This window comes from Melitaea cinxia, chromosome 25 (assembly GCF_905220565.1).
Source record: "Melitaea cinxia chromosome 25, ilMelCinx1.1, whole genome shotgun sequence".
NCBI classification, from domain to species: domain Eukaryota; kingdom Metazoa; phylum Arthropoda; class Insecta; order Lepidoptera; family Nymphalidae; genus Melitaea; species Melitaea cinxia.
Genome location: NC_059418.1, coordinates 7134696 through 7236030, shown reverse-complemented (window position 1 = coordinate 7236030; position 101335 = coordinate 7134696). Strand labels below are relative to the sequence as shown.

Sequence of the window (101335 nt, the reverse complement as noted above, 5' to 3'; positions counted from 1 at the left end):
GAAACGGGCCTTAAATATATGAAAAATACCAAAATACCTTCAAGAAATAATTTTCAAAACTTGTCATTTCAAAATTTCAACTTTATTTTTGTACTTTTCAAAAGCTTCTACTAAAGATTGGATTTGTTCAAATGTAAATTACTTAAGCATAATTTCAAGTTTGTTCCTAATTTAATGAACAGTTCATTACAAATGAGTTTATTTTCAAATGTTGCCGTAGGAATTAAGAAAAAGTCGACTTGATTAGCTTTGAAAAATATCTAACGATTTTTTGTTTAATTCTGATTATATTATTATTATTTTTGATTTTAGAAATATTGTTTATAAAAATGAAAATTATTGCTAATAACATGATGTAGACATGTTTCAAATCTAATAAATTCTTTATTGCAAATTTTTTGACTGAATATATATTTTTTTTAATTTTCAACAAATCTCGTCAATAATGAACGCAACTAAACAAAACAAAATTTCACATTATACCTGTGAAACAGTTCTAATCATTGATTTACGAAAGATTACGATTCTTAGCTTTTAATAGTTTGACGGTGAGATGATATCGGGGAGCTTGATGTAGAGTCAAGACATAGCTCTGAGGCCTGCTCGGCTATGTCCGTGGTTATCTGTTAGAATATCATAAATGAGAAATAAGAAATATCTTATACTATATACTTAATATGACTGGGAAAGTACCTCGACATTACAGAAGACCACAGCAAAATACTGTTTTCAAGCAGTGTCGTGTTCCTGTGGTGAGTAAGGTGGCAAGAGCTCCTGGGGGAGAGGTAGGGGGGGGGTAGGGTCGGCAACGCGCTTGCGATGCTTCTGGTGTTGCAGATGTCTATAGGCTACGGTAATCGCTTACCATCAAACACACCGTACACTTGTTTACCGACCTAGTCTTATATAGAAACATAAGATATAAATACATACATATAAATATGCATATAGTATTATACCTTTGCCGCTGCTCTAGCCGCACAATCTGGAGGTAGTCTCAGCTGCGCCAGCAGCGCTGCTAGATGAGGAGGGGGCTCGCCCCCGGCCAGGGCGAGCTGTACTAGCCTAGCGCCCATCTCCGCTCTAGCCGCACACTGACGGGGGGACCTGAAATTGAGAGGGGAAGTTAGTGCTGAAAGAAAGTAAAATTAAAAATTTTAAAAACCTCCCGACACAAGAAGTAAAGTCTAAAAACTAACAAATAATATTCTAAACCAATTATAATTATTATCGTCACATATATTATTAATTTCAAATATTTTTATTTTCCAAGCATCGTCACGTCAGGGGACCGCTAAAGATTATAAAGTTAATTCCAACAAACAGCTAATTAATTATTACGAATTACATGAAGGTACGAGCGATCTTAAGTTTCATAAATAGTCTACGCTCTACGTAATGACAACACTTGTTTTTCTCACTTAGCGGTCCCTTGAACCCTTTGAACCGATTTGGTTAAAATTTTGTACGTATATTTCTATGGGTTCATGGATGGTTTGAATAAACGATTGGACCCGGTAGGTGGCTCTGCTATGGGTATATCAGCAATCAAATTTGATAGCTGTATTCCAGGCAGGACAATGTCTGCCGGGTCACCTAGTAGTAGTATAGATCGACACCAGCAATTTATACTAAGCTAACTCTTAAAAGTGAACTTTACAATAGAGGCTTATAAAAGGGAAAAACGTGATATAACTTTAATATTAATTAAGAAACTTATTTGAAATTTGGTATCTTTAATAGTTAATTTATTCATTGCAATTTCACAATTTTTTTTTATTACATATAAAAACACATTTTATCAAGTTCGCATTAAAAAACAAACTTATCGAAAAATCGAATTGGCGTAGTATAAATTGTTGGTGTCGAGATGTAATAAGGAAATGACTAAATACTGAGACATGTGTACACTGACCCGGCGGAGAGACCTCGTAGCGCTCTCGCGGCGGCCGCTAGGGCAGGCCGGAGCGCCTCCAGGCGCGCCGATAGGGCTCCGCCCGGGGACCCCGTCGCAGACCGGACCAGGCCGCGGATCTGGAACGAGTCATTTCATATGACACTTTGAAATGAGTTATAAGATGATCTACATGTTTTACCCAATTTTTGATTACGACTGATCTCTATCTATGTCTAGTAAAACATAGTATACACAACTAGCTCGTTGGCGTAATTTGCAATGACACTGCTTTTTGTTCCAGAGTTAAAAGTTTAATTATCGCTCGTGTCAGGGTAGAGTACGTGTATATACGATTCGATATGACTCAGCCAGTAAAATTTCACTGCTAGGCATAGAATTCTCCATGTAGAAGACGGATCGAAGCTTAATCCACCACGCTGCTCCACTGTGGGATGGCGGGTATATTACTATGAGTAACAATCACTTTCAGGTTTAAATGCTAACAACCGAGACTAACAGCTTAACGTTTCCTACGAGGCACGGTGGAAAGGCCCACAAGGGCAGACGACCAAACAGGAACCAATTCTTACAATTTTACTTACACCTACAGTATAATATTTAACTTATTTGTGCTAATTGCACAACCAGTTACAGGTATACTCCACATGCTTTTTATATTATGTATACATAAGAAAATTTCTTACAAACTAAAGTATGTGCTAAACACCAAGACTAAAAATCAAAAAAAAAAAAATATAATAATAATAATAACAATAACCAATTCCCAAATAAAAAGTTTTCTTTTTGTACAACTAGGTCGGCAGACAAGCGTACAGCTCACCTGATGGTAAGAGATTACCGTAGCTTATAGACGCCTGTACAACAGAAGCATCGCAAGCGCGTTGCCGACCCAATCCCCAATCCCCCAGGAGCTCTGGTCACCTTACTCACACAGGAACACAACACTGCTTGAAAGCTGTATTATTTAGCTGTGATCTTCTGTAAGGTCGAGGTACAACCCCAGTAAGGTTTGCTGTCAAGTGTGTCAGGTGTTGTGGTCAGCCGTAAGAAGTGCAGTACGTACCTCGTCACAAACCCTCAAATAGTGGTAGAGAGCTTGCCCACCATTCTCCCAGCCGCTGACCTCGTGTCTATCGGCCGCTGCACTCATTTTCTCCAATATGCCCTTTATGCTTTGGAGATTGTCTAGAAAAGAACGGAAATTTAATTTATTAGGAAATATGGTGACAGTCAATTTTAGACTCCCTTTTTATATCGCTCCTCTCTATAAATGTTAAGTAGCACGGAAGTGGACGTCCAATAATCACTGCCAGACTGAAGTCTGTAATATCCCACAGCTGGGCCTATAGGCCTCTTTCTCACACTCAGTGAAAAGTTTTACAGTATAATACAGCGTGAGTCGAAGGAAAGATAGTTTAAGTAAAAACACATTGTTAGATATTACTCGAAAAGTGCTTGTAACATCTTAATTACATTTAAATGGGACCACATGACACGCAACACTTTTTGATTAAAAAGAATCATCAAAATCATAAATAACAAACATAAACAACATACATAAATAATTGTGTTTGCTCGCAAAGAAAAAAAAAAACGACTTCAATTACATCGACGAGTAATACAACGTAGATCGACGAAAAAATAGTCAAGTAACTACGCGTTATCAACAATTACTCAAAAAGTAGTTATCAGATCTCAATAAAATTTATATGTGACCACATGACAAACATCAGCTTTCGATTAAATTAAAAATTATTAAAATCGGTACACCCAGTAAAAAGTTATTGCGGATTTTCAAGAGTTTCCCTCGATTTCTCTAGGATCCCATCATCAGATCCTGGTTTCCTTATCATGGTACTAAACTAGGGTTATCTTCTTTCCAACAAAAAAAGAATAATCAAAATCAGTACATCCAGTAGAAAGTTATGCGGTATAATACAACGTAGGTCGACGAAAAAAGCGTCAAGTAAAAATGCATTATTAGATGTAACTCGAAAAGTAGTTGTTAGATCTCAAATAAATTTAAATGGGACCAATTGACACACACCACCTTTCGATTAAAAAAAAAATTGTCGAAATTGGTCCACACGGTCAAAAGTTCTGAGGTAACATACATAAAAAAAAAATACAGTCGAATCGAGAACGTCCTCCTTTTTTGGAAGTCGGTTAAAAAATACAGTCGAATTGAGAATCTCCTCTTTGTTTGAAAATCGGTTAACAAAGTACTCACCAGCCAATACAGCATCAGGTAACAGTTCGTCTATAAGAACCCTGTGCGCAGCGTTCCACTGCTCCGCTCCCACCAGGTACTCCACTTCTAGGGACGGCTTGTGCTGTAACAAATATAAGTAAATCTTTATATATATATATATACGAGGGCGGGGTGAAAAGTTTCCGGCCTGATAAATAAAAACAACTTTTTTCGGTTTTTTTTTCGCTTTATATTTTAAAATAATCTCTATCAAGATTAATAAATTTTTCATAACAGTGCTCTAATGCAGTGATACCACTTTTATAGTCTGATTTATCAAGTCCCTCAAAATACTCATATGCAGCACCGATGACTTCCTCGTTGCTCTCAAATTTTTTATCTCCAAGCCACTTTATAAGGTTAGGAAACAGATACTAGTCGCTGGGGGCTAAATCTGGCGAATATGGTGGTTGGGAGAACAATGCGAACTTCAATTCGTTGATTTTAGCCATCGCAAAGACTGACGAATGGGCAGGTGCGTTGTCATGGTGAAACAAGATTTTTTTTCGCCAAGTTTGGTCGTTTATTTTTCACTGCGTCCTTTAAACGTTGCAATAAATGTGCGTAGTATTGACCATTGATAGTTTTTCCCTCCTCTAGATAATCAATGAAGGAAATTCCTTTTGTATCCCAAAAAATAGTTGCCATAACCTTATTCGCTGATGAAACTGTCTTTGCCTTCTTTCAGGTTGGTTCACCTGGTCCAATCCATCGTTTTGACTGTTGTTTATTTTCAGGAGTGTAGTGGTGAATCCAAGTTATAAATTGACATAAAAATTTGCTGGGGTTGCGCTTGTACAGCGCCAAATTTTTGATTGAAACAGTTTTTCGGGTCAACTTTTGATCGACCGCTAGCCAACGCGGCAGCCACCTAAAACAGAGCTTCCCCATGCTCAAATGTTCATGTAAAATATTGCATACACGTTCAATTGATATCCTAGTATCATCGGCTATCTCACTTACTTTAATATGCGGTTCTCCATTACCATTTTATGAATTTTTTCAATCATTTCGAGAATCGTGACCTCAAAGGGGCGTCTTGAATGTGGTTCGTCAGAAGTACTCGTTTGACCTTTCTTAAATTCAGAAACCTACTGTTTCACTATTGAATATGACGGTGAAGAGCCTTTCAGTGTGGAATCCAGCGATTCTTTAATTTGAAATGGTGTTAGGCCTTTTAAATAGAAGTATTTGATGACCTTCCGCTTCTCTGATTTTACCATTTTCACGTAAGCAATCGAGGTGTCTTGTTCAAGCGCCTCTCAAATGTATACTATCAGAGCCATCGACCCGAAAATTTATATAAATGCTAGTGAGATATAGTACTATAGAATACAAACCAAAAATTAGACCTGCTAGCGCGATCTCTAGGTCAGGCCGGAAACTTTTCACCCCGCCCTGGTATAGATTTCTTCTGCGCGTGTGTTTGTCACTGAACTCCTCCTAAACGGCTAAAATTTTGTACGTATTTTCTATGGATTCATGGATGGCACAATCGGACTCGGTAGGTGGCGTTGCTCTGAGTATGTTAGTCACCAAATTTTGTAGCTGCTATTTCGGGCAGGACGACGTCTGCCGGGACCGCTAGTAATTTTGAGATGTGCGGGGGTCGGAAAATCATATATTCAAAAGGCAAGGATTTTTTAAGTAAAACTTTCATTCCATCGCCCCAAAGCTTTTCCTTGGTCTAAAGCACACTCGTTTTTTTATATTGATTATATTTAGTATTTATTTAATACAATAGAAATGTATCAAATTACAAACACTCTGTTATCCGATACACTCATAATTTTGACATTAAAACACAATGGACAAGACCGGAAACCACAATCCCTGAATAAAACCAGATTGACTGCAAACCAAACCTGAGATAATTATCCTACACTTACCTCATACTTAGCCCGATGCGCCTGGGCAACCAGCAACCATTTCTCCGGGATCCGCAGCCTCCTCACCAGCTGCAACCGTTCCTTCATCTCCGGGGTGTCGACTTGAGCTGGTGCATGCCGAGATAGTAGCTCACGGATGAGGTGCCCTCGACTGGAAAGTAAATTATTTCTTTATAAAGAGTAACTGCAGAGTCTTGCTGATTTTTCTCTGCAGAATCTACATTCCGAATAGTTGGTAGTTCATTTATTTAAACAAAAATAATTTTACACTTGTACAATATCCAACTTACGAGTGCTTTTAAAGAGCGTTTGAACAAAGTAATTTTCGATATTAATTTTAATATATTAATCTAACTAGTCCATCGACCAGCAAATATTCCTGGAAATCATTTCATTATATTTGATTTAGCAATCATATACTTCAAAATAATAACAAAAAAAAGTGTGCGTATCAGCTCCGACGCACGATTGGAGTGTACTCCTTCAGATCGACTACTATTCTAAAAAAAAGATTAATACCATATCAAATGGTAAATAAACAAATCAAATAACGCCGTCTACTGAATGTCGTTATTTAGAATACGTCGTCGTCTATCTGCGCTAGATGGCGTTACTAAAAACGTAACGAGGTCATTCATTCGGTACATTTTACTCCTCAAATTTTATTCATACCGGGGTCCTTATATGAAAATCCCAGCAGAATTTACTCCTGTATCGGGAGTCCGGAAACACACACAATACACAAGCAGAAACTTCCATAAAATGTGCACACCAGTGTGCGGTGATCGAACCAGCGACAGCTAGCGTAACAGTCTTAAACCAGTGCCGTGACCGCTGTGCTAAAGCGTCGTCAATCAAAAAAAATGTTCATTACAAACTTCGTTAATTATAATTGATGGCTCCTAAGTATACTGAGTCAACTGACAACTTTCGACTATTTCATTTTTTTAAGATATTAATAACATTTACTTCATTTCCTATCTACCTATGTAACAAAAAAATAAAGTTATTAGAAGTAGAGTTGACTCAGTATACTTAGGAGCCATCGATATGGTAATTTGGTTTTGGCAGTAATTCAGAGCAAGGCAAGCAATGTAGTGTTCCTGTGGCAAGGTGACCAGGCTCCCGGTTCACCCCGCCGCCTTCAGCTGCTCAGTACGGGGGGGGGGGTACTCACGCCTGCCTGTGGTGAGTAAGGTGACCAAGGGGCGTCCAGCGCCTCCAGCTGCTTAGTACAGGGGGGGGGGTACTCACGCCTGGGGCTTCGGCAGGTAGGTGAGCGCCTGAAGCGCCAGCGGCCAGCGCCCCGCCGCCTCCAGCTGTTCCGCGGCGCCCCGCAGAGCGCCCTCTGCTGGCGCCCCCAGCCACAGCGACAGCGGGAAGCTGGAGGAGGACGATTGATTCATTTCCAATTCTATTATACAATATATATTCTTTACTAGCTGACCCGGCGAACTTCGTATCGCCTAACACAAACTTTATCGTATGGTATTAAAGTTCAAATTGACTTTTAAGTATTATCACAAATCTTTTGTATGGGAGTATAAAAAAGTGTTGTTTTTAGACTTTTTCAGGAAATTTAAATTTTTTTTTTTTTAGAATTTTTCTCTCCGTAAGAACCATCCTCGTACTTCAAGGAATATTTTAAAAAAAGAATTAGCGAAACCGGTTTAACCGTTCTCGAGGTTTGCGCTTAGCAACACATTCAGCGACTCATTTTTATATTATAGATTGCACTTTAAAAAAAAATTACAGTTATTTGTATACAAATTTAGTTAGCAACGGTGGACTTATCTCTAGGAGAGATCTCTTCCAGCCGACCTGCGGTAGTGGAACTAATGTTACATAGCAGGCTAAGAAAGTGCAGTACTGTAGACATCATACAGATTCTTGAAAATAAAAACCTAATTAAATAATATTCATAACATCATGCAATATACATATACATACTATATATAATATACTATCATACACACCACTACTTATAATATACAATAAGCCTTATTTACTTCAACAAACATTTTTAACAAGTGGTATCAATTAAATTATTACTCTATAGGTAAGTAAGTGCTCTTCTTCACAAATTCTAATAATTATAAATCATTACATAGTATAAAATAAAGTCGCTTCCCTCTGTCTGCATGCTTAGGTCTTTAAAACTACGCAACTGATTTTGATGCGGTTTTCTTTAGTAAATAGAGTGAATTCAGATGTAGGTTTGATACATGCTTATGTATGATACATGCTTAATGTGTACAGTAAAGGAACACTGAGAGTTTCAGAGGTTTTTAATATGATGTCATAAATAAACATATTTTTTTACGCTTACATATACAGGGTGACTGGTGAATTACTATCAATATTTACAGAGGATACTCGGTACATGATTCTCATTCGAATTATGTAAAAAAAATAGGTACTTAATTTTTGACAAAATTCCCACACATTTCAATTTAAATAAATGAAATGTAGACACATTAATTTTCAGCCATAATGGCGGCGCGTGCGGCCTTGGCCTTGTACTGTGCCGCTTGCCGCCGCCCGCCGCAACCCCCGCCAATTCTAATTCCCCCCTAAATTCGATTAGTAGGTCACTAATATGTACGATTTTTATTTTTGTGTTACCCACAATTAGGAATTATGTGAATTCAATATTCAAAAATGTTTAGTAGGTCACTAGGTCAGTTGGGCGAGCGCCGCCATAAGGTTTGTACGCCGAAGTATGTCCATCTTCCCGCGCGCGCGCCTAGTGATCGATCTTACGCGTATACCTAATAATATGTCTCGTGTGAATGTGACCTGTCATAAGTAATTAGGTATGGCTTATCAATACACAAATGGGGGAGTCCCCAAGTGTTTGTAGCTACGTCCTCGTCGTCTCCCCTGGACCCTGTCCTGACCCCGGTAACGCAGGTGGCAGGCAGGTGACTGAATGCTATAGGCTATACTTGGTTGTGGATTATTTTGTCTCTGTGACTGCGATTGTTAAACGATGCTTCCTCTACGCGAGAGCAGAGGTGGAGTTGCCAAGGGCTCTTCTCAGGGCCAACCAAACGGCCCTTCTCAGGGCCAATCCAACGGCCCTTCTCAGGGCCAATCCAACGGCCCTTTTCAGGGCCAACCCAAAGGCCCTTCTCAGGGCCAACCCAAAGGCCCTTCTCAGGGCCAAGCAGAAGGCGGTATCGAAGTTCTGGAAGATATTTCCATCACCTCGTTGTCTGAGTCGGAGCTGGGGCGAAAGCGCCTTTACTCAGGGGGTTCTGAAAACTCTGGCACGGAGACAGGGACGGGAGCGACCGCGGGGAGTAGAACCCGTCCAGTGGCCAAAAGGGGCAAGGCACCCACACTCAGGGGCGCCAGAGCAGCTCTGAGAGAGCGCGTGGAGAGAGACCGGGAGGAAGAGTTTGAGGCGGCACTCGATAAGAGAGTATTTAGGAAGGAGCAGGGTGTGGGGGGTCATATGGAGGAGACCCCCATCGAGATAGACAATATCGAGGAACGGGGGGCCGAGGAGCTCAGGGTGGCCTCTGAGGCCAACCTTAACTTAATCCTCGGCTTGACTGGGAAGTCAGTCAACCTCAAGGGTGGTTACGCTGCCAAAATCAGAAGGGCCGCCGGTTCCATTAGGGAGGTGCTGGAATCCCTAGTGGTCCGCACCGAGACGGACGAAGTGCGAAGGCTGAGGGCGGACAATTGTCGACTCGCGCGGGAGCTGGAGTTGTGCCGTGAGGAGATACGCGCTTACAAACGGGAGTTCGAGGATAGCCGCAAAAAGGTGGCTGAATCCATGAGCAGAAAGGAGTCTGCCGACCTAATGCAGGATATAGCGATTATGGTCGGCAACATTGTGGATGACCGCATGGCGGCTCTTCAGCTCCCTGCTGGCCCTCCTTGCGGCACCCCAATGGCTAGGGACAGCAGACCACTGGCACGAGCCACAAGGGCCACCAGTGCGAACAAAAACCGAATGACGGCGGCCTCTAGCGCTAGCGTGGGTGCCCAATTAGACTCGGAGGAGCCCCCCACCCTTCCCCTAGCATCGAGCAAGGGAAAGGGGAAGGGAAAAGGCAAAGGAAAGGGAAAGGGAAAGGTTAAGGAGGTGGAGTGGACTGCGTTCGGTCCCTCCACCTCAAAGCAAGCGGCCACTCAACGGAAGGAGGGAGAGGTGGCCATACCCCGTGAGGAGTCGAGGACAAGCTGGACGGAAGTCGTCCGCCGAAAATCGGCGGCGAACAAACGGACAGCTTCAGCGCCGCCGGCGAAAAATCCGGCGACAAAAAAAACGGCGGCCTCAACGCCGCCGGCCAAGAAGGAGACCCCGAAGCCTAGGCTGGCGCTCCCTCGCTCTGCGGCCGTAATTATTAAGTTACGGCCGGAGGCAGTAGCCAGGGGGGCCACGTACGGGTCGACATTGCTCAAGGCCGAGAGCAATATCGACATCAACGAGCTGGGAATAGGCCCGCTTCGAATTCGCCAGTCGGCGACCGGGGCACGACTCATCGAGGTGACCGGCTCCACGTGTGGGGAGAAGGCCGATGCCCTCGCCGCTCGTCTAAAGGAGGCCTTGGCTGAGGAGGTGGAGGTGCTCCGGCCTGAGAAGCGGGCAGAGATGCGAATCTCAGGCCTGAGCGACGCGGTCACGGCGGAGCGCTTGGCTACTGCGGTGGCGAAGGAGGGGGGCTGTTCTCCGGGACAAGTCCACGTGAGAAACATCCGCGTAGGGCAAATGGGCTCGGGGACAGCCCACATTGAAGTTCCGGCAGCAGTAGGGAAAAAACTGCTGCAAGCCGGGAAAATAGCGGTAGGTTGGAGCAGGGGGGTCGTCCACCTCCTGCAGGCGCGTCCCAGGCACTGCTTCCGTTGTTTGGGACTAGGGCACGTCGGTGCCACGTGCCCAGCAGGCACTGACCGCAGCACACTGTGCTATCGCTGCGGTCAGGCTGGTCACAAAGCCGCCGGGTGCTCGGCCGCCGCTCGTTGCGCGGTGTGCGCGGATGCTGGCAGGCCGGCGGGCCACGTGATGGGGGGCATGGCGTGCAAGCCCCCATTAACTCGCGGGAAGTTCCCCTCGCAGACATCCCAAGGGGGGAACCAAGTGGTGACAGCAGACGCTGAGATGGCCGAATAATGTCCGGGCATCTCAACGTCCTCCAGGCGAACGTCAACCACTGCGCTGGGGCCCAGGACCTTTTCTTGCAGTCCATGGCGGAGTGGTGTGTTGACGTCGCAATCGTCGCCGAACCATATGCCGTGCCTTCTTACCCACACTGGGCGGGAGACACCGAGGGCTTGGTGGCGATCGTGGTGAAGCCTGGAGCTGGACCCCCCCTTGTCATCAAGGCGAGAGAACATGGGTATGTGGCTGCGGTTCGGGGGGAGGTGACTTTCGTCGGAGTCTACTTCTCCCCGAATCGTGACCTGGCGGCCCTGGAACGGTTTCTCGACGTTCTGGGGCCGCTGGTGGGGCAGCTAGCTCCCCTTCAGGTTTTCGTAGCCGGCGACCTCAATGCCAAGTCCACGGCTTGGGGAAATCCGGTCACGAACTCAAAAGGGAGGGAGGTGGAGGAGTGGGCGCTTGCTGCCGGACTATCCCTGCTTAATGTGGGGGCAGTCCAGACGTGCGTGCGTTGGTCGGGAGGTTCCGTGGTAGACGTCACGTTTGCCACGCCAGCCATCGCACGCAGAGTGGAGGGGTGGAGGGTGGAAACGGAGGTGGAGACTCTCTCGGACCATCGATACATAAGGTTCGAGGTGTCTCCAGCTCCCGTCCGTCCGGCGTCATCGTCGTCGTCAACGTTGTCCAGGGGGTGTAGCCAGTTTCCACGTTGGGCACTCTCCAAGCTCAACCGGGAACTGGCAGAGGAGGCCGCAATCGTTGGCCGCTGGAGTCTCCCGCCATTGCTGGAGTTTGGGGTGGATGAGGCGGCTAACCGGCTCTGCGACACATTTACCGCTGTCTGCAGAGCGGCCATGCCGCTCGCGAAGCGTCTACCCCACGCGTAACGGCTGCCTTGCGCCCGGTCCTTGAGCGGTGGATGCGCCGTAAGCGCAAACCCCTCACCTTCCGTCTGACGCAGGTTCTCACCGGGCACGGCTGCTTTGGTGAATACTTGTGTCGGACGGCCCAAAGGGAGCCGACGACTGAATGTCACGATTGTGGCGCGGCGGTGGACTCTGCCCAGCACACCCTCGAGGTGTGCCCGAGATGGGCGGCGCTACGTCGCGATCTGACGACAGTCCTCGGAGGGGACTTGTCACTGCCGAGCGTTATCACCGCGATGCTCGGTGACGACGAGTCCTGGAAGGCGATGGTCTCCTTCTGCGAGACAGTAATGTCCCAGAAGGAGAACGACGAGCGGATGAGAGAGGGGGCCGCCGACGAGGCCTCCGTCCGCAGGCGACGAACGGGGGTGCGTAGGAGGCGCTACTTAATGCGTTTCCAGTAACGCCCCTGTGCCCATGTCGGGCCGGGATGGGAACCCGGTCCTGCTAGACATGGCGTCGTCGGGATTGTTCAAAGGTGAGCCGGACAGTCCCATGGAGGAGAAGTCTGGTCTTTTCGCCAAGGCCAGCCTGTCGCTGGAGGGATCCTGTTGCCTGCAGATCCGGGACTCTCCAATTAAAGCGGCTGAAGGCTCCCGCAGGGGTTTTGGTCGGTAGTGCACCCCCAAGTGCTAAGCCGACATACGGTCTAGGAATGCCTACCCGGGCATCCTGGATATCACCCGTAAATGGGTTACCCTGCGATATCAAAAAAAAAAAAAAAAAAAAAAAAAAAAAAAAAAAAAAAAAAAAAAAAAAAAAAAAAAAAAAAAAAAAAAAAAAAAAACAATACACAAATGCAGAGTACTTAAAAGTGACCCGTTCGTGTTATATCGTGTAAAAGACAATAAGTATGGTTCATTTATTACGTAAGAAGATTTAGGGGGAGAGGGGGTCGATCAAGTCTTTAGTCTCGATAGTTCTTAGGTAAAATTACAAAAATGCGCCAAGTGAAAATACCTTGAAAAATCGCGGGCAACCGCGCGAGTGCTGAGCTTAAGCGTAAGCGATATCCATTTCCATGGCAACGAACCCGCACCGCGGCTAGTGATCACTTGCTTTCGTAAACAACATTCGTTATTTCGTTGATAAATTTTAATATTGTAGTTGAATAATAATTGGATTATTGAAGTGTGTGAATAGTTTCTTTTATTTGTTATTTTTTTTTTTTTTTGTTAAGCCTCTGGACTGAAAATCTTATGTCAGTAAAGATCATAATTAAAAGCAAAGTTTATTACCACCAAAAAATAAAAATTATTAGTACCTACCTAAAGTACAAATAAAAATAAACATTGAAACAAACCAAACGTGTATTCATTTTTTCGTTTAGATTCTTACGTAATAAATTAATATTTATCAAATTATCAGGGGGAATATTTATCAAGGGGAAGGGGTCGGCCTAATCTTATTTTGGTATTTTTGCCTGTCCTAAGCTAAAATTAAAGTATGAAGGGGGACTGGATTATACTGGTTTATCAAAAGTAGCCTGCTACCCTGTTAACACTTGGCGGTGTTTGGACGTAGGTAAACGACCGCGCGATAACTAAATGTATCTCTATACCTACACACCTGCTTTGTGACGACTGCACAGCTAGGGCGTCCAGACGACGCGTAATTAGCGAGATAACTGTTGGTTAACTTTACTTAGAAGTTTATGAATATTTATTTTATATGTAATTTTTTTTTCGTCATATATGATCCTCAAATAACACGTCCTCAAATATTGATAGTAATTCACCAGTCATCCTGTATATCAGCATTGCACCTGTGTGAAAATGAAATATCACAACATTCCTTCTGAAATCGTTTTATCTCTTTTAATTTAAACTCTAATGACAGCCAGCCAGGCGTGGCATAATTTAACTAATGAGATTCTATAGGAATTTCTTTATATAGGTATATGTTTCTTCTGTGCGTGTGTTTGTCACTGAACTCTTGTAGCTGAACCGATTTGATTCGAATTTTATACATATATTTATATGGGTTGATGGATGGTTAGGAGAATTCGCCCCGGTAGGTGGCACTGCAAACGCTATTCTGCCATAATAAGAAAAGTGTATTTCATCCAGGTGTATAAAAAATAGCCCATGAACTCAGGCCTACCAAATTAATATACGCAAAAAATTGAATAAAAATCGGCTAAGTCTTTTTGAAAGAGTTTATGCATTACTTATAATAAATACTCGATCTTACCTCAGGCTACAGTCGAAGGGATCTGACGAATAGGTCGCAGGGCTGATCTTAGGGGGAGTGTTGAAGGCCCTCGCCCGGATCAACTCGTAGCGGAGATCCAGCACACGTCGAGTCTTACCGTTCTGTGCCAACAATCAAATTCAAAAATCAAAAATTACTTCATTAAAATGGACCTCGAGCACCCTTTAATCATCACTACTTAAAAAATAAAAATTAAGTTTATCTCAAATTACATCTCAAGCAGCAGTGTAGCACCCCAGCCCCGCCACAGCTGGCGTCTTTCTCCGTGTAGTAGGAGAAGGATTAGAGCTTAATCAACCACAGTGCTCCACTGTGGGTTAGCGGAAATTCATACTGTGAGTAGCGATCGCAATCGGGTATTTATGAAAAACGGGACCGACGACTTAACATGCTCTCCGAGGCACGGTGTGGAGACCTACAAGGCAAACATCCAATTCGAACTCGCTATTAGAGCATACTTTTATTAATACTAATACTAGCAGCGTCACTCTGTTTCACCCGCATAATTACGATCCCGTGGGAATCTCGAGATAAAAGGTGTTATTCTAGATCTCTAGCTATCTACATACCGAGTCTCATTAAAATCGGTCCAGTAGTTTTAGCGTGAAAGAGTAAGAATTATACTAATATAGTAGGATCTCATTTGTTGTATGTTTTTTATTGTGAAAACTTCAAAGCGACTGATACTCATGATAGGGAAAGCTATCCATCCACAAACCGAAAAAGAATTAACCAATTTAGTGCCAGTGACGTAGCGAGCTAACTCGCGCCCGGGCCACATTTTAGCGCCCCCCCCCCTCGCGAATAAAATATATGTCAGTCGGAGACGCAGGTTCGATCCCCGCTGGAACAGTCAATTTTTGATATCATATTCAAAAATGTTTAGATTTCCTAATGTGGGTAACACAAAAATAAAATCGTACATATTAAAATAGAATGGTGTCGTCTCCTGTCAAAAATTTTCATTATAATACGAAACTATGAATAGTTACGGATTTCTGTAAAGAACTCACTGTAGACGGCGTCACGGTTTGCTTTTTTTTTTTTTTTTTTTTTTTTTTGTCTTTAGGTGGGCAAACAAGCGTACGGCTCACCTGATGGTAAGCGATTACCGTAGCTTATAGACACCTGCAACACCAGAAGCATCGCAAGCGCGTTGCCGACCCAATCCCCAATCCCCCCAGGAGCTCTGCTTAAACCGAATATAAAAATCATCATATCAAAAATTTCGATCTAGCGGGTGTACCCGCTCGTTCAGAAGTTTATAAACAGGGACACATTGGGTCGTTTCATTTTCATTTCTATATATAACAAACAACACATACTAACCGTGCTAGTGACATATTGATCGACGTAAGGCGGAGTAGGAAACTGCATTCCCATCTCATCGTCCGGGATGCTGTAGAGATCACCCTCTCCGTCCGGGGTGAAGTAACCCTCGTAGGTGCGGACTATCTGCTCCAGCGTAGGTATTTGTGGGCAGAGGTAGCTGAAAATTTAAATTTTTATATGATTAACTTGAACCGATGGTGCAATATCTATATTAACACTAGCTGACCCCGCAAACGTTTCTTTGCCATATATGTTATTAACCCGCTTAATCCCCCCCTCCCCTTATAACTTAGGGATATGAAAAATAAATGTCGGCCGATACTCAGACCTACCCGATATGCCCACAAAATTTTATTAAAATCGGTCAAGCCGTTTCGGAGTAGTTCAATGTTTAACACCATGACACGAGAATTTTATATATTAGAAGATTATAAACTTAAAGACTACTTGTTTTAACACGCTAATCTGGAGGATTACTGGCTTGAACTGAAAAACTGTTTTATACGTGATAGTAGGCAAACAAGCGTACGGCTCCCTGATGGTAAGTGGTCACTGTAGCTTATCCCTAATCCTCCAAGCAGCTCTCTTACTCACCATCGGAATACAACACTGCTTGAAAGCAATATTATTTAGCTGTGATCTTCTAATACTTCTTGCACTGTTTGCCTCACTATATGAAACACTTACTCATGACCACGGGTTGACTGGAAGAAATCTCTTTCAGAGATAAGTCCACCTTTGCCATAAACCTTACTATTATTTTATGTTTTATATGTATTTTTGAGTGCAATAAAGTATTTATATAAGGTCAAGGTAATTCCCCAGATTGGCTGCTCCAGATTCTGAGCAGAACGTTCCCTGCTGTGCCCTACCTCAGTTGAAGTTGTTAAAATACTCACCGAGCCGTAACATTGAACGCTCGTAACCAGTCGAGTTGCTGCAAGTGATCCGGAGGGCGAAGACCTGCCAACGCGTGTAGGGCTGCGAGGCGGCTGCTGGAGATCAGGTTCAGGGCTCCGCACTGCTGCCAGACGCGGAGCTGACGAGCTATCAGGGACTTGAAGGCGAGGTCATCTGTGAATTTAGTTAATGTTTTAATCGGCTATGATAGAAAACAGTAATTATAATTGTGTTCATCAGATCTCGATCAAATTTTAAATAAGAGCAAAAGTATCAGCTTTGATTAAAACAAAAATCGTCAAAATCGGTACACCAATTGAAAAAATATGCGATATTATACAATGTAGGTACAAAAAAAATTGTCAAGAAAATACGTGTTAGTCAGATTAGTCATTTAGTATTTGTCAGACCTCAATTAAATTTAAATGGGACCACATGACACGCACCACCTTTAGATAAAAAAAAAAACTACAATCGAATTGGACCCCCCTATTTTTTTGAAGTCAGTTAAAATCATAACACAGACTCTCATAACCAATAAATAGACAATCATAAAGCACTCTTTTTTTTTTTGGGCCAAGTAAAATGACATTTTTAGAATATTATATTGAAATACAAGTATAAAACTTATTTAAACTTGATAAAATTAAACACCGCGATAAAAATGTGCACACATTAATTAAGATTGCAAAGTTTTTGTTATAATACTTTTTTGTGCAGTTAAAATAAATACACGTGATGAGATAATTAGATTATTAACCCCCCCCCCCACTCTTGGTGATATTTCGTGATGATATTCCGAAACCCGCAAGCACTCTCGACCCTCACCCCTTAATTAAGAGTAAGTTCCATAAACTGTCAACAGCAAGCAAGCCTCACCGTTCTGAGCCAGCAGCGTTGCCATGTAAAGGTCCCCATTCTCCTTGGCCAGGGTACACGCCTGGAGAATACGGCCACCAGCTATTAGAGACCACACCCTGCTGCTGTGACCGTCGGTTTCTGGAAAAATACATGTATATAAATACAATACGATATAAGTAGTATTTATGGCACACCAAAGTACAGAGTGACAACATTTACAAGAGAACTTTTTTTATACAGCTATGTTGGCAAACATGCGTACGGCTCACCTGATAAAGCGATTACCGTAACTTATAGACGTCTGCAAAACCAAAAGCATCGCAAGGGAAATATGATCACTGAATTATTTCGAACTGCTAGCTCTGACGTCACGCGAAAAGAGATCAATGTGTCACAAGCCAACGCTTGGGCCGATCGTGCCTCTCTATCGCTTGTCCCGCGCTCTCGCTTGCACGATCAGGCTCAGGCGGAACGTGACACTTTTTCGTGCGTGCAGCCGGTGTTCATCGATTTATAAAACGTTATCACGTCATAATTACAGAAATTATTCTAATGAACCTCCGTACACAAACAGCTGAAGATTTAGAATAACCCCATGGGATATTAACTATCCCGACACTCCTACGGAATCGGGAGCGACACGAGTGAAACCACTTGCCAGCGCTACTATTTCTTTTATTTCCTTTCAAACATACCGTCTTCAGGCTCCCCTGTTCTGGTCTCAGCTAAGTCTTTGTCAGTAATACTCGAAACTGACTCCTTCAACCATTCCAGCAGGCGCTTGTGTCTGTACACTATTGACTTCTCATCTGTGCCCGGTAGACCTGAAAATAATACACACAGAGACATGTAATAAATAAATATAGTATAAAACAAAGTCGCTTTCTCTGTCCCTATGTTCGTTTGTATGCTTAAATCTTTAAAACTACGCAACGGATTTTGATGCGGTTTTTTTTTAATAGATAGAGTGATTGAAGAGGAAGGTTTATATGTATAATAACATCCATTAAATATTGGAGAAATACTGTTATTTTTGAGGTTTCTCATGTGATGTCGTAAATCTATAATATATATAAAAGCGAAAGGTCACTCACTCATCACGAAATCTCCGAAATTATAACACCTACAAACTTGAAATTTGGCAGGTAGGCTCCTTATAGGACGTAGACATCCGCTAAGAACGGATTTTACGAAACTCGACCCCTAAGGGGGTAAAACGGGGGTTGCAAGTTTGTATGAAAGTCCTATGTTTTTGAAGTAAGAGACTTGAAATTTAAAATGTATGCTCTATAGATGATAAGAAGGCGTCCAAATAATGTATCTTTAGAAATCAACCCCCTTTTGGGGTTAAAACGGGGGATAGTAGGTTGACTCACTGATCACGAAATCTCCGAAACTATAACACCTACAAACTTGAAATTTGGCAGGAAGGCTCTTTATAGGGCGTAAACATCCGCTAAGAACGGATTTTACGAAACTCGACCCCTAAGAGGGTAAAACGGTGGTTGCAAGTTTGTATGAAAGTCCTATATTTTTGAAGTAAGAGACTTGAAATTTAAAATGTATGCTTTATAGATGATAAGAAGGCGTCCAAATAATGTATCTTTAGAAATCAACCCCCTTTTGGGGTTAAAACGGGGGATAGTAGGTTGACTCACTGATCACGAAATCTCCGAAACTATAACACCTACAAACTTGAAATTTGGCAGGAAGGCTCTTTATAGGGCGTAGACATCCGCTAAGAACGGATTTTACGAAACTCGACCCCTAAGAGGGTAAAACGGTGGTTGCAAGTTTGTATGAAAGTCCTATATTTTTGAAGTAAGAGACTTGAAACTTAAAATGTATGCTCTATAGATGATAAGAAAGTGTCCAAATAATGTATATTTAGAAATAAACTCCTTTTTGGGGTTAAAACGGGGGATGGTAGGTTGACTTCCTCATCACGAAATCTCCGAAACTATAACAGCTACAAACTTGAAATTTGGCAGGTAGGTTTTTTATAGGGCGTAAACATCCACTAAGAGATGATTTTACGAAACTCGACCCCTAAGGGGATAAAACGGGGTTTGGAAGTTTGTATGAAAGTCCTATGTTTTTGAAGTAAGAGACTTGAAATTTAAAATATATGCTCTTTAGATGGTGAGAAGGTGTCCAAATAATGTATCTTTAGAAATCAACTCCTTTTTGGGGTTAAAACGGGGGATGGTAGGTTGACTCCCTCATCACGAAATCTCCGAAACTATAACAGCTACAAACTTGAAATTTGGCAGGTAGGTTCCTTATAGGGCCTAAACATCCGCTAAGAGATGATTTCACGAAACTCGACCCCTAAAGGGATAAAACGGGGGTTGGAAGTTTGTATGAAAGTCCTATGTTTTTGAAGTAAGAGACTTGAAATATAAAATGTACGCTCTTTAGATGGTGAGAAGGTGTCTAAATAATGCATCGTTATCTATATATATAAAAGAGAAAGGTAAATAGCTCACGCATCACGAGAACTCAAAAACCGCTGGATGGTCTATCCATCCAGGTTGGACAAAGATAAAATTTGGCAGGGAGGTAGATTATAGTTAGCAGACGTCCGCTAAGAACGGATTTTACAATATTCCACCGCTAAGGGGGTTTAATTAGGGTTGATAGTTTGTATGAAAGATATACAGCCTGAAAACAAAACTAAAAATGTGGTGTATAGAGAGGTTTTATAAAAATAACTATTAAATTATACTAAATTGTGCCTTTTAAAAAGTTACTCAGTTTGATAAGCATTTCAAGTGACTGAAATAAAAAAAATAATTTGCGTTCACCATCTTAATAGTAATGCATATCTTCATAACCACGCGGACGTAGTCGCGGACAACAGTTAGTGTACTATAAAACAAAGTCCCCAAAAGTGTATGTGATCAATTCGCTCAAAATCTACAGAACGGATTTTCATGCGGTTTCACCATTGGAGAGAGAGCTTCAAGAGGAAGGTTTACGGAACGGCTAAGCCGATTTTGATGAGAGTTTCACTGGAAATTTACCGGGAAAACTTTGTGACACACTAATTTCAACGCGGGCGAAGCCGCGGGCACAGCTAGTAATTACATATTTTCCGCTTACATTGCAAACGCAGCCTGAACCCAACGAGATTTCAAAATACTGTACTAAGTATTGTACACATTGAAAAGGTCTACAGAAAACTCCGCTATGGTATTTGTCTATCTCTTATGAATATCCCACAATAACATATTTTTGTCATTTACTTTTTACGACAAATAATGGCTAATTTTCGAAGCGATTTTAACCAATAGAGCATTAACCCCTATCTAATTAACGCCGAGTTGCACGAAACAAAATTAAAATTTAAGTGGAGATTAAACTAATTTAATCACAAGAATTTCATACAAGTCTTGCGATTAAATTAGTTTAATCACTACTTAAATTTTAATTTATTTTCGTGCAACTCGGCGTTTATACCCTAAATACAATGTTGATTTAATATAGATCTATATGGCTCTTTGCAGCATATGATTTAAATGAATATTTTCGAAGATATTACAGATTTAAAAATTGCGGGACGTAGCGTTTGCGGCGGGTCCGTCCGGCCGGGCCGGCGGGAGCGTGCCTACAAATAGCGCGTCGGGGGGACGTTCAAGGACTGTAGCACTTTGAATTTAGCAGCGATCGGACGCGTTTTTTTTATGCATTCAGTAATGAATAAATCAAAACTACTGGATTGATTTTAATCATTTTTTCAGTGAATGACATAGGCTATATATTTTATACCCGTGCGAAGCCGGAGCGAGCCGCTAGTAAATAAATAATAATTGTGTTTGCTCACAAACGAAAAAAACCGACTTCAATTTCATCGACGAGTAATACAACGTAGATCGACGAAAAAATAGTCAAAATCGGTACACCCAGTATAAATTTATTGCGGATTTTCGAGAGTTTCCCTCGATTTCTTTGGAATCCCATCATCAGATCCTGGTTTCCTTATCATGGTACCAAACTAAGGATATCTCCTTTCCGACAAAAAAAGAATTGTGAAAATCGGTACATCCAGTAGAAAGTTATGCGGCATAATACAACGTAGGTCGACGAAAAAAGCGTCAAGTAAAAACGCATTATTAGATATAACTCGAAAATTGTTTGTTAGATCTCAAATAAATTTAAATGGGACCAATTGACACACACCACCTTTCGATTAAAAAAAAAATTGTCGAAATCGGTCCACCCGGTCAAAAGTTCTGAGGTAACAAACATAAAAAAAAATACAGTCGAATTGAGAACCTCCTCCTTTTTTGGAAGTCGGTTAAAAAACAGACTTCAATTACACTCATTAGCAATACAACGGGAAGATGACCCTACTCCCAATACTCCAGGTTTTTTTTTATATAACAAGGTCGGCAAACAAGCGTACGGCTCACCTGATGGTAAGCGATTACCGTAGCTTATAGACGCCTGCAACAGCAGAAGCATCGCAAACACTAACCGTACACCAATAGCTCTGATCGCCTTACACAGGAACACAACACTACTTAAAAGCAGTAATATTTAGCTGTGATCTTCTGTAAGGTCGAGGTACTAGCCTAGTCGGATTGCTCCAGATTTTAAGCAGGAAATTTCCTGCTGCAACCTACCTTAGTTAGTTGACAGTTTGTAGGAGCTAATCTCTGAAGCCACCAAGCCAAGTTTGAAAATTCTTTTACCAACAGAACGTGCCCTAATTTGCTAACGTAATTGAATAAACAAAATAAAATCTGTAAGAGTCTGAGATAAGGACACCTTGTCATGTGATTCAATAAGTTATTACAGTTCTGTGTAGCTCCAAATGTTAATCATACATTTTTTAGCATTACTAACTTTTTATATTACGAAATATTAATGAAAAGATATATAACAGATTCTTACCGTCATTTTCCAAATCGGCTCCCCAGAGGGCTTCGCAGAGCTTCCAAACTTGCAAATAGTATTCACTGGACACACCGTACTGCGAGAAAACGATAAAACATCTTCAAAATCATTGATACCATAAAAAACACACAGTAAAATAATAATATCACATGAACGGGTTACCGCACATACAACAATGAGATTGCCTTTGTAATCTAATAACCTCCTCTAATGTAGGTTATTTTATTTTTTTCTAGTTCGACAAACAAGCGTACGGCTCACCTGATGGTAAGCGATTACCGTAGCTTATAGACGCCTGCAACACCAGAAGCATCGCAAGCGCGTTGCCGACCCCATCCCCAATCCCCCCAGGAGCTCTGGTCACCTTACTCACCAACAGGAACACAATACTGCTTGAAAGAGTATTATTTAGCTGTGGTCTTCTGTAAGGTCGAGGTACTACCCCAGTCGGGCTGCTCCATATTTTGAGCAGGAAATTCCTGCTGTGCCCTACCTCAGTTTAATTCTTACGAAAGTTCTATTTGACCATACTTTAGACGTCCATACGGCACATATGACGTCTGTACGTCTGCCTATATTATACTCCGAATAATATTAATAAACAGTAGATCGAATTTCGGTAGCTTTACGGTGTAACCAAAACGATCGACGATCGGTTTGGTTTACCTCATGACCTCGCCTCATATGTCGTCTCTCACTCACATATAAGCCGTACACTATACATCACAAACAAGTGGACAAATAAGAATCAGAAAGGGCACCCAAATGAATTTATTATTGAGAGTACAGCACTGTACCATAAATCCCTAAGTACCTCGACCTTACAGAAGATCACAGACGATACTAGTAGCCTACAGACGCCTGCAACAAAAGCACCCTACCCCCGACCAAGTCTAGGAGCTCTGGTCACCTAACTCACACAGGAACACAACCGTAATCGAGAGCAGTGTTATTTGTATTTGTCTGCGATCTCCTTGTAAGGTCGAGTTACTTCCCCAGTCGGGCTGCTCCAGATTTTGAAAAGAATATTTCCTGCTCTTCTTTACTTTAGTTAAACATATTTATTTGCAAACAATAAACCAGTTTTTTTTTTGTATTGGTAGTGTTAAAAATATTGTTTTGAATATTTATTAAATTTATACTATTGCAACACTTTTTAAAATATATGAGTATTGTTTTGTGGGTAGAAATGAAAAAAAATATATGGACTCGGGAGGATAATATGTGATTAGGAGGCAAGACGAATGTGGAATGAGTAGTGAGAAAGATTATTTCTGTTAAAAGAAAAAAAAAATATATTGTATTGGATTTAAGCATATGAAAATATTTAGAGAATAAATACAAAAGTGATGATTGATACGTGAGTATTATTTGGAAAGCCCTCAGTCGATAACAGTAGTTACATAATACCTCCCGGCTACATACCACCACCATCTGTTTTCCGCCGGCATCTTAGTGGGGACCTATCGGCCCCGTCGGAAGGCACGCACAATGAGACCAAGTCAAATCTCAACGACGTCTGCAGGAAGGAGACGAAGTCGAGGAGCATCCCACTGTCTAAGGTCAAGCGACCGAGCTCCCATCTAAATACCGCATACAAAACAGCTCAACTCACACTATTAACTTGATCCTTGCAATCGATCGCGTCTTTCAGCAACCTCTGTAGCAACTGTAGCCTTTCAGTCGGCGACCCCTTCACTATAAGTCGAGGACAGTCGTCGGGTCCCGTCGTGTCCGTTTCGTCGAATGTCGAGAACTCGAAGAGACTGGTTAATTGACGAGAGAGGATGTCCTGAAATAAATTATTAATGATGTCATTTCTGAGTGAAGGAGATCAAAAATTTATCTATCCTCACATATTTCCGCATTTCATTTCAATTGAAAGTTGTATGCTTTCATCTGTATCCATTACTTTCGCATTTATTCTATTATTTTTTTTTGAAGTGAAACTTCTTTAGAATCGTTGTGATTTGAAGCTTGATGCTTCACGACAAAGAAAAACACATAAATGTATAGGAGGGAATGAGGTAGAACACATTATCTGCGCTTACGACCTTAATCACGAAACCGTGAGCATTGTCGATAGAACAAATCGCAACAGACTACCTTCCTACGACTTATCAGAAGGAACACATGCACACACGCACAAACGCACGCACACGCACACACGCACGCACGCACACTGACACGTACACGCGCGCACGCAAACGCACACGAACACGCTCGCAAGCACACACACGTGCGCTCGCACAAACATACGCACGCGCGCACAAACATACGCGCACGCTTACAAAAATACGCGCACGCGTACAAACAAGCACTCACACAAGCGCACAGGAAGTCACGCACGTACGCACGCATAGACCAGCTTACTCCCCAAGTCAAGCAGAGAACAGTAACGTGTAGTAACAGTGGTACGAACCTGTGTGCCGTTACAGTTCGCCCGGCCGACCGCCAGGCGCGCCACGGCGGGCTCGCTCCAGTCGTCTTCGCCTCGACCGCGTACGTACGTGCCTAGCTGGCTTAGGTTGGCAGCTGCAACAAATTACATACCATTAGTACATATGTGTATAATAATAATATAAAAGATTACAAAAACATAATTGTATTTGTCGCTAACGAAGAAAAAAACCGACTTCAATTGTTCGGTCAATTACCGAGCATTTAGGTGTTGGCGCATGGCGCCACACTAATTAAATTAGGCCAACGCCGTGCATGTTACTTCAGTACATATTTCACCGTGTCTTTAATCGGATGCGCTCATTAACATTATTAACATTTAAATTTAATAAACATCTTGAACCTTTAGTTCTTTCTAATTTTAACATTTAAACATAAAACATTTCGCTAAGGCTCAGGCACCCTACGTAATTACAAAGACAAGTAATACAACATAAGTAGACAAAAAAATTATCAAGTAAATACGCGTTATCGAAGATTACTCAAAAAGTAGTAATTAGTAAGTAAATGCGCACTATTGGATAGATATAACTCGAAAAGCACTAGTTACGCTTACGCTTCTTTAAATACAATTGAATTGAGAACCTTCCTTTTTTGGAAGTCCGTATAAAAAAGTACAAAAGGTGGCCTTATCGCAAAAAATAATTTCTTCCATCAATCACGACGGTACAGCGTCCCTCCCTTAGTAATATTTCGTGATACCTCACATGACATTACGAAAAAGCAACTTATTTCAATATTATAACTATATTAGTACTTACTTTTAGGCAAATCGTTGATAGCGTCATATGTAGTGACGTAGGCGAGGGCCCCGGCTGGACCGAAACCGATGCGACTATGGCGAGCGCGGCTCACAGATAGGTCGGCGATACAGGCGGCGTCTAGACGACCTAGGATGATATAATAATAATAAACATTAACAACATAAACATACGGTCTGTCTGTTCCCACGGTAAGCAACTTGTTTGTGTTATTAGGTATTCGGCAGTTGCCAACAGATATGGCAACATTTTTTCAGAACCGATCCGCATAATACTTATACCATAAGATGCAGCGTGTTTCGGAGAAGGTTTTAGTATATGATAATGATAATAATAAATTAACACCACCATGACTAAATCCCACAAACACCACCCCAGATCATGCTTACAAAGACTAACACTACCCAGAAAAGAAGGAGGTAGAGGCCTCGTAGATATTTTAAATTTACACAATAAACAGATTTCTACTCTCAGAAAATACTTTTTTGCAAAAATAGAATATTCCAGACTTCATAAAATAATAACAGAAATGGATCAAGCATTTACGCCTCTTAACCTTAAAATTAGAAGTGCTCAGAAAAATGAAACACTAATTGACAACAGAACTAAAATCACAGAATGGGCCCAGAAATCTCTACACGGAAGACACCGCCAGGATCTATGCCTTTCAAACGTCGACAAAGAAGCGTCGAACGAGTGGCTTCATCGAGGTGCACTCTTCCCAGAGACTGAAGGATTCATGATAGCTATACAGGATCAGGTCATTGAAACAAAAAACTATAGAAAATATATAATTAAAAATTTAACCACCACTGATTCTTGTAGAAAATGTAACAGTAATCCAGAAACTATCCAACATATAACCGGCGCGTGCAAATCAATAGCCCAAACAGACTATAAACACAGACACGATCAAATAGCCAGTATCATACACCAAAAACTTGCTTATGAATGTAAATTAACAGACACATTATTACCATATTACAAATACACCCCAGAACCCGCGTTAGAAAACTCCACTACACGACTGTACTTTGACCGAGGCATCCTTACAGACCGCACAATCCATTTTAATAGACCCGATATAACACTAATTGACAAAATAAGCAAGACTGGTTTTCTTATTGACATAGCAGTACCTAACACACATAATTTACAATCAACAATAGCTGAAAAACTATCTAAATATACCGAATTAAAAAATGAAATAACCCGAATTTGGCATTTACAAAAAGTTACAATAGTCCCAATAGTACTTTCCACAACAGGAGTTATACCTACTCAACTACATACGTCTCTACAAACACTAAAATTACCAGCGAGCACTTACCAATTATTACAAAAAGCAGCAATTCTAAACACATGCAGATTGGTAAGAAAATTTCTCCAAAGTGAGCCCAACCCATCCGACTAAAGACTAACACTTATATAAACTGTCACACTAACGGTTATGAAATATAATGTATATAAATTTAATAACCCTTTATTTGCTAACCCGTTGATGTACATTTGGCCTAGGCCCGTGTCATCGACTACCCGGCTTAATGGTTACTAGCCGAGATTATACAACGTCATAATAATAATAATAATAATAATATCTTTATTCATGAAATCTGTTTACAATATAAGTTACACTGAGTCTTCCCAATAAGTTATCGTAGATACTTGTTGTGGGAATGACTCGCGTCTTCCCAAGTCTTTAACTAAGATTTCATACAAACGGCAACAATATGACACGATTTTATAAAAAACAGAATTTTGTTAGTAATTAAACTGCGCTTTATAAGAGAGTGAATGTGATCAAGAATGTTTTTGTGAATGCGTGCGTGCTTGTGTGATATGATATGTTGGTAATTATCGTATAAAAAAATTTGGACGGACAGAGGTCGCTAGTAGTACAATAAATTTAATAATGTACCTAGTGTAGGCCGGGAGACAAAAAAGCCAGATAAAAAAAAAACGATTATGCTTTAGACCACACGACTGAAGTAAAACTTCTTTAGCTGTACCTAACTTAAATTTTCCTCTCAACTTCCGTTCGCCTAGCCCGATTATACTTTCCGTAACGCCTTCGTCGTGCATTCACCAGCTTCCTTCCCACACTACTCATTAAAACCCAGCGGCGCCCTCATCGCCATAGCGGGGCGACGGTTGGCCCGCCATGTGCGGCCCGCCTTCGTCTATAGAGCGCCCACGGACACTGTGAGCGCTTACTACCCAAGTCAAGCGTAAGCAAAGAAGTCTTACTTCAAAAAAACTCTCTGAAACGTATATCTATAACCTCCTCTTACATATCTCTATAATGTAAGCATTTCTCTTATTTTATTTTTTTTAAATTTTATACAACCAGGTCGTCAAACAAGCGTACGGCTCACCTGATGGTAAGCGATTACCGTAACCTATAGACGTCTGCAACACCAGAATCCCCCCAGGAGCTCTGGACACCTTGCTCACCAACAGAAACACAACACTGGTTCCTAGCTAAGATAGCCATGTTCTGTGTCAATCTCAGTGTTGTCATGTACCGACATCTGTCAGATTTTTTTTTTATATTATCAAACAGTTAAATACCCACCGGCTATCGTGTGCTTGAAGGGCGGAACTTTTCTGTGATAGTTCAAAACGATCGTGTGAGGGCGGATGATGAGGGGCCGCATTACGATTTCTGAAAATTGAAGCATTTTTATATGAATTTTATTGTATTTTACTATAAAAACAGTTATTTTGATTAATAAAGACAAAAAATAAATAATTATATAATAAATATTTACAACACTTATTGCTTGTTACAGGTAACAGCCGACTGGTATAGCTACATATATATTTTTTTCGATAAACATACATATAAATAATACATATATAAATGTATATAACATCCAGGCTAGAGGTGGGAATCGGACCCCCGGAGCAGAAAGCAAGGTCACTACAAACTACGCCAACGAGCTAGTCGAAAGTAGCCTGTCTGAGTACTCAGTTCCAAATGTAAGCGACTTAATTCTTGTGTTATAGGTAACAGCTGTCTGATGTAATATAGATAATATGTAGGAATGAGCTATGATTGTAACCCCCTCTCTTCCCGTGGGTGTCGTAAGAGGCGACTAAGGGATAACACAGTTCCGCTACCACCTTGGAACTTTAAAGCCGATTGATGGCGGAATAACCATCCAACTGCTGGCTTTAAAATGCACAGGCCGAAGACGGGCAGCAGCGTCTTCGGTGCGACAAAGCCAGCCCTGCGGTCACCAACCCGCCTGCCCAGCGTGGTGACTATGAGCAAAACACATGAATTCAAACCATTATTGGCGTGAACTTGTGGAGGTCCATGTCCAGTAGTGGACTGCGAAAGGCTCCTGTGATGATGTAGACGAATGAGGTAAGGTCGAGGTACCACCCCAGTCGGGCTGCTCCATATTTGAGCAGGTAATTTCCTATGTGTGTAGTGTGCAGTAGGTGGGCGTTACCCGCAGTGGTGGGCGGCGCGGGCGAGGCGGGCCGCAGCAGGGTGGGCGGGGCGGGCGCGGCGGCGGGGGCGGGCGAGGGCGGGGCGGCGAGCGGCACCAGCTGGTCGCCCGTGGACTGGGACGCGTCGTCGGCCTCCATCTCTGTACGGCGGTACAAACTGATTAATGGATGAAAGAAAACAACGAGTGTGTTTTAGGCCACTCTTACGCCGAGTTGCACGAAACAAAATTAAAATTTAAGTAGAGATTAAACTAATTTAATCACAAGAATTTCATACAATTCTCGCGATTAAATTAGTTTAATCACTACTTAATTTTTTTTTTTTTCGTGCAACTCGGCGATAATGACTTGTGTTTAGACCACACATGACTCAATGGTGTATATTGTACTACGATGTTAATTAAACTCAGTTTTGGTTCTTAATAGAAACATAATTATAAAAAAAAAAAAATCGAGTGTACTTTAGATCACACTATTGAAGTAAAACTTCTGCACAGTAGCCCTGCACTGTGTCTTAGATATACGAAACTTAACTGGATATAATAGAAAGAAAGAAAATGTGTGCTCGCAACTCTCTCTTACTCCGTTCGCCTCGTCCGATCACACTTTTCGTAACGCTCTCGTCCCGCATTCACCAGCTCACTCCTCAGGTCAAGCGTGCATAAAAGAAGTATTACTTCAAAAATCATAAGAGCATGTAAAGCCTGCAGCCCCAGTGTTATCATGTACACTTGATAGCGATCGTTACTCCATAGTAGGGACCATATCCACCAACCCGCATTGGAGCAACGTGGTGGATTAACCTCCGACCCTTCTCCTACACAGAAATATATACCTATGCCCAGCAGTGGGATGCTCCACACGTGCAGAAAATAAATAAATACTGAGACCTACCAACATCCGCGTACAACGACGCCTTCATCAGCTGGACGTGGTGACTCCGTCTGTTCTCCAGACGAGCCAGTTCACTCGTGGGACTTTTCACACCGTAAGCTGAAATATACATAGACATTATAATTATTTAGGTCTTTGATAGCAACCGGTCTAGTGTACTTCTACGCGTAGGGGGCCTATACCCAGCAATAGAACGTTATAGGCCTAATTAATCAATCTATAGATCGGTACACTAAATACGTACACGTACCTCTGTTATCTTGATACAGGCTTGGTGCTTCGGAATTGTCATCGTTGGCGTCCATTTCGAATACTGAAACGAGATTTTTTTTTTAAAGAATATTATTCCTAGTGAGAGACAACCAATCAAAATAAAAGTGTGCGTGTTTGCACACAGATACACTTTTTTATTTATTTAATTTGATTTAATATTAGTACGACAAAAACACATACCTCTAGAGCTACCATTCAACAAGTTAAGAGAGCTCTGTTGCATGGCGAACATGTCGTCAGAGAGCCCGGCGTTGTTTCCCAGGCCCCCTAGTCCCATACCTCCCAGGCCACCTAGGCCTCCTAGACCACCTAGACCTCCTAGGCCTACAGTGGGTGCGGCCGTTGTGACTGGGACCGGAGGTTTTTGTGCTGTAAATTATAATATATAAATCTACCATTCAACAAGTTAAGAGAGCTCTGTTGCATGGCGAACATGTCGTCAGAGAGCCCGGCGTTGTTTCCCAGGCCCCCTAGTCCCATACCTCCCAGGCCACCTAGGCCTCCTAGACCACCTAGACCTCCTAGGCCTACAGTGGGTGCGGCCGTTGTGACTGGGACCGGAGGTTTTTGTGCTGTAAATTATAATATATAAATATAAATATTTACACAATACACACACGGTCGTCTGTTCCTGAAGTAAGCAACTTAATGCTTGTGTTATAGGTAACAGCCGACTGGTATAGCTACATATTTTTTTTTTTTTCGATAAACATACTTATTAATATATGAATAAATATTTATATTACACCCAGACTCGAGGTGGGAATCGAACCCACAACCCTCGGAGCAGAAAGCAGGGTCACTACAAACTGCACCAACGGGCTAGTCATTATGTTGTTAACAATTGTTGTTACATTTCAATCAATTTACACGTTTACTTTTCAGAGGTTTCACTTTTGCCATTTGTGTGTTTTAAAAACCGCTCTGGTGTAGTGATGTAGTCGTTTAAGGCATCAACGGTTTGCGGGTTCGACTGCTGCTCGGGGTAGATATTTGTATATGTACAAATATTTCTTTCCGGTTGGGAAGTATGTCCTTGTGGATCTACCCACCGTGTCTCAGAAAGCACGGAAATCAGTCTGTCTCGGTTATTATCATATACATTTTTTTTTTAAACTCATTTTACATTAAAGAAAATTACAGTAATACAGTCCAAAAATCGCAGAGATTTGTCCGGAGTGTTAAGTTTGAATACAGTTCATTTAGGCAATTAAATTGATAGAATTGATAGATATTAGGCAAATAAAATGAATTGATATCGATCGTTATTAATAGTAGGGAATATATCCGCCGACCCGCAGTGGAGCAGTGTTGTGGTTTAAGCTCCAATCCCTCTTAATAGACTAGAATAGAATAGGCTGAATCGTGTGTGAATTGCACACACACACTTTTCTTGTTTGTATTTTTCCTCTCTAAAATATGAACATAGATTTGATTTAGACACATACGCGGTGCCGCCGACTTTTGGAGACTTTGGTCGACCAATTGCCTCTTCAACACGTCGGGTGTGATGTCGTCCTCTTCATCGGAGTCGGTTAGGCCGTATTTGCTGAAGTGTTCCACCTGCAACATGTTACATATTAGCTTATGACACATAAATATTAATTACAAAATATAGAAGATACATAATACATTTAAAAAAATAGAGTTAGTCCTTAAGACATCACGGCAGAAGTGAAGATCATTGGCAATCACAATCACTTTATAATAAAATAATAACTATTAAATTAATAATGACAATTATTACGTATAAATTGAATGTACTAAACACAGCGACACAACAACGAAGAGCAGCTGTATCTTTCTCGCTCGGGTACACTCGGCGGTCGCGAGTTCACCCGATCGAGCCTTTCACGTCAGAGCGTGACGGATCAGCCTAACTTACTACCTACGATATATATATATGTGTGCGGTACGCCAAAAAAAGTTTTCACTTAAATAAATAAATATCTTTAACATACAGTCTGTTCCAAAGGTAGAGGACTCATGCTTGTTTAATAATTACAGCTAAGGGATCTTACATAAATCAAGTGGTGTTTTATTAACTTCTCAACACCTTCGGTGATATTCGATGAGTTTTCAGACTACCAATAATAATCACCAGCATATTATATACCAAAACCTTCTCCGAAACACGCTGCATCTTATGTTATAAGTATTATTCCGATCGGTTCAGTAGTTTTCGCAGTGTAACCGAACAAAAATACCGGCTTAAAAATTGGAAAATCAAGCATCGTAATACAAATTTCCAGACAGGCATCGAGGTTGCAGGGTGTTTGCAACTTACTTGCCCCACCCCCTTATTATGGTATTTCGTAATTTTTTTAAACCCCTTTCGAGTCTCAAGTAATTATGAACATACATATTTTATTATTATTATATAACTTATGACCAATGGTATAAATACTAAATAGTTAGACATCACTATTCAGTACGAATACTAAATAGTTAGACATCACTATTCAGTACGACTTTCCGAACGCGTGGAAACAGATATCGCCTTACTTCCTTGCTAACGTCACTTATATAAATAATCAAGCGATGATTGCACCACTTGTACAGTCAGTGTTGTTTCTTTTATTATGGAGGGTAGAGGGGAGAAGGATAATCTTTATATATCAGAAAGTGTGATCGAAATGCATTAAATTAGGGTGACGCTACATTTCTCTGTAATTGCTCACTTCATATCATACTTCCGTGATATTTGCGCCATTGAGGTCGAACTTTGAACTATAATTGCTACATTCATACCATACGCTTTACCAGCGCGATTGTGGAAGGTTTTTGATGAGCTGTATAGCTGGACACTTTCTACTCTTTGTATACAAAACTTAAGTATACTATAATTGTGTTTGCAGGCAAACGAAGAAAAACCGACTTCAATTATATCGACAAGTAATACAACGTAGGTAGACGAAAAAATAGTCAAGTAAATACGCATTATCAAAGATTACTCAAAAAGTTGTAATCAGATCTCGATGAAATTTAAATGTGACCACGTGATAAACATCGGCTTTCGATTAAATTAAAAATCATCAAAATCGGTACACTCATTAAAAAGTTTTGCGGATTTTCGAGAGTTTCCCTCGATTTCTCAGGGATCCTATCATCAGATCCTGGTTTCCTTATCATGGTACCAAACTAGGGATATCTCCTTTCCAATAAAAAAAGAATTATCAAAATTGGTTCATAAACGGCGGAGTTATCCCCGAACATACATTAAAATATATATATATATATATATATATATATATATATATATATATATATATATATATATATATATATATTTATATTTATATATATGGTCGAATTGAGTAACCTCCTCCCTTTTTTAAAGTCGGTTAAAAATATAAATTATTTCACAGGTATACTTAGAGACAACAGATAGTGAATAATCATTCATACCCTGAACACCCAGCTGCCGGTCTGCGGACGATACTCGATGAATTTGGTGTCGTGTTTGTCACAGACGCGCCGAAGTTTACCTTCGTAGTCCATTTTCAATAACCTACACACACACACACACACAAACAAATATGTCATTTTATTTTTATCTTATTAACAAGTTTTTTATCACATTATAAAATTTATAAAGTCAGTATAGATATAAGAACGTCTCTATAACCATTCATTGGTTCACTCACCACTCCAGCTCAGTAACCGGTCGTTTGTCAGTCTTATCAAACACGTTATAAGAAACTAACCATTCGTGATTGAAACGAATCGTTTATGAATATAGAAACTAGTCTATCTTATAGTTCATAGGTAGTTTATCGTAGATAGCATATTAAAAACCTACTTTCCCAAAACAAAACAAAAAAAAATTTTTTGATAAAATATATTACGTTTAAATTACATTCTTAATTACATTTCACCGATTTTCAAACAAAAACAATGTTTCCTTCAGTCTATAATTATTCTTTTGTTCATTTACCTCTCAGTAACTGGTCGTTTCTCGGTCTTATCAAATGCGGCATATTGAAAAACTAGCCTTTCCCGATTAAAACAAATCGTTTTTAATATAGGAATCGGTGTATAACCATAAATTTGTCACTCACCTATCCGGCTCGGTCACCGGCCGCTTCTCGGTCTTATCCCTGGGCCAGACCCGCTCCAGGGTGATCACAGCTCTGCGGTTGAGACCCTCGCCCACGGGCGGCTTGTGGTTGTCATCGGGGTAGATGATCACCTCCTTGTTCAGGAAGTGGACTGGAAACCATGGTACTGATTAATGTACGGCTATTATGTGGTAGGGTAAAGTAAGGGGTTGGGGTGAGTGTATATGAAGGTACATAGTAATGACAGTTTATAGAATTACTAGCTGTCTCGGCAAACGTTGTCTTGCCGCTAAACGCTATTTAAAAATAGGGGTTGATGGTAGAGGGTTGAAAATTTAGGGTTGTATGTATTTTTTTAATGTTGTATCATAAAAAAATTAAAAATAAATAACTTATCTAAAAATTATAAAAAAAAATTAAGAGTGGACTACCTTTAATATTTAGGGGGATGAAAAATAGATGTTCGATTCTCAGACCTACTCGATATGCACACAAAATTTCATGAGAATCGGTCAAGCCGTTTCGGAGGAGTTTAACTACAAACACCGCGACACACGAGAATTTTATATATTAGATTGGTATAGAAGTGGGGGAGTGAAAGTTACGTTTTCTGGTATACAACCCTCCGAAGTATGCAAGTTATTATGTGATTATAAATGTTATAAAAAATAGCTAGTTGTTTTTATACGACTAGGACGGCAAACAAGCGTACAGTACGTCAACTGGTAAGCAGTTATCTTAGCTCATAGACGCCTGCAACACCAGAAAAGGGGAACTGTTATCACGTCACCGACCTTACCCCCAACCCCCCCCCCCCCCCAGAATCTCTCGTCACCTAACTCACAGAAACACAACAATACTTGAGAGGAGTGTTAACATAACGGACCCAGCAATGGTTCTATCATGTAATTTATACGCTACGGTATCCGCTAACAATCAACCAGACCGTGCTCAGCGCAAAAGAAAGAAAATTTATTCATTGCCCATTCACATAAACAGTTTAAAAATGTTAAAACCTTTTGTAACGCTGTTGTCGCGCATTCGCCAGCTTACTCTCCAAGTCAAGCGTGAATAAAAAGGTTTTTATTTTAAAAACTTCTGCGCTTTAGACCACACGACTGAAGTAAAACTTACAAAACGTAACTCTCTCTCAACTACCATTCGCGTCACACCATCACACTTTTCGTAACGCTCCCGTCACGCATTAACCAGCTTACGCCCCAAGTCAGGCGTGCGTAGAGAAGTCTAACTTCAAAAAGCTAGTTATACATTTGAAACTCACCTAAAGCGTCGAGATCCATCCCGGCCACGTCAATCTCGCAGTCGAAGTACACATTGCCGTAGTTCTTGCGGCCTATCGTCAAGTGGGGCACGACACACGAACCGTCCGGCCGCATGTACTCTGCGAAAAATACATTCGCTTTAGCCTGTAATATCCCACTGCTGGGCAAGTAAATTTTATTTTTTCAAAAGAGTAACTTCGGAGTTTCTTGCCGATTCTTCTCAGCCGAATCTACACTCAAAATTGGCGGTAGTTTCACTTTTAACGATAATTAATGAATTAAAACAAATACAATTTTTGTAAAATTGTGATTCCAAAGGTGCTTTTAAAGCCTATTTCAATAAAGTAACTATTAATTTTCATACTTGCTATTTCTTCCAAAGACGGTATGGTGTAGTAGCCCGGTCTGGTCAGCTTTACACCGGCGGGGTGCGGTGGCATCTCCCGGGTTGGGACATTCTCTTCTTCCGACACTGGAAACAAATAAAAAAATTATAAAATACTTACAAAAAAAAAACTCTGAAGGCTGTAGTGATCATATTATATTTAAATTCCTAATTTCAATTTTCGCAAAATATGGTGTTTTCCCTTACCGTATTTTGGCCTGTGAACAGCGCCCTCTATGTTTGGCGAACTCAAGACAACACGTCGTTTTAGCTCAAAATGAATAAATTCGAAATAAACGGTAGCGCATTCGACTTTTATGTTATCAACAGATTAAAAAAGGTTCGCCAATGAATCACGATATTTTTTAGCAACTTTTTAACTGCCTTACCCTCGCCCCTAACTATTATTTCATCATTACAGCCTATACAATCCACTGCTGGACATAGGCCTCCATAAGTTTACGCCAAGAATAACGTGAACTCATGCGTTTTGCCCATAGTCACCACGCTGGGCAGGCGGGTTGGTGACCGCAGGGCTGGCTTTGTCGCACCGAAGACGCTGCTGCCCGTCTTCGGCCTGTGTATTTCAAAGCCAGCAGTTGGATGGTTATCCCGCCATCGGTCGGCTTTTTAAGTTCGAAGGTGGTAGTGGAACTGTGTTATCCCTTAGTCGCCTCTTACGACACCCACGGGAAGAGAGGGGGTGGCTATATTCTTTAGTACCGTAGTCACACAGTACAACTATTATTTATTAAATTATAATTCTTGCAAAATAGACCACACATCAGTCAATGTCGTAAAATAGGTTCTCTAGACGTCACTAATTCCGGGGCTCTGTCCATTTGCACAATTGACATATGGAAGGGGAATTTAGGGGTACAAATCCCATACATCCGGTTGTAATCTTCATCAACACTTATTTTAGTATACAAACTGTGGCGACACCTATCGCGCGAAATACGAACGACTACAAACTACGTAATTAGAGAAAACTGACGTATGCTACATCGCGCTATCAGAGTTTTCAAAGTGATTAAGTATATATACAAGATCCCGACAACAACCGTTGGGCGTTAGCCCGCCAGACACAACATCCGTCTGGTCGGAGGATCCTCCCTTTTCATTGGTTGATGAGGAATTCAATCACCATGTTTCTCATACTCCCAAAAACTAAAATAAGTGTTGATGGAGATTCCCATCCGAACCGATTCTACATCTGGAACTACATAATATGTTTTCAAGGTAACTCGTTCTATCTTCCTACTATATTTAAATGCTAAATTTTCTGAGTGGTTGGTCCGTCAATGTTTGTTACTCTTTCACATACTACTTACAGAACCAATTCAGAAGATTTTCTGTAAAAGCGTAACAGAGAGTAATACATAATTTCGCATTTACAATATCTTTAAGATATCTATCGGGTATACACTGTCTATACTAATATAATCTAAAGACGACTTACTGTATCTAACACGTACAAATTAACTACAGGTCGGTTCCTATATTTAAGTAACGATCCGTTGTGTTAACGAAACATTCAAGTTCGACTATGTATATTTATTTGTATACTTTTTACTGTACATTAAAATTTATATCAGAGAAAGAATTTTTTTATATATAATACATATGTATGTATTATATTCTTATGTAAGTGGTGTCTCTATATACTTGTATGTATTGTATGATGTTATAAATTATATCTAGGTAACGAGCGGACCCGGCACACGTTGTCCTGCCCGGAATACAGCTACCAAATTTGACTGCTGACATACCGACAGCAGCGCCACCTATCGGGTCCAATTATGCTTTCAATCCAACCATGAACCCATAGAAATGTACGTACAAAATTTAAACCAAATCGGTCCAGTCGTTTAGAAGGAGATCAGTGACAAATACAAAAGAAATATAAATATATATAAAGATATACATATCACACACAGAATCGAAGCGGGAATTGAACTTTCTACCCTCAGAACAAGAAGCGGGGTCACTACAAAGCGATCACATTAATAACGACAGCTGCAAGAAAATACATTATTCTTCAAAATATTCTCGAGAGCCAAAACGAATCGGTAACTCGTAAATATAGGAACCAGCCATCGATCTACACCTAGATATTCAATACAATATAATAATCATATGGTAACCGTAAACGCCTCGTATCTGATGGGCTATTTTCTCACACTTGCAACACCCGGGCAACTTGCCCCATCGGTGACAGCAGAAATGAAGATCACTTGACGTACCTTAGACATTATAACTATTAAACTTAAAAATGTGCGCCGTCATTATTTTGTACAATCATATTTCGTACAAGTAATAGGCATATAAGTACAGATTATGACAGGAACTAAATATGGCATGATGATAAAATACAATATTACGAATTCTCTCCAGAAAATTATGGCAGTTTATTTAGTAAACATTTTTTTTATATGCAACAATTTTTAATTCAAAAATTTCTTCAAAATCTACAACTCAATTATTATATAACTCCATCATATAGGAGGCCTGTGTCCAGCAGTGGACTGCGATAGGATTTTTTTTAATTCAAATATAATCTTTTATAGTTAAGCATAGTAATAAAATTCCCAAACGGACATTTAGTATCACAGACGTGGAGCCAATTGGGACCACGCGTCAAGCGCAAGCTTTAAATTAAATAAGAATCATGTGGTCCAATTTGTATTTGGGCGACATGAATAATCCTTGATGTAAAATGCAGAAATCGCTTTTTTTTTTGTTTGAGAACAAGGCAATTATTTTGTTTTTTTTTTTTTTTTTTTCGAGGTTACTCCTTAAGAATTGATTTTAATATAAAAGGCAATGATATGAGGAGTAAAATCTAGTGAACTAATGACCTCGTTACGTTTCTCATAACGCCATAAATCGGAAAGATAAACTACTAAGAAAAACTCAATAGGGTCCCGATAGACGAGGACGTATTCTAATAACGCCATCGATCGATCGATAGATGGCGTTATTTGATTCGTTTATGGTTTAATTTTTTTCTTAGACTAGTAAGCTTTTTTGTTCATATTAAGACAGTCAATCTGAAGGAGTAAACTACAGTCGCGTGTCGGAGCTGACACACACACACACACACACATACACTTTTTCTATTCAAACTTTTGTCAAACAAGACAAAAGTCTGTCTGGTCTGGTAAATTTAAACGACTTACCCGAGAGGGTATCAATATTTTCCTTATCATCAGACGTCCTGTCCGAACGCACTCCCAACTCCCTCACTGAATTCTCAACCGAATCCGGGTGAGAAACCAGTGGTTTTCTTAACTGTTTTGTTGTCAGCCTGTAAAAAAATAGAATACTTAGAACATCCGCTCTGGTGTGATGGTGCGAGTAGTCACCTAAAACACTCGACGGTGTGCGGGTTCGATTCCCGCTCGGGATAGATATTTGTATTTATACAAATATTTCTTTCCGGTTTGGATGTCTGTCCTTGTGCACCCCCCCCCCCCCGTGCCTTGGAGAGCACGTTAAACCGTCGGTCCCGGTTGTTATTATGTACACCTGATAGCGATCGTCACTCATAGTAGAAAACATATCCACCAACCCGTATTGGAGCAGCGTGATGGATTAATCTCGAGGCCTATGCCTAGCAGTGAGATGTTACAGGCTGAATGCAAAAAATAGAATAAAACTATTGACTATTATAGACTAGCTGTGTCCCGCGGTTCCACTCGCGTTAAATTGAAAAAAAAAATCTTACTGAAATATTTATTTATTCTTAATGTATATATTTCTTGTTTATTTATTTAACAATTTATGTACACTAGGATAGCAAAAGGAAATAGCTCTTATAAGCAATGCTGGTACAAAGGCACTACTTATCCCATGGTGGAATCTCTTCCAGTAGTCCTGCCACAGGAAACTTAAAAATTAGCGTGTACAATCTAAACATATAGATAATAAAAATATAATATATAATAAATACATAATTATACAATATATAAATGCACGCATACATAATAATGTATACACACTTAATTATTTTTGAAGTGAAAACTTCTTTTGGCACATCATCGCACACATATTTCGTAGGATATATATATCGTAGGTAGTGAGTTAGGCTGATCCGTCACGCTCTGAGGTGAAAGGCTCGATCGGGTGAACTCGCGACCGCCGAGTGCACCCGAGCGACAAGATACAGTCAGCTGCTCTCCGCTGTTATGTCGCTGTGCTTATTATATTCAAAATGAACTTTTCACTTCTGCCGTGCGGTCTTAAGCACGCACTAATTTTTTTTTCTCTTATAACATTTAAATTATTTAACTCACCAACTCGAACGCCTCTCTGCTATCTGCCCGGGTAGTTCTTTATCTGTGAAATTATAATCATACATTAGTTATAGATAGATAGATAGATACTCTTTATTGTACACAACAACAATCAACACAATAACATATTACAAACAAAAAAAAATAAAACAGTGTACAAAGGCGGTCTTATCGCTAGAGTAGCGATCTCTTCCAGACAACCTTTGGGCATATAGGACACAGCGTAGTGAAAAAGCGGTAGGGAAGTGTATACAGAGAAGTGACAATTAGTGTCACCTAGAACAATATCAACTATCGAGTATAAATACACATACATATACAGCACAATACATATATACATACATACAAACATATATATATATATATATATATATATATATATATATATATATATATATATATATACATATATATATATATACACAGACATACATACATTAGTTATTATACAAAAAAAACTATTAATATTTATATTTACATTAAAAACGAGTGTGCATTTGACCACACGACTGAAGTAAATTTCTTTAGCTCCTACAGTGATATACGAAACGTAACTCTCTCTCTTTCTATCTTCACTAACTTATATCTCCCACTCAACTTCCGTTCGCCAAGCCCGATCCAACAGGGTATTCCACTATGTTTGAAAAAGTACTTTAAAGTGTTGATTTTCAATAAAAAGCCACAAAAAAAATATATATATTTCGGCAAAATAAACACACTTTCATGCCATAAAAGTAAATTACATTTGAAACATTTTTTATTTCCACGAAAACGCTATCAGCCATTTTGGTGACGTAATATGGTTAATAATAAAAGTCGTGTATGACGTATGTAAGACCGAACTCGTTCAATACGTCAAAAGTTCAATACCTTATACGTACACTCTTTGTCGTTCAACGTTAACGGCCACAAATATTTGGTGTTTTTGTGTAAAATAATAAATTACAATAGCTATTGTTGGTGTGTAGTGTCTAGCTGTACAAATACTAGCATTGAAAAAACTATTAAGTCTTAATTGAGCAATAAGGAATAAAACATAACCTAACACTTTCTAATATTTTTTTCAAATTCGGTATACCAGGTTTGCACTTACATTAAAAAAAAAAAACAGTATAATATACTAAGTAATACTTACAAAGATGTTTTAACATTCCCAAATTCGACAGAATAGAAATCTGGGTTACATGCAAAAAACTGTGCAACCATCAATGAATCAATTTTTGGCAGATTCGTACTATCTGCTCTTATAAAACCTTTTTGCGTTTTAATAAATAAATAGCTACAAATTAAATGCACAAACGAAAGAGCACAACTATTTACTCTTGAAGTTAAAGTTGATAGATAATTATGTACCTAGCTGTTTACAGCACTGACAGAACTTTGTTTTTGTTCGTATGACGTCATACCATGGCGGGTCATGTACATACATTTTAATTTTTACCGAAATTTATAATTTACTCGTGACCCGCCCCGGCTTCGCACGGGTGCAATGCTGATACTAAATATACTACAGAATGTCTTTATTTATAGTGTGAAGCTAGCTTATGACATGGTTATTATTAACATAATAACAACAACATTCAAATATGCGTCGTTAGATTACGCGTAGATACAGAATGCGTTGAGGAAATAAAAGGTTCACTGCAGGTAGGTAGGTGATAGCGTGATAATATGTAGCCTATATGTCGACCCGACTTCTTAATAATATTCGTGCCAAATTTGAAGTAAATCCATGCGGTACTTTTTGAGTTTATCCCGGACATACATACAGACAAACAGACAAAAATTCTAAAAACTATATTTTTGGCTTCGGTATCGATTGTAGATCACACCCCAAGTATTCTTTTAAAAAAATATTCAATGTACAGTTTTGACTTTCCTACCATTTTATTATATGTAAAAAGATTTTTCATTACCGAAAGTACCCTAGTGTATCAAATGCTATTTTTATTTGTATGTGTATGTCATAAGTACACTGTACACCAACGGAACCAACTTTAATTACTAATTTAAAAACAAATATATTAATTTACACTTGAACAATTATTTTGCAGAAGTTTTACTTCAGTCGTGTGGTCTAAGGCACACTCGGTGTTGAAGCGTCAGGCCTAGCTTCGCTTCAAGACGCGGTTGCTTTTATATTTGGTAAGGCGTCAACAGATCGATAGTGACGGTGAACAAAAATTAATTGATTAATATATCGCTAGCTCTGCTCAAAGTAAGATCTCTCAGTCTTTTATTTCAATTTGAATAATTTAATTACTGTAGATAACACTTTTACAATCTTATATATACAGAAAAGCTTACCCAAATTCGGATACAGTCTCGGCGAGGACTCTCCTTCGCTACCCTTATCTTTTTCCGTCCAAGATTGTTTTGATGATTCCATCCTGAGAGAAAAACAATTATTTAAGACATTTATTTATTTAGTAATAAGTAAATCTGACTGCAATCATTTTTTAGTTTGAAATTTAGTTTAAACGGACTAGAACTATGTATTTTCATCTACATATTTTTTTTTCATACAATGGAAAACATACATTTTATTTATATTATTACTAGCAGATCCGGCAGACGACTGACATACCGATAGCAGCGCCACTTATCCAAATCGGTTCCAATCGTGTTTTTAAACCATCCATGAATTTATAGAAATATACGTACATTTTAACCGAACCGGTCTAGCCGTTTAGGAGTTCAGTGACAAACACACGCACAGAAGAAGAAATATATATATATATATATATATATATATAAAGATAATTATCTTCTAAAGAACAAATATTGATATAAACTCACCAACTGCCATTTCTGTCCGTATTCGAATCGACATCTGAAACAATAGTGATTTGAAAATATAATTTAAGTAGCAATTTTTTTTTTGGTGGCAACGCTTCAGACTGCAATACCCCACTGCTGAGGATAGGCCTCTTTCTCCACATAGGAGAAGGATTGGTGCTTAATCCGTCACGCTACTCTAATACGGGTTGGTGGATATATTCCCCACTATGAGTAACAATCGCTGCTCTCCGAGGTACGGTGGGGAGACCCACAAGAGCAGACATCCAAGCCGGAAAGAAATATTTGTACAAATACAATCTATCCCGAACGGGAATCGATCCCCGAACCGTCGGTGTTTTAGGCGACGATTTGCACCACTACGCCAGAGCGGTCGTTATAAGGAAATGTACTTACTGTTATTTTCCATGTTTCTCTGCTTCATTTCTCTTATTGATATGAAGTCGTCCTTAGGGCTCTGCATCTCTCTGATCTCCTGTGCGTTTTGTTCCTGTCTCGATGTTTCTTCCATCGATCTGTTTATAACAAAGAGTGAGATAAACTCACTTATATATTAAATAAATAATACCTTGCAGATATAACATCACAAAGTTATCTGACAATTCTGACATTAAACGGTATCATCATTACAGCCTATACAGTCCACTGCTGGACATAGGCCTCCACAATTTCGCGCCAAAAATGCGTGAACTCATGTGTGTTGCCCATAGTCACCACGCTGGCAGGCGGGTTGGTGACCGCAGGGCTGGCTTTGTCGCACCGAAGACGCTGCTGCCCGTCTTTGGCCTGTGTATTTCAAAGCCAGCGGTTAGATGGTTATCCCGCCATCGGTCGGCTTCTTAAGTTCCAAGGTGGTAGCGGAACCTTGTTATCCCTTAGTCGCCTCTTACGACACCCACGGGAAGAGAGGGGGTGGCTATATTCTTTGGTGCCGTAGCCACACAGCACACGGTAAACGGTAGTCATCGGATAAAAAGTTTGTAATTATACACCATTTCTATTATTATATAACATTTCTTTTTGCAAGCTGTTAATTCGCTGGTTTTTTCTTATCTTGCTCATTAGTAAATAGCCCGTTGGCGCAATTTGTAGTTGCCTTGCTTTCTACTCCGCGGGTCGTGGGTTTGATTACCGTCTGAGTCTGGTTGTTTGTCTGCGGTGGACTCCCTAAACTTCTTAAGCGATTTTAATCAAATTTGCAGACCGTGTGCAGTTTGATCCAACTTGAAGTTGAACATTAAGTTATTTATCGTAAGAATAGACAACCTCCTGTTAATATTAAAGATATTTATCTATATTTATTACCAGCTGCCCGGACAAACTTCGTTCTGTCAAAACCTTCCGTGGGCCTAGTAAAGTAAGGTAAATTAGCCGAATTCGTCGAGCCATTCTTAAGTTACGTGGTTAGCAACATTCATTTTTATTTATATAGATTCCCCCCTCCCGGCCTCGATATCCCCAAAAAATAAGCAAAATAAAGACCCCCACTAAGTGTTAACTATTGTAAAAAAAAACAGTACATACCTGTTCCTCTCCTGTCTTTCTGAGTCACCTTCTTCAGTACGGTGGTTAGGTCTTAAAACTAGGCGTTTCCGACTTGGTTTCAAACTCAACTTATCTTCTAGACTTGCGTCCGATTCTTCTAAGCCATCGAAGAGTGATTTCTAGAATAATACAAATAATATAAATAAACCAACTGCTGGCTTTGAAATACACAGGCACACGCTGGGCAGGCGGGTTGGTGACCGCAGGGCTGGCTTTGTCGCACCGAAGACGCTGCTGCCCGTCTTCGGCCTGTGTATTTCAAAGCCAGCAGTTGGATGGCTATTCAGCCATCGGTCGGCTTTATAACTTCCAAGGTGGCAGTGAAACTGTGTTATCCCTCAGTCGCCTCTTACGCCACCCACGGGAAGAGACGGGGTGGCTATATTCTTTGGTGCCGTAGCCACACAGCTTAACTTTTTTTATAGTTTATAACAAAATACGATACATTGAAAATACATGTCATTTATTAACCAGCATTCAGGTACCCAGTTTTCCCTAACCACCGCGGCACAGGGCACTGGCCTTAACAGTTCCTGTGTTCCTGGACAGGGTCGAGGGTAGAGTCGGGCGCATATTTACAATGCTCCTGGAGTTGTAGATGTCTATGCTCTATTTTTATACAATTAAGTGGGCAAACAAGCATACGGCTCACCAGATGGTAAGCGATTACCGTAGCTTATAGACGTCTGCAACACCAGAAGCATCGCAAGCGCGTTGCCGACCCAATCCCCAATCCCCCAGGAGCTCTGGTCACCTTACAACAGGAACACAACACTGCTTGAAAGATTATTTAGCTGTGATCTTCTGTAAGGTCGAGGTACTTTCCCAGTTGGGCTGCTTCAGATACCTCAGGTAAAGCTATGCTTGTTTGTTAGTGTATTACAGGCTAAATTGAGTAAAATGTTTCACTGACCCGATCATGAGCAACTGGTCTGGGGGCCAGGGTAAGGCGAGAAGGTGGCGATGAGACGCGATAAGACGCCCCCTGGAGGACCGCCTTCACTGCTGCAGGGTTTGTCGCCTTTAAAGCGTCCTCGGACTTGGCTGAGGGCAAAAGATACATCAAATCATATTTTAAACTAACATAACATTATTTTTATTAAACATTTTGTAATATCATATCAAAAATTGACCGCTCCAGCGGGGATCGAACCCGCGTCTCCGACTGACCGTGTCGGCGCTCTAGCCTATTAAGCTATGGAACGATGTACCCGCTAGAGCGAAATTTTTGATATGATGATTTTATATTCAGTCTAAGCGACTATTTTTATGACTAAAATTATTTAAAAAGTCTCGTTAACAAGATATTCGTATATGATGTCGAAATATCGAGCTCCGCAAAATGAAAATAAAAAAACATAGTAAATGTCCCATCTATAAAAATGAGTCGCTGAATGTGTTGCTAAGCGCAAAACTCGAGAACGGTTGGACCGATTTCGCTAATTCTTTTTTTAAAATATTCCTTGAAGTACGAGGATGGTTCTTACGGAGAGAAAAATTCAAAAAAAAAAAAAAATTTAAATTTCCTGAAAAAGTCTAAAAACAACACTTTTCTATACTCCCATACAAAAGATTTGTGATAATACTTAAAAGTCAATTTGAACTTTAATACCATACGATAAAGTTTGTGTTAGGCGATACGAAGTTCGCCGGGTCAGCTAGTTTTTAAATACTTTTAGTGTATCATCATCGTTGACAAATTCGAATTGAAATTGATCAAAATAGTATATTCTAATATAATATTATAAAGCTGAGGAGTTTGTTTGTTCCGAGCGCGCTAAACTCAGGTACTGGTTGGAATTGAAATTTTTTTATTTGCATTGGATAGTCCATTTCCAGAGGAAGGCTGTAGGCTATATTATATTTTAGGGTCGTTCCTTTCTCAAAATAACGTGGTTATAGCCGCGGGGCACAGTTAGTAATTAATATTTGCACATCGAAAAAACCGGTAGAATCTCTTTTTTTTTACTTTTCATTTTTTAAATTAATTATTTAAATTTTTACTTTTTTTATTTTTTATTGTATTTGTGCTCTCATTGTGTTAGTTGTTTGTCTGTAAGCAGTGTATGTGTCTCAAATAAATGTCTTTCTTACTTCTTTTTTCTTCTTTGTTGAATTGTAAATTTGACATTTTGTATAACATATACTGGCAAATAGAAATTAATTATATATGGTGATGTTATGAATATTATTTAATAAGCTTTTTATTTTCAAGAATCTGTATATATCTACATTACTGCACTTTCTTAGCCTGCTATGTAACATTATTTCCACTACCACAGGTTGGTTGGAAGAGATCTCTTCTAGAGATAAGTCCACCGTTGCTAACTAAATTTATATATAAATAACTGTACAAAAAATTTAAGTTCAATAAAGAATAATAATAATAATATATTAATGTAGGCCATGTAATGATTAACATTTAAATGGCATTGTGAAAAAAACACGACGACACGACTAAAGTAAAACTTCATTAGCTCCATCTAACTTATTTCTCCCTCTCAACTTCCGTTCGCCTCGCCCGATAGCAATTTTCGTAACGCTCTCGTCACGCATCCACCAGCTTACTCCCCAAGTCAAGCGTACGTAGTTTTATTTTAATAAAATCGCGCCCAGACAGCGTTAATTAATGACTAAAGTGAATAAATCAAGGCGATCGAAGGCGATATTGGCGATCCTTTAAATCAATACTCACATGTCTCCGGTAGCAAGTCCTTGAAGAGTGGCTGGTCTCCGTAAGGTCTTGCCGCTAGAGACAGTATCTGTTCATGGACATTGCCAGCCGCTGAGGCACCGGATAAATTACCACTGCAAATTAAAACAATACATTTGAATTAGTATACTGAACACATGTTTTTTTTTTATACCAAAAGAGTGGTACATAAACATACGGCCAACCTGATGGTAAGCGGTTACCGTAGCCTATGTTGAAATAATATCTACAATTTTAGGAGAATTGTAAGAACGTAGATGATCCTACCCAAAATCCCACCCAGGAGCTCTGGTCACCTTACTCACACAGGACCACAACACTGCTTGAAAGCAGTATAATTTAGCTGTCTTCTGTAAGGTCGAGGTACTTTCAAAATCGGACTTCTCAGGATTTGGGCATATTGAGGATTTCTGCTGTGCCTTATTTCAAAAATTATTTTAGGATCAAGCTCTGATCCTTCTCCTACATTGCGAAAGAGGTCTGTTTCCATATGTGGTATGTTACAGACTGAATACACGCATGCATGCATGATATATGTATAAGCAATTTTGTTTGAACCGTTGACGAAAAGACCTCTTATGACAGTCTTCGCGCCGATAGCCTAGTAAAACTAGAACTTGACCACGCCTTAAAGTGCATTCTAGTGCACACAATATAACTGAGGTAGGGCACAGCAGGAATTTCCTGCTCGAAATATGGAGCAGCCCGACTGGGGTAGTACCTCGACCTTACAGAAGATCACAGCTCAATAATACTGTTTTCAAGCAGTATTGTGTTCCTGTTGGTGAGTAAGGTGACCAGAGCTCCTGGGGGATTGGGGATTGGGTCGGCAACGCGCTTGCGATGCTTCTGGTGTTGCAGACGTCTATAAGCTACGGTAATCTCTTAGCATCAGGTGAGCCGTAACCTTGTTTGCCGACCTAAGGACATAAAAAAAAAAACATTCAAGCCTAATAAATAAGTAATAAGCCAACTTACCCGGTCAAGCCAGTATTAGCGTTCAGCTGCCCGAGACCAAGTGTATTGCTACCGAGTGTTGATGTATTGCCGAACAGACCTCCTCCCCCCAGACCTGAGTCTAGACCTGGGAACAAAATCAAAATCAAAAACAGCTTTATTCAAAAATATGAGCACTTTCGAATAGTCATTTTACAAATTAAAATTTTAAATTGATTATTATTTTTGTAAAAGTAAAGTTACCACCAATTGGGAATATCTATACATATAATAAAATGGTAGGAAAGTCAAACCTGTACATTGAATATTTTTTTAAAAGAATACTTGGGGTGTGATCTACAATTGATACCGAAGCCAAAAGTATAGTTTTTGGAATTTTTGTCTGTTTGTCTGTATGTATGTCCGGGATAAACTCGAAAAGTACCGCATGGATTTACTTCAAATTTGGCACGAATATTATTAAGAAGTCGGGTCAACATATAGGCTACATATCACGCTATCACCTACGGGGAACGAGCAGTGAACCTTTATTTCTTCAACGCATTCTGTAACAACATGTAAACTAACGACGCATATTTGAATGTTGTTGTTATTATGTTAATAACCATGCTATAAGCTAGCTTCACACTATAAATAAAGACATTCTGTACTATATTTAGTATCAGCATTGCACCAGTGCGAAGCCGGGGCGGGTCGCTAGTAATATATATGTCTAAGATATACACACTCTGTCTGTTCATAAAGTAGGCGATTAAATGCCTGTGTAGGTAACGACCGGATCATATCCTACTTAAATAATTGTGTTTGCTCGCAAACGAAAAAAAAAAAACCGACTTCAATTACATCGACAAGTAATACAACGTAGATCGACGAAAAAATATTCAAGCAACTACGCGTTATCAAAGATTAATCAAAAAGTAGTTATCAGATCTCGAAAAAATTTAAATGTGACCACATGATAAACATCAGCTTTCGATTAAATTAAAAATTATCAAAATCGGTACACCCAGTAGAAAGTTATTGGAAATTTTCGAGAGTTTCCCTCGATTTCTCTGAGATCCCATCATCAGATCCTGGTTTCCTTATCACGGTACCAAACTAGGGATATCCCCTGTCCAACAAAAAAATAATTATCAAAATCGGTACATCCAGTAGAAAGTTATGCGGTATAATACAACGTAGGTCGACGAAAAAAGCGTCAAGTAAAAACGCTTTATTAGATATAGCTCGAAAAGTAGTTGTTAGATCTCAAATAAATTTAAATGGGACCAATTGGCTCACACCACCTTTCGATTAAAACAAAATTTGTCGAAATCGGTCTACCCGGTCAAAAGTTCTGATGTAACATACATAAAATAAAAAAGAAAAAATACAGTCGAATTGAGAACCTCCTCCTTTTTTGGAAGTCGGTTAAAAATACATACATAGCGATGGATTAATATAAGGGGACCATCAATAAATTACGTCACACGTTAAGGGGGGTCGACGAAGTGTGACAAGGGGTGGGGAGATTCAAGATTTATTTAATAACGCTTCAGACGCTAACGACTGCTCTGGTGTAATGGTGTGTGAGCCGTGTCGACGGCGCCTAAACACTCGGAACTAACGGTCGTGGATTCGATTCCCGCTCGGAGTGGATATTTGTGTTTATACAAATATTTATTTCCGGCCTGGTTGTTAGCCCTTATAACTTCTATGGAAATAATAACTGATTTTCTAATTTAATCTAATTTTTCGGGGTGTAAAAATATACAATACATAATGTCACACTAGGGGTCCCATAAATATATCATCATCATCATCATGACAAGATCGAGATCATCTATGACAAGGACGGGGCAGGGACTACGAAAGTGTAAAATTCGTGTGACGTAATTTATGGATGGTCTCATCAGTATTATTTAGCTGTGATCTTCTGTAAGGTCGACGTACTTCCCCAGTCGGGCTGCTCCAGATTTTGAGCAGGAAATTTCCTGCTGTGGCCTACCTCAGTTGACAGAGTTAACTTTAGTTAATATATAAATGAATCGCATCATACCCGTTCTGAAGGTGTTCTGAGCCGGTGGTTGGAACAGAGACGATGTTCCAGTTGTGCCTAGTGTACCAAAGGCCGGGGCTCCGGTCTTAGCCGGAAACGTGCCTAGACCACCGCCTAGGCCTGTGCCTGAAAACATTAAATTCCAAATTTACTCTATACTAATATAATTTCTATAATAAAAAAGTGGTTACGACATTAAAGAATATAGCCTCCCACACTGTTCTCGCGGGTGTCGTAAGCGGCGAGTAAGTGATAAGTTCCACTACCACCTTGGAACTTAAAAAGCCGACCGATGGCGGGATAACCATTTAACTGCTGGCTTTGAAATACACAGGCCGAAAAAGGCAGCAACGCCATGCGTGGAATTTAACACAAAAAGTTATTGTTCAGTTCGCAGAGTTATAAGGTAAATAAATTTCTATAATAAAAGTAGCCTAAGTTACTCCCAGTCCCATCCCCCCAGTATTACAGTATTACATTAGCTATCTGCTAGTGAAATTCCCGTCGATATCAGTTTAGCCGTTTCAGAGATTAGCCGGAGCAAACAGACAGACAGGCAGACAGACAAAAATTGTAAAAAAATGCTATTTTGGTATATATACCGTGTATACTTCCATATTGCATTTTGTAAAAAGCGGTTATTTTAATATTAAAAACAGACACTCCAATTTTATTTATTTGTACATTTGTATAGATATATATATGTTGAAGAGGTTTTTATTTTATTTTTTATATTTTTAATAACGGCAACATTATTATGTTCGTCTACTTATCTATATTTTTTTTTTTCTTACTTCCGACCTACAAATTGTTCTTACCACACAATAAATCAATAAATCTATGTTCTCAAGCCAAAATATTTAATTTATACAAGTTCAACATCAAACAATATATATAAATTGTAATATACATTATACATATTAAAAAACATTATTGCCTTTGTGCAAGAAAAAAAGTGTGCTTTAGACCACACGCCTGAAGTAAAACTTCCTTAGTAATAAGCCTGCACTGTATCTTACATATACGAAACGTGACTATGAGAGAAAGAGAGAAAAAAAATTCGTGCTCGCACCTCTCTTTCTGCTCCGTTCAACTCGCCCGATCACACTTTTCTAACGCTCTCGTCACACATTCACCAGCTTACTCCCCAAGACAAGATCGCGTAAAGAAGTTTTAATTGTTTTTTTTTTTAAACATTTTTGAATATCATATCAAAAATTGATCGCTCCAGCGGGGTTCGAACCCGCGTCTCCGACCGACCGTGTCGGCGCTCTAGCCGATTAAGCTGTGGAACGATGTACCCGCTGGATCGAAATTTTTGATATGATGATTTTTATATTCGGTTTAAGCGAACCGTGGCGCCGTCTATAGTGAGCTCTTTACAGAAACCCGTGACTATTCAAAGTTTCATATTACAATGAAAATCTTTGACAGGAGACGACACCATGCTATTTTTAATATGTACGATTTTATTTTTTGTGTTACCCACACATTAGGAATTCTAAACATTTTTTAATATCATATCAAAAATTGACCACTCCATTCTTTTTTTTTTTATTCTTTCTATCTACAATCAGCCCTTGAGCTGTGATCAGATTGGTCGTTTCTTTAGGTAGCAGTTCGAGATTCTTCACATCCAGCAATGCGTCATCTATATATAAAATTCTCGTGTCATGGTGTTAAACATTGAACTCCTCCGAAACGGCTCGACCGATTTTAATAAAATTTTGTGGGCATATCGGGTAGGTCTGAGAATCGGCCAACATCTATTTTTCATACCCCTAAGTTACAGGGGGGGGGGATTAAGCGGGTTAATAACATATATGGCAAAGAAACGTTTGCGGGGTCAGCTAGTCTCATTATAATATCCATTAGACTGATGCTATTCCCTTCCTCTTGAGCCTGTAGATAGTCTGAGAACTCCAGAAGTATCACAGCGAGCGCATTTTTATGATATGTCTTTGTTTATATCTAATGTAGGACATTTCTATGATTTCCTCGACAATTGGGGTTTGGAGGTACTAGTGTACTTCAATATTCTTCGTGAACCAAAGAAGTCAAGGTTTTAAGTGCTTTATTTTGAAAGCGTTCAAGAAGTTTTAATTTAAAAAAGTAATTCTTACCTAAAGTTGGTTGTGTATTAAAGGAGAAGGACGCTTGAGTGGTTTGAGGTTTGCCAAATATTGACGAGGTCCCGAAGAGACCGGACCCCGATGTATTGGCGCCGAACGCTGGTGTCCCACCGAATGCTGTTCAAAATAAATTTTATATAAAAAAAAATAATCACAAAGATTGGGGTGTGTTAACAGCAAAATCATCATCATCATCATTTCAGCCTATCACAGTCCACTGTTGGACATAGGCCTCCAAAAGTTCGCGCCAAAAATGGCGTGAACTCATGTGTGTTGCCCATAGTCACCACGCTGGGCAGGCGGGTTGGTGACCGCAGGGCTGGCTTTGTCGCACCGAAGACGCTGCTGCCCGTCTTCGGCCTGTGTGTTTCAAAGCCAGCAGTTGGATGGTTATCCCGCCATCGGTCGGTATTTTTAGTCCCAAGGTGGTAATGGAACTGTGTTATCCCTTAGTTGCCTCTTACGACACCCACAAAACAAAAAAAAAACAAAAACAGTAAAATTTAACCAAGAAAAACACAAGGCAGAAGTGAAACTTCTGCAAAGTAGCCTACGAGATATTTTTTTACTGTTAATATAAAATGATGTTATGTATTCTATCTCATTCTCTCCTATACATTTATGTTTGTTTCTGTATCGTGACGCGTCTTCGTTTCATCGAGTTTCAAATAATAACGATTTTAAAGAAGTTTTATTTTCCAAAAGTTTGTTAAAATATTGTACTGTGTCTAAACAACTTGATATTCATACATATAATCCCTTCTTAGTATTAAATAACCAATTATTAGTATTTAATAGTGTTCTTTTAATTTACTGACATCATCATCATCATCACTTCAGCCTATCGCAGTCCACTGCTGGACATAGGCCTCCCCAAGTTCACGCCAGACATCCCCATCTTCCATGAGTTTGAACTTAAAAATTTACTAACAACCATCTTTTAATTACTCTGGCGCAGCGGTGTGTAAAGACCGACAGTCGCGGGATCGATTTATGTTTGGGGTGGGTATTTATAGTAGCCGGTGTGTGCTTGTGGGTGACCACCGAGCCTCGGACAGCACGTCAACGTATCGATCTGTTATATACAGGTTATGTATGTCTAACCCAGTGCCTCGTAAGCACTTTGATTTAGAAGCTTATTAATCTCGAGTCTGAAGACTCAGTCTCCAGTCAACTTCGGGTCAGACCACTTGCCTTTTCCATTTCCACTGTTTCAAATTAATAAAGTGACCTTTTATTATAAATCAAGTTCAGATTTCCTTTTTATCCTTTTTTAAAAAAGACTCAAATAGAAAGCCGTATAACGGATCGTCGGGCTGGACCTGGCGCGCCGGAGCCGAAGGTGGGCGCCGTGGTCTGCTGGGGCTTGGCCCCGAACAGGCCTCCGGTCGCGGCGCCGAAGCCCCCGAAGGCCGAGCTGGCGGGCGCGCCGAAGCCCGACGTGGCCGGCTTCGCGCCGAACAGCCCCGTGGACGGCTGCGGACACGAGCACATTACGACTCTTTTTAGCCGACTACCAAGGAAGGGTTATGTTTTTCGCGCGTATCTTATATGTATGTATGTATGTTTGTATGTAATATTCTTTACTACCTCATATTTCCAGAACCACTGAACGGATTTACATAATTGAGGTATCGTTAGGTTCGTCTTAGCTGCCCAAGTGTTCTTAGATAGGTGACATTAAAAAAAATCAAACATGGCGGCTGCGCGAAGCCATTGTAGTTAATGAAAAAAAATTTTTTACAATTACTTCACATCTTACGAACAGACAGTTTTATAATGTGCTACAATACAACATATTCACTTCAGCCTATGTCAGTCCACTGCTGGACATAGGCCTCCCCAAGTTCGCGCCACACATCCCGGTCTTCCGCAATCCTCATCCAGCCTACACCGGCAATCTTACGTAGATCGTCGGTCCAACGGGCCGGAGGACGTCCCACACTGCGTTTGCCAAGACGCGGTCTCCACTCTAGGACCCGTCTACTCCAACGGCCATCGGTCCTGCGACACAGATGACCAGCCCACTGCCACTTCAACTTGCTAACTCTGTGGGCTATGTCGGTTACTTTCGTTCTCTCGCGGATAGTCTCATTTCTAATCCTATCTTTGAGAGAAACCCCAAGCATAGCCCGTTCCATTGCACGTTGAGCGACTTTAAACTTGTGGACCAGTCCCTTCGTCAGACACTGACGTCTGACGTCTCGGCTCCGTATGTTAACACAGGCAGGACGCATTGCTCGAAAACTTTTGTCTTCAAGCATTACGGAATCTTCGAAGTGAAGACTCGACGGAGTCTGCCAAACGCCGCAACAACAACATATTATGCGGTCGAAAATAAAAGCAAATGTGCTTTAGACCAAACGACTGAAGTAAAACTTCTTTACGCCCGCTTGACTTGGAGTGTAGGTTGGTGAATGCGTGACGAGAGCGTTACGAAAAGTGCGATAATTCGAGGCGAACGGAAGTTGAGACGGCGATATAAGTTAGTGAAGATAGAAAGAGAGAGAGTTACGTTTCGTAAGTTTAACTTCAGTCGTGTGGTCTAAAGCACACTCGTTTCAAACTAAAAAGTTTGATAACATTCAGATTTATGTGATATAATTAATCTTGTATTGTACCAACGAATGAGTTAGAGACGTCTTAACAAATAATCTTATATCTTATATATAAAATTCTCTTGTCACAGTGTTAATTAAAATACTCCTCCAAAACGGGTGGACAGATTATTATGAAAATTTGTGTGTATTTAGAATCTGAGAATCGGCCAACATCCATTTTCATATCTCGTTATAAAGTGGGGGGGGGTGATTAAGGGGGGGTTAATAACATATATGGCAAATCAACTTTTGGCGGGGTTAACTAATTTTTATATAAAACTAAAACAAGTTAATTTACCTGATTCTGCGTGTTCGTACCAAAGCCGAATGTCGACGTGTTCGTACCGAAAGCGGGAGCCTGTGTTGTTGTCGCCCCAAACAATCCCGTACCTACAAATAATCGAAAGTAATAACTTATTAAATATGTTTAACATACGTACACGGTCATCGGTGTCAGTTTCACACGAAATATGATAAAATTTATTATAAAACTCTGTTTTCTTGAAACATTAATTGCGGAATTTCTTGCCGATTCTTCTTTGCAGAATCTACATTCCGAATCGGCGATAGCTTTACTTTTAACAAAATTAATTAGATACAATAAATGTTATTATGTATATTTATTGCACCGTGCCTCGTAGAGCACGTTAAGCCGTCGGTCCCAGTTGTTATCATGTACACCTGATAGCGATCGTTACTCGTAGTAGGGAATATACCTGACAGCCCGCATTGGATCGTGTGGTGGATTAAGCTCTGATCCTTGTCCTACATGGGGAAAGAGGCCTATGCCCAGTACTGGGATATTACAGGCTGAAGCGATATTTATTGCAACATGTTATTTCAAGTGTTTTTGAAGACTATTTGAATGAAGTAATTTTTAATTTCAATATTAACACAGCCCGAACAAAAACAGGGTCAAGCCTAGAACTAACAGGGTTTAACTGAGGTAGGGCAAAATCTGGAGCAGCCCGACTGGGATAGTACCTCGACCTTACAGAAGATCACAGCTAAATAATACTGTTCTCAAGCAGTATTGTGTTCCTGTTGGTGAGTAAGGTGGCCAGAGCTCCTGGGGGGGAATATTGCTAACGTCTATAAGCTACGGTAATCGCTTACCATCAGGTGAGCCATACACTTGTTTGCCGATCTAGTTGTATATAAAAAATAAAATAAAAACGACAATAATGTAGAAATATTTACCAGTAGATGGCGCTCCGAAAGCGGGCTTGTTGGCTCCGAACAGACCCGTTGTATTTGTGTTCGCCTGCGTCGCGTTACCGAACGAAAATGTATCTGGATAATAATAGTAAATATATTCATCTATACATATAAATAAAACATTATTATACACACATGTAATAGTAGTTTATGCAACTGTCATATAATGAAGGGTATTAAAACACGAGTGTGAGTTTCATAATAGTAACGAGTGTTTTAATACCCGTGTTATATGCAGTTGCATACACTACTTTATCTTCACTAATGCAATTAATCAAACAACAAGAGTAAAAGCTGACAATAGTTTATTTATAATAATTGTTCAAATTTTGGATGGTACAATTCTGAAAGTTAATGTTAATTTTCATATAATTTTCTAGATTTTTCTGGCAAAAGATTGTGAATTAATTTTGTTGCCAATTCTAGAATATCCGGAGGCGTACAAATATCATCGTCGCTATCCATTTTTAACTTTTAATTTATTAAATAACAATTCACGCGTACGTGTATTGTTACAGTGATTTTGCCGCCATTAAAATCTAACCAATGAGAGCGCAGCTGCGCGCATGCGCGCGATGTTATAATGAGATTTTACGATATCGATGTGGATATTATACCATCATGTGAAATTGCTTAAATTGAGTGTTTTGTTGTCTGCGCTATAACAGTAGTAATTATAAGTCAAGTATTGGAAACATAAGTAGAATGTTACAACATTAGTGTAGATAAACTATTTTTTTATACCGGAATTCTCACGCAATCGGAATTACCGCACCCGTGCATCTACCGCCCAGATAGGTATGAAATAACCAAACTTTTTCGAATTGAAAAATTCTTTTTGTATTAGCCCATGCGTGTGTGCGTACGTATGTATGTATGTATATGGACGTGTTTATTCTGTTTAGATAGGTAGAAGCGAGAATAAATAACGATATTATAATACTTACTGGTTTGTCCGAAGGCGGGAGTCGAACCTATGCCCGTACCGAATAAGCTCGGAGCGCTTGTCGTTGCCGGTTGGCCGAAAGCTATTAACAAATAAAACAAACATTTCTTATGTATAACAAAAAAAAACTAATCAAGTATTCAGAAATAAAACAAATTGTAATCATCGCGCGGCGAACAATATGCAAAAAAAGTGTTTAAGCTGGTATAGCATCGTTTCAGAATTCTAATTATATAGCCATAATTGCACCATTAATTCTACTTCTCTTTTATAGCAAGACGAAACTTGTTAGATAAATAAATTACATATCTGTGTATGGGCGTATTTACATGGGCCAAAAAGGTTTTGTATAAATACAAATATACATCCCGAACGGGAATCAAACCTGAAATCATTCGGTGTCTTTTTTTTATGTCACTAGGTCGGCAAACAAGCGTACGGCTCAACTGATGGTAAGCGATTACCGTAGCTTATAGACGCCTGCAACACCAGAAGCATCGCAAGCGCGTTGCCGACCCAATCCCCAATCCCCCCAGGAGCTCTGGTCACCTTACTCACCAACAGGAACACAATACTGCTTGAAAACAGTATTATTTAGCTGTGGTCTTCTGTCAGGTAGAGGTACTACCCCAGTCGGGCTGCTCCATATTTTGAGCAGGAAATTCCTGCTGTGCCCTAACCTCAGTTAAAAAGTTGTTTTAGGCGCCTACTCGCACGTCTACACCAGAGCAGTTGTCAATTTACTAGTAATCAGTATATATACCGTATTTAGATTATTATTTATTAAATGACAGCAAACAAAAGAGTAATCGTGTTTAACATACTTGAAGCTCCGAACAGAGGTTTGTTCTCGGTCTGCTGAAAGCCTCCAAACACTCCCCCTCCTTGGGCCCCCTTCCTACCGGCCGTGTAGTCTTCCAAGCGTAACTCTTCCAACGACTTGCTATCGTATTCCTGGAAATAATAATAATACTTGTTGAAGCAAAACTACGGACACTTCAATTTTATTGATATGAATGTATAGATCACGAGATGCCATCTATACTTTCACATTTTTACTAATTGACTTCAAAAAAGGTGGGGGGGGCTACTCAATTCGACATATATATATATATTTTTATTTTTTTTTATGTATGTTCGGGGATAACTTCGTCCTTTATGAACCAATTTTCAAAATTCTTTTTTTGTTGGAAAGGAGATATCCCAAATGTGGTACCATGATAAGGAAACCGGGATCCGATGATGGAATCTCAGAGAAATCTAGGGAAACCCTCGAAAATCGTAGTGACGACTAGTGCGTTTATTAATTTTTTTTTTCACAATAATAACAGTTATATTGGACAAACATGTTTGGCGTGATCTGGACGTTTGTATATTGTTTCCAGACACAGGAATTAATTCTACTGGTAGCCGTTTTATGGACGTAGAAGATTTTTTTTTTACTAACATTCAATTTATTTTTGGACCTCCTATCAAAATATATAAGCTATATTTATCTAGTCAAAGAATAAAAAAACCACAAACCTTCATACAAGTAATGCAATGGTGTTTTATATTGACATTCTGCGACGAACCACTTTTGACCACCACATCGGTGCCCACAACTGGATTATACTTGACGTGGCCCGTACCAGTCGCTTGTTGTGTTACAAAACCACCTGAAATTAATTATATTATTATTAATTTAGTCTGTGACATCCCACTGCTGGCCTCTTTCTCCGTGTAGGAGATGGGTCGGAGCTTAATCCACCATATTGCTTCACTGGATATTACGAAGATATATTCCCTGATAAGAGTAGCAATTACTATCGAGTGTATATGATAGCAACTGGTTCTTCGAGGCGCAATGGGGAGACCCATAACAACAAAACACCAGACACGCAAACCGGAAAAAAAAATTAATTTACCATTCAATAATAATCATTATAATATCTAGTCTGACATAGATTTTTCATCTTACTGGGAGACTTTGAGTCCAAACTATTATTATTAATAGTTTTACGTTTTAATAGTAATACGGTCGCTTAGACCGAATATAAAATCATCATATCAACAATTTCGATCTAGCGGGTACATCGTTCCATAGCTTAATTGGCTAAAGCCGACACGGTCAGTCAGAGATGCAGGTTCGATCCCCGCTGGAGCGTTCGATTTTTTATATATTAAAAAAAATGCTTATTATTATTAATGTTTATAATAAATAAGACACTCCTGACAGTTTCACTCGAGTATATACGTCATTACGAAAGAACGTCTGGATAAATTAATAATAACTTGTGTCATTTGCTTCACTGACTGAAGTCTGTAATATCCCACAGGGCCTCTTTCTCCATGTAGAATGATCAGAGCTTAATTCACCACACTGCTCCAATGCGGGTTGGCGGATATTTTCCCTACTAAGTACTATGAGTAACGATCGCTATCAGGTGTACATGATAACAACCGGGACCGACGGCTTAACGTGCTCTCCGAAGCACGGTGGGGAGACCCACTAGGACTGCACAAACACCCAGACCACGGCAAACACCTGTATGGCCAATACAAATGTTTGTCGTGTGCGGGGATCGAACCCGCAACCGCCAGCGCAACAGCCACAAACCAGTACTGTGGCCTCCCTTTCTTACAAGCATGCTTTATCTAGACAGGTTAATCACTGTATGAAAAATAAATATAATCAGTAACAATAACAGTAACTCACCGCCAGTATTGCCAAACAAGCCACCACCTCCGAGAGTGGTGTTCTGCTGACCGAATAGACCAGTAGATGTGGACGGAGCCGAACCGAACAACCCGGTTGTATTTGTGCTGGCCGTGCTACCGAAACCGAAACCTGAGGACAAAATATATATGAACTGAATATTCTCTTTTGGATTTTATCGCGGTTTATTAAGTTTTTTAAATGCCCGACGTTTCGGATATCGGATGCTGTGTTCTGTTCTGCTCTTATCCGTTCTGTTCTGTTCTGTTCTTTTCTGTTTCATCCTATTCTATTTAATGTAAATTAAAAAAGAGGAGATTGTCAATTGGACTGTAACGTATTAGCTCAAATGTTTTTAGCTAGTCAACGAAGAAGACTGAGGAGACAGCACGATATTTCCTGCTCAAAATATGGAGCAGCCCGACTGGGGTGGTACCTCGACCTTACAGCAGATCACAGCTAAATAATACTGCTTGCGTTCCTGTTGGTGAATAAGGTGACCAGAGCTCCTGGGAGATTGGGGGTAGGGTCGGCAACGCGCTTGCGATGCTTCTGGTGTTGCAGGCATCTATAGGCTGCGGTAATCTCTTACCATCAGGTGAGCCATACGCTTGTTTGCCAACCTAGTTGTATAAAAAAAAGCAGTTAGCAGCGTAAAGTTAGCTAGCCAATGAATGCGCTCGCACACCGTCACAAAAAACCGACGAACCATGATTTCTGTGGCCATGGTTTCTGTAAAGTATCCGAACGGTCGGGCAATTAAAAAACCTTAATAAACCGCGATAAAATCCGAACAAGTTGTTTCATTATAATCAGTGAAATCCGCGTAAACATTAGAAAACAAATATTCTCATTTATATAATTTTTTTTAACCGAATCATATAAAAGAAGGATGTACTGAATACGATTTTTTTTTATGTGTGAACTGTATTAAATTAGATGATTTGATTCATCATCATATACATATATTAATACGCTAAGGTTAAGATGTTTGCCTCCCTTTTAGAGAAAACCTCACAATTAGTCCACATCGCGGCATCAACAATTTAAAAAAATTATTGCTTTTGTTTTTATAAATTAATTATTAAAATTATTTATATATGACTTAGGCCTAAATTTTGAAACAACGTCAACATGATTGACAATTATTATGTATTTAGTGCGAATTATTCGCACGGGTATTGCTAGTGTTCATTATAGACAGAACAAGGTTTCTATAAAATATTATGATGATTGCTCGCAAACGAAAAAAAAATAATAATCAATGAAATAAACGCGAATAATTAAGATAATACTTAAAATTACTGGTCGGATCACAATGAAATTTTAACGGGACCACACGACAAGCACCATCTTTCATAATAATAAAAAAAGGATCATCCAAATCGGTACACCGAGAAAAAGCTATAATGTAACACACGTCAAATTGAAAATCTCCTCTTTACTTTAAGGTCGGTTATAATCTAATCAAAAAAAAAAAAAAAGTAACAGTACAAAGTCAGCTAGAAAAGTATCAGATAAATAAAAAAAAAAAACCAAGTATCATACCAGTAGGTTTAGCTCCAAAACTAGTATTATTCTGATTATTTCCAAACAGTCCACTCGTTGTCGGCTTATTGAACAGTCCACCGGAGGTCGTGCCGGCACCGAAACCGAACCCACTGCTCGTTCCGAAGCTTGACGTTGTGGCGTTACCACCGAACAGGCTGTTTGAAGTATTGGTTGCCCCGAATAGACCTGGGAACACAAATTATTGTTATACTATGACTGGTCTCGACCGAGTAGAATAGCACCACCCTCTTTCTTCCCGTGGGGGTCGTAAAAGACGACCAAAGGATAAACCTGGCTCAAAATCATCAGGGTCCTAGAGAAGGAAAACTTCATTTGAAACCCCGGAATGGGGTCTCCGTCAAGCATTTGTGGCATAGCTCTAAAATGCGAAAGACTCCTGCAGCCGAACTGGCTCCACACGTATCGACTCGTCGTTACTGTGGGCCTATAGCCAGAGAGGTCGAGAGGGTGGCGCAGAGCTTAGGCAACTCTACGTTGTCCTGAAGAGTGTCTTAGGCGACACAGTGTCTGTCTGACACTGTCTAAATCGTCTGCAATAGACAGACTAAGGCCAATGATGCCTATTGCCTACAGTGGTAAGTCCCACGGTTCCACAAAATTCCACATTTCTGTTTGAAAATAAACGTCAATACAGTAATTGGTTACTTCATCTCTTCTGACAAGCGTTCATATTTATAATATTAGTATGAGAATTAATAGGACTTTTAATAGATTAAGTTATTAGCAACTGTATAAGTTGGCCTTAAGAGTCTGTTTTACTGCCTAGTGATAAAACCTCTAGCTTTACTGTTATACCTCAGCTATGATTTTATATAGCGTCTTCGGTGCGACAAAGCCAGCCCTGCGGTCACCAACCCGCCTGCCCAGCGTGGTGAGTATGGGCAACACAAAGAGTTCGTGCCATTTTTGGGGCGAACTTTTGGTAAGACTATGTTCAGCAGTGGACTGCGATAGGCTAAAGTGATGATGATTTTGCTTCATAGCTTGTGAGAAAGCTTCATCATTACAGCCTATACAGTCCACTGCTGGACATAGGCCTCCACAAGTTTACGCCAAAAATAACGTGAACTCATGTGTTTTGCCCATAGTCACCACGCTGGGCAGGCGGGTTGGTGACCGCAGTACTGGCTTTGTCGCACCGAAGACGCTGCTGCCCGTCTTCGGCCTGCGTATTTCAAAGCCAGCAGTTGGATGGTTATCCCGCCACCGGTCGGCTTTTTAAGTTTTGAGAAAGCTTGGGGAGGCCTATGTCCAGCAGTGGACTAAATGGGCTGAAGTAATTGAAGTATAAATAAATAAACAATAGTTCACAAATATGATCGAATTTAAAGGTATTATAAAATATATATGTATATGAAATTTCATTAAAATCGATAGCATTCACATAAAAGAATTATAGACATGTGCATAATATTTTAGCATTTATACTATAAGTAGACGACCCAGTGAACTTCGTATCATTAGACGTATAATTGAGAAAAATATGGGCAAAATACTTTCTGAACGCACTTATAAATTATTTATCGTTGTGTCCATTTGTTATAAATATTCTTTGACGATTAGCAGGAAAGTGGACATAGGGTGCCAATCAAACCACCAATTGCAAATTCATGCGACGTTTCGATCCTTTATTGGACCATCATCGATCGAAAGAGCACCTATAAATATTTGACAATTTGTCGTTTTTTAGTACAGTCCGTTACTTCTTACTTATGATTCTCACCGTTTAAACCTTCCCTGAACTTCCACAAATATTTAAAGATTAGATTTGGCGAAATCGGTCCAGCCATTCTTAAATTTTAGCGCAAGAAAAGTACAGCAACTGATTTATAATTATAGGTAATTCTAACCTCCTCCAGTTGTAGGTTGGGGGGTGGCATTTGCCCCAAAGGCGGGAGGCGCTCCGAAAGCACTCGTACCGGTTGTGGGTTTGAAACCACTAAATGGGGATGACGTACTGGCACCAGCGTTGAACGATCCTGTTAAAAAGAAAAGAAACTTTCTTAGTCAAAAATAATTAAAATTGATTAAATTAACAATGATGTGAGAGCCACTGCAGGACAGAAACTACATACGTTAGTTGATAAACAAAGTCTGGAGGTAAAAATTATTGAATTTTTTTTCTATACTTTTTTTTTAGTGTCATATGAAAACTAGCTTCTGCCAGGGACTTCGTCCACATGGAAGTTTCTTTAGGCTAACTCGGGAAGCTCTCAAAAGGAAAAAACCCGGTTTTAAAACATTCTTCATTGGTGCTCCGCTCCATTGGTCTTAACGTGATGATATATAGCCTTCTTCGATAAATGGGCTATCTAACACTGAAAGAATTTTTCAAATCGGACCAGTAGTTTCTGAGATTAGCGCGTTCAAACAAACAAACTCTTCAGCTTTTTAATATTAGTATAGATGTTGTCTGCCAATGTCTGCTGTATGTAATGCTGGAAATTAATCTTTTTTTTCTTTCTTAACCGACTTTGGTTCTCAAATCATTTGTATTTTTTATGTGTGTTTTATTACATGTACCAATTTTTATATCTTTTATTTATTTATTCAAGTTGTTGTCTTTGGACCTATTTAAATTTGAGTTATCTGACTAGTATCAATGATGTATATTGTACTATGATGTAAATTAGTCAGTTTTGGTTTTTAATACCAAACATAATTATTGAAAGAAAAAAAAAAGTGTTTTAGACCACACGACTTAATATCTTCAATAACTTATATCTCCCTCTCAGCTTCCGTTCGCCTCGCCCGATCACACTTTTCATAACGCTCTCGTCACACATTCACCAGCTTACTCCCCAAGTCAGGCGTAAAGAAATTTAATAAGTAGCGAAGTGGATATGAGTCGGCTAGCAATATTTAAACATATAAAAAACTTTAACTTACCGAACCCAGTGTTGGTCGTACCAAAGGTTTGTTTCTGGAACATTTCGATGGAGTTTAAACCTCACAGCCAATTCCAATAAACTCCTCAATTCAACTTAGATCACCATGGTGCTCCTGTAAGAAATATACAATTGCATTTACTGCGATAGAGATGATAATATCCTACGTGTAATCATGAGTTGCACAACAGGAGGAGGGCAACCTTACAGACGATCAACTGAGGTAGGGCACAGCAGGGAATATCCTGCTCAAAATCTGGAGCAGACCCACTGGAGAAGTACCTCGACCTTTCAGAAGATCACAGCTAAATAATACTGCTCTCAAATCTTATATAAAAAAGCTAAAATGTTACTTCATAATAATTAGTAACAGTATCAGTTCAGCCTATTGCAGTCCACTGCTGAACAGAATATGTTTGTAATATCAAATCATTTATTTTATTTTGATAATACTATTTTTTTATATTGTAATTAAGCTATGGCCTATGTTGAGCAGTGGCTTGTTACATGTTGAATCAATCCAAAAAGTTTTACTGTTATTTTAACCTTTAACCTGTCCTTAGATGTATAATACAAACAATTTTTACTATTTTGGTATATAAATTGAATTTGTCATGTACAATAGGTTATAATACAATGGTTTTGATATGCCAATGGTGACCAAAAAGAAAACTATTTATAATACTGTTATTTTTTTTTTAAACTAATACATATTAATAAAAACTAATACATATACAATATATAGGTGCGTGTGTGTGCCTAAAACAACCACGGTTCAGCGGTTCGATTCCCGCTTGGGATGGATATTTGTGTCTTTCTGAGCCTCTCAACCGTGCCTCAGAGAGCATGTTAAGCCGTCTGTCTCTGCTGTTATCATAATTACCTGATAGCGATCATTACTCATAATAGGGAACATAACTGCCAACCCAACAACCTGTATAGTTTAGGTTTTATTATTTTATTGAATATGCTCCGAAACAAACACCTAGGAATTGATTAAATTGATCAGTAGCTAATCTATAAGTAACAAAACTTTTATGACCATAATAAAAAAGGTTTCAGTGGAAAAGGTCAATGTTTTTAAAATCTTATATTATTACTGACGACTGTCTGATATTACAGATGCGATCACGTTTTATTGCACCATGTGACGTCATTATTAGCGATTTGGGTATTTCACATTGTTTAGTAAACATTACATTTAGGTTATTTAATAATAAACCCCAAAAGTCAATGTTTATTTAATATTACAAGTAATGTATTTTAAATTGAAGATCATTATGTGTGACCATTTTTTTTAATTATCTTGCACCGAAATTAAAATTTCGTAATAATTTAACACAAACAACTACTTACGGGGGTATTTTGAAAGGAAAATGTATTGAGAGCAAAATAATACTATTAAGCACGCTGTCCAACAATGAATTTTTATTTTTTGATAATTATTGTTTTAATGAATAATTTTGAGGAAAACAAAAAATTATTTTGACATTATTCCCAAAAAGAAGTTTGATATCAAACTGCGTTTTTAGAAAAATGAATATCGATATGTTGCTTGCTAATAATACGCCTTGAATATTAAAATATAATTTAAATATTTTATTTTTACGAAAAACTGTCGGTTAAATTTAATATTCTAGGTTACAAAAGAGTAAGGTAGCTTGTTATTGGTAAAATACTATAAATTTTATTTAAATAACACTCACGGGTAGATAATTGATGTTTAATGAATGGTTTGATGAATTTTATCTCATACACTTTATAATTATTAGAATTTGAACACTTCACAAAATACGAATAGTAACGAACCACTGCGAATAGTAACAATATGAGAACTTGAGAAGCACAACCAAAATGCAGATTATATTTACGATACAGATTCAAAATATTAACATATGAAATGTGTCTAATAAGAGCCGCAAAAAAATAAATAAATATACTACTAAGAGTAGTAACTACTTAGAACTAGTTGGATACTGTCCCAAAGTCATACTTTTTAAATTTAAACTACAATTAATTAATCATTTGTGCTGTGTGGCTACGGCACTAAAGAATTTAGCCACCCCCTCTCTTCCCGTGGGTGTCGTAAGAAGCAACTAAGGCATAACAAGGTTCCACAACCATCTTGAAACTTAAGAAGCCGACCGATGGCGGGATAACCATCCAACTGCTGGCTTTGAAATACACAGGTCGAAGACGGGCAGCAGCGTCTTTGGTGCGACAAAACCAGTACTGCGGTCACCAACCCGCCTGCCCAGCGTGGTGACTATGGGCAAAACACATGAGTTCACGTTATTTTTGGCGTAAACTTGTGGAGGCCTATGTCCAGCAGTGGACTGTATAGGCTGTAATGATGAATTAATCATTTAATGAGAATTGGAAATTATTTAAATCCTTCCAAGTAAATTCTTAATTCTTTTTTTAATTCTCTATTTTAAGAAAAATAACTTATCATAAACGAATTTACTTGTGATTGTCGTAATAATTGTGTTTGCTAGCAAAAGAAAAAAACCGACTTCAATTACATAAACAAGTAGCAGGTTTTAGTTGCACCGCGTTCCGACGACGTTGAGAAAATCTCAGACCTCTGAAGGCCTACTGGTTTATTTCTTGTCGCCTCGTATGACATCCTCTGTAGCTCATATGTTCCTCTAATTTTAATTTTTTACAGGTCCATCGCGACCGACACAGGATTTAAGGTTTTTTTTTCTTCTTCATAATTGAATGTTTTATAATTTTGGTGCGTCTATTTTGAATTAAATACGCGCAGCCATGTAGGCGCGGCTGGCAGGGTCACCACGTAGGGATGTGAGTATTAAAACAACCCAGCGATGATATAATACTAATCCTTTATTAACAATCATCAAATATATATATATAGAATGGTATACACAAACAAAATACATATGCTTATTATACACTACAACACAAAGTAAGTAGACGAAAAAAATTAAAAAACGCTCTAGTCGTCACTACGATTTTTGAGGGTTCCCCTCGACTTCTCTGCGATTTCATCATCAGATCCTGGTTTCCTTATCATGGTACTATCCTTGGGATATCTCCTTTCCAACAAAAAAAGAATTATCAAAATCAGTTCGTAAACGACGAAGTTATCACCAAACATACATAAAAAATATATATATATATACGGTCGAATTGAGTAACGTCCACCTTTTTTAAAGTCAGTTAAAAAATCATATTGCAGAAAAGCTTACTTGACTTGAATTTACGGTTGCAAAAATATGTCTTTATTATGTCAAAAATAAAATTTATACGTAGACTCCTAAGAGTTGTGTAAAGGGCCCTGTAAACGATCAAATTATCTATCCAATTTTTGTTTGACAAACGTGTTTGTCAAATTTTTTGATAGTGACATGGAGTATTTTCTCTATGCTCCATGTGTGCGACTATGTTTGTTCATCCCATATCCTTTTCAACTGTCCCAAACTCCTTTACCCTATTTATGATGTCCTTCCCCCTGAAATCCCCCGTCCTGTAAATATTGTTTGCTTATTGATGCTTGTATTTAGTCCTCATTGTACATTCTTGTGTAGATATATCAAACGTAATAGAATTAAATTGTAAATAAATTAGGTATTGTTCTATTATTTAATTGTTTATAGTGTAGATGTAAATAAATTATTAATAATATTCTTGTTTATGTATATAGTATATTTAGTGCTTGTGTTGTTTTAGGTTCATAGTTTGATATATAATACCTACTATTTTGGCAGTCTTCAAAATTCTACTGAGGTTGCTACCTCTAATTCACCGACCAATCTCCGTCGTGTCTTCTCCATCTTACGTGACATTGGCGAAATCATCTGTGCTATTCGGCACTAGTGAAAGCCATTAATTCTAAATTCATTCATTCATTCAACTATGTTTGTCAAATAAAATCTCCTTTATCGCCATCCAATCGCCATCGCCTTGCAACCATGAAGAACAGCACTTACTGCAGCCACTTATGGGATGGCTCTGCCAAGTACCAGCTCGCTGCTTTGGATTCTGTGGATCGACGCGCCAGAAGACTCATCGGTGACAAATCGCTGGTTCGCTCTAGACTTCAAAGTCTCGAACATCGGCGCAAGGTTGCTTGTTTGTCGGTATTTTATAAATTATATTTCGGAGAGTGTGCTCTAGAACTATACAATTTGGTTCCACCATCACCTTTCTACCACCGAACCGCAAGGCATCGCATGAATCTGCACCGCTATGTGGTTGAAATCCCACGATCTCGCACTAAACGATTTGCTTCCTCGTTCCTAATACGCACCGCAAAAATTTGGAATGCCCTTCCGGCTTCCGTTTTCCCAACGAACTATAAGTTGGGTATCTTTAAATCAAGAGTGAATAGGCATCTTCTAGGCAAGCGCGCACCACCTTAGGCTGCATCTTCACTTGCCTTCAGGTGAGATCGCAGTCAAGCGCTAGTCTATATATTAAAAAAAAAAAAAAAAAAAACGATACGAACTGACGTTTAACGACTAACAAATAGACACTTTTGACCAAAATAACGCGTCACTTAGCATTTCCTTTAAAACACAAAGCTTTAGATTAGGAAAAACCGAATTTCGGGACCGTGGGGGGAAGGGGGGGGGGACGCTACCCCTGGTACCACTGTCACACCTCAGAACCCCATGGTTATGGAAATATCCATGGATAATAGTTATATATATATACGGTCGAATTGAGTAACCTCCTCCTTTTTTTGAAGTCGGTTAAAAATGGTAATACTTCAAGCTATTTCACATTGAAAATTCCCGTTTTTAAACTATCGACTCCAAATTTGATACGAATCTCCTATGTGTGATGTAGAAATGATCGATGAGCGGATTTTAGGATAACTCATGCTCAATAAGAATTACGGGGGTGGGCGTTAACAATGAAAATTTTAAATGTATGCAACTTCGAAACTACTGAACCAATTTTTATCAAATTTTTTAAGCATCTGTAATTTGGTCCAACTTGGGAGATAGGGTAGTTTTTATCTCAATTGGACCCAACAGGTGGCGCTGCTATTGGTATGTAACTCCGAAACTACTGAACCAATTTTTATCAAATTTTGTAAGCGTCTGTAATTTTGTTTGACTTGGAAGATATGGTAGTTTTTATCTCAATTGGACTCGATAGGTGGCGCTGCTATTGGTATGAAACTCCGAAACTACTGAACCAATTTTTATCAAATTTTTTAAGCATCTCTAATTTGGTCCAACTTGGGAGATAGGGTAGTTTTTATCTCAATTGGACCCAACAGGTGGCGCTGCTATTGGTATGTAACTCTGAAACTACTGAACCAATTTTTATCAAATTTTGTACGCATCTATAATTTTATCCAACTTGGGAGATAGGGTAGTTTTTATCTCAATTGGACCTGTTAGGTGGCGCTGCTATCAGTATGTAAGTTATCAAATTTGGTAGCTGTTTTCCGGGCAGAACAACATCTGCCGGGTTCGCTAGTATATATATATATATATATATATATCTAGCTAGTAGCTCTGAAACTACTGAATTAGTTTGTATCAAATTTTGTTAGCTTAAGTAATTTGGTCTCACTTGGAAGATATGATAGTTTTTATCTCAGTTGGACCCGGTAGGTGACACTGCTATTGGTATGTAAGCTATCAAATTTGGTAGCTATTTTCCGGGCAGTACAACGTCTGCCGGGTCCGCTAGTTAATAAATATACATAAATAAATGCTTCACATTCAACGGCTCCCAGTAAGATTTTCTCCTGTATCAGAGGTCCGGAAACACACACAATACACAAGCACAAGCGCCCAGACCACGACCAACGTCTATATGGCCAGTACAAATGTCTATCGTGAGCAGAGATCCAACCCGTGACCACCAGCACAACAACCGGTGCTTTTGACCGCTGCGCCAACGCGTCGTCAAATAATCGCAGTATAAACATGAGAAGAAATAACAAAATTGTAAGGAACTCCAAGTCCAACACAAACAATTTTGCAATTGCCTCAACATAAATTTAAAGTTTTCATTAAAAAGAAATTAATAGATAAAGCGTATTATTCGGTGCAGGATTACATAGTTGATAGAGATGTGTGGACTTAGTGACGCTGTATTATTTTCTGGAAAATATTACATTACTAATTTTGTACTAAAACACAGTCTGAATATTATTTTAATTTTTCAAAAGAGTAAAAAAACTCAGAATCTACATTCCGAATCGGTGATTTATTAATTAAAAAAATAAATAATAATCACTTTAAAATTTTAATTTGTAAAATGACGATTCGAAAGTGCTTTTGAAGCCTATTTGAATTAAGTTGTTTGTGATTTGATTTAAAGTCGCTCAACGTGCAATGGAACGGGCTATGCTTGGGGTCTCTCTCAAAGACAGGATTAGAAATGAGACTATCCGCGAGAGAACGAAAGTAACCGACATAGCCCACAGAATTAGCAAGTTGAAGTGGCAGTGGGCTGGTCATCTGTGTCGCAGGACCGATGGCCGTTGGAGTAGACGGGTCCTAGAGTGGAGACCGCGTCTTGGCAAACGTAGTGTGGGACGTCCTCCGGCCCGTTGGACCGACGATCTACGTAAGATTGCCGGTGTAGGCTGGATGAGGATTGCGGAAGACCGGGATGTGTGGCGCGAACTTGGGGAGGCCTATGTCCAGCAGTGGACTGCGATAGGCTGAAGTGTGTGTGTGTGTGTGTGTGATTTGATTTGAACATTGCACTCACTTAGCAAATGTTTCTCTGATGTTGCAGGCGTCCCGAGGCGACCGTACACTTGTTTGCCATTCTAGCAATTTAAAAAGCTTTAAATGTCATTCGGCTATAAATAATATCGTATACATAAAAATCTAATAAACATAAATTATATAACTCCTATATGTTACGAAATGCAATGTGCGGTTTCAGTTGTGAAGTTGTTTTTATTTTATGTAAGATATTATTTTTATACTACAATTTACTGGATTATTATAATTATAAAAAAATAATAATATAAGCTAACATCTGTAATATCTAGATCAGTGTTTCCCAAAGTGGGCGATACCGCCCCCTTGGCTGTAAGAGACTAAAAAAAAATGGTGGTTTTGTGTAGAGACTTGGGGCGATTTGTCATTTAATCTATAAGGACTCTCGACTTAAACTTGTGAACATCAACTAATATTCATTAAAAGATTGCTCAAAGGGGGCACTATAAATTTAAAAATAAGATTTCGTTTTTCTTTACTTTAAAATCTATACTTCAGTTATATGATTTTTTTTTTGTAAATGTACTCTAAGCTACTATCTACAGTAGAATTAAGGACGCGTTAAGATGGTTAAAGAATAAGCTATCGGACATTATAATGATACACATAGATATTATATACATTTTTACCACGCTTTTTTTTAAATATACATTTAGATCGGCAAACATGCGTATAGCTCACCTGATGGTAAGCGATTACCGTAGTTTATAGACGCCTGCAGCAATGAAGCCTGAAGCATAACAATTGGGTTGCTGAACCTACCCCCTATCCCCCCCAGAAGCTCTAGTCACCACGCTACGGGAACACAACATTGCTTGAAAGCAGTATTATTTAGCTGTGATCTTTTACAAGGCCGAGGTACTCCCTCAGTTAGCTGCTCCAGATTTTGAACAGAACATTTACTGCCGTGCTCTACCTCAGTTATACATAAGTTACTAGTAATAAAGTCTTTAAGCTTTTATGAAATAAACAGTATCGTTGAAATAGTGACAATATGATATGATTCATATGACAGGAATTTATTTCTTTAACAGGTCTACCAATCCAGGTCCTAAATTTCGGTCTAAAACTAGAAGGCCTTATAGATCTAGGCCCGAAATGGAATTACGTGTACAAACTTTCATCTTTCAATGATGATCACGAAATAATTTTAACCGATTCAATTGAAAAAAGTAATCCTAATGAAAAGAAAGATTTTGATATTTTAAACCATCATTTATTAACATCAGATGTTTCTGATACTGAAATATCTATAACCAACAAAGAAGACCCAAAGTATCAAGTTGAAGTAGATTTAAAACGTGGTGATAATAAAAAGAAAAAGAAAACTCGGAATAAGACATCGAAAAATAATAAAAAAACAAACAAACATAATACGAAACGATACAAATTTACTATGCAATTTGTTCCACTACGTAGCACGCATAAATTCGGTGAAGATACAGTTTCTGAAAGTTTCAATCAAAACGATGGAGCAGATAAGAGTACAAATAAAAATTTGAATAAAAATATACATTTGATAGGTGATAAATTAAATAGTACAAAGTTAAAAGACAATCCAAAAATATACAATTTCATTATACACATTTTCAAACAGTCTCTAAACATTTTCGATAAAATGAAGGAACTGGCTGCTGATGTGGAAAAAAAACAAAAAATCGAACTATTGAAAATACTTTATATTGAAAAATTTGGTGAATTTGTTAATGAAACCGAGAAGCATAAATTAAAAACGAAATTATCAACGCAAAATGTAATTCTGAATGTTATAGATGTGTCTAATAATATTTTAAAAAGACTTGTCAGTCATTTATATATAGATAATCAAGATACCAAGGGAAACAATATAAAAAGAAACACAGACATTTTAAAGGTATTCGAACGTGAAATCAAAAAAGAGAGAGATATAGAAAACAAACACGCTTGCAACAAATTAGGTGTATGTCGTAAGGATGACGAATACAGCGATTTTATTATTAAGGTTTTAAGTATAATCCTCCAAACTGATGATTATAAAATCAAACAGGCGACAAATTCTATGACAGAAACAGTAAAAAATAGTGATCTAACTAACTTAATGGATTATGAAACTGAAAAAAAATTACGTAAAACAATCAATGACATTGAAATGTGGGAAGCATCATTGTTACGATCAATGTTTGTTATATTAAACACAGTAATTAAAAATAAAAATCGACCTATATCAGTAATAGACAAAATTGATATAAAATTAGCCAATCGTACAGTAGTGTTTTACGATTTACTAAATATTATGAATGAAAATATGGGTACAGTGGAAAATAAAGTGAAACAGAGAGAGTGTATAAAAGATTTGGAAGATTGGAGGGATGGCAAGCGAAAAAACGTTCAAAGTAGTATTGAAGCTATAATAAAACAAATGATAGAGGGCTTAGAGAAATTAGATTACGAGATTAGAAAGGTTGTTAACGATGTAATTAAACTTCTAGTAAAACGTTGAAAATGAATTTATTTTATGTTATACGACTAGGAAAGCCAACAACCGCTATGGTTTAGTGGTTCGAGTGGTCGCTCCTACATGGAGAAAGAGGACTGTGCCAACAGTGGAATGTTACAGGCTGAATGCGATGCGAATGTGAGCGTAGCCAATAAATGTACGCCTGATGGTAAGCGGTTACTGTAGTCTGTAGACGCCTGCAAGCATCCCCCGACCTTGTCGAGCAGCTCTCTACCTTACTCACAGGAACACGACACTATTTGAGACCTGTAATATTTAGCTGTGTTTTTTTTTCCTAATATAATATCTAGATAAATTGTTTGGTTCATATAAATTCCTACATTGTTAATATTTTGTGCCGTTTTCGAGAACGTGGACCCTCATGACCATTATTCAAAATAATAAGTGCTGCTTACATATAACTATTTCAAGACTCATTCTTTTTTTAACCGACTTCCAAAAAAGGAGGAGGTTCTCAATTCGACTGTATTTTTTTTTTTTTATGTATGTTACATCAGAACTTTTGACCGGGTAGACCGATTTCGACAAATTTTGTTTTAATCGAAAGGTGGTGTGTGCCAATTGGTCCCATTTAAATTTATTTGAGATCTAAGAACTACTTTTCGAGTAATCTTTGATAACGCGTAGTTGCTTTACTATTTTTTCGTCGATCTACGTTGTATTACTTGTCGATGTAATTGAAGTCGGTTTTTTTTTCGTTTGCGAGCAAACACAATTATTCAATGGCTTATGTATTATCAAACATATTTGGCAGTTTTTTTTTAGTTTTCAAAACTGAAGCACGTAAAGGTAAATTAGGGGTAAACAAAAAAAAAAAAACACAAAATTGAAAATAAAACAAATTTATATAAATCTATAATATTTACTAAAATATTGTAATCATAGAAAAGAAACTTATATATCTTTTAATATATCTTTAATAGTACATAACCCTTTCCTGAGAAAATATTACGATTATTCATTTAAGTTAAAGTCATCATCAGGTATACTCTCTAGATCGGCTGATTTCATTGAAGACGGTTGAGTTTTGTCCGATGTTCTGTCTACATCAGTTTCAGACTCAGTAACTTTCTCACCTGCCTCATTTTCTCCAATTTGTGCATCAAGAGCTTCCATCAGTCTCTTATCGTCCATTTCCCCATCACTTAAATCTTCTAAATCATCCATATTAAATTTTTCATCACTATTCCCATTAACATGTTCAGTTTTATCCTTGTCTTCCTCAATTTTCTCACTAACTTTTTCTTTTGTACTTTCATTATCATTGATTGAAGTATCATTAGCTTCAGTAACTTTACCAGTTACAGTATCATTAAATTTCTCACTACTATCTGATTCTGTAACTTCATTTTCAGTATGAATTTGTGTGGGTTCTTCTGTATTTTCTTCTTTGTTAGTAACTTGTATTGCAACATTAGAACCATTAGTTTCATTTTCTTGTGTTAATTTCACTTCTTCGTTACAATTACTTATATCACTATTTACAATATCTGTATTATCGTGTAGAATATTTACAGTTTCTGATTTTTCAGTGTTTTCTATTGAATTTTTATTTGAATTATTATCTTCTTCTTTCATTTCTTCACCGTTTTCTTGCTTACCTAGCTCTATTTTATTACACTTTGAACTTATATCTATAGGTGAAGTTTCATTTACATTTTCATCACTGTTTGATTTCGCAATAGCTTCATCATTACTCTTTGCCGTTGATTCCGAATCAACTTTATCGTTATTATTTGATCTATCAAACAATGAATCAAAATCATCATTACTGACTGTTGGAGCGTCGTCGTTACCAAATAACGAATCATTATCCCCACTTTTATCGACTGATTTATTAAGCGATACATCGACTTTATCGACCGATTCATCAATTGTGTCATCCAAACTGTCGATTATATCGTTGATACCACGATTCAACTCAGTATCGAATTCGCTGACATTCAAAATGGAATCAAACGCCTTTTCAGCTTTAACTTTTCTACGTTTCTTCGGCACTTTACCAAGGAATCTTGGCGAGAATATAGTTTTTAGTGATAGAGATGTCAAATTATCGACTGTTTTCGATACGTCGAGCTCTGCATCACTATCTGTGTCCTCTGAATCCCAGTGTACATATTTGTCTGCATCAAAGGCTTGACGGATATCATCGTTTATGTTCACCATGTATCCGGGTTCACTTTTAATGCGTAAGCTTGATATGTTTGGGTATATAAGATTTTTGTCTAGACCATAGTCCTGTAAAAGAAATGAAAAATTATTTTTTAAGAGTTAATGTCCAAAAAACATTGTTATAATATATAGCTGGGTTGTTGCGAATATGCGCATCGACAAATGCGGAACATCTGCACTGAAACAGACATATGAATTCGCATCGCGCCAGCATTACCAGAGAACCAATATTTAATAGAGTTATATGACTCATTATGAAATAGATTTTATATATAATAATTTAAAAAAAAATCATTACATAAATAAAACTCCACACTTGACTCAACTCTATAATTGAAAAAATATATATATGAAAGATAACACATATTAAAATTTAATAAATTTTCTTTCATTTATAAGCATAAAATTAAAATATTTTGAAAAATCCTGAGATCTGTGATGTGACCTGACATCATCAGCATTAGTCAGCCTTCGATAATCCACATTCGCGTCTGCATCAGTGGATATCAAAATTATCAATTTTCAATTTTCAAAATTAGGTCTTAACACACAATACACAAGCACAAACTTCTAAATCACGACAAACATTTATGGCCTACATATGGCCATTACAAATGTCTGTCGTGAGCGGGGATTTAACCCGCGACAAGGTTAAGGTGGTAAGGTTAGTAGGTTAGAAAAGGAGATAAGTAAAGTAGGTAAGTAAGGAAAGTAGGTAAGTAAGGAAAGTAGGTAAGTAAGGAAATTAGGTAAGTAAGGAAAGTGTATAAGGTAAGCAAGTAGGTAGATATAATAAAAAAGCTTACATAAGGCACATCTGAGACATCATAATGTTCTCCGGACACGTTCTCGAGCAGGGGGTCACAGCGAGCCACTCGTACCTGTAGCGGTTTCAGAATGCGACGGATCTTGGGACTTATCACTACTTCTGTAACGAAATATTTATTTTAATATCTATACAAATAAATAATACACGATACATATACCAAAATATAATTTTTTTTGATAATTTTTGTCTATCTGTTTGTTCCGGCTAATCTCTGAAACAGTCTGACCGATTTTGACGGGACTTTTGCTGGTAGATAGCTGATGTAATCAGGAGTAATTTAAGTAACTTTCATTTTATAAATGATTTTATTCATTTTGTAACTCTGCGAACGGAACAGCATTTGAATTTTCAAATTTTTCAATCAAATCTCAAGAGCTGTAAGTTTGAAATGAAAAATTGTTTATGTTTTTTTTTTTTTTTTTTTTTTTATAACGATATATATCCACGGGCTTATAATGCCCGTGCTCTTGTTATTCCAATTATTTGTTTGTTACTCTCGATACCTTGGCACCTACATATGCAACTTAGAGACTAATTAAACTAAGCTTAGTATCACTAATCCTACGTGAGTCCACCGACCAAAATTTAAAGTTATGCTATCTTAATTTACTTATATATATAATTACTACTATTTATTATTACTTTTTCCTTTTCGTCACTTTTATCTTACAATTGTCCAGGGGTAGAAGCTGTGTACATTTCTTGAAATTTTTGTATTTATACTGTTATTTTTATTATCTAAGTTTATATTTACACTTATATGCTAGTTATCATATATTTACACTTATTTCCTAGTTACCTTATATATACACTTATGGCCTACTGGCCTACTTACAATATACACTTAGCCTAGGTTACTGTTAGTAAGTTTTTTTTTTTTTTTTTCGTTTTTTGTTTCTTTTTTATATATATTCTTATATATTTATCACCATATATGTATTTTTTTTTTAAATTAATATTATATAATTAATCTTAATTAATTTGTTACACATGTTAAGTATAAATAATTTGTACACGTTATGTTATATGTAATTAATCCTATTTAATTTAGTAATTATTATTTATATTTATATAATTAATCGTATTTAATTTAGCACTTAGTACTTATGTTTATATACACACTATTTATTTATTCAACAAGTGTCTTCACACGTCAATAGTTTTCAACATGTCGAGCACACTCTCAGTGACGGCGGCATCTCTGTGATGAATCGCCATCTTGAGACTGTGCTCGAGTATTTTCTTATCCGCGGTCTCCGCTGCCCTCGCCACAAAGCGACCAATTGCGTCGTCACGGTCGTCGGTGTAATAAAAATTGTTTATGTTAGAAAATCCATTATTCGTGTAAAGCTACATAGCATCGCAGTAACTTTTTTTCACAAATTAATGCGGATGATACCGACGGGGGACAGCAAGTTAATTATATAATTATACCGGAAGCAGTCACTAACAGTGACGAAAAACAAAGTTTGCAAAGACGACAACGTGTCGCACGGTATTTAGTTTGATAGACGACTTTATTATATTTCCTGCCTTTTTGTGTACGAGAGTAGAGGCCGTACACCGTCAAAGCAAGAGAAGTACAGAGCATGATCAAGTTATCCTACCTTTCTCCTTCTGTACACATGTAATTCTGTGCCTTATCAAACTTTTCTGCGAGTAGAAATGTTTATTGCAGTTACTGCAGTCAGCTGAAACAAAAATTTTAATCTTATAATTTGTATCGACCGATTCGCTTAGACCGAATATAAAATCATCATATCAAATATTTCGATCTAGCGGGCACATCGTTACATAGCTTAATTGGCTAGAGCACCGACATGGTCGGTCGGAGATGCAGGTTCGATCCCCGTTGGAACGGTCGATTTTTGATATGGTATTAAAAATTGTTTAAATCTTTTATTGTTATTGAACAAAAAATTTAATGAAAAATAATAGTATCAGTAAATCAAGCCGGAGAAATAATAATGCGAGCGAGATGAAAACTATTACGAGTATATATTTGCATCACAAAAATAATTAATAGCAACGCGTGGGCACGGGTCGGCTAGTATACAACAAAGTCGGCTAGTATACAAGTTAGTTGTGCCCTACAGTTTCAACCGCGTTTATTAAAAAAAAAAAAAGATACATTATACAACCTATAGCCTTTCTCGGTAAGCGGACTATCCGATATAGAAAGAATTATACAAGGGAGCCAATAGTTTCTAAGCTTATAATATTAGTATAGATAAAAATGATATGAAGTTTTAAAGTATTCAAATAATTTGCTTTGTTTCTTATTAAAGGAAAATTGGACATATATTGGGAAGTTTCAGAATACGTACGATTATTCAAGATTTACGCGTTTAACATTTCTAGTCTAACAAGACAAGGCAAAATCTGTCAGGCCAGCTAAATAACAGCCCTTGCAATGCTCCTGGTGTTGCAGGTGTCTGTAGGCTACGGTAACCGCTTACCATCAGGTGGGCCGCACGTTTGCTTGCATCCTCATCATCATTATTCATCATCAAAACAGCCTATCACAAAAATCTCGGTTCTCTGCAGTCCCCATCCAGCCTCGGGAATAGTGGAGCTACCGTTAACTAAGGGCCGAAGTGCCTGTGTCGATATCATTTGAGGTAAGGTAAGATGGGTAAGCAGGTTGGTGACCGCAGAGCTGGCTTTGTCGCACCAATGACGCTACTTCCCATCTCCGATCAGTGTATAACTAGGTCGACAAACAAGCGTACGGCTCACCTGATGGTAAACGATTACCATAGCCTATAGACGCCTGCAACACCAGAAGCATCGCAAGCGCGTTGCCGACCCAATCCCCAATCCCCCCAGGAGCTCTGGTCACCTTACTCACTAACGGGAACACAATACTGCTTGAAAGTAGTATTCTTTAGCTGTGATCTTCTGTAAGGTCGATCAACTTCCCCAGTCGGGTGCTACATATTTCAAGCTGGACATTTCCTGCTGTGCCCTACTTCAATTAACCTGTCATCAGTCTATATATATAAGCCAGCCATCCATCCGTTTCTACTATTCCAAGTTCATAGTGGAACTTCCTTATCCCCTAGTCACCACTTATTAGCTATTTTAGTGATATATAAAAATAAATAAAATCTATAAGCATATAAATACCTCCTTGCTTCGGACATTTGTGAATATTGAGCAACGTCTTCCTCGGGAATGTTTTCTTACAGTCCGTGCATTGTATGTCTTTATTATGTTTCCTGATGGACTTCTTATCGGCATGCCTAAAAAATATAACAGACCATTTGATAGTTGAAAGGATTATGTTCTCAATTAGACTACATTTTTGGGAGCAGCGTTCTGGAATAAGATCCCTTTACCTACTTGGAGAAAGAGGCCTATGCCCAGCAGTGGGATGTCACAGGCTAATTTAACATTTATACTCACTTAGCATATGCGTGCGATCTCATGTGGTTACTTAGCGACCTGTGGTTGTCGAACTGCACCTTGCATATTTTGCATTTGTGGACCGGGGGCGGTGATTTGCTCCTGCCGTTCGATGTTCTCAAAGTCCTAGGGGGCAGTGTCTTTATTAACAACCTGGAATGTTAAAAAACGAGCGTGCTTTAGACGACACGACTGAAGTAAGACTTCTTTGGCTCCATCTAACTTATATCTATCTCACTCTCAACTTCCGTGCATATAGAAGTTTTACTTCAAAATCATCAATAACGCTTTTAAAGATTTTTTTTCTGTGCAGTTAAACGTGAAATAAATGTATATGAGTAAACATACTCGCAAACAAAAAAAAAAAAAAAATGGTTAAAAAAGTCGGTTAATTATTTACATTATTAATATTTTGCATGACAAGTGTTTCAATAAGAAATTGTCTTCTTTTAACTTAAGTATCAATCATTTCTTTTTTTTTTTAGTTAAGTAACATTAGTTTTGCAACTTTTGCAGACTGCAATAAAATTTCATTTTTTATTTTTAAAAGTATGTTGTACGCGTCCTTATTGGCATTCATAGCAGTGCTTGTATTGATGTTATATAATATTTAAATGAATTGTGTCCAAAATAAATTTGTATATATAAAAATTTCGTGTCACGATGTATGTTCCAGATAAACTACGAAACTACTGAACCAATTTTTATCAAATTTTGTAAGTATCTGTAATTTGGTCCAACTCGGGTGATAAGGTAGTTTTTATTTCAATAGGACCCGGTAGGTAGCGCTGCCGAGTCCGCTAGTAAATCTAAAAAATGAATACGCAAAGCAAAAACTTTGTACCTTTTTATGAAAATTGCGCGGACGGAGGACTATGAAATTTTGCACTTATAGTTTATGATTTATATATAGTGAAGAATACCAAATTTTTTTAAAAATACATTAAATCAATAAAAAAAAAAAAAAAAAAACATTAAAAACATTACCATGTACCGATACAGACACGCATAAATACTCTTTTGTTTAATGTACTAACTTATAATTGAAATTATTTATGGTCGAATTTAGACCACTGGGCGACCACTATTACTTATAAAGGTATATACTAACTTGACTCTCTTGCTCGGTATCTCCTTCTTGACCTGTATGTCTCTATCACGAGGACGCTTCATCCTTGGAGTCAAGTACGAGTCTTCCTCCATTTTGATATTAGATCTTTTCAATATCGACTTGGGCTGTTCTGTTTTCTTTGATTTCTGAAAATAATTTCAATGGATACTAATATCGACTGACTATGACATGCTATGTTCTGGTATATACACGCACATGATGTGTATACAAGGGAATGACAATTACTTTTTTTTTTATATATCACCAGGTCGGCATACAAGTGTACGGCTCACCTGATGGTAAGCGATTATCGTAGCTTATAGACACCTACAACACCAGAAGCATCGCAAGCGTGTTGCCGACCCAATCCCCAACCCCCCCAGGAGCTCTGGTCACCTTACTCACCAACAGGAACACAATACTGCTTGAGAACAGTATTATTTAGCTGTGATCTTCTGTAAGGTCGAGGTACTACCCCAGTCGAGCTGCTCCATATTTTGAGCAGGAAATTCCTGCTGTGCCCTACCTCAGTTAATTAAACCACACCATTTACAAGATATATACAATACATCAGTCACATAGAAGTTTAGTCACGAGATACGTTTACAATTGAACTTAGACCACTGCTTTGATTCAAACAGGATTTTTTTTTTATTAAGATGGTGCACATAATGAAATATTATGCTCAAAATTTGGATATTCAGCCCGACTTGGAAAGTACCTCGACCTTACAGAAGATCACAACTAACTATATCATCAAACAGTGTCGAGTTCCTGTGGTGAGTAAGGTGATCAGAGTGACTGCCTGGGATTGGTGATAGGGTTGGCAATGCTTGCGATGCTTCTGGTGTTGCAGACGTCTATAAGCTACGGTAACCACTTAGTATCAGATGGATATGAACGTAAATGGTTTCACATACATTTAAGGAAGTAAATTTCGATCCCTGCACATGACACATTCGTATTGGCTATAGTGATGTTTGCCGTGGTCTGGGTGTTTGTGTAGTAGCCTCATAGAACACGTTAAGCCGCCGTTCCCGATTGTTAGCATGTACACCTGATACCGGTCGTTACTCATAGAAAGGAATATATCCGCCAACCCATGTTGTAGCAGCGTGGTGGATTAAGCTCTGATCCTTCTCCTAGATCCCCATCTGGGAGAAGGATCAGAGCCTCTTTCCCCAAAGAGGCCTATGCCCAGCAGTGCGATATTACAAGGCTGAAGCGAAGTAAATTTACTTATATATTATTATTATATAAGCTACATGCTTATGTAAATGGACTATCCAATGGTAAAAAAAAAATTGAATTCAAACCAGTATGATTGGGAGTAGCGCGTTCAAACGAACAACATTACAGCTTCATAATATTAATACAGATATAAAATAAATCAACATTTACCTGCATCTTACTCAGGAGAACGTCGTCTTCGTTGTACCTCTTAGTGCCTCTAAGACGCGGTGGACTGGGCTGTTTGCTTCTCAGCGATCGAGATTCAGTTCGACTGTCTCTACTGTCCCGGCTCTCTCTTTTTGAGCTACTCGATATCTGTAATGAAAGAAAAAACGAGTGTGCTTTAGACCACACGACTGAAGTAAAACTTCTTTTCTCCATCTAATTGCCCGATCACACTCTCCGTAACGCTCTCGTCACGCATTCACCAGCTTACTATCCAAGTCAAGCGTGCATAAAGAAGTTAAGAAGTTTTATTCCAAAAATGAGAGTGCTTTAGATCACACAACTGAAGTATAGGGAAGGCTTTTTCCAGCAGCGGACTGTAATAGTTGGTAGCTAATAATATTTGGTTGGTTGGTAAAAGATGTGGTATCCAACAGATTAAAATTTTCAATGTATTTATATATGAAATGACATCTAATTTCTAACTTTACAAATGACTCAAGGAGGTTCTAAATTTCACTGTATTTTTTATGTGTGTGTGTGTGTGTGTGTGTGTGTGTCTATTTGTAACTTTTTACCGGGTGTTCCAATTTTAAGAATTCTTTTTTTTTTAATGGAAAGAGATCAGACAAGTAGTTTTTGACTCATATCCAGTGAGGAGTATTTACTTGAATATTTTTTTTTGTATACCTGGTACATTGTATTACTAGTCGATATAGTTGAAGTCGATTTTTTTTTCGTTTGTGAGCAAAACTTATTGTGTGTGATTTTCGTAAAAATTAAAAGGTGAAAGTTTCATTGCTAACTGTAAAAAAGTGCTTTTTTATATACAACCAGGTCGGTAAACAAGCGTACCGCTCACCTGATGCTAAGCGATTACCATAGCCCATATACGTCTGTAACACCAGAAGCTAACAAGCGCGTTGCCGATCCTACCCCCTATCCCCCCAGGAGCTCTAGTCACCTTACTCACACAGGAACACAACACTGCTCGAAAACAGTATTACTTAGCTGTGATCTTCTACAAGTTCGAGGTACTACCCCAGTCGGGCTACTCCATATTTCGAGCTGGATATTACCTACTGTGCCCTACCCCAGTTACTACAGTACAGTACTTACATTAGTCCTCTCGTCTCTTTTGTTCTTTCCACTCTTACTGGACTTGTTTCTAGTTTTCAACGTATTTTCGGTGGAGTCCTCATTAATAAATACGGGTTCTGTGACTCCAAGGATGCAGTCTCCTGCGTCAGGCTAGAACAAACATACAATATGATTATATTAAGACTAGCTGTGCCCGCGGCTTCGCCCGCGTTGAAATTAGTGTGTCACAAAATTTTCCCAGCAAACTACCAGTGAAACTCTCATCAAAATCGGCTTAGCCGTTCCGTAAACCTTCCTCTTGCTAATGGTGGAGCCCTCTCTCCAATGCTGAAACCGCATGAAAATCCGTTCAGTAGATTTTGAGCGAATCGATTACATACACTTTTGGGGACTTCGTTTTATAATACACTAACTGTTGCCCGCGACTACGTCCGCGTGGTTATGAAGATATGCATTACTATTAAGATGTTTAACGCAATTTTTTTTTTATTTCAGTCACTTGAAATGCTTATCAAACTGAGTAACTTTTTAAAAGGCACATTTCAGTATAATTATTAGTTATTTTTATAAAACCTCTCTATACACCACATTTTTAGTTTTATTTTCAAGCTGTATATGTTTCATACAAAATATCAACCCCAATTAAACCCACTTAGCGGTGGAATATCGTAAGATCCGTTCTCAGCGGACGTCTGCTATCTATAATCTACTTCCCTGCCAAATTTTATCTTTGTTCAACCTGGATGGATAGACCATCCAGCGGTTTTGAGTTCTCGGAGTCAGTGACCTTTTTTTATATATATATAGATTACGATGCATTATTTGGACACCTTCTCATCATCTATAAGGCATACATTTTAAATTTCAAGTGTCTTACTTCAAAAACATGGGACTTTCACACAAACTTCTAACCCCCGTTTTACCCCCTTAGGGGTCGAATTTCGTAAAATTCGTTCTTAGCGGATGTCTACGCCTTATAAGGAGCCATCCTGCCAAATTTCAAGTTTTTAGGTGTTATAGTTTCGGAGATTTCGTGATAAGTGAGTCAACCTACCATCCCCCGTTTTAACCCTAAAAGGGTATTGATTTCTAAAGATACATTATTTAGACACCTTCTCATCATCTATAGAGCATACATTTTAAATTTCAAGTCTCTTACTTCAAAAACATAGGACTTTCATACAAACTTGCAACCCCCGTTTTACCCCTTTAGGGGTCGAGTTTCGTAAAACCCGTTCTTAGCGGATGCCTACGTCTTATAAGGAGCCTACCTGCCAAATTTCAAGTTTGTAGGTGTTATAGTTTCGGAGATTTCGTGATGAATGACCTTTCGCGTTTATATATATTATAGATTATAGATTATAGATAATTTTTATATATTGACTAGCCCGGTGGCGCAGTTTGTAGGGTGCTTTCTGTTCGATTACCGCTTGAATTGAAATGAATTTTATCTTCGTCTATGGCTTATTAATATTGTTCATTCATGTGCTCTGTGTCACTTTACTATACTTACAATATTACTCTATTGCCTGTGGTCGGAAGTACGCCATATTTGTTTACTATTTAAGACTATTCCAAAAAAAAATAGAATGTATGTCATCATATTTGCAATTAAACAGTGCTCATTTTGATGTAAGATTTATTTATTAAACATCTGGGTGAAAGTAACTCGAACAATATATATTAATGTACCTGTGTATACCTGCCAACCCTGAAGTTATGCCAGGAAAATAATAGACAACCCAATGTTTGTATTTTCTAAAGACTTCAAACTGTCGGTAGGTAACTCGTAGGTACGTTTTTAAAGAAATATGAATGTTTCAATTTGGAATTATCATCAATCAACATAGCCTGATCAGAATTTTTCAGGCAACCCTTTCGAGAATTTTGTCTAATATACTAAAATATATATACCTAAAATAATTTTCATTCATTAACCAGATGAGTGAAATTTGTCTCTGGTTCGTATCTTCTATCATTAAACATATTTGTAGAGACCAAAATAAACATAAAAACAAAAAAAGAAAAGCATCCATTACCCTTACCGCTCCCCTAGGCATCGCCTGTTGAGGCAGGCCTAATCTCAACCTCGTTCTCTTGTTAGTGTGCCTGCACATTTCTAGAAATTCATAGAAATCGTTCACTTTATCAACGCACAGTTCGCATATCAGAGGTGGCATTTTGTCATCTTGATGAACCTGAAAAGGATAATTTTTTTTTATTTATACTTCATCGTGCTTCATCGTACATAATACATATTAAACATATTTCTAGATAGTTAAACTACACAGGTAGTACAATGGGTAGACTAAAGCCCGATCCACATCATAGTGCTCATCTCAATAGGGTAAAGAAGAAACCATAGAAGGAACGTTGTCGGAGTGCGATTTGATCAGGATACAGCCATTGTATCATGTTTAAACCAGTATTTTACTAGATCTAGATCGAACCGAGACCTAACTGAGAACTTTATGTGGATCAGGCCTTATGGCTATTTAGCTATTTCTACCAGACAACACAATTTTATAAATGCGAATAAATCAATAAAGCTAAGTTCTAAACTCAAAAAGAGCTAGACTAATTCTGTGAATCCATTTTTTTTTTCTTTTTATTTGGGAAAACAAACAGTTTTGTTTTTTAATACTTTGGAGATTTCCATGTAATGAAAAAATTGGTATAACCGTAAAATTCAAAATGGCTGAATCAATGCGTCTAATTATTATTTTTTTAATTTTGAATACTTAGAAAAAGTTCTTATGGATTAAAAACCAAAATAATCACACAGGGTATTGGAAAATTTCAGATAAGTAAACATTATTTAAGCTTTTTTTTACCGACTTCAAAAAAAAGAAGTTAGTCAATTTGACCGTATATATATATTTTTATGTATGTTCGGGCATAACTCCGTCGTTTATGAACTGATTTTGATGATTCTTGTTTCGTTGGAAAGGAGATATCCCTAGTTTGGTCCCAGAGAAATCGAGGGAAACTCTCGAAAAGCCGCATAACTTTTTACTGGGTGTACCGATTTTGAAGATTTTCAATTTAATCAAAAGCCGATGTTTATCATGTGGTCACATTTAAATTTCATCGAGATCTGATTACAACTTTTGGAGTAGTCTTTGATAATGCGTATTTACTCAACAATTAATTTGTTTGTACCTATGTTGTATTACTTGTCGATATAATTGAAGGCGGCAATTATGTATTTAACAGTTCTTAAGACAGGACATCTGTGCTGCTAGTAAGCTATACAATATTTTATCTAAATATAAATTACTTAAACATAATTTTAAAATGTTAAACGCTGCCTTGGTTTTTAAACGGTTTTATTTAGCTCACCCCGTTTGTTTTATTTTTTTATTTTTTATTTATTATTTATTCTTGGGTCAAATTTAGTAATTCAAATTTCACCCTCTTCCTGTCAACCGATTAATCTGAAATTTTGTATACACTTTGGATTTTGGTGACAATACAATTATGTTTATTCATTATCATTATAAATTCAAGATGGCCGCCGCTACAAAATGGCGGATAATTTATGTTTTATTATTCCCATCAATATGGGTATCAAATGAAAGGGCTTAACAAGCAGGATACAATATACTATAAAAAATTGAAATACAAGATGGCGGCCGCTACAAAATGGCGGATAACGTAGGTTTTATCAATCCCATCAATATGGGTATCAAATGAAAGGGCTCAACAAGCAGAATACAATATACTATAAAAAATTGAAATACAAGATGGCGGCCGCTACAAAATGGCGGATAACGTAGGTTTTATCGATCCCATCAATATGGGTATCAAATGAAAGTGCTCAACCAGTATAATCAATGTACTATATAAAATTAAAATCCAAGATGGCGGCCTCTACAAAATGGCGGATAACTTAGGTTTTATCAATCCCATCAACATGGGTATCAAATGAAAGGTCTCAACAAGTAGAATACAATTTACTATGCAAAATTGAAATCTAAGCTGGCCGCCGCTACCAAATGTCTGATAACAATTTTTTATCAATCCCACCAATATGGGTATCAAATAAAAGGGCTTGACAAGAAGAATACAGTGCACTATACAACCTCAATATTTAAGATGGGCCTTGCAATAATGAAGCACTAAATGAATTAAACAGAATGCGAAATAAAAACTAAAAACTAGAAAATAAAAATAGGTAAAAAAACTTTTTAAGTTAAACGGTTTTATGTTAAACATACATTGCAATGTTTAAGATAAATGTACTAAAAACCAAAAAATAATAAAATAGATACAGTCGTGGGAATTATAAACATATGCATAGACTAGACTAAAATAAAACCGTGGGGCACGTCAATTGTCTACAAATTATCGACTTAATGTGCGATAGAAGAATCGTTTAATTCGTCGTTAAAATAGGCAGTTGGCCCGCAGACGGTGAGGAAATTACTTACTATTTTCTTGCTCATGGAAATTCCAATAGTTATACACTCCATGTAAATAAAAGAGATCTTTCAACTAGTTTATCGTTGGACATTCACACTGCTGGCTGGCGAGGAATCGTTTCACTGCTCGTAGTTTGTCTTTAATCGACAAAACATATGATAAAAGTACTACTCGCTCACCACTATGAAACCCTAAAACTCGCTTATAATCGAGCTTGCTAGCTTGTTTCCACATTCTAGCCCTACTTATCACACGTCCATCGTTGTCGGTTGAACAACTGCCTAATTATAGTGTAACATTACAAAACAAACATTTTAATCAACGATTGTAGACAATTGACGTGCCCCACGGTTTTATTTTAGTCTAGTCTATGCATATGTTTATAATTCCCACGACTGTATCTATTTTATTATTTTTTGGTTTTTAGTACATTTATCTTAAACATTGCAATGTATGTTTAACATAAAACCGTTTAACTTAAAAAGTTTTTTTATTTTAGATATACTGTTTGGGCCACGTTTTTTAGGTTGGAGCCGGGGGGGACACCATACAACCGTGACCCAGGGTAAACTTAAAAAAAATATGTAAGTCCTGTAAGAATTGTGGCTATTAAGCTAGCTCCTCCTGACTGAATGACTACATAAGTACCAACTGGTGACCCCCATGGTGTTCAACGTGTTAAGGTTGTCCCTTTTTAATAAGCAGTCTATTACAACGCAATTTACTTTCAATGTTGTTCAAATGTTGATGATGGTGAAACTATGGTAATGAGGACTGGCCTAGTTTTAAAATTTACCCCCTGTTCAATAGTAGTAATAAATCATAAAAATAAGTGGTTTCACAGCTTTACTTAGTGCTAACTTATATTTCTCATAAAAAGAACACGATATGAAAAAAAACTAAGCACAGTTATTGTTTTTATAATTATAAGTTTTAAGGTTAATAACCAGGTTTCATAAGGAATTGGATGAAATTTTAAAACTTAAAAATGTAGGCCACTAACAAAACATTGTCAATATATACAAAACACTGAGTTAAAATCTAATTTGTCGTTGTAACTATACGCTAAACATTATATATACAATACTTATCATATTAGAATGAAAAATTAATGTTATATTAACCTCTATTTGAACGCATTCACGAATTTTCTGTTTGAGTTCGACTTCGGCGCCGTCTAAATGTACAACGTTCTGTATTATTGGCATTTTGTAGCCAGCACCAGCACCACACAGGCGACATGCTCGATATATCTCGTATATCGTCTGTTTTTCTATCTTCGAATTTATAAAACCATCCATTATTTAATTTCTTCACCATTCACAATATCAATAATAGTATTATTGCCGCTTAGACATAGACGCCATTTATAATGTTGCCATGTTATTGTTGTTTGGATTTCATAAATATAGATCTCAAAGAAGTCAAAGTGAACTGCCGTAAAAATAAATAGTTGAAAAAGCCTAGCTATTTACTTATACATTGTCTTTAATTATAAATTAAAAAAGTGTACTCATGATTAATATGAGTGAATTTAGGGGCGCTGTATTTCATGCAGGATTTCACTAATTCCGTACAAAAAAATATTTTATAAAGTAACTGCGGAGTTTCACGTCGATTCTGCAAAATCTACATTCCGAATCAGTATTAGCTTCAATTTTAAGTATAATTAATTCATTGACTTTGCCGGTGTGCACTACTGTCACGACAGAAAACAAATTAAACCCAATAATTAAATTAAATAATTTGATGGAATTATAAATTTAATGTAATTTACAAAACTAATTGTAAGTAATTTTTTACATTTATTTATATATTATTTTAAGTTACCTCGCATATGAAAATAAATAAAACTTTAATAATGAAAAGTATCAGTAAGTATTGAAAAGTATCAGTAAGAATCAGTATTATTTCTTGGCAACATTAAAATGATGTCATTAATGCAATTTATTCTACTCTATGCATTAATGTTAATGAATGGTTAATGACATGGAGCATAGAGAAAATCAAAAAGTAAAATAACTTGCTTATACAGGAGAAAATGCTCCATGGTTAATGAGGTTTTAATGACATATTGAGCTCCAAGCAAAGAATATAGTACTCTCTACCGAGAGCAGGGCTGACAGATGTATGATTTTAATCGTACTCATACGATTTTTTTTGCATTTTTACTCATGTACGATCGCTAGACCAAGATCGTACACAAAATGTACGATTTTTATATTCCTATTACCTGGAAGCATTTCTTAATTAAAAAACGTCATCCACCGGCAAGCATGAATTTAGGAGAACCACCCCAACTACCTAGCGCGTGCCGAGATCTTTTACTTGAATGAAGTCTCTTTGAATAATCATATAAGAACTGTATTTGTTTGCTTTCTAACAAAACTAATATATATAATATAGATATTTTCTCTTTCGGCAATAATTGCGACTTGAAAAAAACACATTTTGAAATAAAAAAACAATTTAAAAATTATTAAACCCTGGATCAATTTGCTTTAAATTTGTTATGTTTTCCCCATTACAATGCAGATTGTGAACGAGCATTCAGCGAAGTTTATTTAATCAAAACAAGACTTAGAAACAGTTTATCCAATGATACACGTAAGGGCAAATTATAAGCTAAGTAATTAATTAAGAAGAAACGAAAATTTTACGAAGTTTAACCCAACAAATTCTTTTATTAAAAAATATGACCACAGAAAATTTTGTATGAATGTAACAAATAATATTATTACATTTATTTTCTAAAACTAAACGAATTTTGATAATTTAGAATAAAAAATTAGTACTTAGTCTTAAAGGGCTGTACGATCTTTTTATTTCAAAATTTCCTTGGCATACGATTTTTTTTGTAGTCAGCGTACGATCACACTTTTTGTGCACCTGGCAGCCCTGACCGAGGGCTCCAAGGATGGCCTTTTGGATGGCGATGGCATATTTGGTGGCGTTCATTAACTAGTAGATAACTAGATAAAGTAGCTAAGGCTTGAGGTTTTATACACGATCAACAAAAATTCAAATATAACATGCCACTTATACAAACTACTAGTTACGCCTCGCGATCTCAACTACATAATTTCAGATCCCGTGAGAATGTCGGGATATTAAGTAGGGGGTGTCCGGGACACTTGCCCAGGTAGGAGAGATGCTCCAGTCTGATTATATCATTTAAATATTTGCGCTATTTAGCTTGCTGAATGTCTAGCAAGAAAAAAAGATTTTAATATTTTAACATTTTCCCGACAAATATAAAGATAAGCAATAAGTTTCTAAGCATTTGGGTTAATAAATTAATATAGTTTTAGGATCGCAGTGTGATTCAACATTAGGTATGATTTCACATTTTTCTGTAATCACGTGCACAAAAAAAACCGACTTCAATTACATCGACAAGTAACACAACGTAGATCGACGAAAAAATACTCAAGCAACTACGCGTTATCAAAGATTACTCAAAAAGTAGTAATCAAATCTCGATAAAATTTATATGTGACCACATGATAAACATCAGCTTTCGATTAAATTAAAAATTATCAAAATCGGTACACCTAGTAAAAAGTTATTGCGGATTTTCGAGAGTTGTCCTCGATATCTCTAGGATTCCATCATCAGATCCTGGTTTTCTTATCATGGTACTAAACTTGGGATATCTCCTTTCCAACAAAAAAAAGAATTATTAAAATCGGTACATCCAGTAGAAAGTTATACGATATAATACAACGTAGGCCGACGAAAAAAGCGTCAAGTAAAAACGCATTATTAGATATAACTCGAAAAGTAGTTGTTAGATCTCAAATAAATTTAAATGGGACCAATTGGCACACACCACCTTTCGATTAAAACAAAATTTGTCGAAATCGGTCCACCCGGTCAAAAGTTCTGATGTAACATACATAAAAAAAAATACAGTCTAATTGAGAACCTCCTCCTTTTTTGGAAGTCAGTTAAAAACATGCATAATATAGTAGAGGCACACTGATAGTTTTTTCAAACCGTGCGAAGCCGGGGCGGGTCGCTATTATAGAATAATTTCAAATTTTGTTTTATGTAAAACTTGTCTTAACAATAACGTACAGATATTTTGTGACTGTGTGCGCTTTCATTGGCTAGCTAACTTCAGGTTGCTAACTTATTCTTCGTTGTACTAGTACCTGTACTAGTACATTCCGGTGTCGGGTAACGTTCGATCACGCGCATCTTTTCAGGATCCGGTAACACGCATAAATAGTCGTCAAGTTTTTTATTATGTTCGATTAGGTTTCTACCGAATATCATTAAATCGTCCATATAAACAATACATTTTTCATAGTTTATGCCTGACATTGCTATAGTCATTAATCTACTAAAAGCTGAAGGGCTGATCTTTAATCGCATAGGTATATGACACAATCTCTTGGGTATATGACACAATCTTAATTACCTTATGTCTCGAATGCAAAGCAAAACTTTGCTTTCTAAACAATGCTTATATGCTCTTAAGATCCTACTTACAGGACCGCTTGTTCCAAGTAAAAACGGAAGGTTCAATGTCACCTATTTGCGACATTAAAGCCGGGGTTCCCCAGGGATCTGTACTCGGTTCAGTATTTTACACAGTTATTACAGCCGACTTACCTACTCCCAACAACGTCTTAATTGCCACCTACGCAGATGACACGGCAGCACTATCTTGCGATAGGGATCCCCGCATAGCATTGGAAAACCTCCAAAGGGACCTAGAAAAGGGTGGACCACGATTGAGGAAATGGAGAACCAAAGCAAGTGTACCAAAATCTACCCATGCCACTTTTACATTAAAAAGAGGCGACCGGCTATTAGCCGAATGTTGTTGTTGTTGTTGTTGTCTTACTACTTACGAGGGCCCCGTACAATGCCCATGCTGCGCACTATGCTGATGTTGTTGGCGTTGACGGCGAGTCCCACGGTACGGTTAGCGGCAACGTTGGGCAGGAGTGTGCCCAGCGCTGCGTAACTTGCGGACCTGTAATGTATTGTGGAAAATAATAGTAATTACTCTTATATCTCGATAACAATCTTCAATTCTGGGTAAAGGAAAGCGATCGATCAGTAACCGTTGTCTTATAATCAGCGCAAATTCTCAAAGAAAAACAGCAGTGCTCACCGGCACCAGTGGCGAGGCCCAGTCGGAGCAGTCGTAGGGTTCGACGATGCCATCCCGCAGCACCACGTCCAGTTCGCACGCCCGTGGTAGAACACCGGCACCGCGCGCAGCCGCAGCGTCGCACGCCCGCTCGTGTACCGACCTAGCCCGCCGCCGAATATTTCCTTATACCTGATTATCAAATCAGATATGTCCTCATTAAATGACACATTCTTTTGTGAATGCAGACTATAACAATTACTGAACCTCGGAATATCTAACAATTGGTTTTATGACACCTATAGGTTTAATTCTCACACAATTAAAAAAATTTAAGACAACATCGGAGTATTCGAGTTTTAAACGTCTAAATTTAGTTTTGTATGTAACACTACTATACAATACTAATACACTACTATATACACGAAACTGCCGAGCCAGTGTCTACTTCCATATTGATTACATAATTTTCAATGGAAATTGGTAACTTAACCGCTCGATAATCCTTTAAGCAGAGATGATGGAAGTCCTCTTCCACATCTTGCTCTACTTCTTGAGCACCGTCCGCCATCATCGCTGCCACTTCCGGGGCAAGTGTCGGGTTCGTATCATCCTGTCACCCCGATCCATTTTGTACTGCTGGCTACGGAACCTGTTAACACTGTTCGTTAAACACACCCGTCTCAAATGTCCCGATTGTTCGCACTTACTGCAAACGTAATCACGAAATCTACACGTTCCTAGTCGTGATCAGTCGCTCCACAGCCCGTGCACGATCGCTTGTCCTTTCCACCGGCATGGAAAGCTCCCAAGCGGCCCACACCACTGCTGGTACACCTGTCGCTCCACGACTTCACCAGACTTCCACGGACCCCACGATTGTTACTCCGCGCTTTCTCTGCCGCAGACAACACATGTATTCCTGACTCCGTTATCATGTCACGTTCCTCAAAGGCCTTCACCGCTGTCGAGTCTCACTCTGCGGCCTCTATGGACGTAGCTAATTGAATCGCCTTGATGCAGGATAACGAGTCATCCTCCGCAAATAACCCCTGTTGAATGACCTCGTTCCTAAGACCACATACTAATTGATCACGTAGAGTATCCCCTAGAAATCTTTCAATCTATACTAATATTATAAAGAGGTAAAGTTTATAACTTTGTATTTAGGGGGTAATCTTCGCAAATACTGATCGGATCATGAAAATTCTTTCACTAACAGAAAGCTACACTATTCAGTAGTGACATGTGACACATTTTATTGTAATTGAACAAAAAATTCAGTCTTTCGAAGTTATTAATTCAGCCTTATTTTAGTCTATTGACGACGTTCTCTCGATTTTCGATAGATGGCGTTGGAGCAACATATCTTATACTATTAAACGAGCAATTCTTGTATATATATATATAATCTGAATCTCGGAAACGGCTCCAACGATTTTCATGAAATTTAGTATACAGGGGATTACGGGGGAGATAAATAAATCTAGTTAGGATTCATTTTTAGAAAATGTCGTTTTATTCCTGTTTTTAGGCAATGAAAAAATGGCTACAATATCGTTAGAATAAGAAGGTAAATTTCGCATCTGTCAATAAAATTGTAATAGCTCAGGGGAAATCGGCCGATCGCGCTCGGCCGAAAAGATCATGGTTCGAATCCTCACGTATTCCAGATCGATTATCCTTTTTTTTTTCTTTTTTTTTTCTAAAAAATATAAAATTATTCATATTTTATCAATATGTAATTCGTATTTAAATATGATTTTCAAAAAACACGATTTACTAAAAATACCGAGCTAAGCTCGGTCACCCAGGTCCTTATTTATTTAAGTGCCATAAAATTCGTTCTCTAAAGTATGTTACTTGGTTAATATAATGATAATTAACGCCCAACGAAGTGGGCGCGGGTCGGCTAGTATGTATATATAATAATTTTTCAAACTTACATTGACGCGCCAATCTCTTTAGTTCGGCTAAGTAACTCGCAACGCTCTTGCCGGCAGCCTGACGTCTTTGCCTAAGCCGATACCGCTCGGCCAAAAGAGACGGAGGCGGTTGTAGATGATTTTTCAGCATCGTTCCTGCTGCCGAATATTAATAAAAGTTGGTTTAATATTTATACAAATAAACAATCATAATAAGTAATAAAAGTTGTTAACATTTTAAGACCCAATAGTGTATAATATAGAATAAAAATTGTATAAATTAAAATTACCCAAAATTAAAATAATTTGAAATGGGGATGATAAACATCACCAAAAAAAAATTTTTACATTGTACAAAAATATCAACATAAAATAATAGCCCTGTAAACCAAAATCATTTTTAAAGCAAATTGCGTACAATTTAAGTAAGTGTAGCTAAGTAAAAGCAGCCCAAAAAGTAGTGAGGAACCCACCCCGAGTAAGAAAGAGATGAATGAAAGAAAGAACAACTATGCAGCATGAAAGTAAGAGAGGCATGAAAGAGAAAATAGCAGAAAACGTGCTCCGACCACTAAATCGGATGTATAGAAAAAAAATACCCAGTGCCTCGATGCGGCCGACGGCTATCGATGTGCCGGTTCGCGCCAGACTGGCCGCCTCTTCAAAAATGCCGCCCCGTCAGCATAGTGTCATCCGCGTAGCAGATGACGCTGAGCCCGGTGGCAGTGGCGCCCGCAGCAACCAGTCAAAGCCGATGTTCCACAGGGGTGGTCTGAGCACGGAACGCTGCGGAACGCCGCAATCGACGCGAGGACGATACAGTCGGTCGTCGCCCTCTCCCATAGCACCTCTCTCTTACGGAGGTACGCCTCCAGCAGCTTCTGGAGATATGAAGTTGAACTATGAAGAAAAACGCATTATTAGATATAACTCGAAAAGTAGTTGTTAGATCTCAAATAAATTGAAATGGGACCAATTGACACGCACCACCTTTCGATTAAAAATTTTTTTGTCGAAATCGGTCCACCCGGTCAAAAGTTCTGATGTAACATACATAAAAAAAAAGAAAAAAAATACAGTTGAATTGAGAACCTCCTCCTTTTTTGGAATTCGGTTAAAAATATAATATATAATATAATATACAATATGTAACAATTAATTCGTTTGCACAAATTAATTATTATAAGAGTCTAGGTTAAGCTACTAGCAGGTTACAACAAGTGCACCGTGCCAAGCCAGAGCCAAGACTGCCTTAGCCGTGGTTGCTTCGGACGTTTTATACACGTCAGAATAACTCGAGTGATAGAATGAGTGAGGGTAGGTGAGAATGCTAGGTGGCGCGAACGATGTGCTAGGTGGCGTGATCGGTGCATCTGTTGTTTATAAATCTCTTGCTAATTACCTATGTTAGCTTGCAAATTTATGTTTGTTAATTTATGTCTTAATTTCCAATAAATATTACACATAAAATATTTTACTCATGCATTAAAAATAAATTGTCAAATTCACTAAAGTTATGAATAATTACGGAAGTTTGTATAAAGTATTGTTTGTTTTACTATAGAATAACTTGTATTTCAACATATATATATTTTTATAAAAATGTGTTAATATTATCTCGTATTTGTATTAGCAGTATTTTAAGTTCTTTGTAGCTCAATTTCGTCTTCCGGGTGTTTTGACTAAAATAGCATTTTTTAGTCAATTGAACGCTCTTTATTTATTTCATTATTGTTTCAATGAGTAAGGATCATCATTGAGCTACAAAGCAAGTTGGTCGTTTCAACTAAAAATTGGTGTTAAAAGGAATTGTAATAAAAGTGTATTTGAAGAAGAACAGTCTTTTTAATTCTAAAATACTACAAAACTTTAAGGTACCAAGAAAATTTGATGTAAGTACCGTCAACAATTTAACAAAACGGTTTTTCTTCTTTTTTTGGATATTTTTTTGTTTACCTTCACTTTTAGCATATTTAAATCTTTAAGCTGTTGTTTTCGAGTGTTTGAATAGATTAACAGTAGTGTAAACTGTACTGATTATCATAAAAAAAAATTATTTGAATGCCGTTTTGTTTTAGTGCAATGTTTGATAATGTAGTTAAACTGTTTTTAGTTTAGTTGTGTGTTTTTGTAACTCATGTAATATTTCGAAATGCTAGGAAAACGTAAATCTAATCTTTGTAAGAGGAGTAATAAAGCTCGGGCTATGAAAGGCTTAAAATATATAATCTATGAATATGAACGTAGGTGTGGTTTGTACCATATAATTATACCTTCATAAAAAAAACCTAATAATGAAAAATAAAAATTTTGTTTTGATAGAATTCGCAAATGGTAAAAACATTTTTAGTGGTAATTTCGCTGGCAGATAATATGACCTGATAACTATGAACTTGGGTAACTTGAGAACCTATCTAACTTTCCGAACGGTAATTGATAATTTGCTTAGGATATACTACATGTTTTTGTGTAATAGATACTCTTTGTTGAAATTGTTTCAGTTCATTGGACATCGCAAAATTTGTACATCTATTGAAGATACCTTGTGAAAGGTCCGAGAGTAGACGAAGGTCCACCAAGAGGCATCTCAGCATTGTGCTGGGAGGATCATCGACACGCAGTCGATCCAGGACACGTGCTCGAGGCTCAAAATAAGGTTATCGTTTGCCAGCAACGTATCGCACCAATAGGCGTGGCTCCGAGCATCGAAGATCCAGAAAATCACCTTCAAGGATTAAGCTGCAGTCAAAAAGTCGAAGCAGGTTAGTTGTAATATCTCCATTGCAACGGCGTACAGCGCGTACGCCACCAACAAATACGCGGGGACATGTCCCGAAAAGTAAAAGTAGGGATTGTAGTCATAGCAAACAGAATCGCCATAGATTGTAAACTCCCTGTAGAAAAGGCTCTAGCAGTCACGTAGTCCACTCCACCATCAGTTCATGAAAAAATCACATCCGTGACGCCACAGGCTCAACCCTGTAATGTTGTTAATTATAAATTACTCAAATGTATTAAATAACCTCTATAATCTATTTTGATATATCTCATCTATAAATCCATCGAGTAAAAAAAAAGATTTACTAATACCAACGTAGTTCCAGAATTTGACCCTATAAAAAAACCAAACGATTGATGATTGGCTAAATAAAATAAAAGAATGCTCTGAGATTACTTAACTTAACTTAAAAGAATGCTTGAGATTTGAGACCAGTCGCTATGGACTCCCGAACGAGTCGGTACTGCTAAAAAAATGGTACGAAGGATCAGTATTGTTACGTGGGATGAATGGGTCACAAGACTGAAATTAGCTTTGACGTCATATGAACATAATGATCATTGCTTACGGAAATGTAGGAAAAAGAACAGAGTTTGGGGATGTGTTGTAAAAAAATATATTGTTAATTGCTTTAAGTGTAAACGGATTAGTCATGATGTTCCAGAATTCAATTGGGGTGTTAGAGTTGATAAAACCGAAGTTAAGACATTATGACTAGATAGTGATTAGGAGTAGACGAAAAACTTATTAAGAGTGTATCATCACTACATAGTATAAAACAAAGTCGCTTTCTCTGTCCCTATATCCCTATGTCCATATGTATGCTTAAATGTTTAAAACTAAGCAACGGATTTTGATACGGTTTTTTTAATAGATACAGTGATCAAAGAGGAAGGTTTATATGTATAATAACATCCATTAAATGGAGAAATACTGTTAATTTTAACCGACTTCAAAAAAAGGAGGAGGTTACTCAATTCGACCGTATATATAGATATATTGTTCGGAGATAACTCCGTCATTTATGAACTGATTTTGATAATTCTTGTTTTGTTGGAAAGGAAATATCCCTAGTTTGGTACCATGATAAGAAAACCAGGACCTGATGATGGGATTCCAGGGAACTCGAGGGAAACTCTCGAAAAGCCGCATAACTTTTTACTGGGTGTAACGATTTTGATGATTTTTAATTTAATCGAAAGCCAATGTTTATCATGTGGTCACATTTAAATTTCATCGAGATCTGATTACAACTTTTGGAGTAATCTTTGATAAATGCGTATTTACTCGAGAATTTTTTTGTCTACCTACGTTGTATTACTTGTCGATATAATTGAGGGCGGTTTTTCTTCGTTTGCCTGCAAACACAATTAATGAGGTTTCTAATATGATGTCGTAAATACATTTTTAAATTAGTTTTAAATACTAATTACATTTTTTCCGCTTACATTGCAAACGCAGGCTGAACCTTACGAGATTTATCAAAATAATGTACTAAGTATTGTAAACATTGAAAAGGTCTACAGAGAACTTCGCTATGGTATATGTCTATCTCTTATGGATATCCCACAATAACATTTTTTGTCATTTACTTTTGACGACAAATAATGGCTAATTTTCGAAGCGATTTTAACCAATACAGCATTAATCCTTATCTAATTAAATACCCTAAATACATTATTGATTTATTATATTATTATAGGTCAATAAGGACCTTTACAGCATATGATCTAAATGAATATTTTCGAACATATTACAGATTTAAAAATTGCGATACGTAGCGTTTGCGGCTATTCCGGCCAGCCGGGGGGCGGCGGGAGCGTGCCTATAAGTATAGTATAAAAAGTAAATAAGTAAAAATGTAGTGTATGTATTTAGATATAGTGTAAAGTGCAAAGTAATTATAATGTATGTTATATGTTATTATTTAATTTCATTGTGAACATTATGAATTAATTGTGAATTGCATTAAGTGATTGTGTAATTTTCATTGTCTAATACTTGTATAATCTACGAAATACATACATATACGATTGTATTGTTAATTATTATTATCATATATTTTTTATATTATATAATAATTAATATTCATACTCTAAGCTGTATCATTCGCGGGGACGCGAAACTTGTCAGGATGGACGAATTGTTAGCTTGCAAATTTATGTTCTTTAATTTATGTCTTAATTTTCAATAAATATTACACATACAAAAATATAAATATTACACATATAAAAATATTTTACTTGTGCATTAAAAATAAATTGTCAACTTCACTAAAAGTTATGAATAATTACGGAAGTTTATATAAAGTATTGTTTGTTTTACTATAGAATAACTTGTATTTCAACATATATACCTATATATTTTTAGAAAAATTAGTTAATATTATCTTGTATTTGTATTAGCAGTATTTTAAGTTCTTTGTAGCTCAATTTCGTCTTCCGGATGTTTTGACTAAAATATCATTCCTTAGTCAATTGAACGCTTTTTATTTATTTCATTATTGTTTCAATGAGTAAGGAGGGATTCATCATTGAACTATAAAGCAAGTTGGTCGTTTCAACTAAAAATTGGTGTTAAAAACAATTGTAATAAAAGTGTATTTGAAGAAGAACAGTCTTTTTAATTCTAAAATACGGCTAAGATCTAGACTAGGTAAAACCGAATTAGGAAAACCGAATTATGGGGTATTTGGGTGTGGAGGGTGGAGGGTGTAGGGGAATCTATACAAGGTAACACTGTCACACCTCAAAACCCCATGGTTATGGAGATATCCATGGTTAAAGTTTTGAGGTTAGAAGAAGAATTTAAAGCTATTATAATACCTTTGAGCTCGTACTGTTAGCATCGTGTGACAAATCGACACTTTTAAACAAAATAACGCGTCAGACATAATATTCTAATAAAATTGGTAACATTGCGTGCTAGAATATAGGTTTAGAAATTCGAAAGATACCCAAAACCGAATCGGAGCACCCCACTGTCCACGTAGTCTTGGTCTGTCCTACCCCTAGAGTGTTTTTTTTGTGCCGCGGAGGCGCGGAGGGAGGGCAGCCCTCGCACGCAAGGGCGGAAGGGCTGCACTTCCCGCAGCGCCGGAGCCAAGCGTTCCTCTAACTTTCGAAATTCTTCTTCTAACCTCAAAACTTTAACCATGGATATCTCCATAACCATGGGGTTCTGAGGTGTGACAGTGGTACCAGGGGTAGCGTTCCCCACCCTTCCCCCCCCCTTCCCCCCACGGTCCCGAAATTCGGTTTTACCTAATCTAAAGCTTTACCTAAAATACTACGAAACTTTGAAGGTTTTGAACACAATGAAATTTAAATGTGACTACATGATAAACATCGGCTTTCGAATAAATTAAAAATTATTAAAATCGGTACACCCAGTAAAAAGATTTGCGGATTTTCGAGTTTCCCTCGATTTTACTTTAGCGGTCCCGGTTGAAGATATAAAGGAAGCAGTGAAAGGGTTTAAGGCTCTGCCGACTGAAATCAATCTTTGGTTCAATAATCTATATGTGATAGCTTGTTATTAGCTTTTTTTTTTATTCATATTCTGTA

The 101335-nt window shown here is 38.1% G+C and overlaps 2 protein-coding genes across 2 annotated transcripts; both read right to left on the bottom strand.

Annotated features, from left to right (window-relative positions):
- Positions 1-272: 272 nt before the first annotated feature.
- LOC123666083 (nuclear pore complex protein Nup98-Nup96) lies at positions 273-64336 on the bottom strand. Its single transcript, XM_045600291.1, has 48 exons — positions 64290-64336; positions 63255-63361; positions 61381-61569; positions 59833-59964; positions 58659-58792; positions 57959-58088; positions 57136-57216; positions 56171-56263; positions 55269-55360; positions 53693-53846; positions 52362-52487; positions 50239-50364; positions 48222-48327; positions 47226-47338; positions 45444-45574; positions 44510-44649; positions 43382-43500; positions 42986-43019; positions 42494-42576; positions 40187-40229; positions 39071-39198; positions 35868-35975; positions 35503-35622; positions 34221-34371; positions 33568-33670; positions 31608-31722; positions 30654-30731; positions 30340-30474; positions 30137-30199; positions 29887-29985; positions 28992-29132; positions 28106-28195; positions 25531-25659; positions 24732-24844; positions 23925-24101; positions 22307-22385; positions 18103-18231; positions 17426-17545; positions 16546-16720; positions 15644-15803; positions 14294-14415; positions 7313-7441; positions 6059-6209; positions 4149-4251; positions 2982-3103; positions 1916-2034; positions 960-1107; positions 273-623 (listed from the first exon to the last, which is right to left on the bottom strand). The coding sequence occupies exons 1-48, from the start codon at positions 64334-64336 to the stop codon at positions 528-530; spliced, it is 5583 nt and encodes a 1860-aa protein (XP_045456247.1). The 3' UTR covers positions 273-527.
- A 10077-nt stretch (positions 64337-74413) lies between these two features.
- On the bottom strand, positions 74414-89334 carry LOC123666082. Its single transcript, XM_045600290.1, has 10 exons — positions 89083-89334; positions 85573-85731; positions 83552-83683; positions 82436-82582; positions 81035-81180; positions 79924-80076; positions 79645-79760; positions 78123-78206; positions 76493-76614; positions 74414-75752 (listed from the first exon to the last, which is right to left on the bottom strand). Exons 1-10 carry the CDS (start codon positions 89257-89259, stop codon positions 74469-74471), a joined length of 2520 nt encoding a protein of 839 aa, XP_045456246.1. The 5' UTR covers positions 89260-89334; the 3' UTR covers positions 74414-74468.
- Positions 89335-101335: the final 12001 nt, after the last annotated feature.

Coding starts and splice junctions, on each gene's coding strand:
- LOC123666083 (XM_045600291.1), bottom strand. CDS start 64,336: ATGTTCCAGAAACAAACCTTTGGTACGACCAACACTGGGTTCGGTAA. Junction 52,488..53,692: donor CTTCGGCTCCGGCGCGCCAG/GTCCAGCCCGAC, acceptor TATTTTGAACAG/CATTCGGTGGGACACCAGCG. Junction 33,671..34,220: donor CCGGTGACCGAGCCGGATAG/GTGAGTGACAAA, acceptor GTGTGTGTGTAG/GTTATTGAAAATGGACTACG.
- LOC123666082 (XM_045600290.1), bottom strand. CDS start 89,259: ATGGATGGTTTTATAAATTCGAAGATAGAAAAACAGACGATATACGAG. Junction 80,077..81,034: donor ATACCGAGCAAGAGAGTCAA/GTTAGTATATAC, acceptor TTAACATTCCAG/GTTGTTAATAAAGACACTGC. Junction 79,761..79,923: donor AGATCGCACGCATATGCTAA/GTGAGTATAAAT, acceptor TATATTTTTTAG/GCATGCCGATAAGAAGTCCA.